This window comes from Lactuca sativa, chromosome 4 (assembly GCF_002870075.4).
Source record: "Lactuca sativa cultivar Salinas chromosome 4, Lsat_Salinas_v11, whole genome shotgun sequence".
NCBI classification, from domain to species: domain Eukaryota; kingdom Viridiplantae; phylum Streptophyta; class Magnoliopsida; order Asterales; family Asteraceae; genus Lactuca; species Lactuca sativa.
In genome coordinates, this window is record NC_056626.2 from 386,762,059 (window position 1) to 386,906,237 (window position 144,179).

Here is a 144,179-nt window from a genome sequence, read left to right on the forward strand (position 1 = left end):
TCATTATACTTATAATGGAAGGTTTCGTCCTATCCTACCCGTTCGGCTAACGACCCTCCACTAGTCAAGAGTGCGGTGGGTAAGAGTGGATACCCATTCAATCGCCATTTTATAGGCAATTTCCTTAAACACCCCTTATAGACCAGCTTCGTGAATGAGGCCTACTAACGGTAAGACCGACTTTTACTCATACATATATATAATGTTAGACTTTTAATGTTATATATAGTATAGGGTGTATTTTACACTTTTAAAATATTAGGTGGTCAAATTTAATAATTATACCTTTAATTCAATTAAATTTTAAACCAAGAACTTTATGGATTTATTAAACCTCTTTTAATTATACACCTTAATTAATTAATAAAACCATAAGGGTGTGATTTGAACCTTTTCAAAACAATACTAGGGTTTTAGAATTTAACATTCCTAATTAAACTTTTAATCAACTTTTAAATTCCAAAACTTGAGGGCAAGTTTTGAAACCTTTTTCAAAACATTAGGGTTTCAACTATTTAAATTTCAAAACAACAAAACTTTTGAGGTCAAATTTAAACTATAAAACCTAAAGGGGAAAATGTGAAACTTTTCATCACACAAGGATCAAATAACAAATAATCTTAATTAACAATTAATCACATAATTATCCATATTTGATTTATTTAATGATTTCTTGCAAAACAATTTACCAATTTAATCAAAATAGTTAATCAATTATCACATAAGGAAACAATTATCTTATTAATTGATAAATATCTTCTATTAGATCAAGAATATAGTCAAATATATCATAAAATTGGATTAATATTGATCTAATATGATAAGGAACCTATTCTTAAGCAAAAACAGCAAGAAATGCCGAGGTTTGCTCCATTTGACGAGTTGACTCGTCAAGTCAGCATGGACTCGGCAAGTCCAGCCTCCAGAAACCAAAATATCGAATTTTTCAAACATATAATGCATCACTACAATAGAAACCAGTCTAGTCTCTAATACCACTGATGGGTTTTGGTCATAAGAACATCCTATGTGCTCATACAAACCCTAATGCTTGGATCTAGGTTTCTCTATTGTACATGCAAGTTATCCAAGACGATAAACCCTAATTCTAGCATTCAAGTAATCATATTAACATGATAATAGGTTTAAGATGTTACCTTGATTGTTATGTAGCAATAACAATCCCAAATCTCCTTGTATTGACTTTAGAAAGCTTAGAGTCACAAATGTCACTCCTCTAATGGTTCACAAACACCATAAGCAAGAGGATGAAGAGGAGAGAGGATGGAGGCTGCCCAAAAACGTGTGAAACCCTAGAACAAAGTTTAGCCACGTTTTTGGTCCTTAAGGGATCTATATATAGGAGGCTATTAGGGTTATCTAATAAGGAAACCCTAATTTGGATGCTTAAGCCCTAAGCAACCCATGGATCCCTTTCCTTAAGGGCTTGGACGATTTCTCATGGGTTTCCCCATAGAATTCGTCCACTCCATAATATAAGGCAATCCATGGCCCAAATTACAATTATCTTATAATTACAATTCCAGTTCCTTAAGTTTAATTAATCTCTTTTAGTCACAAAACTAATTACCAATTAATTATTGACTAATATTAATTAAACAATATGATTTCTCCTTTAATATATTATTCCCATAATATATTAATAAATCATATTTAATCCTTTCTCTCCATTATTCATCCTATCAAGTTGCTTTGGTGAAGGCAACCCAAAAGGACCATGCACCATCGGGTCAAGCACATACCAAAATAGTTATGGACTTAGACACTAATCCAACAGGAACTCTCTCGTCCTTATATATCTTGATATTGCTTGAAACAAATGTTTTGTACATAATGCATGCAAGTCGTGTTGCATTCACAACATTTCATCGTAAATAGCGTAACAATTTGTAAAATATATAATGTACAACAATTATTGTAATATGTGGTTGCATAAAGGATATCTTATTATAACATATAAACTTGTAATTATAAATTGAAGCATAAACATGGAATGAATAAAAAAACTCTAGTTAAAAGTTTATCTCGTGGAGTAGGATTAAAGAGATGAAGGTTATGAGGTATGTATTCTATTCTGTTATACTCGTTATAAACAAAACACAAAACAAAACACGATGACTAAAATCAAAATTATTAATATTAGTAAATGTTACCAATAGGCAAAATAAACCAACATATGATTATAAAAAGGGCAAATGTCATATTAGCCCATTGAACTTGTCATTTTTGGTTTAAAAGGTCACTCAATTGTTTTTTTTTTGTTACATAATGGTAATAAAGTCACGGATGACCGTTTTAAAATATCCTTTAACCCTTTACATTAGGTTAGCGGAGATGTGGACTTACACATAGGATACCACAGTCTAATTGGAGGATTATGTGTCATGAACAGTACAACCCTTGGGGAGCAAGGGTTCTTACCTGGCATGTGGTCCCCTTATATAAACTCGTATTCCCATTTTAGGTTAAACATCCTCAGTTTGTTACCTGTGACACCCCAAAACCGGAACGACGGAAACGTTTGGGGGTGGAGGACGTCATGTATAGTATCATAAGACATACATCATAGTAATCAGAGTAATAAACAACCATTTCATTATAAAGAAAGTGTTTACAAAGTATGTGGTTCACATAACATAGACTACAAAGTAAATAACAAAAAGACATGAAGCTATACTGCTCCATCTTCTGAATCCCAGTGCGTGTACCTGTCTACTGGTCTCCTGAGAATACAAGTTATTTTGAAAGAGTAGATCAACATTTAAGCTGGTGATTCATAAGATTTTAGTGATGTATGTAAGTTGTAAGAAAGTTTTAAGTAAGTTGAAAGTTCTTTTAGAAAAGTTCTCCTGTTCCTCCAAAAAATCCTATATTTCCTGCTTTGATGAAATATAAGTAAAAATGACTCTACAATCCTTTCTATGAATACTAAATGGATACAAGTTATATAAAACCCAGAGTAAACAAACAATTGGTGGTGTGTATCTGCCCTAAGCCCACAGCCAAACAAGGAATAGGAAATAAGGCGGAAGGCACACATCTTATTGTTTGTTAGATCCTCGTTGTATATAACCCTGGTGTATTCACTTGGTACTCACGGACTTAATTGTAATAGTTCCTTTATATTTAATGAAAAAATTCTTTAAGAAAGCCCTTATTTCTTTTAGTAAAAATGGTAACCACAGTGGTTCCTTCTATAATCACTTAGTTTATACTAGCTATATATAATCTAATATCGAATAGATAGTTAATTGTGTGAATCTGCCCTAAGCCCACAACCAAACAAGAAATAGGAAATGAAGCGGAAAGCACACATCCAACTACCTATCGTGTATTAATTATATAACCCTGATGTATAAATTAAGGTATTATAGAGTTAACCACCTAAGGTCCTTTAAGTTTATAATGGTTTAATAATATGGATTAAACCCTTTTACTAGAAAGTTTCTAGTTTTGTATATCAAATGTTAATTGAAAAGTATGTTTTGTACTAGAAAACGGTGCATTGAATTAGTGTCCTATGACGTGGCCCATACTTGGTACTCCTTATGATTACTGGGTGTATATGGAATATATATAAAGCTAAGATCGAATAGATAGTAGATTGGGTGAATCTGCTCTAAGCCCACAACCAAACATGGAACAGGAAGTGAAGCGGAATGCACACATCCTACTACATGTAGGATCCGATTAATATATATCCCTGATGTATACACTAAGGAATCATAAAGTTAACATTATAGGCCCCCTTTCTCCTGAATGTACTAGACTCGACTGTTCTGTTTGTCGTTTGTAAAATGTAAGTTTTCCCTAGTTTATAACTATCTTAACTCGAAAATAGTTTGCATTAACTTTCAAGTGGAACTGTCACAATATGAAAGTAATGGGAAAATGTAAGTACAAAGTTGTCTTCTGAATTGACATCCTGATGTACCGTTTACCTTAAAACATGTTTGTTTTATTAAGGTCATAATGTGATGGATAGTACCCATATTATACGCTCTCCCTGCAAGAGATTCTGGGGACCAAACACGACTTCCGCAAACAAATTTATAGGCCGTGTAAATTCACATTAATGTTATATGATCATGTATACCCAATTTTACCATCACCTTTTGTTTAGAACAATGAGTTAGTGATTATTGGTATAGCTAGATCTTGTACTGCTCTCCTGCTATAGCATTTAGTATGTTCTTTTTGTTATAGTATCTTAGTATGTTCTTTCTGTTATCGCGTATTGTATCTTCCTCCCTGCTTCTCTTTATAGGATAATCCTTATGTTATCATGTATTGTATCTACCTCCCTGATTCTCTTTATAGTATGATCTAGTATCTAGTATGAACTGAACCCCTAAACTATACCTATTATAATTTACTAGTATCTTTACTTGAACTGTTACTGAAAAGACTCATTTATTTACTAAGTTATGATTGTACTTTAAAAACAGAGTTTTATAAACTATAAAGTAACATAAATTAAAAAGAGTTTTTGAAATGTTTTGATCACTTATAAAAGACATAAGTAATCTTTTGAAATATGTTTATAACAAACATTTACACAATTATCATTGTGTTCAACTTGTATTCCCCTCTTAAAAGTATTTAAAACAGTTTAAAAGATTGATTATAGGGGTATGAACTCACCTTTTGTGGGTGATTCAAACGAATATGCACGTAAGGATGAGAAGTTCCACGAATGAAGTCCCGAGACACAAACGAGTCCTAAATGACATATAATGGCATATATTGGCATGAATATAGTTTTTAGAAGCAACCATATGCAAGAAAACACCTTTAGGGACTAGGAAACACTTGGACCAAGTGTTAGAATCACATGTGATTCATCTAAGGGGAGTGTACGGCCACTATAGTGAGTGTGCGGCCATGGGTGTATGGCCCTGGAGTTTACGGCCGTACACTCATGGTAATAAGTGCACAAAAGTTTGCTTGAATGATAGGGAAGCTTGTAGGACTATTGCTCATTAAGTGTAGAAGCTATATTTGCATTTTTGAGGCCCTTTAGGGGTGTTTTGAGGGGTGTACGGACACACATGGGTGTACGGCCGTACACTCCTTTGGATCTTGAGTTTTGGTCGTTTTTAAGGTGTTAATCAAGTGTTCCTAACATGTACTAAGCATAGGGAAAGAGTACTTACGATTTAGAGGCTCAAGAGGGTTCACAATCACCAATAACAAGTGTATGTTCTTGGTGAAATGGATGAAGATTTGAAGATCTACCCAAAAGATGATTTGCAATGGATGAAATCAAAGGGTGTTTCTAGGTGAAGAAGGATAACATCAAATCAAAACGGAAGAAAGGCTTACATTCTTTAAGATCGGGTGAAAAACTTGATGATAGTTGAGAAAGAAATCGATGTTTCTTGACTTGGAAACTGAGGAAATGACTTAGGAATGAAGGGATATCACTCTTATGGAGGGGGAGTACGACCAACATGGGTGTACGGCCGCACACTCATGTGTACGACTGTACACTCCCTCTAATGGAGTGTTCAACTCGATTTCAACGCGAAGAACTTTAGCTGATACATCCCTAAACCCAATGCTTGAATATATTGAGCTTTGAACCTTTAAACAGACTCTAAAAGGATAAAAGGTAGCAGAAAAGAGTCTGACACATTGTTGAATTGAATGGTTGAACTTACAAGGCAACGATTTTCGGGTTGTCACATTACGCTTACAGAGCATCAGTTGTATATCCTTTATCTTCCTTCCCTCTTTATAAATTCCATCCCTACCAACGATCATGGCTTCAACTGGTAGCTTTTCGTACGGAGGATTCTTGCGTCAGACTTAGACTTACCCACTAATAATGAGCTGTTAGCTATGTAGATGCAGGTCAAAATGGAAAACTTGAGAAACGACTTCACCATGGAGCTCGTCAAAATTAGGGAGCAGATGGCAATGATGTAGAAGAGGTTCAAGTTCAATGTGGATTTTGATTCTTTGAGTGGGTGCTGCTTTGAGCTGGGTTTATCGGTCCTCGAAGTAGTGTGGGTTCATGGACCACCGAAATCGTTTTGCAGATGTCTTATTAGGTACTAACGTTAGTTGGGTTTGTCTTGATTTCGGTGGTAATGGTGTTAGTGGGTTTAGTATATGTAATGTTGGTTAGTTTATGTGTTTATGATGACTTATTTTGGGGGTTTTGTTGATTTCGTATGGTTAGTCATGTAACAGTGTTTTGGGGGTATCGATTAGCCGATTACCCTGATTATTGTTCACGAATCAATTAGTGTACCCAAAAAGCGGTTTTGATGCTAATGAAAAATTTTCATATTATATTTTGGGACCTATATTTTCAATGTTTGTCAAAACAATTTTAATGCATTTCAAATAAGATGTTGACTTGTTGCAGAAATGGTGGATGCAATGTATTGAAGGTTTTGTGTTCATTTTAAAAGATAGTTCATGTTAAAATGCGAAAGTACAATGCTAATTTAGTTGAATTCTTAGGTGCGCAATTGACAACAGAAAAACTACAAAAGAAACATGGTAAAGAACTTAAAAACAAAGTACAATCGTATTTAAAAGTACAAGACTATTTTTAGACATTGTAATTGCCAACATTTAAAGCACACGGTTTTATTTCTTGGAATTGTGTTTGAAGCACACACATACACATATTAACATAACCACGACAACATAAAAACAAACACATCTAATCCAACTCCATTGGTGTGGTTGAAGTATCACCTTCTCCATTTTTGCCTTGCACCTTTTTTGCCAATTTTTTCTTTAGTATCCTCTCTTATTTTTTTTCCTTAATTGGATTGTAAGTTTTTGTTCACCCTTCCCCTTTTTAACAACACTTGCACCCTCATCCTGTCCCTTGCCCTTGTTAACACCACTTCCACCTTCATCCTTTGCCTTCCTCTTTTTAACACCATTTCCTCCATCATCTTGTGTCTTCCTCTTCTCACTTCTACCTACATCTTGACCCGTCTTTCTTTTTACCTTTAGTTTTGGGGGTCTTCCAACTGCATCACATGTTGACTTTTTGTGCCCTACCTTCTTACAAACACCACATGCAATCCTTTTTCCTGCCTTTGACACTCTGTGTGATCCACTGACCTCTGTAATGTCCATCTTCCTCTTAATAGTGGGTCTCCATGGCATTTTCCTTTTAAGTGGTGGCAATGGTGGTATGTAGTCTGTTGGGGGGCCACATTGCACTCCTATTCATGCTTCCTATGTAGTACTTATAGGTGTTCATGTATATGGTTGCACGATACAAAGGATCCACAAAGGCCTCTACATTCCTGTTTACATAACATATGGCTACCACTGAATGAACACAACCATATCCATTCAGTTGCCATACCCTACATGTACATGTTTTTTTTTTCTAAATCAACACTATATGAATCTCCTAAGTTTCTTGTCTCAAAGGTATTCAATCCACTAGGAAGCACTTACCAATACCTAAAACATACACACAGATGGTATGGAAAACATCATTAATATATAATAGTGTCACAAATTGAACAAATCTTAGGTGGATCTTCAGTTCATTTATAGCAAGTCTTATGTTTGGACATACATCAAATCGTTCCCATACAATACATTTAAATCTCAAACTACACATCCTATGCATCGCATAACGTCTTATATCCCCCATCATAGTGATGATGGGGGCTTCTTCCTTGCATCTAAGAGTATATTGGTGAAGCTCTCAGATAAGTCATTCTCAACAACATCACTTCCCCTTCCTTCCTGAAAGAATGCTCTGGAACTTGACTTTGGATTCCTTCCCATAAGATGCACATATGCAGCAGGGATTAACATTTGAACCTTTTTCATTGTAGCATTGAAAAGTGGCTCAGTTGAGGCCTTACTTGACTTCAAAAATAGCTTCTCATAATGAGCATCAGGATATTTCTTCTTGAAGTTGGACAAAACGTGCCTGACACATTGCCTATGTTCTATGTCTGGGAATAACTCCTTCACAACCTCAATTAACCCATGTATTAACATCAGTGTTGTAGAAATCGGCATTGGTGGTCGATTAATCGTTTGGCGGCCTTGAACCGATTATGATTAGGGTGATTTGCGGAAATTGGTAAAAATCGGTCGAACTCAGGCTTGGCGGTCCTCGGCGGGAAATATTTAAAAAATTCAAATTTTTTTAATTTTCAAATATTACACCAAAAATTTTAATTTTCAAGTTTTAACATTTCAAATTTAAAATATTATACCAAAATTTTTAAATTTAAAAATTTAAAATTTTCAAATACTTATTTGTTTAGGATATACTAATTTTTGTTAAATAATTTTGTTAATAATTAAGGGTCTCCGATTAATCGCCGATTAATCATCGCCTAGTCCGATTAATCCCTTATCACCAGTCGACCGTCAAGCTACCGCCGAACGATTTTTACAACTTTGATTAACATCATATGGACAGTTAGAACATGATCATATATAGTAATGCATAATTCACACAACCTTACCTTATGTTGATCTGACATCAATGTCTTACCAAACCCGGATTCAAGATGCAGGTCTTCTTTCAGATTTTCTAGAAACCATTTCCAGTTGTCCATATTTTCCACAGCTACCACAACCCAATCTATTGGGTATATATGATTGTTTCCATCCCTCCCAACAGCACATAACAGATGACCGCTACACATTCCTTTTAAAAAACAACCATCCAAGTTTATAATCCCTCTACATCCACTTCTCCAACCCCGCTTCAGTGTATAAAAACATATATATATATATATATATATATATATATATATATATATATATATATATATATATATATATATATATATGTCCTGCTAAATTTGGTTGTCCCATCTGGCATAGAGTTTACAGACATCTTAACTGTTGACCTTGGATTAGACCTTCTAATCTCCTCACCATAGGACCACAAATTTGCATAATTTTCTATTATGGTACCTTCAACAAGAGAAACTGCATGTTGTTTTGCTCTTCTACATTGTCTCATACTAACCTCAATGCCAAATTTATTTTTTACTTCTTCTTTTAGCATTCTCACATTCAGTTTCTCATTTTCAAGAACTTCCCTTGTGAAATGACTACCAATCCATCTGTAATTAACTATTGACCTTAACTTAAAATCCTGGAACAATTATGCTCATTAATAAGGGACTTGATTTGGAATGACTTCTCATCACGAATCCATGAAACACATAGCCTAAATGTGCATTCACCATCACAACACTTAACCAATAATCTTTTACTGTCATTTTTTTCATAATACAATTGAAACCCATTGGCTACAACATAATTATAAAGCATGAATTTCAATTGCTTAGGATTGGTAAAGCTCATACCTAGAATTGGCAACTGCTTCTTCCAAGATATGTCTTCATTGAACCTTGGTTGACCTTTCACATCTAGGACATTATCATCTTCATCATCTTTTGGGCTTTCAACTTCTGTTACATCCTTATTTGCATTTTCTTGACTGGTTTCATCATACGTTACTCCTTCTATGTTGCTCTTCTATGGACTCATGAACTCAGTTAGAATTAGGTCAACACCATTTTCCATTTCCATTGATATGTTTGACATGACAGAACAATTGTCTTCAATGTCATTTTCTTTACTTACTACATCACATATTGCCTGCAGATGAGTACCAAAATGGTCCATGTACACATGCAGTTGGACTCCACACCTATACGCAGTGTCTATAAACTATTGATATTCAAGATCATTAGAAATCAATGTTAAACCTTTTGGGATTTCTAAATCCACCTGACAATAGTAAACTTTCTAACACTTCTCTTGTGTGAATCGTTCAAGAAAACCAATAAAGTCCTTGTGAGTCATACCAGCAAAATCGATATCGTCAAATATATGATGAATACCATATGAGTAGCAAAAAGGTTGTTGATGAACAACCTTGGAAATGAACTTTGATTGAGATGAATACAATCATCGACAAGAATTTTGGTGGAAAGTGGAAACAATGGTTTTTCTTGAAAGAGTTCAACAGGAGTGGAAAAGGAAATACTGAAAACCAGTTTATTTAAAAGATTTCAATCTAAAGGTAAACACTCGTGGCCATTACATTTAACGACATAACACCGTCATTTTGTGTCGTGGCACCAAGTATACCTCTTATACCGGTAACAGGTAACAAAAGGACATTTTAAATGGTCATAAGTGACTTTATTACCATTATGTAGCAATAAAATAATTGAGTGACCTTTTAAACCAAAAACAAGAAGTTTAATGGGTTAATATGACATTTGCCCTTACAAAAAAGGATAATGATATGAAAGAGTAACAAACTTTCAATTTTATTTACAATTAGTCATTGAAATTTTTTCGTGCTTGATTTCCCTCTGAATTATTTGAAATTGATCATATTTTACCCTTATAACCGGTTCTGAATTATTTGAAAATTTTCACATGTTACCCTTATGATCGGTTACAACTAGTCATAAGGGTAACCTTATGATCGGTTACACCTATTCATAAGGGTAACATGTGAACAATTTCAAATAATTCAGGGGTAAATCATGTAACGACCCAATTTTCACGCCTAAAAATTTCATTTAAATTAAGTAGTTTGTAAAACATTTGTAGTAAAACGTCATCCGATCATATCATTTCATAAAACATATCTCGTGTCTGAAAACCCATAACATGAAAATAATAATAATGTCAGAGTACAATCCTATAACTTCTCATAATGCGGAAAACCAAAGTGTGTGTGTATGATGTGCCGCTACCGCGTCAGCTCCTTCCCCTTCGCTGAAGAGGTACCTGAAACTAAAACTGAAAACTTTAAGCACGAAGCTTAGTGAGTTCCCCCATCGTACCACATACCATACAATCATATCACATACATACTGCCATGCATTTCTGGGGTGCCCGACCTACCCGGTACGGCCATTATGGGGTGCCGACCTACCCATGCGGCCATTCTGGGGTGCCATCCTACCCGTGTCAAGCCATTTTGGGGCGCTGACCTACCCATGCCGAGCCGTTCTGGGGTGCTGACTACCCTTCGGTCCTAACAACCGAACCTCGGGAACTATTTCACCCCCTACTACTACTATCACATATATCATAGCATAATCTATTGTCAGACATATCTGGGGTGTCCAACCTACCCTTCGGTCCTAACAACCGAATCTCGGGGACTCTTCCCCCTCCTACTACCTCTATCTCATGTAACATATCATGCTAGCAGCTAAACATGTCATAAAATACTATTAGGCATATCTGGGGTGCCTAACCTACCCTTCGGTCCTAACAGCCGAACTCTATCACTATCACATACCATATCACGCTAGCATATAACATATCAGGTAGTAACAACACAGATGAATATCACAAAGACAAACATCTAGCATACGATCCCTACTGGTGGGCCGACATTGTGGTCGTAGACCCACCGCTACTGGAAGGTAACTCACCTCGTAGTAGTTGCTGAACTGTGTGGGAATCCTCTGACTGCTGCTGCTGCTCCGGAAATCCTCCGGCTAAAATTCCCACAAAACACTTAGTCAGAAACTGACATCTAATCTTAGGGTAAAATGACCATTTTACCCCCTGACCAAGTCAAAGTTAAAGTCAACTTCTAGTTGACCTGACTCGCCGATTTGGCTCGCCAACTCGCCGAGTCCCTATCCTTCCAATAGACCTAATACTCGTCTCTACTCGTCGACTTAGGCGATGACTCGACGAGTTTTCCTTCTAAATGAACATCGACTGAATCCTCATCCGACTCACCGAGTTGTATGAACAACTCGTCGAGTTCATCATCAATTGATACTCAGGTCCTGCTCTTGACTCGCCGAGTTGTATGAACAACTCGTCGAGTCAATCTTCATCCTTAAGAAGATTTCCTTGGACTCGCCGAGTCTGTTCATGCACTCGCCGAGTCCCATGAATTTCCAGAACAATGGCTTAGTCCAGAACATTGGGTCACCCCTTGGGACTCCCTTAAAACCTTTCCACACTCAACTGGGTCCTTATGACCCTCAACTAATATGGGACAGAACCTTGGATTCGTCGATTCCAAGAACGGACTCGCCGAGTTGGTCACAACCACTCACTGAATCTTCGCTTTCTGATGTACAATACTTGATCAAAATGTAGATCTAAGCTTCTACAATCGATCTAGCATGTAAAGTTACAACCTTTACGTGCTTGCATGGGAGTTTAAGCTCAAAAGGTCCTAAAACAAGCTCTCGCAATGCATGGGGCCTTCTTTGAGTGCAAAAGTCACTCCTTTCTGCCTTTTAACCCCTCAAAGGACCTAGATCCGAAACATCAACCTCAAACCATGCTTGCAATCATGGTTGGTGATCAAAATGGCTTAGAAAAGCCCTAAAACTCCACAAAATGGGATCTATCAAAAGAGCAAGCAAGGTATAGACTTTATACCTTCGGAAGTCAGCAAATGACGCTCAAAACTGAATCCTTCTAGCCTCCTCTTGATCCTTCAAGCTTTTCCTTCCTTCCTTGGATCACAAGAGCACCAAAATCACTCCAAAAGCCTTAGATTGCTTCAATAACGACTAGGGTTTGCTATGGGGGGTCTTCTGGGAGCAAATGAGACTAAGGAGGCCGAGTTAAGGTGTTTAAATAGGATGTAAACCCTCGAATTAGGGTTTTTTGCCCAAACAGGGTCTACTCGCCGAGTCCGGAACTCGACTCGCCGAGTCCACAACTTAAACTTCGCGCCTCATCCCGCTTCTACTCGGTGAGTTGGTCCTTCAACTCGCCGAGTCCAAGGCCAAATGCAAAATTATTAAAAGATTTAATAAAAAGAACACGTACCAAGAACCAGGTGCTACAAATCAAACATGAAAAAAATCAGTGACTAAATATGAACAAAATTGAAAGTTCATTATCCCAATATTTTTAACCTATAAAAATGTGGAGTTGACTTGGGAATGGCTTTCTCCTATAGCAATCACTAATCAAAATAAGGGGGAGGGGTAGTTGTGTATATTAAACAACAATAAAATAATACAGAGTTTGTTTTATTACAGAAAAAAAAAGTTTGTTGCCTCAATTTGAAAGTATTGAAGTTTATTCCTTTTTTCTGATAAAAACGCTTTATCTCAAGCCTCACAATGTTGACTCCTGATAACCCTAATCAATAATACAAAACAAACATCTTCATATATGATGTGAGAGGTAAATCAGAAACTCGTTTGCTGGAAACAAGGAACTGACTATTTAGTAAGGAGCTTCCCTAGATAATGGAAAGTACAACTAGGAGAAAACACACATACTATCATCACCACTTCTTGAACCTGATTCGGTTGTTTTATCCTAAACCCTACATATTTACCAAGGAACCAACATAGCTACATTCCGAAGGTTGAACAAAAAAGTTGGTAACCATAAACAAGAAAATGATTGAAGTTTATTATTAGATCGGTCCATCGATTTTGAAGATCTATGCGAAAAATAAAAAAAAAAGCCCTTAAAATTTCAAATTATACGAAAGATACGACAGATTAGCAATAGATTGCATTGGAGCAACAACATATTAACGATGAATTTGCCACCTATTTACTATGGATTAATGAATGATTAGCAACGCACTAGCGTTAGTTTAGTGATGGGTTATAAAAAAATTAAAATTATAGGACCTTCACGACACGAGTCATGTGTTATCACACACACAACACCTCCTTCAGACCGACCATGTTTATTATTTTTTTATACAAATGACCCTCTATTAAGTTGATACCGATAATTTCGATTCAACTATTTCTTAATTTGTATTTTTTTTAAAAGAGTTTTAAACTATTTATTAACATTGTCACTATTTTACCATAACATATGAAAAATTATATTCAATTATAAAGTACTAATCATGCTTTTATCGTTGATAGTTTTGTTACAAAAATAGACAAAAAATGCAATTTGCTTTTGAAAAATGAGGCCTTTGATGTAAAAGCAATAAAGTGGTCCAACAAAGATATTGGCTGTCCAACTTTTGATTGGTGCGACGTTTTATCTTGTTGGTTAAATCGATAACAATCTATCATATTCTAATATGTCAATAAATATGAGGTTGAATGCTTATATATCTAAATATGCTAGTTTTATAATTTTATTATGTTTTACTATAAATCATATTATAAATTTTGTTAGAAATTACAAAAGCTTGAAGCTATGTTTAAACATATGAGTAATTTATTTAACAATTATAGTTAAACTAGACGATATTATGTGCCTTGTGCCGCTATAATTAAAATATTGATAAATATATTCTTTGTCATTAACTTTAAATTAATAATTCTTATACTAATTTATTATAAAAGTATTGTAATAAATGATAAAGATTATCAAACTTAAGTATTCAATTTAGGTCATCTCCGATGATACTTTAATGGGGGAGTTGAATGAGAAGTTTAATCTCATTTAATTTAAAATTCCCAATGTGGGTGAATGACATGACACTCAATGGAACGACGAGTTCAATCCTCATCGAACTCTGCATTCCTTGCCTATTCATTTAGTCCAACAATTGAAATATCTATTCGCATTCCTTCCCATTTCTCTCGCCTCTCACACATACATAAATGATTTGGCAATCCATTAAATTATATAAAGTTTAATAGAATATAGAGTTTAATAGATAAAATTATATAATGAGTGGAATGTACATGTGTCAATCCATTGAACTTATCTGAGTTCAATGCATTGGAGATGGCCTTAGATAGACATATTTTATGATTATTTCAAGACAAAACTTCAAAAATGGTCCCTGTGGTTTTCGAAAATATCAAGTTTATTCAAAAAACCTCACAGATGGTCCCTGTGGTTTCAAAACTTTTAACAAATGGTCCTTCCGCCTAAGTCCGTCAGATTTCTACCGTTAAGTGAGGGGCATTTTCTTCATTTCAATACACAGGGACCATTTATGAGGTTTTCTCTATTTTAAAATAATAATAATAATAATAATAATAATAATAATAATAATAATAATACTAATAATAATTTAATTAAAGGACCCCACCCTCTCTCTCTCTTTCTCTTTCTCTCTCTCTCCCTCTCTCTCTCTCTCTCTCCACCGTATACCCAGTCAAACGATAAGCTCTTGGTCAAAAGACATTGTTTGACCTTGATTTTCGATTGCCGTGAGGTCGACCACACAGGAACCCAGTTTCTCTTTGGCTCCTAATTTTAGCCTATCTATTATCTAATTCTATATCTATAGACCAGTGGCCTGCTCTTCCCTAGTTCACGAACACACACACTTTCATCTTGACTGTGTGCAATTCATCAATGGCGATGCATGTGGTAGACACTGAATACCTCAAACAGATTGATAAAGCTCGTCGAGAGCTTCGCGCTTTTATCTCCAACAAGAATTGCGCACCAATTATGCTTCAATTAGCGTATAAATACGACTCTTCTTCAACCTCATTTTGTGGTTTTTGAAGATGCCCTAAGCATTGTAGCACACGGGGTGGCCTTCTCTATTGAGTCCATTCATGTAGGTGATGACGCCTTCAAGTTCTTTAAACCCTAAATCTTCAGCAACAATGGAGTCGGTTCCAAAGTCTTTCTGCCATGAAAGACACTTGAGGAGCATGTTGAACGTCTATTAGACCTTGAATTCTATTGTTTTGAGGAATTTCACAAGGACGACACATACACTTTTCTGATTCTGATGTCATAGTGAGAGGGATTCCCCCCATGGATTCTTGGAAATTGGAGGTGGAATAGAGCATGTCTTTTGGGGTCTATGAGTGCTTTCTTTTATGCGTGTTTGAGATTCTGGTGGTGGTAGGTGTCTTCTTTGAACGAAGGAGGGCAGAGGGGGAGGCGCCAGACTTCATTAGCGATGCAATTAAGATTTCCTTCATCTTCTTTATGAAATATGTTTCTTACTCTATTGAAGAGAAACCCAGATCGGAGGTCATCAAGATTTGATAAACCAAACCCTAGAGATGGAAACTTGTTGGAACTTGGGTGATTTAAGAAACTACCAAAATGAAAACATAAAAAATTGTTGGGTTCTTGAGAGATACGTTGATGAAAGGAATCGAAAGAATCAAAGAATCTAAAGATTTTGGGGGTTCCAAATTAGGTTTCGATTTATCTGTGTTTTTTTTTGGTGTTCCAGATTAGGTTTTGATTTTTTTAGTTCCAGAGATGGTTTTTACATTTATGAGTTTGTTTCTTTTGTGAGTATGTGTGTTTGTGGGTTTTATAAGAACTGTACAAATTTGGAGTGTGTATGTATATGTTCTTGGTGTTATGGAGAGAGAGAGAGAGAGAGAGACCCTTGCATATTAAATATTTATTTATTTTTTTTAAAAAAAGTAATTAAAAACCTCATTAATGGTCCCTGTGTAGTGAAATGACAAAAATGCCCCTGACTTAACGGCTAAATGGTAACGGAGTTAGCTGGGAGGACCAAATGTTAAAAGTTTTGAAATCACAGGGACGATCCGTGAGGTTTTTTGAACTTCGGGACTAAACTTGATATTTTCGAAAACCACAGGGACCATTTTTGAAGTTTTGTCTTATTTCAATGATATATATATATATATATATATATATATATATATATATATATATATATATATATATATATATATATATATATATATATATAGTCAAGATCAAATAAGAAGGAAAATTTTGGTTGGACGCTAAGAAGTTTTTTTTTTCTACATATTTTCTTAGCGAACAAACAAAATGAATCATCACATGATTCATTTGTAAGATGATTCACAAAAAAAATTCTCAGAAAAACATGTTGATGATTCATTTATACAATGATTTTGTTGTTATTCACTAAAATTGTCATAAAATGAATATTTTCTTAATTTACTTAAAAATGAATCATGAAGATGTTTTTTTTGAAATTTTTTTTCTTGTGAATCATCTTACAAATGAATCATCTAGTGATTTATTTATTTTGTTCGTCAAAAAAATATGTACAAAAGAAACTTCTTACCTTCCTACAAAAAAAAATTCTTATATATATATATATATATATATATATATATATATATATATATATATATATATATATATATATATATATATATATATATATATATATATATATATATAGTTTGTGAATTTAGAATTACTGTAACGCCCCGATTCTCAGGTATTTTTAATATGAGTTTTTGGATTAGACCCTACTCGACGAGTTGGTTTACCTACTCATCGAGTAGCAGCGAGAAGGATCGCGAGTTAAGTGACCTACTCGACGAGTCCATATGGGACTCGGCGAGTAGGAGCTGGCAAGTGAAACCCTAATTCCCGGGGTTTGCACCCCTATTTAAAGGGACCTTAGCCTCCCTTGGACCTCCTTACAGTTCCAAAGAACCCTTGAGAGCCTTATTTGTTTGTATGTGCCTTGTGTGTGTGTTTGAAGCTTGAAAGAGAGTCCTTGGAGGGAGAAGACTTGGAGGAGAAGGAGATTGAAGCAATTGGAGTGTGGGAATCAACACTCTTCTCAGATATCAACTTCAAAAGGTACCCAAACCATCATTCTCCTTATAGATCTCCTTTATTGGGTGAGTTTTATGGTATTCATGGAATATCAAGTTGGTATGATGAGCTATGGGTTAGATCTGAAGTTGTAACTTCAGATCTCGACTCTCTTTGGATTCTAGAAGCATAAAGTTGCAGCTTTAGTCGTGATTGAGGTCCCCTTTTGCATAAAGACCCATCAATAGCTTAGATTTGCCATTTGAGACTTTAAAGCCATGCATGCACGTAAAGTTTGCAACTTTACGTGATAAGCATGCCCTAGAAGCTTGGATATGTGATTTGGAGCCGTTGCATGGCTCAAAATGGATCTGTATGGAAAGAGGACTAAATGGACTCGGCGAGTTGCAAGGTCGACTCGGCGAGTCGCATGAAGATGGCCATTGAACTCGACGAGTTAGTTGAACAACTCGGCGAGTCTGATGAAGATTGTCATGAGACTCGAAGAGTTGAAAAATAACTCGGCGAGTCGGATGAGTTTTAATCAAGTATATGTTCGCGAGTATATCCGTCGAAGTCGCAGGGAAGCAACTCGACGGGTGGCCTTAAGGTCTGATCGGGATTCGAAGGAACTTGACGAGTCACCTCGATTACTCGGCGAGTTGGATTGTGCTTTAAGGGACTCGGCGAGTAGCTGGGTGTACTCGGCGAGTTGAGGTCAAGATGGACTGTTGACTTTGACTGAGGACTTTGACCTTGATCAGGGGTTGACTATTGGGTTATGGAGTACCTTATAAGGTTAAAGACTTATGCGTATATTGAACTATGCTTATAGGTGGTGGGGCATGTGTTGAGTAATCCGAGAGTTGGAGTTTACCTTCCGAGTCGACATCTGCGAGGTGAGTTATCCTCACTATATCGATAGGGTCTATGACACCAAGGCCGACCCTTTAGTTGTTATTGTTATGGTATGCTACATGTGGTTATGATATGTTAGATCGGTATCCAGATAGACAGTATGTTGTCATGCTCTTATGATCCGTTAGGATTGATATGTTAGTGACCTGGTTAGGTCGGTGTTTTGGTTATGAGAGATTACTATCATCAATGATCTATGAGATGGTCATACCTGATATTTGTACATGTACGGGTTGATGTGCTTATTGATCTGATTAGATCGACATCCTGGTAATTAGGACAATATTATGTTAGTGACCTGGTTTTGGTCAGTGTCCTGGTATATAGGATGATGCTATGTTAGTGACCGATTAGGTCAGTATCCTGGTTAGGATGTTGCTATACCTTATGATCTGCTAGATCGATTGGTTTGTCTATGGACTGTTATGTGATTACCTGTTATATGTGAACATGGTTATTGGCTTGTGGTTGGGTTGAGGCGGTCCTGCTTTGTGCTGAAGGCCAATATACCCTATGAGTGGTCCTGGAAAACCATAGGCCCACGTGGCGGACCAGTCATGCCGAAGGCTCGGGATAGATTCAGACAAACTGTAGGCCCGACAGGGCAGTCTAGTCAGGCCGATGGCCCAGTATGCATGTTGATTGATTGATTGTTACTGTTTTGGTATTGTCAGTGTGGTGTTGGTATTTTGGGGGTAGCTCACTTAGCCCTCGGGCTTACAGCTTTCAGTTTACTGTTTCAGGTACTTCAGGAAATCATGGAAAGGCAAAGGCGTGACTGTATCGCTCCTCATCCTTATGTTATAATTTGGGGACACTCTTATGGAAAATGATTTGAAAACATTTTGTAAACAATGCTATATGGCTTTTATTTATGATTGAAAAAGTTTAAATTTGGTGTGAATTTTATGGATGTTACAATTACGATGTTGGTTTAATGTTTAACATTTTATTTATACATTTGTTATTTTTAATGAATTTTAAAATTATCTTTTGATACATGTTTTATATTTAAGATTTTATTTAAATTTTTAATATTTTTAATTTATTTTAAACTATCTATTTTGAGGAAAAAATTATTATTATAAAAGTAAATTTTAATCAATTCTTTTTTGTTAATTTGACACTTTTATTTAGATCTTATATTTAAACTTTCTAATTATTTAGAAAAAATAGGTTTTGAATATACTATAAAAATTATATTTTGAATTTAACATCCTATTTATATTAACAAACTAACTATATTAGAGTGAGAATAAAGAATTAATATTAAAATTACAATAATTTTGGATTTAATGTATTAATTTAAAAAGAAGTTGAAAATTTGGGGGTTTCAAATGAATGTGGCTGAAGAACAAATGTCTATATTATAAGTATATTAGGCGAATGCTTGCGTGTTGCGCAGAAACACCTAAATTAATATAATATATTGATTATTTTGAATTATATGATAATATATACATCTATTATAACTGCATAATCTCAATCGTTTGAATGAATTCTATCGGCGAGTTATACATGAATAAAATTAAATATAATATATCGTTTAATGTTATTTATAGTTGTTGTTATCATTAATTAATTTTTTAAAATTTATTTGCTTAATGTTTTAATTTCTATCATTATAATTATTTAAATCATCAAACATTGTTTTTTCATTTTAAAGTTAACAATATAATCATTTATAGAGAGTTATTTTTAACTAATGCTCTTTTAATTTATTTTAAGATACTTATTTGAAAACTTTTAACGATTATAAAAATATTTTTAGAAAATAATTTAGTTAAATTGAGATTACAACTTAGTTTTTGCATTTATCACTACAATTTATAATTTTTAACTATTTACAAAATATTTCTTGGTTTTTTAAGTGGAATTGAAATTTATACTTAACTTGACATTTTAATGTTATATTTAAATTAAAATTTTAAGTATTTTGTCCAAACTGTTCAAAAATTATAGCTTTAAACTGATAATGGTTTACATACAACAACATATTAAATCTAATAAATTAAGTATAATATGTTAAAAGTTAAAGACATAACTATATAAGTAGAACTGTAGAAGTAAAGATATTATTTTAAAATTGAAATTTAGTACATTTATGATTACACTTTAGGTTTGATATTTATTTAACCTTATTAACCGACTTGTAATCATTATTAGAAAGACACTGTAATTAATCACTTTTATCTATTTACAAAGTATTTTTTGGGTTGTTTAAGTTAAACAAAAATTTATATTTATGTTGACCATGTAATGTTATATTCAAATTAATAATTTGAATATTTTATACAAATTGTTCCAAAATTATGTCTTTAAAATGATAATGATTTACATCCAACAATATATTAGAACTAATAAATTAAGTATAATATGTTAAAAGTTAACAAAACATAACTTTATAAGTAGAAGAAAAGATATTATTTTAATATTGAAATTTAGTTTATATATGATTACACTTTAGGTTTGGATATTTATTTAACCTTATTAACCAACTTATAATTATTATTAGAAAAAAATGAAAAATCATGGGGGTTTCAAATGAATGTGGAGAAAAGAAAAATACATGAGAGTTTTAAATTAATGTGGTGAAAGGAAAAATGTTTCCTTTATAATATAGAATGACTAGGCGAATACTCGCACGTTACGCAGAATGCAATAATATATTTGAAATCTTTACAAATACATGTTTTTTTTAAAATATATCAATGACGTTGTTGTTAGCTCTTATATAACAAATCTTATAACAAGTTGGTATAAACATTGTTTGCTTGAATTTTATGATAATGTAGACATCTTTTTAAATATTATAATCTCAATTGTCTCAATGACATTTACATGTGGTTTACTCATGATATTTACAGTTGTTATTATGATTAATACATTAAAAAAGTTTATTTGTTTAAGATTTTAATTTCTATCATTGTAATTATTTAAAACGTCAGACATTATTTTTGTTTTTAAAGGTAATAATATAATTTTTGTATATAATATCACTTTTACATATTGTTGTTGTAAGTTTTTAAAATAACGTATTTGGAAACTCTTAATTATTTTAATTTGGTTTCAGAAATTTAACTTTTTTAAAATTTAATTGATGAATATTGGTAGTTTATTTTATGGTAATTATTTATAACAACAAACATTGTTTTTTGTTTTTAAAGATATCATTATAATTTTTATATGATTTTATTTTTAACTGATCTTATTATAAGTTATTTTAAGCTACTTATTTGTAATTTTTTTAATGATTATAAAAAATAGCTTCATTTTTTTGTTAATTTAGGATTAAAATTTTAGTTTACCATTATAATTATAACTTTTAACTATTTATAAAATAGCCTCTCGATTTTTTTCAAGTTTAATTGAAATTTTGATTTAAGTTAATCATTTAATATTATATTGAAATTAATAATTTAACTATTTTGCATAAATCATAAATTATACAAAAATTATGACTTTAAAATGACAATTGCTCAAATAGAACAATATATCTAAACTAATAAGTTAAGTATAATATGTTAAAAAGTTAAAGTCATAATTTTATAAAAAGAAACAAAATATTATATTTTTGTATTGTAGTTTAGTTATTTTAAGATTAAAATTTAGTCACTAATTTAAAATTATTAACCAATTTATAATAATTATTAGAAAGAAAGTGAAAAGTCATGGAGGTTTTAAATGCAAGTGGTGCGATGTAATATTTCGCGTATCACACAGTTATAATTAAAATATTGATAAATATATGTTATTAAAATAAATATATTTTTATTAGTAACTTTAAATTAATAATTCTTACACTAATTTATTATAAAACATTCTAAGTATTTTAAATAAATGATAAGCATTATCAAACTTGGGTGTACGAAAGTACTTTCGTAATGGATTTATGAGTATAAAATAACAAATTTCATATTATTATATTTAAAATCGCATCATCTCAATAGCCGTTACCCATGAAAATAAAATCAAACTCAATTTAGATATACATATTTTATATTATATTATTTCAATGAGTATATCTAAATGTTGTGTGTGAATTTGGAATTACGATACAGATTTTATATTTAACATTTCATTTATACCTTTATTATTTTTAATTAATTTTAAAACTATCTTTTGATACATGTTTTATATTTAATACAATATTTAAAATTTTAATATTTTTAATTTATTTTAAACTATCTATTTTGAGGAAAAAACTATTATAATAAAAAATAATTTTTCTTTGTTAATTTGACACTTTTATTTATATCTTATATTTAAACTTTCTAACTATTTAACAAAAATAAGTTTTAAATATATTATAAAAATTATGTTTTGAATTTAACATCATATATATTTAGGATAAAAAACTAATTATATTATAGTGAGAATAAAGAATTAATATTGAAATTAAAATAACATTAGATTTAATGTATTAATTTAAAAAGAAGTTGAAAAGTTGGGGGTTTCAAATTAATGTGGTTGAAAAAAAAATGTCTATTTTATAAGTATACTACGCGACTAGCCGCACGTTGACCGGAATACAACTATATAGTTGAAATATTTACAAATCTATGTTTTAAATATAACAATGACATTGTTGTTAACTTTAATATAATAATTATGTTGCTAATTTGATATAAAAGCATTGATTATTTTGAATTATATGAAAAAATAGACATTTATCATTACTATATAATTTCAGTCGTCTCAATGATATATATATTCACATGAGTTACTCATAAATGAAGTTAAATAATATATATATATATATATATATATATATATATATATATATATATATATATATATATATATATATATATATGTTTTAATGTTATTTATAGTTGTTGTTGTGATTAATTATTATAAAAAAAATTAGTTGCTTAACATTTTAATTTCTATCATTATAATTATTTAAAACATCAAACCTTATTTTTGTTTGTAAAGGTAACAATATAAATTCTTATGTAATGTTACTCTTAAGTTTGTTGTTCTAAGTTATTTTTAAGCTATTTATTTGGAAACCCTTCGTAATTATAAAAACAATTTTAGAATTATTTTTAGTGAATTTGAGATTACAATTTAGGTTTTGCATTTAACACGACAATTTAAAACTTTTTCGATATTTACAAATTTATCTTTAGCTTTGCTATTAAGTTTAATTGGAATTTCGATTTAAGTTAACCCATTAACGTCATATTTAATTAACTTTATACAAATTATTAAACTTTATGACTTTAAAATGTCAATGGTTTACATACAAAAACATATGCAAACTAATAAGTTAACTATAATATTTTAAAAGTTAAAGACATAATTTTTTAGGTAGAAGTAAAAAAAATGATATTTTAATATTGAATTTTAGTTAATTTACGATTACAATCTAGGGTTTGCATTTATTTAACAATATTAACTAATTTATAATCATTATTATAAAGAAATTCAAAAGTCATGGACGGTTCAAATGCACGTGGTGAAAGGAAAAAATACACATTTTACAGTATAGTGTGTGTGTGTGTGTATATATATATAGTGTGTGTGTGTGTGTGTATATATATATATATATATATATATATATATATATATATAGTGACAACCCGTTATTTTCATTATTGTAAAAGTCGAGCCAAAGTCAAACTTGAGTCAACTAAAGTCCAACTTATTATTTGGATTTTCTTATTAAGGTTGGTTTGATAACCTTTATTTGTTGAAAAACTTTTTATTTTAAGTATTGCTTAAATTAGAAGTGTAGTTCTAATCCAAGAAGTCTCGCATAAGCAGTAAGCCTTCAGACCGTAAACGGATGTCGAGCCGCAAACCCTCGTTACTTCTTCTTCTTCTTTCTTTTCTTGTCTTCGGACCGCAAACGAAGGGAGCCGCAAACCGAAGAGGGCCGTAAACTACTTGCAGCCGCAAACAGTCCGCAACCGTGGACTCCCCTCTCAGCCGCAAACCGAGGATCTTATTTCCTCGGGAAAGGTTTACAACCGCAATCTCTTATGTATATATACATGTTTGACTAATTTTTCCCTTCATTCTACACTTCTCAGCCGAAAACTCAATATTCTCTCTCAAGTATCATCAACCGAAAACCACATCTCTCCTCAAGAACATGAGAAACTTCTTCCTTTCTTGAATTTCATGTGAAATTCTCTTGAATTCATCTTAGAATCTTGCAAGGATCATACCTTGATCTTGTAATCAACTTACAAACACTTCAAATCTCCATAATTTGGGCGAAAACCCTTGAATCTTCTTGGTTTCACCAATAACACCAAGAACACACACTTGAAGGTGGCCGAAAACCCAAGAACTTCAACCTCTTCTGGTCGTAAACTCCAATTAGTTTTCCATATTGCTTCTAACACTCTTATTTGTAAGTTAAACTTACAAATTAGTCCATTTCCTTATCATATTTGTAATTATATTCACTAAAAGTTTACATGTATACTACGTGAAATGCATTTTAGGACTTGTTTTGTCTCGGGATCTAACTGGTGGAAACAATCATCCTAAATCGAACCTTCGAACGAATCACCCACATAAGGTGAGTTCATACCCCCCTACAATTTACCTTTTTAAATGCTTTTAGGGGGGGGGGGGGGATACAAGTAGAACACAATTTATATTGTGTTAACATTTACATGTGAAAACAAACAAACAAAGGATTTCTTATGCTTTTATAAGTTGTTAAAATCATTTCAAAAACTCTTTTAAACTATTTTAGATTGTTGCTTATTATGAAAATCATATTCATTTATATATTTATGTATAAGTATGCTTTAACGGACTTAGGACTATTGTTAAATACCTTGACTCATGTTACTTGTTTGGTTATGGGCTTAAGGTGGGATCACTAGTCCGACGTCGGCTAAATCATAGTTATACTTGCTAAATATATACATGAATATTAAACCCTATTTTTAAAGTACATACTTAACTCAGTTGCATACATTGGACAAATGAGTCTTTCTTCAAATCATTTACAGTACAACAAACCTACTAGTAAACTATAATAGGTATAATTTAGGGAATCAATTCATACTATTTTCTAGATCAAAGAAACATTACAACTACAAACAATTTACAAACATGATAGCACACAACAATTTTCATAACAAAATGGAAACAGACTTACAATTTATAACGAATATAGTTAAGGGACAAACAAAAACTATTTTCACAAGGTTAAGTTATAAACAAAAAGGATTCTCAGTGATTACTCGTAATGCGAACAAACAATTTGTAAGTCATTCTTGTGTACTTATCTCAGTATGGGTAAAAGTCCTGAGCTTATAACCAAAGTCTCTTGTAGGGAGAGCGATGACAACTGTGTAGAGATATATGTTGGGACTGACAATCCCATATTTTGACTGTTAGCTATAGTCAGGTCAACAGACCTGGGATGACAAATGTTATTACCAGTTTTGACGCCTGAAAAACATCGTTATCAGGAAGACAGGGTTAGTATGGTTATGAGAACTCACGGGGAGAAAATCCTGACCTATTTTACAAGTTTTATATATATATATATATATATATATATATATATATATAACTTCAATTGATTAGTAATCTTACAGTCGGTTTCAAAACAAACTTACTTCGGTGGTGTTATTTAAACAATACTAATACAAGTTATTATTTTCCATTATCTACACATAGAAATGTTCATACATGAACAAGCATTCTATTTTTCTAGTAAAGATAGCCCACTTTTATGGAAAACATACATTATACAATTACAGAGAACAAACATACATTTACACTGTTACAGAGAACAAACATACATTTACACTGTTACAGAGAACAAAACATACAAACATTTGAGTCTTAGGGTTAAAGACTACTTTTCATTTATTATAGAAAATATAGGATTTTCTGGAGAACATATACTAACACTTTCATAGATCAAATACAAACATTTTCATGAAACAAATACAAACATTAAATACTAAATACTTATGAACTCACCAATTTAAATGTTGATACTCTCTTTCAAAATAACTTGTATTCTTAGGGAATCAGTAGACAGGTACGCTAGCACATGTTTCGAGAAGACGTAGCATGTTCAAAACTCGTCTTTTTATTTTGCTATACTTTTAGTTTCATACAACTATACAATGAACACATGTATTAACTATATTATTAATGCAATGGATGTTGTTGCTTGTTTTACTATTCTACATTTGTTGAGATACTAAGCATGACGTCCTCCGCCCCTGAATGTTTCCGTCGTTCTAGTTTGGGGGTGTGACAAATATTTTTATAACATAGTTAATAGTTTAGTTGGTTTAATTTATTGTATTACAATAATTATTTAACATTTGTACCGATTTATTGGTAAATTTTTAGCTAAGGTTGGCGGAGGTAATTAGTAGCATGGTGAGTATGCAGCAGTTGGCTTTTATTAAAGACAAACGAATTTTAGACAGTCATTTTCTTCATAACAAGATCGTTGCTTGAAGTAAGGCTTCTAAAAATCACTTTTTGATTTTCAAAGAGGATTTTGAAAAAGCCTATTATTATCTTCTTGGGAGTGTCCGATGGAGATTATGCAGATTATGGGTTTCAGATCGTTGTGGTGGGGTTGGATAATGTAGATGTTGGTTTCTGCTACAACTTCGAATCACGTGAATGGGTCCCCTTTTCGAGAATTTTAGATGCATAGAGGTTTGAGACAGGGAGACCCTCTTTCCCCTTTTCCTTTTGTTTTGGCAATGGATCGGAGGGTTTGCATGTTGTTTTGGTCAGGGAGCATCTGGCTAATGCTTACAATGGGATTTCAATTAGGGGCATTAACATGTCACATCTTCTTTATGTCGACGATGTAGTTTTGATGGCAGCTTTGGATCAGACGAATACTCTACACATTGTTTGTATTCTTCGATATTTTTTTTTGCTTTAGGTCCGAAAATCAATTTACTCAAGGGTAAGTTGTATAGTATGAGGGTTACTACAAATCAAGTTTCTTCTCTTTCTCATCGTATGGGTTATGTCTCGGGTACCCTTCCTTTCATGTATCTGGGAGTGCCTGTTGGTCAGAATATGGCCAAAATTGAGGCTCGGTCTTCCGTTATGGATAGGTTCCGGAGTAGATTAGCATATTAGAAGGCAAAATGTATTTCTTTTGGTGGTTGTCTTGCTCCGATCAATTATGTTATGATCTTATCAGGTAGCTACTTGATGTCCATATTTCATGCCCCAATAATGTTTCTGAACTCTTTAGAGAGGATGAGAGCTTCTTTCTTTTGGGGGATAATTTGGATGATCTTTGTATACATTGGGTTAGGTGAGACAAGGTTCTTGCTTTGAGAGATGTTGGAGGATTGGGAGTTGGTACCTTATTTACCTTTAATATGGCTTTACTTCTGCCAATCGGGAATAACCCAATTGGTAGAGGCATAGCCTCTTAGTTTGCAAGGATGAGGATGCCAAAGATCGATCATTGGTGCTAACAAGAATTAGAGTATTAACACTAACACCTAACCGGTCAAGCTGCCTATAACAGCTCAAAAATCACAACAATTTTAAACTTTTCAAAACAACCCATAATCATAAAATGTTTACAAAATCATTGTTTCCAAAATTTTTATCAATATCAGAGTATCCCAAAATCGTAAGTCCATGAAATAAGAGGATGTGTATGGTCACGCCTTCGCCTTCCCGCGATCATTAGAAGTACCTGAAACAGTAAACTAAAACCGTAAGCTAAAGCTTAGTGAGTTCCCTCAAAGTACCACCACATAAAACATATCAACAAAAACATGCATAACCGATCCTTCAGCCTGACCGGACCACCCGTAGGGCCTATAGCCTATTTGGACCACTCCCGAGCCTTTGGCATGAGTGGACCGCCTCGCAGGGCCTACAACCTATCCGGACTGCTCGTCGGGCCTTTAGCTTGATTGGACTGACTCGCAGGGCCTACAGCCTTTCCGGACCAACCTAGGTATCTAGGCCTTCAGCACAAAGCAGGACCGCCTCAACCTAACCAACCATAACATGTCGACATACACATAACAGATAAACATATAACCAAGCATCAAACAAACAGGCTGATTTATATATCACTACCGCATGCTAACATCCTATATACCAGAATATTAATCTATCAGATCTCTACAACATAATAACATACTATCATATAACAGGATATCCAATCCGTTGGGCGGACCGTGGTGCCTTCGACCCATATGTACAGTGAGGAAGACTCACCTCATAGCTTGATGAAAATTTGAATGATAACTACTCTGAATATCGGCTCTACAGGTCACCTATTCAACAGATAGAGACCAAGACTCAACTATTTCTCAAATACCCAAAATACCCCTAAGTCAAATTGGTCAAAGTCAGCAAGTCAACGGAGTCAACACGGTCGAGTCAACTCAGCTTCGTACGTGGGGAATACTCCGAAGGTACATAAAGCGTACTCAAGTCTTGATTGCAGCCGAGATAGTTGACCACGTATGCGCTGTGTACTCCAAGTTACACAGGGCATACACCAGACTTCCCAAATCTTCAATAAGTGCTTAATGCCTTAAGCTCTCACGTCCAACTTTCAGATCCAAGGCTAAATTGCCCTCAAGAGTCATAAACTTTCCAACTTTATGACTTTTCATGTCCATTTAGTTCCCAATACCCCAAAGTAAAACATCTTAATGCATTAGACCTTCTAAAGAATGCATAGAGCAAAACTAACCATCAAGACCACATTTTTATTGTTGGATGTAATGACCGTCAATTGAGGTATTAATTATTAATGGGCTATTGTTGGGCCTAATGTGGATAAAAGGACTTTTGGTTTGGACTTAAACAAATGGGCTAAGGATCTGGGCCGCCCATAAGACGTACGCTAAGCGTAGCCTTGGTGTACGCGGGGCATAGAGGCATGCATTAGATGCAGGAGGCGCGCGCACGTACACTCAACATACTGGGAGTACGCACAACGTATGTGAGCAGATGCCAAAAACCTAATTTTTAGGGTTTAAGACATATAAATACCCCATTATAGCCACCGTGGCCTCCTTACTAGCCCCTCACCCTCAGAAAACCCTAATTCGCCTCATAATCCATTGTTGTGTGTGTTTGACCTTTTTGAGCTCATTTTGGTGAAGAAAAGCTTGGAATAAGTAAAGAGAAGTTGGAGGAGAAGAACTTGAGTATCTTGAGCTCAAGGATCTGGAACCATTTCATCTTTTGGCACTCAAAGGAGGTATTAAGCTTCTAACTTTCCTCTTAGAAGCTTAGATCTAAGATTTTGGAGCTTTGGACCTTTTTAGGACCAAAGGATGGACCTTTATCATGCAACATCATTTTTGAGCTTAGGGTTGCCACCCTTGGAGCTCAAAGCTTTCCTTTAGCAGTAAAGTTTCAATCTTTGGGGCTTTTATGGAACTATGCAAGAGATCTAGCCATTTCTATGGAGTTAGTTGCTATTATTATATGTTTGGGCTCATTTGGTGGGTTGCAAGCCACCAAGTGATCGACTTTATGGTTTAGGATGTTGAAAGGGACTTGGATCTGTAGTTATAGCCTATAGAGTTGAGTATTAAGTGCTTAATGGAAAAAGTAGTTTAACAGGGTAGTACACTGGACATACCAGCTAGTACGCGTAATGTACAAGCCATGAACTGGTATGTGCTACGTATAGAGAAGTACGCCTCGCGTACTCAACAGTATTGGGCTTCTACCTTTTGGGCCTCGGTTTGGGCCAACTATTGGACTTATCAGCTATTGGGCCTTAGTGGGCCATCATAAGTCTGATTTTGGACTTTAGTCATGGTTGGGCTTAGGGCAAGCCTATTTGAGAAGTTGGGCCCAATTTAGAAAATTGGGCCATTAGTGGGCCTTTAATGGGCCATTAGTTGACTTAGAAATATTAAATGGATTTGGTCCTTGGTTATGGTCCAAATCATAGCAGGGGTAAAATGGTCATTTTACCCTTAGAAAGATTCTCAGTTGTCTGACTAAGGATTGTTGTATAGAGTTAGCAGGGAGTCGTGGGAGCAGTTAGCAGAGATTCTCACACCCGAGTTCAACATTCTGTTTGAGAGGTGAGTCTTCCCATATAGGAACAGGTCTAAGGCACCAAGGTCGTCCCATTTATGTGTGATTGTATATGTCAGGGTTAGCTCGATGAAGGTTTTATGTTTCGTACTTCGGTCTGATGTCGGGTCGGGCGCGATGCAGTTAGTATGCTTGATGTCTTCGTGATTCTTGCATGTGTATGATTATGTGTTCCGTACTTTGGTCCAATGTCGGGGCAAGCCTGAGGAATGTTAGCTTTCTTGTTATGCTTATGTCTATGTTTATGATTATGTTATGCTCATGATATGTATACTAGACTTCGATCTGATGTCGAGCGGGGCCCGATGCAGGTGCGAGGACCAAGTTATGTCGGGCGGGGCCCGATGCAGTGGGCTAGGCCTAGTATGTGATTATGTGTATAATACGTGGTAGCTTGGGGAGACTCGCTAAGCTTTGGGCTTACAGTTTTCAGTTTTGGTTTCAGGTACTTCCATTAGCAAAGGGAAGGGCTCGGGATGATTGTATGGCACACAACACAGCTTCAGCCTGGGATTGTTTGAGACATTGATATTTTTATCATATGGTTTTGTCATAGTATTTGGTATGATGTTTTGAGATACATGATGCATGGTTTTCTTTATGATTATGTATGATTTGTGGTTTTATAATAAGTTTCAAAACGAAACTTTTGGCTTACATTTTTGGGATGTTTCAATGGATTAGGTGTCTAAGCCCATAACTATAAATGGGATGTACTTGACCCGATAGTAGCATGACTCTTTTGGGTTGCCTTCACACTGGTGACTAGACAAGTTGATTGTTGAGGAGAGAGGATGATTTATTATTAAGAATAATAAATTGGGGCATAAATATGATTTATTAATATATTATATGAATAATATATTAATTTGGAATCATATTATTAATTAGTATTTAATCAGAAATTAATTTTGGGATTAAAGGAACTGATTAAAAGTACAGGGGCTGTTTTGTAATTATTTGATAGTTGAGGCTTTGAGCCATTTGATCACCTTTATTAAGGCTATGCCGAAAATCCTAGAAGGATCTAGGAGTTTTTGTCCAAGGGCCTAATGTAAGGAGGTCCATGGACTTGCTTAGGCCCTAAGCTAAGGGATTATGGTTTCCACCCTTAAACCCTAGCTAGCCTCAAGTATAAATAGACCCCCTAGACTCTAGATTTCGTCCACCCCTTGGAGAAACCCTAGAATATCCATTTTTGGAGCAAGCTACCCTTTCTCCTCTCTTTCATATTCATCCTCTCACTCAAGTGTGTTTGTGAGCCATTAGAGGTACTACATTTGTGGTACGTGTTCTTAAGAGCAAAGGATCTTCAATATTTAATTGTTATTACTATATAGAAACAAAGGTATGCATTCTATTATTTTACTTATAATTTTCGAAAATAGTAGATGCATGTTAGGTTTCTTTTGTGTTCATTTTTTGTATGTCTAATAGTGAAAACATAGATCCAAAATTAGGGTTGTACGCACACATAGGATTGTTTGTATAAAACCCAACGGTGGTATTAGAGCTTTTGGTTTTTGTTTTCAATTGGATTTGATACAAAAGTATGAACTTGAAAACAAAGGGTTTATGGCTAAAAAACCCTAGGGCTTGGATTTTTGAATTTAGGGTTCTAAAACCCTAGTTTTTGAATTTTTTTAGGGTTTCTTGAACCCTTTCCTTTGGCATCAAGATTTCGAAATTAGAGTTGTCTAACCCTAGGGTTTTCGATAATGCCTTATCTCCTAAGATAAGATTCCAAGATTTTAGAGATTATGTGACAACCGTCAAATTCTGGTCAAGTCAAAGTCAAATAAAGTCAACAAGTCAAACCGGTCAACCCAACTAACCCTTGTGTATTAGGGCTTACGTTAGGTAATTACTATACAACTCGCTATTCTAATGAGAGATCATAAATTGCAAAGTTCGTACATCTAGATTTCCTTAACCTAAAACTATGGTAAGTAACGAACCAAACCGATAAAACAATGTTGCATACTCATTGGGAGTGTGCCAGATCCTTAAACATGGCTTAGTGGGGCTTACGAACCTTGCATTGCGAAGCCAAACACTCAAAAAGGTCACAAAAGAAATCTCTCCCAAATCTCTCTTTGTATGTGAAATCTCTCCCAAATCTCTCTTTGTATGAGAAATCTCTCCAAGAATGTGAAATCTCTCCCAAATCTCTCTTTGTATGAGAAATCTCTCCAAGAATGTGAAATCTCTCCCAAATCTCTCTTTGTATGAGAAATCTCTCCAAGAATGTGAAATCTCTCCAAGAATGTGAAATCTCTCCCAAATCTCTCCAAGTATGTGAAATCTCTCCCAAATCTCTCTCAAAACCTCTTTTGAATTTATTTTGATCATTTGGGGCATCCCGACACTTGACTTGGTGAAAAACCACTCGATACGGGAAGAATCCTTAGAAATTAGCCTCTTAAGGCCGAAGCCTCTCTATAGGGGCCAAACCCCTCTTGGAACCGAGGCCAGATAGATTGAGTCCGAGGTCCTTGACTAGCCGCAACCAACGAGCCAAGGCAAGCTAGTCGCAACCAACGAGCCAAGGCAAGCTAGCCGAAGCCACCGACCGCAGCCAACGAGCCGCAACCATCGACCGCAGCAGCCTCGCCTTCGGTTCCCTGCTGATGAAGCCACCACGGTAGCTGCTTGGACCGCATCGGATCTCGCCTTCGGACCGCAGTCATGCGACCAAGCCACTTCAGATTTAGGCTGCTGATGACCGAGCCTTAGCACCTCCGGTCCTGAACTTCGGATTTCAGCACTTTCTATCCGGTTTTCAGCATTTTTAACGTTTGAAGCCCGTTTTTAATTATTTTAACGCGGAATTTTCTCCAAAAATCATATTTTAACATATAAGACCCTAAATATTCATAATTTAAACATATTTTTATGAAAATATTTATTTAAGAATAAAATCTATTAAGTGACATCTTAAGGTGGAGTGTGGATCTTGCTATAATATTTGACACAAACAACCACCCCATGCCCATTCCTTTGACCAACTATTGTACTCCCCACCACTCCTAGTCACCTCATGGTACTTTCCTACTCTTTTCCCCATCAAATCCATATCCAAAGAGTTGGGAAAATCTCCTCTCACTCTTCATTTCTCTCATTTCCACCCAAGGAACAAACACCTTTTCTCTCAAACTTTCTCCCTCAAATTCGAGATTCAAGGCTGATCATCAAGTTTTCTTACACTCTTGGTAAGTATAATTCATCCCCCTTGTGTTAATTACACTTCCCTTTACTCATATCATAGAATGCTTATACAAATTCCATCAATTTGGTGTTAGATTCTCGTAAATCTCTAGGCATCTTCAAGTGTTCTTGAGTTGAACACTTCTCACCTCCAACACTTATCTACTGAAACCACTTAAGGTGAGTTCATACCCCTATCTTTTCATGTTTTTCTTAAGTTTTAAGGGGGGGGAATACAAGTTAAAACACCAAGAACACAACTAAACTCATTTAACAGCCTTCATCAGAAACGTTCAACTCCATTCACGTACTGTTTTGGGCAACGTAATATTAGTTTTCAAAACTATTTTAGTTGCAAGTAGTTCCAGCTCTTAGCTTTAAAATGACTACTTGCACATCTCCACACGATTTTTCTATAATTTATGGTGATTTTTACAAAACTGCCTATCATTCCAAGAGCAAATCCGGACCAGTCTGTGATTATGGACTTTTTCACACAAGTTGGAGGTCATTAAAATTCATAATAAAAATTATGAACAAACTAGACTCATTTCCCAAACCCTCAGAATTTACGGATTATGATTTGAACCTTTGATGATTTTTCTATAAATTTTCTAAGATCAGTAAAAGAAAATGTTAACAACAGAAAAATGCTATCAATTTCATTTCACCTTGTAACATGTTGAGTAAGGTGTATATCTTTATGTGGATATATGTTTTTGCAAATTAATGACATTTTGACTTAGTATATAGTCATACATCAGAATACAAATGGATTTTTACCTACAAAAGTATGGTAATTAATTAGTTGTTATATTGCATGTTGCTTCACTTTAGTAAAAGGCACATATATATATATCGGTAAACAAAAGGGTTTTTACCTTCACAAATACAGTAGCTAACCATTATAACAAAGTTATAACTATCACATTTAAACGTTTTGATAAACTATAATAGGTATGGTTTATGTTTCCATTAACACAACAAACACATTTCGGAAGGTTTTATTCCCACAGAAAAAGGTTTTACACTCACGCACACCACACGTAAACTTGTTAACTTAAATTGTGAGACATTCTCTTCCCGTACGTCCGAGTACGGGATTCAAATTCCTGGTAGTTATAACCAGAGTCCCTTGTAGGGAGAACGTGATAGTTGTGTATAGATCTATATTGGGTTAGACACCCCAGACCTGAGCTGCATGCAACAGCTAGACCGACAGGTCTGTGGTGACAAGTGTCATTTCAGTTTCGCGACGCCTGAGAAACGTCGTGGCAGGTTCATTCAGTCATAGTATGGTTATAGCGACTCACATAGGAAGTTAGCTACTCATAAAGTTTACGGGGATTTTTATAATCAAAAGGGGTTTTATGTCAATTTAAAATCACTTTCTATCTCAATAAGTACGGATACTACTGTATACTTTCGGTCTTGGTATTTAAGGCTACACGTCATTCATTACGGGATTTTCCCTCAAATCAAAAAGGGTTTTATGCCAATCTAAAACCACGGTTATATCATTAAGTATGGAAAATACTTGTTTATTCTTGGTCCTGGGATTTAGGACCACATAACTTTGAAAAGGAAAATATTGGATTTTTCTTGGTGACACACAACACATTACAAAGAACGGTTTCCAAACTCTTTGTCTCAAAAACTTATGAACTCACCAACTTAATTGTTGACACTTTTTCAAAACTACTTGTATTCTCAGGAATTTAGTGAAACAGGAAATCAACAACGTTTTGAGGATGGGACGATAAATCGTCAAACAGTTCATTTTGTCATCATAATGCAATTGATTTGAATCATGTAAACATATACTTTGATGTAAAATTTTCAATTATATTTATGATGGTTTTATTTACTTTGAGCACTATTATACTCGTTGTTGTGATACTATACATGAAGTCCTCCACCCCCGGACGTTTCCACCATCCTTGGTTTGGGGGTGTGATAGATTGGTATCAGAGCATTGTTTATAGTGAACTAAGTATATCGAACCACATAAGATATACAAACTATAAATACATTGGGACTAAAGTCTCTGATTTAAGTTTTCAAAACAATTATACTATTAGAAATGAAATAGTTTCTGATTAAAAGTATGAGTACATACATACATACTAGTATAGTATCATTATCTAGGACAATACAAAAGTAAAACGAGGAGTTGGACACTACGAGTAGACCTTGGGGTATCTAATCAGACTTGGGATGAATATAGCCTGATCAACTATATTTATCTGAGGTGAGACTATGGTATGCCTGGGCATGGTCGTGGTGAGCAACAAGCCTAAAAACTTCCCCTACAAGAGAGTTACTAAGAACCAAACATAAAATTTAAAATACTATAGGAGTATTTTGTAATATCATAACTTATATGAAAACTAAATAGATCCTTAATAATAGGTATATAGTCACTATGTGGATACTCTAAAGTTATATATAACTTAGAAATCATAGACTTAGAATTTGTGGTCATTGCCTTACTTCATTTTCCTTGTTTGGATGTGGACTTAGGGTAGGATCACTTATTCGAAGGTCTATCATATATTGTTATATGTAATTAGTATGCACTATGTCATTAAAGAAGTAACTAATAAGGATCACCCCTATAAGTAATTAATTATAAGAGTTAGACGCCTAGTAATTTTCTCTTCCACTCCTATTGTCGCACGTACAACATAGCAAGATCCTACCTACTGGGTGACCCCTACTTTCCCAATCCTAACCCAAGAAATGGTGAATGGTTATGAGAAGAATCAGAAGCGCAACCGGAGGTAATCAACCCTCCATGCATAGCTAGGGTTCCCGCGAACCGTTTCGACTACTTCGAACCTGTGCCCCGTTGGGCAACCATGATCTAGGGTTGAAGTCGACAGCAATGACAGCAACCACCATGTGGGGACCAACGAGGGTGCTATGACCTCAACCACGGGGGACCAACTGACAGAGCCCTCCCGGCGAAGACCCGGCAGATCGCGAACATCGGGGATTAAAACAGGAAGACTACAACTCGAGTTCGGAAACTGCGCGCTACTACAGACCCTACCGTCTCACGTACCCGAGACTCGGAAAGAGACTACTATTTCGGAGACCAACTCTCTATTTAGGACCTTATCGCAACTCGGGCAGAGGCAAGAGAGTAACGAGATAGACACACGGCATTCAAAGAGAGGAGGATTGCAGCCAAGCATCGATTGACAGAGCTGCAAGGTGCATCGACTTTGCCTCAGGCATCGCAAGGGACGGATCGTCGTGAGTAGAGTTCATACCGCTCACAAGACCTTGTAAATTAGGTTCATAAGTATGCGTTGGTGCTACTCTATTTTAGGCGTAAGCACGACACTGCAATTTAAGCGGTCATGCTAAACGAGAGATCTAGTTGCTATCAAAACTTTTCCATGCACGAATGTGAGGTAGACCTGCATCGAGGTCAAAATTTTCGTTGAAACCATAATTACTAGATTCATATTAACAAGATGGGCTTAGGACATACCTAATAGAATCAAAGGTTTATTTAGTCTTAATTATAAAACTAAGCATACATCAATTGGTCGTAATAAGGACCTAACTTGGATCAAGTTACAAGGTTTCACTTGGATACAGAACTACTAAAATACATGAGTTTACCATATATAGGCTCTCGTTATGAATTGTTTTCAAAACACCATAAACAACCGAATTACGTTCCAAAATGAACTAAGGTAAACTTAGTTAGAAAAATCGCGACGTATAGCCATTCTAAAAACTCATTTCCATCTTACCTTTAAACACCTTGGTTGAGAGGTGCCTTCTTCGTAGACCTATAAGGTGCGATCTTTCCAGCACTAATACATCGGGTCCCATCAAAACTCCTCAGCCAAGTGTGTTTGGACAAACATAATCCCAAGATGAGTAAAGATTAAAACGCCTGTATGAAACCTACTCCTACCCACTACCATAACTCCGTCTCAGGAACGTTAGCGGAAACAGTAGGAATAGTACAGTAATGTGCAAAAATTTATATGTGTGAATATAAATCATAAGGATGCACTTGAGATAATTATTCCCACTCACGAATTCGTTTTCATCATGAAACAGAGCTATGTCTTCACCAAGAGGCAACCAACCAACTAGCAAGGCGCCAACCCTGCAAATAGACTCTGCTACTTTTCAAGCTGCAGTCACGGCAGCCGTGGCAGCCGTCATGTCGCAGCTAAATGTTACCCACGCCAGCAGGCACGGAGATGATGTCAGAAATACTAACTACAATAACAATCAAGAACACCGACGGGCGTCTACCAACGAAAATGCCTCAGGCCACAAATCTACGAACAAGAAGCGAAAGTTATGGAACAAAAAGGAGCGCAACCAATCTCAAAGATCCGCTAAAACACAACAACCCATGGCCACCCCTACAATTATGACAGCAGTCACAACACTTGCCTCGACATCAGCCACAACATCTATCGCTCAAGCATCAGACAAGAAATATATGGGATCACTCTCAAAGTGTAACAAGTGTAACTACCATCACACAGGAGCTTGCCGGACTTTACACTGTAACAACTGCAACAGGAAAGGACATACCGTCCATTTCTGCAAGGCCCCGACCCATCATCTCCCTTCAATCACCAGCACCAAGGTAGGCCCAGTATGCTACCTATGCGGTGAAACGGGACACTTCAAGAGAGAGTGTCCAACTGAGAAGAATGACGGGGGAGCAGGAGAAGTGTAATGAACACACCAGCAGGAGCAGCAAGGGAACCATATTAGGATTTTGTAATGTTTCCAATGACAAAAACGTTTAAGTACGATATGTTTGTAACGAATTTGGTATGCTTGCTAAAATCATCGTCTTTCTAAAAGTAGTTAAAATACTCTCTCGTTCAAATCAAACCAAAGACACTCATATATGACCTTAGGATCATTACCTATAAGCTGTGATGACTTTGTATATACATCGGGGTTAATTATAATCAAAATACTAAAGAATCGAAACAAATAATCCCAACCTGACTCATGTTCCATGTCTAGTAGTAGGAATTGAGTAGAGCCACCCACTCGACGATTTCACCAATATCAAATTACATACGACGTATATATACCGCTCGATCATAGAGTGACCTGTCAAGGATCATGATATCAAGTATCATTACTAGCTATCGAAACACACCTACTACCAGTGCTAGACACTGTGGTATGGACCATCTGCGGTAATAATAACATCGAGCCAAACGGAACAGACTGAAAAGAAACACAAGATACTCTATCACTCTAATGAGCACTTCTTATGAATACAACTTAACACATGTTTTATCTAAAAAGATATTGTTTTCACCATTAAATTTTGATTGGTATAGCCCCCATCTTTCCGGTTTAATGACTACGAAAGGACCCTTCACCTGACCCACCGAATATCGAAACTTTTTTCTCCCATAAACATCCAGCACGGACCTCCGGGTCATCACTCGCTATGAAACCCCAAAACACGCACCAGAGGAGTGTTATACCTTCCGAAACCTTATCACAAGTATTTCCAGGAGACCCTTCGGGAATGTCACGCATACAACAGACAAGGTTCAAGCACAGAAGCTTGGGACGGATACGGTTAGTCTACCACTAATACGTGTATACGCGAGGATAATGTATAATTAAGATTCTACGGACATTGGATGTGTGCTTCTACCCTATTTCCTGTTCCTTGTCTGGTTGTGGACTTGGGGCAGACTCACCCATCCAACTGTCTTGCCAACCTTAAGTACATACGACCTATATGCGCAAGTTAATGATAGATGGACCAGGTACGAGTCCCGCCATGAACTTCGGGCCAAGGTTGCCCAGGAGGACGGGTGAACGTCCTACCATCCGAATAAGTCTAGACGCGTAAACCAAAACCACATGCTTCCTACCGAGCTAAGCAATCGAGGAACATTGAAGCAAGCCCTATGCAACGCTCTGAGGATAAGTTATTACTTATGACTTAAGACGGCTAAAGACATATGAGGTCGGATGTTTTGACTTCCAAAATAATAAGATTATTTAAACTATCCACAGTCGATCATACGTTGGAAGTAAGTATGAAAGAAGATTTTCATGAATTGGCTTGTAGATTGTCTAAGCATTTAGACATAGAAAAAGTTTGCTGCAACGTTCATGAGTGCTCCTGAAATAAGATTTGATTATTGGATTAAACTCACACTCACATGAATCACTTCATGGAATTTAATCACGAGTGATTGTGAGATGATAATATCATATAGTCTTTAAACCTAGATATATGAGGAGTTGTTTACGAGTTGGTTGTGCATTGATAATGCTTAAACGCATCAGTAACTTGATGTCATAAAATGTATTGTTGTGTACGATTTGATGAGTAAATAGTACAATCATATAAGTCAAATTTTATCTGTTCATTTTATCCTACGAGGCTAAAAGCGATATCTTGGGCCCCTCGATGGTTTGGTATGACTTATGTGTCGGGCCCGGTTAGGACAGAATTGATGTGTTCAATTAAGTTTTATGTCAGACAAATCAGAGATCGAGAAACAAACTGTTGGACAATAAGTATGACCATGTTCCATGTATTTTTCCACACGATATCTTGAGAATGGAGGACTATACAATCTCTTATCTAAAGGACGTGTCATTGATTAGTTCAGAGTTTGATAGCGGCTATTGAGAGCTACGATTGTTAATCGGATTTTGAAGTTACATTGGCAGTTATAGTTATTAGACTTATCCAAGTGGGAGACTGTTGGATTAGGTGTCTAAGCCCATAATTATAAATAGGATGTACTTGAACGGATAGTAGCATGGTCATTTTGGGTTGCCTTCACACTAGCGACTAGACAGGATGACTGTTGAGGAGAGAGGCTGATTTATTATTAAGAATAATAAATTGGGGAATAAATATGATATATTAATATATTATATGAATAATATATTAATTTGGAATCGTATTATTAATTAGTATTTAATCATAAATTAATTTGGAATTAATTTTGGGATTAAAGGAACTTATTAAAGTATAGGGGCTGTTTTGTAATTATTTGCTAGTTGAGGCTTTGGGCCATTGGATCACCTTTATTAAGGCTAGGCCGAAAATCCTAGAAGGATCTAGGAGTTTTCATCCAAGGTCCTAATGTAAGGAGGTCCATGGACTTTCTTAGGCTCTAAGCTAAGGGATTAGGGTTTCCACCCTGAAACCCTAGCTAGCCTCAAGTATAAATAGACCCCCTAGGCTCTAGATTCCGTCCACCCCTTGGAAAAACCCTAGAAGAGTCGTTTTTGGATCAAGCTACCCTTTCTCCTCTCTCTCTCTCTCTCTCATATTCATCCTCTCACTCAAGTGTGTTTGTGAGCCATTAGAGGTACTACATTTGTGGTACTTGTTCTCAAGAGCAAAGGAACTTCAAGATTTAGTTATTATTACTATATAGCAACAAAGGTATGTATTCTATTCTTTGATTTATATTTTTCGAAAATAGTAGATGCATGCTAGGTTTCTTTTGTGTTCATTTGTTGTATATCTAATAGTGAAAATATAGATCCAAAATTAGGGTTGCATGCACACATAGGATTGTTTGTATAAAGCCCAACATTTATGACTTAAGACCCTTCCTAAGGTTTGAAAATTTGACCTATTGGGTCAAGAACATGCCATTCTCTAGAATCGCCATTTTGGGATAAAAAGTTATTAATAAAATGAAATGTCTAGATCTACAAGATGAAGTGATAAAGTTGCAAGCTTTATACCTATTGGAGGTTGCAAACAAGGAGGGAATCCCAAATCCAAAATGCTTCCAATCTCCACGCTCTTCTCACCACCTTCTTTTTCTTCCTCAAACACACCTCCAAAACACTCTTATGGGATCAAAAATGGACTCTTTTCACATAGGGTTGCTTGAAGACGTTTTTCACAGAGGGAGGCAAGAGAAGAATAAGATATGAGGCTATAATGAGGTTTAAATATGAACTAAAGCCTAAGAATTAGGGTTTACATTTTCTTCACTTGCGCCCTGCGTACACAACGTACATGTAACATCCCGATGATGAGGCCTTTGGTCCAAACGCCAGACGTTTGGCATAAAACGCTAGGCGTTCAAACGTCGGGCATTCTATGATGGATGTCACGCGTTTGCACGCAGAGACCAAACCCTAATTTTAGGGTTTACACCCTATTTAAAGAACATTATGGCCACAAAACCCTTCACTACTACAACCTACATCCTCATTTCGAAAACCCTAAGTGTGTATGAGAGTTTGAAGCCTTGTTTCATATTTTTGGTATCATTTAGTGTTCTTGATAATAGAAGGAAGATATTTGGAGTATTGTGGTTGATGAGATTTAAAACACAACAACTTTTAATCTATAAAGATCGATTAGATCTTGAACAAGTGTGTGAATGTGAAACAGCAAGAACACAATATAAATAACAAGGAAGAACGCAATATTAAGAACAAACAGCTTGAATCAAACGTGTCGAATGATTAAATAAAATCCTTAGAAGAGCTCGATTAAGAACATTAACTGTAAAGGATTGGAAGATTACAAGAGAACAAAATCGTAAACTCTAAAACGCTCAAACAGAAATCTTGAATCTTAAATCTTAACCTAATATGCATGCAAGCGATAACTTATATACTATACATAAAAGGCTCTCGGTTGGACAGGCCCAAACCGGAGAATACTAGGCTAAACTACGAGCCCAAAAGACGCAATACAAAACTGAACTTCAGCCCAACAATCTCCCCCTTTGCGTCAATTTGGAGCGAGACCATTACTTCGTACTTGGGCCGGCAGCTGAAGCTGGTACCTTCTTCTTCACGGTACTAAACAGACACTTGGTTATTGAAAGGATGGTCTGTCTAAACCGGATGTACCAGTTGATCATATCTTCAAAATATTTGATGTCATCAGCCGAATTGTCCTTACACCGCTTGACGATAGATAGAACGTGTTCCAAGCAGGGAGTGGTGTAGAGGTGCTTGTCAGCTAACGCGAACAAACATTTCTGTCCTTCGGCTCTGGTGAACATCACAGAGTTTCGCCTCGAATCAATCTTGCCCATTTTCATTGTGTTTAGATCACTGGCCGATCCCACAGGCTTGACTTTCGGTTTCTTCTTGAACACTGTGGCAACCTCCTGATCCATTAGGGCCACCTCCATGATGTAGCATGCCAGCATCCTTTTGACATGGTCTAAGATGGGACCATATTCAGCTTCGTTTGTCAGCAAGATGTTGTACAAGACTATCCAATCATGAGGGTTCAGATTGGGCAGATCCGCCAGAGAGATCATGTGAGCAGTTCTTGCAGATCCTCGGATTAGCTTGAACTTGACGTTCGTGAATCTCCCCACGGCAAACGGCTTCATCACCCGAACACTGACAATCTTCTGGGCGCTCCATGTAAGGAATTGAGGGCGAGCGGCCTCCAGATAAAAGTCAATGAGCTCCCTGTCAAGCTCATCGTTCGGATGCGAGACTTCGTAAATGTTGGAGAAGGCGTGGAAGATGAACGCCTTTCGAGTCAGCGGCATATCAAATTGCGAATCGACCGAGTTGATGCAGTCGAATGATATCACCGGCTCGAGCCATAGTATGCTTGGAGTCTCTATGGCCTCCTTTATCAGTCGATCCCTGGTCCAGGCAGGGAAGAGCAGCTTTCGGCTCTCAAGGAGATCGTTGGCTTCTTTTTGTTTACGTTCGGCTTCTTCAGCTTCACGTGCCACACGACTGACATCGTCATCAGTATTGCGACTGTTTTTCCTCTTCAACATGTCCGCAATAGTCTCCTTGTCTTCATCTTCATCTTCATCTTCATCTCCTCCCTCTGCAATGTTTTTGCCCTTGTCCTTCACACCCGAACCCGAGGCATGACCAGTTGGGGTTGGTTCGGTTGTGTGAGTTGCTTTTGAGGAAGGAGGTGGTTTCGATCCAGTCTTCTCATCTCCCCCTTGTTTCGGAATGGACACGAAACTGGGTAGGCCTTCAATTTTACTCAAGAGAGCCATGGCCGGAGAGAGTTTCTCAGCGAGGGTACGCCTCACCGAGTGGTTCAGGATGGGGTCGTGTGCTTCCAGGATGTTGGATAAAGCGGCGTGGACATCCGAAACACACGTCTTGATTATTTCCCTTTTGGATCGAAGAGCCTCCAACTGTTGTTCGGAGTTGGAAAGTTGGGTGCTCTTGACCTTGAGGGCAGTGGTCTTACTCGCCAGGACGTCCATCAATTTATTTTCAGCCGCAAGATCCTCTTGTAGCTTTGCCAGGCGGGCTTCAATGGAGGCACGGAGTGCCGAGTTGTCGTCGCTAAGGTGTTGTCTGAGGGTAGCGAACGAGGATAACTCCGTCTTCACAAACTGGGCCAATTGATTAACAAGAGGTTCCAGAGTTGTTTTGTTGGCTTCGGCGCTTTCCTGCATGGACTGCAGCAGGATTGTAGCGTCATGGAATAGTTTATCGACTTTTTCGGTCGCTGCCTCACAAGCTCGGGTGGAGGCGTCTATTGCAGCAGTAGCAGAGGCCACTGAGTCATGTTGAGCCCTAGAGAAGGCATCAACTATCCTCTGAAGGGCAGCTTCAGATAAGGACGACTGCTGATTGGAAGAGGAGGCGAGAAGTTGATCAACCTTCTCGTTTAGCTCACGGAGATGCTTCTTGGTTACAGGAGCATCATCCTCCTCATCACTTTGAACTTGAAACGGACTATAGTAGACCGAATCAAAGTTCAGGTTGTCACCACCGAGATATTGATCATCGCCATCGGAGGCGTCTTCTGGAGATGGAGGTGGTGGTGAGGCTGGGGGTGTTAAGGGTTTGGTTGGTTCAGGTTGAGTGGGTGGGGGGTTAGTTTCGGGTGGTGGTTGTTTATGGGTTTCGGTTTGTGGAGGTTCGGTTACGGGAGGGGTTTCGGTTGAGGTGGTGAATATGGGTGGAGGGATAGGGAATGAGGTTGGTGGTATAGTAGGGTTTATGGTGGGAATGGAAATAGGAATTGTGGGTGGAGGGGAAGGAACTGGGGATTGGTGAAGTTCCATCTCCGGGGTTGGGGAACGAGGAGGTGTGTTGCCTCTTTGTGGAGATTCGTCTCCTTGTGACTCCTCAGAGCCCGAACTCCCACCTTCGGATTCGGTAGAGGATGATGAAAGGACGAGCGTCCGTTTCGGTTGGGTCTTCCTCCTTTTTGGTTTTGGGGATGAAGCAGGCTTTGGTTGTTTGCGTTTCTTGGGAGTAGGTTTTGGGGCTTTGGATGGTTTCTTCCCCTTGTCTGCTTTCTTGCCCCTGGCCCCCGGTTTGTCGGCATCATGGATTGATCTCAACATGTCCGGAGTCAGTTCCCTCGGACCAGATGGCCCTAACTCCTTGATCGCCTTGATGAAGCTGCTTTCAGATGGCACACTCCCATACATCGACTCCGGGATAGAGCCAATGAAGGAGAATTTTGATGCAGCTGATACGATGATCTTCGTGGTGTGGAACGTACCCACCGAAGACATCGGTGCACCGTCAGCAGTTTGGACATCGAACTTGTCCATAGCCCATCTTGTGATCAAGATCCAGAACCGGGCCAGCGACTCTTCAGAGTGTCGAGAAGTGGAAGATAGGCTCTGAATCAGCTGTTGCCAAAGGACAAACCCGTAGTCGAGGTTGATCCCGTTGTAGACCCCATACATGATTGACAGAAACAGACGACTGGCCCCGTCTGATCCTAAGCTTCGTTCTGACAGTCCCTTGAAGAGGACTGTAAATAACCCATTCCATTGGGGCGGTAGGCATGATTTCTTGAATCTGGCGACGGAGGTGAGAACTTCCGTGTAGCCCATGTTGTAGAACATGCTGTAGAACATACCCACCGGAATTGTCTCCGGGTGGACACGCGATGGGTCAGCGGCAAACCCAAGCATAGAGCAGAAGCGGGGACGAGAAATTGACGTCTTGTGTTCCGCCACTTCGAAAAAGATCCTGTCGACGCCCTTGTCGTAGTAGGCCGTGGCATAGACCTGAGAAAGAGCCACCATTGGCACCGTTTCAATCTTGGACAATGCCGGAGCAAGTTGGGAGTACTTGAGGCATTCAATAATCGGCGACATGTAGGGATCATAGGCTTCTGGGTTCAGATCAATGACAAGGCATTGTTGAGGTCTGATGGGGAGAATCTGAGAAGTAGCATGGACGGAAGAGGATTCAGCCATTGTTGCAGGTGTGGAGAAGAAGATGACCGGGAGAGAGTTTGGAAGTGTTTTGCTTTGGAAATTATGGGGGCAGTAAAGAGGTAAAAGGTGGTCTGGATGGGTTTTTATAGTAGGTGATAGGAGAGAGAAAGATCGATTCAAATCTTTTATGGGAATATGGAAGCGTTTTTGAGTGACTGATTGGTGACAGTTGGGACGTGCGATGATCACGTAGGAGAGAGAGTGTCAGTTTCCTAGGATTATGCCGCCCAATAAGCGCCGGTTTAGAGAGATGAACCGTTTCCATTTCCACACGCGCCATTAATGCCTGATGGATGACGCTTCAATATTGTACACGCGTCCAATAGTGTCAGAAAAAGCGCGGCCTCTTCAAATTCACGCGCCCGCTTTTTACCGTCGTTTGAATTCCTATCCTTTGAACTTCCGCCGCGTCAGCATCTTTTGTCTTTTCCCCTTTTTAACGGCTGTTTGGAATTAATGATCCATGTGGCTAATTTTTGACCACAACTTCATTTGTAATCATCCAGTAAATATCCAGCCTGTAAAATAATTAGTAACAGAATTTTTGAAAATCTTGGATTTTCGTGCAAGGAGTGTAAAAGAAAAAGAAATAAAGCAACTCTTTTTAGGATAATCTGTGATGTCCATAAGGACACGAAACTGATGATCCCGGGCACGAATCTCTTCCTTCAAGGTCAAGAAAGACCTCAAAGTGTTAGTGTGGAATCCCGTTGAATTACGATCAAACATTCATTAATAAATGTTGAAAGGCTTCTTTTAATAAGGCAAATTAAGGGTGGTTTCGCTTTGATTCATCAATTCAATTCTTGATATAAGAACGAATGTGAACAAAGTACTTGTGAGACCAGTGTAGTCTGTTGAACAAGTAGGTTGGAGTTGTTTATTAAGTGACTTGGATAAGTATAAAATCTCAGAAAAAAAATTATAAAACTGGATCCCTTGGGAAGAAATGTTATGGTGTGTAACAATTTCATTGGAACCACGCAAAAAGAAAAGAAACTGAGATTTTATGAAGGTATATTCGTCAATTCAGTGGTAAAAACTTGATCAAATTAATTTGTCACCGTCAATTCTTTGGTGTTGAATTTTGGGTTTCACTCAGCTCGTAGGGGCACGAAACTAAGATCATAAACACAGATGTTGCGTAACCATAAACCTCAGTGGTAGTTTCTGAGAGTCTCTAGGGTTACATTGATGAAACGAATGTTATGGAGAAGTGTAATGGAGATGGTGTAAGAAGACATAGTACCTCTGCTGCGAACATAAGGACCAAGCAGGAGACTCTTAACTCATGTGAGAAGAGTGTGAGGTAGCTCGCGATTAGAATAAATAAGTTAGCCTTATGGGGAAGACAAGGTTTGTGTATACTAAGTCGTGAAGGCAATTATTCAAAATCTTATGAGGCTTGGGACACATACAGCAGCATGCTTCTAGGGACACTTAAGTAATTCAGCAAATATATCCCCATAAATAAACGAACATACAAAAAAAATATTTTTGGAGTGTTTGAAATTTATATAAAAAAAAATAAAATTAAAAAAAATGGAAAAGAAAAAAAATAGAAAAGATTAAAAATAAGACAAAGGAAAAAAAACTTTTGATAATAAAAAAAAACTTTTGAAAAAGAAAAAAATGGAAAACCGAACCCGAACGTTCAGTTGGTTTCGGTTCAGGAAAATTTTGAAAAACCGAACCCGAACCTTCGGTTGGTTTCGGTTCAGGAAAATTTTGAAAAACCGAACCCGAACCTTCGGTTGGTTTCGGTTCAGGAAAATTTTGAAAAACCGAACCCGAACCTTCGGTTGGTTTCGGTTCTTGAAATTTTGGAAAAACCGAACCCGAACCTTCTGGAGGTTTCGGTTTTTGGAAAATTTTAAGAAACCAAGAAGTTTAGATATGCAATAAAAAAAAACTTTTTACATAAAGAAAAACAAATTTTGCACAAGAAATTTACAACTTAGAAAAACTACCTTTGAATTAATGAGCGAGTGAAATGGTTGAACCGAACCCGAACGTTCGGTTGGTTTCGCTTCTTACGTTTGAGATTGAGAGGTAGTGTGTGGTACTGACTCTGATTCCATCATACCTAGGCCTTGCAAAATTTTATTGAATGAGGCTTCTGGAAGAGCTTTGGTGAAGACGTCAGCCAGTTGATCAGTGGTTCTCACGAAGTGAACTTCGACATTTCCATCTTCCACATGATCTTTGATGAAGTGATACCTCAGTGCTATGTGTTTGGTTTTAGAGTGTTGCACCGGGTTATGACAGATCCTAATTGCACTTTCAGAGTCGCAATATAGAGGGATCTTCTTCATATTGAGTCCATAGTCTCGAAGTTGACTCTGGATCCAAATCACTTGTGATGTGCAGGATGCAGCGGCAATGTATTCCGCTTCAGCAGTAGACAGCGACACACATGTTTGTTTCTTGGATTGCCAACTGACCAACTTCCCATCAAGAAATTGACAGCCACCAGTTGTGCTTTTGCGGTCGAGTCCACATCCTCCAAGGTCTGCATCAGAATAGGCTTGAACGAAGAAGCCAGAGTTGGATGGATACCATAGACCCAAGGAGGCGGTTCGCTTGAGATAGCGTAGGATGTTCTTCACTGCCAGCATGTGAGGTTCGCGTGGGTTAGCCTGAAATCGAGCACAATAACATACAGAAAACATGATGTCAGGCCTGCTAGCAGTTAGATACATCAGTGAGCCTATCATTTGACGAAAGAGCGTGATGTCGACAGCCGGTTTATCCAGTGAAGGGGTAAGTTTGGTGCCGAATGCCATAGGGACTTTGACTTTTGAGTCTCCCATCATGCCAAACTTTGCTAGGAGAGTCTTTGTGTAAGCTTCCTGATTGATAAAGATGCCTTCGGGTCCCTGTCTTATATTTAAACCAAGGAAAAAATTAATAGGACCCATTGAGCTCATTTCAAACTTAGTCTCCATCAACTTTCTGAATTCAGCTGTTAAGCTGGGATTCGTAGAGCCAAAGATGATGTCATCGACATAAATTTGAACGATCATAAGGTGGTTACCTTCCTTTTTGCGAAAGAAGGTTGGGTCAACCGAACCTTGTTTGAATTTGGACATCTTTAAAAATTTTGTAAGCGTTTCATACCAGGCTCTCGGAGCTTGTTTGAGGCCGTACACAGCTTTATCCAGAATGTAGCAATGATTTGGATATTTTTCATTCACGAACCCAGGAGGTTGCTCCACATACACTGTTTCTTCAAGTTCTCCATTGAGAAATGCGCACTTGACGTCCATTTGGAAGACCTCAAAGTTTTTGTGAGCAGCATAGGCCAGAAATATTCTAACCGATTCTAGCCTAGCTACTGGAGCGAACGTCTCTTCGTAATCTATCCCTTCCTCCTGACAGTATCCCTTGACAACCAGACGAGCCTTGTTCCTTATGACATTACCTTCCTTGTCCATTTTGTTTCTAAAGACCCATTTAAGACCAACAACCGAAGCATCTGGAGGAGTTGGAATGAGGCGCCAGACTTTGTTCCTTTCAAACTCATTCAGTTCGTCTTGCATCGCTTGAACCCAATCAGAGTGATCGAGGGCAGTGTTCATTGTCTTCGGTTCAACTTTTGATACAAATGAGTTAAACATACAGAACTCAACTTTTGAGAATAAGGATGTCTGTTTTGCCTTCAGTTGAGATCGGGTCAAAACCTTTTCAGATACATCACCAACTACTTGAGAGATAGGATGATCTCTGGTCCATTTTGTAAGAGGAGGGTAATTTGGATCAAAGGATGGATCTAGTTCAGCGTTGATCATCTCTTCAGGTTCAGATTGGCTATCAAAATCAAGCGTCATATCATCATGCTCCCCCTCAATTGATGAGTCTTGAGAAACATGAGGTTCAGGGGTGTCTTGTGGTGCTGGACTTTCAGGCATTGAAGCACCTTCGTTTGGAGGGGCACCTTCGGTTGGTGAAGGACCTTCGGGTGAAGTAGTAGAGCCTAGCTCCCCCTGGACTTGTGAGCTTGGCTCCCCCTCGACTGAAGCGTTGTTGGTTGGAGATTCATCAGTGGGCGAATTTCCTTCATGCATCCTTCTTGTAGCATCTTCGACAATTTGCTTCATATGATCTATTTTATTGTCAGCTGCACCTGCTTCGGAGAGAGAAGCTTTTTCCGGTTCGTCAAATAGATCCAGAAAATTCTCGTACATATTGGCGATTGAGACTGTGACTTGACCAGTTTGAGGAAAGATTTCCCTGGCAGTGTCATCTATGGCCTGTAGCTTCTTGACATAGCTATCATCGAAGGTCACATAGTATGTCTCTTCAATCCTTCTTGAGCGTTTGTTCAGGACCCTGTACGCCTTGGATGTGAGTGAGTAACCCAGAAAGATTCCCTCGTCAGCTTTGACATCAAACTTGTTGCGGTGTTCTTTAGAGTTAAAGATGAAACACCTTGAGCCAAACACATGGAAAAATTTCACGTTGGGTTTTCTGTTATTTATTATCTCATATGGTGTGAGCGTGAATCGCTTGTTGAGATAGGACCTGTTTTGTGTATAACAAGCAGCAGAAATAGCGTCAACCCAAAAATAAAGAGGTAAGGAAGCGAAACTTAACATAGTTCGGGCAGCTTCACACAGAGATCGGTTTCGTCTTTCGACTATTCCATTCTGCTGTGGTGTGTAGGGAGCTGAGAAATTATGACTGATTCCCTTTTCTGCAAGAAACGCTTCAAACTCCCTGTTCTTGAATTCGAGACCATTGTCGCTCCTGATGTTGCGAACGACCTTCTTGAGCTGGACTTCAATTTGCTTGATAAACACTTTCAGCTTTTGAGTCGCTTCAGATTTGAGCTTTAGAAAGAACACCCATGTAAATCGTGAAAAGTCATCAACGATAACAAGAATATACTTGCTACCACCGATGCTTTCTATAGATGAAGGACCACACAAATCGATATGAAGCAATTCGAGTGGCTCAACAACTTTTGTGTTGATTATAGATGGGTGACTTTGACGACTCTGCTTTCCCATTTCGCATGCAGCACACAAATGTTCTCTGTCGAACTTGAGCAATGGAAGACCCCTAACATGACCTCCAGTGACAAGTCGGTTGATGTCTTTGAAGTTGAGATGAGAGAGTCTTCTGTGCCACAACCAGCTTTCGTCGGATTGAGCTTTTGATAGCAGACAGATTGCTGGGTTCCCTTTGATGGGTTTCATGTTCAGCGGAAACATTTCACCCTTTCGCTCTGACTTTAGAATCACTTTCTTTGTTGTTTTCTCTATGATTTCAGAACCTTCATCATCGAATGAAACTTTGAGACCTGTACCTCCAACAAGCTGAGATACACTGATGAGGTTGTGTTGAAGTCCTTCCACATAAGCCACCTTTCTTATGGTAAAATCACCATTCGTTATCATCCCATATCCCTTTATGGTGCCGAAAGAGTTATTTCCAAACTTAACGTTGCCACCATTTGCAAGAGATCTGTATTCCCTTAGTTCCTCCTTCCTCCCTGTCATGTGACGCGAGCAGCCGCTGTCAATGTACCATTCTTCGTCAAACTGCTCGTCACTTATAACCTGCAAAAATTAAGCAGATTTAGGAACCCAAAGTTTCTTGGGTCCATGTGAGGATTTCATGGGAACAGGAATAGTTAGAGAGATATCAACAAGATATGTTCTTTTAATCAAAGTTGTTTCATCTTTCTTTTTAATGGTGAAAACTTTTATTTTGTTAAGATTAGGTTGGTTTCCTTTGGGCTCAGGCCTGGATTCATCGACTTTTTGCTTTCCCTTCTGTTCAGCTGATGAATGAGATTTTTGAGGAAAAGTGGGATTAGCTTTAGAGCGAGAAGGAGATGAACAAGAAGAATTAGGAAGAGAGGATTTGGATTTGGATGGAGGTGTCTTCCTTGCTGATGACTCTAGGTGACCCTTTTGCTTTTGATCGTGGGTGGATTTAACCTTTGAGTCTTGTTCTCTTCTGACTTCAGAACCGAACCTCTGCGTTCGGTTGGAGTTGTTCTTGGAACCGAACCTTTGGTTTCGGTTGAGATCCTTTTCAGAACCGAACCTTTGCTTTCGGTTGGTATCTTCTTGCGAACCGAACCTTGGCTTTCGGTTGGTATCTTCTTGCGAACCGAACCTTGGCTTTCGGTTGTTAGAATCATCATGCTTTCTTTCGGGATTATTTTCATACTTCAGATTCTTCTCTTTGTGTGAATAGTATGCATTCTGGGAGTGCCAGAATTGTTTCCTCTCAGAAAGGTTTTTCCTGTATCTTAGGTTCCTTTCTATCTTTTTATCCCTCATCTGTTTAGGTTGATGATGAACGTTCGCTTTTGCTTTTGATGTCACCCTGGCTGGTTCCTTTTGATCTTTAGTGGTTTTTCTTTGAGCTGAGGGTGCAGAGGAAATGTTAGACGAAGACTCAGTTTGCCCTGAGGAAGTGGAAGGAGTATCTGATGAAGTTTCACTTCGAGCTGTTGGCGTTGAAGGAATGTCTTCTTTTGCCGAATGATCACCCTCTTGAGGAGTGTCTTTAGTACCACTTGTGCTTGGTTCACTGAAATTATCAGGCTTGTTCAAAGGTTCAGGTATGTATCTCCCTTTCTTCATCCAAGAGGTTCTTTCAGATAGGCCAACGGTTTCGTTTCCATTGTCAATAGGAGCTTCCCAGAAGAACTCATCACAGCCATCAGCATTGTCTTCATTAACGATAGCCGTGAGTTCAGCTGTTTGATGTTCGGTTACTCCAGTCACTTTGTATACCTGATTCGGAGTAGTTCTGACCTTTTGATAGACAACAGCCTTTTCTACTAATTTCGGGGACTTTTGTTGGGACAATCTAGCGAATTCCACAGAATTTTCAGAAATAAGATTTTTGTGGTTTTCAGTTTCGTTTTTTACAAATTCTGAGCAGTCAACCGTATCCTCTACAGAAATTTCACTCATGTTTTCGTCCTCGTTAAGCTCAGATGCATTTTCAACATCAATTTTATTTTCTGAGCTTACTTTGGCATTTAGAGAGTCAAACTTTTGTATGGTTTCGGTTCTCAGTTTAAGTCTATCATTTTCGTCCAACAGATTTTTGAGCATGTTCTTATGGTCTTTGGATTTAATGAAGGACTCAATTTTGTCCAGTCCAATTTGATAAGATGGGTTGACATCATCAGACGAAATCACACTCTCACAATTGTAGGCTTCGGCATCGATTTCATCCTCCTTAAATTCAAGGAATGGTAAAATCATACGGTGGATCTTTTTGCCTATCTCACAGTCTAAGTGCAGCTGAGTAATATTGGAATATAAACGTTTAGCTATTAAACAAAAGACATTTCGCTGTTTTAACAATTTCAAATTGTCTCTCTGCAAATAAATGTTTTCGTCTTTGACTTTAATTAATTCCGATTCTTTTAACTCAATCCACATACGCCGCTCCTCACTCTTCGACGCCACCCTGCTTAATTGATCAGTCAGGTTAGAATTGGTGACTCTAGTTTGAGTTAAGCTACTATCTAAATGAGAAATTCTTGTGTTAACGCTTTTTAGTTCTTTCTCATATGAGGATGATGGTACTTTAGATGAAATAAAAACAGATTGTACCTTCTTTATCAGTTCATCAAGCTCATTGAACTGTTGGCTGAGTGGTTTGGCTGTGAAGCACATGTCTTCCTGCACTTTCGGTCCATTGCTTCCTCCATCGGTGTTGTATCCCCTCATTTGAGATTAGCTTGACACCATGAAGCATTTTCCACCACTGCTTTCTTCCTTAGCCATGTAAGCCTTTCCATGAGTAGGCTTCCTCACTTCTTCATCTTCTGAGTCAGTAGACCAAACTTCGGTGCTACCGAACTCATCATTATTAACCGAACCCTGCACAATAAGAGCATTAATAGAAGGGTTAGCGGTAGACTTTTTCTTCCTCAACTCATCCAACCTCTTCTGCAGCACAGCTTCCTCATCCTTTCCATCGTCCTTTGCAGCCATCTTCTTAAGAACACAGTCCTTAGCATAGTGGTTCTTGCCACCACAGTAGAAGCAGCTTACTCCGGAATCGCCATCTGCCTTCGGTTCCTTCTTGGACTCCTCAGCCTTCGGTTCATTATTTGCCTTTTCAGAGCTATAACTCCCCTGCCAGTTTCGGTTTTTGTTGCTGGGGAATCTCTTCTTTATGAACCTCTTAGGATTGGATACCATCATGGCATAATCCTCAGTTGTGAGGTCATATTCTTCCAAGTTGAGCTCTTCATCCTCCATCACAGCTTTACTTTTAGATAGGAGAGCCAACGAACCAAGACTGGACACCACGTTCTTCTCTTGAACAACAATCTTCTCTTGGGACTTTAGAATACCCACCAGTTTCGCCAAAGAGTATGATTTAAACTGTTCATGGGCTTTGACTGTAGACACTACTGCTCTCCATTCCGATCTCAGTCCGTTCAAGAAAGTAACCTTTTGTTCGATGAGCTTCCTGTCAATGTCGTGTTTGATCATCTTGCTGAGAAGATGATTGAAGCGATCAAACGTCTGGGTCACGGTTTCTTCGGCTCCTTGCCTGAATTCTCCAAACTCAGATAGAAGCAAGGTCTGGATGGAGTGTTCAAGATCTTCGTCTGTTGAATACAGTTCGCGAAGTCTATCCCACACTTCCTTCGCCGTGGTGCATGAGCTGACTAGTCTGAATGTGTCGGACTGAAGGGCGAATCTGATCAACCTTAGTGCCTTAATGTTGCACTGGAATTTATCTTTCTCATCCTGTGCAAGATTCGTCACGTCCTTGAGCAAATCGTTGTATTCTTTTTGCGTCTTAATAACTCTGGATGTCGCTGAATGAGAAAATGGTCCATTGATAATGGCTTCCCATATGAGAAAACCATTGTCCTCCGATCCAATCACGTAATCTTCAAAATGATGTGCCCATACTTCGTAGTCATGGGTGTATAAGATTGGAATCTTTGTCGTCGAACCAATGCTGTTGGAAATATTAATAGGGTTTGATTGCGTTGCGTCCATAATGATCGTAATAACCTGTTCAAAGATCAGACTTGTAATAAAGCAGATTAGGGCAAAACAATAAATACTAAGATACGTCAATTAAGATGACGGCTCAATAAATATCGATGATTGCGGAAAACCCTAATGAAAATCTTTTTCACAGAAAAGAAGTGTATCGATTACACAGCCTCCTGCTCTGATACCAATTGATGAGATTTAAAACACAACAGCTTTTAATCTATAAAGATCGATTAGATCTTGAACAAGTGTGTGAATGTGAAACAGCAAGAACACAATATAAATAACAAGGAAGAATGCAATATTAAGAACAAACAGCTTGAATCAAACGTGTCGAATGATTAAATAAAATCCTTAGAAGAGCTCGATTAAGAACATCAACTGTAAAGGATTGGAAGATTACAAGAGAACAAAATCGTAAACTCTAAAACGCTCAAACAGAAATCTTGAATCTTAAATCTTAACCTAATATGCATGCAAGCGATAACTTATATACTATACATAAAAGGCTCTCGGTTGGACAGGCCCAAACCGGAGAATACTAGGCTAAACTACGAGCCCAAAAGACGCAATACAAAACTGAACTTCAGCCCAACAGTGGTTGCTCTCTAGCTTGTGTATCTAGACTCTTGACATCTTGGAGCATCATTTTGAGATATAAAGTTCAGATCTTGATGTCTCATTTGTTAGATCTTGATTTAGGTCCTGTTTATGTTCTTTTTGGTCCCAAAGAGTTGATCTTTGTGATTTTGGAATGCTCTAGAGGTTTGGCCTGTCCTTTCAAGAATAATAGTGAGTCTAGAATCATAAAAATGCAATCTTTGGTCTTCATAATCTTCCATGCAAGAGTTTTGGGGCCTTCTAGTTGATTTTGAGTTAGGATCTTGGTGTTGGGCTCATTGTATCCATGCATGGCCATAAAGTTTGCAACTTTATGGCTTTAGACGTTCCATTATGATTAGATCTAAAGTTTGGACATGAGATCTTAAGCCATTAAGACATTGGTTTGGAAGTTGGTAATCAACGAATCGATTTTGGGCCTTGGGCCATTAGAGGTTTTGGACTTAGTTTAGTTGGGCTTGTATATAAAGGTTAAAATGGTCTTTTGCCCTCATCATAGTGAGGAATGGACTAGACCATGGGTTTAGGTTAAATTCTAATTATTGATTGGGTTTGTTTCTAGTTTTGGTTTAGTGTGAGGAGCAGTGTTCGTCGTGGATCGAGTGTTGTTTTAGTTATCATCAATAGAGGTGAGTTTCACCTCATTGTATCGTGGGTCGAAGACACCAATGTCGTCCCTCTAGTTTTTGGTTATCTGTTAGTAGAGGAATGCCTTAGGGATTGTATATAGTCACGTAGGATAGACTGAGGACTCTTGATTTAGGCTCTCTTACATGTTCCTTGTTTGGTTTTGGTTCTAGGGTAGGATCACCTGCCCGAGTGTCTACCTCACCTCTGATTATATATGGTCATGCATTTCTTGGATTGTTGCTACTTAATATGTCGCTATGTTGTAGTGATCTGCTAGATCTGTATCCTGGTATTGAGTATGTTGTTATGTTGTAGTGATCTATTAGATCGGTATCCTGGTATGTAAGATGTTGCTATGCTATAATACACTGTTGGATCTGTATGTTATATGTACTTACTGGTTATCATCTGGTTGAGTGCCCTAGGGATTGTCTGTGATTATGTAGGATAGCCTGAGAACTCTTAGTATAAGCTTTCTTGCATGTTCCTTGTTTGGTTGCGGCTCTAGAGTAGGATTGTATGTTCAGGTGGCTATCTCACCTCTGCTACTTATGGTTACGCATTCAATGGAGGTTAATTGGTAGTAGGATTGTGTGCTGTGAGAGGACTAGTAGGCGGGAGTGAGTTGTATGATTGTTGTTTGCCTGTATTATGTGCCTGCTTGATCCTTGTTTGTTCATATGTCAACATATGGTGGTGGTGGGTTGAGGCGGTCCTACTTTGTGCTATGGACCAAGATACCCAGTGCGGGCCAGCTGTAAGCCGAAGGCACGGAGGCTCTGGTAGAGCTGTTGGGTTGAGGTGGTAGGCTAACAAACCATGGGTATTCCAGCCCGATGGCTCAGTGGACCCGATGCATGCTTGTATGTTTATCGCATGGGGTATTTTTGGGGGAAACTCACTAAGATTTATACTTTCAGGTATCATCGGTGATTATAGGAAGGCAAAGGCGGGACTGTACACACTCATCAACAACATTGAGGATTCCATGTTTTCTATGATACTCTAATTTTTAATAAATGTAATTTGGAATAAACGGTTTTCTTAATAATGCATTTATAAATTGGGAAGTTTTTAACTTATTAAAAATGAAAATTTTTGGTTGTGAAAAATGGGACGTTACAGTACGCTCAGCGTACTCCACTTGGGTGAAATTACGAAATTGCCATAATGGGCCAATCTAGCAACCTTCCTCAACTCAAGGGTCAAATTTTCAATAATATATAAACATAGGGTTGAAATTGAAATTACCTTGACATCGAGATGTTACACTGCCGTTCAAAAAAAGGGCTTTACTTCTCTGCTAGCGTTGGAGATTTTTTTCATTCCCTGGATTTGATGGGTTAGGGTTATGAAAGTCTTGTATGGCTTGGATGAACACTTTTCTCCTTTGATCCCGAGGAGAGCTTGGTTATGCCCTTGGCACGGATGTTAGCCCATCTTCATGATCGTGGTTTTGATTTTCAGGCAATTTGTCCTATTAGGATATGAGATGGGGTTTTTACTTCCTTTTGGCATGACGTTTGGTTGGGAGATCTACCTCTTGTTGTCTCTTTCTATAGGTTGTTCGCGTTAGATAATCATCGCACATCTTCGGTCATAGATTGTATTTTACTTGGATGGGGTATGGATAATTTTAGACGGTCACCAAGGCGAGGTATTGAGCGGACTCAGTGGGATACTTTCTTTATTTTGATGTGGGATGTTTAGCTTCGTCCTATTCCGGATAGATTGGGGTGGATTCTAGATGTTTCTGACAACTTTTCATTCTCTTCAACCTGCTTCTTTCTCGATAGTGCATACACAGAGGTGCAGAACTACAGAGGTCAAATTTGAACAAAATATATTTTTATTAAATAAATATTATATAATATATATTCATTTAATAAATTAAATATTACGGGTTTTTTGGTTTTTATGGTGCAAGTTGACAATATAAAACCGCACCGCATCGAAAATTGCGGTTTTTTTTCTTAAATTTAAAAACACACCAATATTTAATGTCTAGTTTCGGTTTTTCGATCTCGGTTGTTCAGTTATTTTGCGGTTCGGTTTTTACTCGCCCCTAATATATGTTATGTATAACCATCACATAGCTCCCCATATATCATTCTAGCTTCTACGATCTTCCCTATTGTTGGGATGTTATCATACACTTCCTCCCATGCATGAAGATAAATCGATTTCATATGTTGTTGTTTCTTGTCTCACCCTAGCCTCCATCACTTTCCCTCGTAGATTCACGACATGACTAAGTAGTTTAATACATTTATAGTTGTCGAATCATGTGGTATCTCCTATATTTTTATTTTTTATAGATCGATTTCACAGGTACTTACTCTTCACTCTTATGACATATTGCACAACTTTAGGCTAATGTTATAGATGTTCGCTAGCCAGCACACTTCCTCTCTCTCTCTCTCTCTCTCTCTCTCTCTCTCTCTCAACTACAAAGTGATAGGATTTTGTTCGGGCCAATGTCTTGGTCCGTCCATGTCCTCGTTAAAGCCTTTTTTGCTTCCTAATTTTTAATATTAATGTGGGGACACTTGCTGTGTGATTGTCGGTGTCCCTATCGTCGACCATATTTCAATTTGCCACCAATCACTGGCAATGTAACATTGTAAAATAAAAACTGAAGGTGGCTACCTCATTTTATCTTAATATCCTAATCCTTCATGAAAACATGTTGTCGGCCTTGATATACCCTATATGCTCAAAAGACTTATTCTCACAATGAGAATGTATATAACCCTATTCTGGTATGGTCTAGCATGAAATGAACTTACATCTTTCACACGGACGAACCCTAATGTGAATGTGATTTTTATACTTTTCAATACAATAATAACCGGTTTCAATTGGAAAAACAAATACAATAATTTAAAGATGTCAATCAAAACATTTTATACTAAAGGCAAATTGAACATTAGAAACATAATTCTAACCATTTTCTTTTAACATAATATATTAAAAGATTATCAAGTTTATTGAAATTAAAATTTTACTTTTAGCAAATAAAGTTCATATTTATAAACTTTTAATATAGATCGTTTTACTTTGCTCTTAAAAGCTCTTCTTATCTAGTGAGTCCATCCATCTTGAACAATCCTACAAAAAATCAAGAAAATAGTGACGGGATAAAATCTCATGTTGAATGTTTTTTGAGTCAAATTTATTCATATGTTGTGTTTAATTGAATAATGATGACAAGTTGATTGCCATTTGTCATATCCAATGTTCCAACATTAATTGTCCCATTGTTTCTTGCCTACATTCCAACACCCATTAAGGATCACGAGTTCAAAAATCCACCCTCACTTCATTCTAAGGTAAATACTAAATACCACATACCATTTTTTATAACAAAAACAAAATTAACCCATGCTATAACTATATAACAACTTGCACCAAATGCATTAGGAGTTGTATGACAAAGGCCTATCAAGAATCAAATTTTACAAAGAGAAGAAACCTTAGTAAGAGACAATAAGTCCTATTCATACCTTGTTGTTTGGTCACCTTCACTGCGGTTTGTTCACGATGAGTCTTTTTGGCCCGGACCACATGTCCATTTACCAGAATGGCGTGTAAACAAGTGAAAGTCGAGTCACTTTCTGTACAGTCAACATTGCACATGGTACAACACTATCTTGTAGAGCTAGTATTTTTTTTTTTTTTCACTTGAATGCATAAAGTACAAAAGATTTGTGCATAATTTTCATCTGGGAATTATGGTTGCATGTGGCTTTCTGGTTGCTATAGCTGATTTAGGAATGATTTTTCTAGAAGGGCATGGAGTAACAACATGATGAAATATGAATTAATTGAGTTGATAGATTTGGGTTGATAAAGCATGCTTGGAACGAACTAAATGAAAGGAAACAATGAGTTTGACAAGATAACTCATTCCAACCGAAGAAAACAAATGGTACCCAATAAGATCATACTTTAAACTAGATTGGAAATTTGAGCTCCTATAGATATATATATTTGGCGAAAATAGCTACAAATAGTTTTTGTTTGTGTAGAAATATCTATCAAAATTTGAGTGTCTGACTTTTCTCTTTTACCTATACATGTATGAAAGCGTGAATAGGTCTTTTTCATCGCTATTTTACATACACATGATTTTCGTTTCCCACCTCTAAACTTTATTATCAAATGATCAATGGCATAGCGATAAGGAGTGATTCTCTCATAAGAGAGGTCATGAGTTCAAGTCTCAGTGGAGGCATAGGTGGTTATTTAGGAATAGGTTAGTTAAGTTTGCCGTTTCAAAAAAAAATTCTCTAAATTTTATTTGCTTTTGTATTCCTTTCCTCTAAATTAATTTTAATGTAACAATTTTCATCCTAATAATTTTTAAGTTAAATGATTAATATCTTATAAATTATGATTTTAGTCCCTTACTGTACTTTAAACTTATGTTTTTGGTCTTTTGCATAATTTATTTATACTTTTGGTTTTTATTAATATTACATTTGCTATTATAAGTTTTAAATTAATTGTCATTTGTGTATTATGCGAATCAAAATGAGCTTTCAACTCTTGCTTTTGTCATTTATACATAATTGTGTTGATCGAAACTTTATTTTATATTTTCAAATTCTCCACTAGGATCATTAATAAAAAAATATTTTTTTTTTGTTGAAAAAGGTAAATACTCATAGTGTGCAGTACAAAGGTTGGGTACATAAGAGTACAATAAAGACATAGAGAGAATCGAAGTTAGGGTAGACGAGAGTGAATTCAATCGAAAGTAAGTGTTTGATTCTAGATGTTTTTGTTTATATATATATATATATATATATATATATATATATATATATATATATATATATATATATATATATATATATATATATATATATATATATATATATATATATATATATATATATATATATATATATATATATTGGTGTTCACAAAGCGATTTAAAGTGAAAACCATGAACCACACAAAATAGGCGGTTTGACATATCTACAAACCGCACTGCGAGAGTTCTAAACCGTGTTTTACGGTGCGGTTTGATACATACGGTTTGTGCGGTTTTTATTTGGTTTGTGGGGTTTGATAAACCTCCTAAAATTTTCTATATTTCCTAAAATCAATCTAGCAAATTTAAAATCAATTTACAAAACATCTTCGATCAAACACATATTTTGTTGAAAACATACACACTTGTTACAAACTTACTTATACACAATCATCCTCATGCTATATCTTACTTATCAGTATCATATGCCGCCTAATTTTTTGATTAATCAACATTAAATTGGAATCTTATCGAAAGCCTTTCCTATCCAAATCCCTCTCAAAATTATAAGCAAAATGTTGCGGTTTTATTACAAAATTTAAAAATAAAATTCTTTTAATGTTTGAATATGTTATATATACAAAGACTCCGGTTCGTTATTGTAAAACCTGATATATTAAACAAGAAATTATATTATGAACATAATAATCTCAACCCAATCAATTTCAAAAACCGCAAGAACTGATCATTAAACTTTTACTATAACATAACAATAAATTGAGATTATTGCTTAATAAAGGGAATTCGGTAGTACAACACAACATTTCAACATAAAATAGCTGAGACACACTTTGAAGTTGGCAATGGTATGTAAAATAAAAACACGCATAATAAAAGATTTAATATCTTCAAGTCAATACTAAGATGCATCAATTCCTTGTTGATATATATGATACGAAGACAAATCACTTTCTTGTAACCATTAAGATCGTCTCCATAACATGTATGTGCATGGTCTAAAACCTTTACACTAAAAACCTTTGTTTTTGAACTAGAAAGATCGGTTCTCAAAGAATGCATTTTCAGTTTAATTGGTACTAATTAAGTTCTTGGGAATTTTGACAAAGGAATAAACCTGAGAAACAAAGTGCTTTTGAATATGCCATTTACATGAATATGAAAACCATATTGGTGTAAAAAGAAATAAATTATTTCCAATTAACGATTAGATTTCGTATTTGTGAGAAAAATGGATCTTATACGATAGTCATTATAGTTAAACTGTCTCTAATGTACGGTAACCATTAACAAAACTTTTAATGTTAATAAAAAAATTAATCATTTAAAACCATCTCTATTTGGAAGTTTACAAGTTGAAAGTCCATAGTAATTGTTTCATAACATTTCCAATGTCATTTAACCGCAAGTCGCTCCAGCACTTAGTTACCTTCATAAGTTTATTATTGTAAAATGTAGTATATGATCTATATTTTTCAAAATGAACCGAATCATATTCATTTTAAAATAGATCTATGTAGAATTTAGAACAACATATTAGAAGTCCATAGCACATTAGGAACCAAATCTTGTAACATCTGCTTTTTTTAAAATCCAACTGACAAATGCATATGGACCATGTCATCATGTAAAGAGTTGGTTTTGTATATCTCGATGTGGATCATATAAAGTTTATAAACACACACTTTATATAGTCCAGTTTGATATTTAGGAATCGTATTTTCTATAGTTGAAATCAAACCAAATGCTTAAAATCTAGCTAAGTATGTCTCATAAGAACAAATTTTTTTTTACGAACCAATTTCTATAGAATATAATTCTATTTTTTTTAAATTTTTCTAAAACCGATTTATATTGGGGGTTCGTACGACAAGATTGGACGCCTTTCCATTTTTTGTATAATGGAGTTCAACTTTGAACATAGTGTTTGGAGAAGAGAGGAGATACCACAACATACACACACAAATATTTAATACTTTCATCGACCATTTTATTTCTTAGTTAAATAATCAAATATTACTAATCATAAACATTGGTATGCCAGTAATTGATCGTGGCACCCGAAAATCAATATCTATGTTGATTTGTTCATTCCGGTTGCATCCTTCACTGCCTCAGTTGCGTCTGATGCCTTCATCTGCATTTGTGCACCAGCCTACAATATTTTTTTACATATTAATTAAAAAAAATACTAATCATAACATAAAATATTTAATTAAGACATTCATTTATTTTTTCTTCTAATGATCATTTTATGGGTTGTAAAAATAATAAAAATCGAACCTCTTGCACCGATTCTTTGGCGGATTGGGCAGCTGCACCAGCTTTATCCATAAGTTGGTTGCCTTTCTCCTGATAACATAGTTATAACAAAATACAATCAAATATTATATTATAATATGAATTCGAAAAGGTTATAAATTCAAATATTCATAATGAAACAATAAAGAAAAGGATGAGTAACCTGGGCTTGGCCTTTGGCCTCACCAGCTTGAAAACCAGCGCTCTGTGAGTTGTTCATTTTGTTTGTGGGAGTGGTGTTTGTTTATATGAATATACGATGAAAACAAGAAGGAAGAGATTGTGTTTGATGAGAGATACAAAGAAGAGATGGAAGTATTTATAGTGTTTTGATCTTGATACAAAAATGGTGACATGTGTAGTATTCACCGTAAGTTTTTGTTATGATTTGCATGTTTTTTGGGCGTTTGAATTGGAAGGGAAGAAGACCACAACTTTAAAATAGTTTTTCTTTTTATATGATAAATTAGTGGACAACATTTATGAAATGAGATCAGTCGGAAAATTAGGAGCATGTGTAGGTATTTTTGTTATTTGAAGAATAATTTATTAAATTGTGGAATATAAAATTAATTTATTAATTGGTGGAAAAATATATCTAGAAAAGTATAATTTAAACACTAAATTTAATAATCCAGCATAAAAGAATATAAAGACTATTGGAAACACATTAACCAAATTAAAACCACATTCCATAGAACAATTGTAGATTAAATGTAAGATAATTGTTGTGTACAAATTATTTTCTTAAATTATTTCCTTAAGGTTTGATTTTCAGTAGTCATTAAGGTCCTGATTTTTTAATTAAGGTCCTGATTTGTTAAATAAAGGTCCTGATTTGTTAGAGATTGAACATGAGGTTGATAAAATGACAAAGAAAACCCATGATCACATGCATCTCACATGAAGCAATATAGGGATCAAATACAAATATACCGACTAGTTTAGTCTTGATTTTTTTTTTTTTTAACTAAACATTCATATGAAAGAAGTCGTTTCCGGTGAAAGTTGTAATTTATTCTAAGAAATATTTAATTTCAACTTTTTTATCAGGCCTGATCATATATGAGTCATACTTTGCTAGGACATTTTAAGTCTAGTTCATTATTTACTTAAGAATGGTCTGGAAGCCATTACATGAAATTTTTTTTATTGAGAACAAAGAAATCTGTGGCAAGATGAGTTGCACAAAAAAAATTAATATTCAAGTTAGTTTTTCCCTTTTTATAGCTACTTTTCTTATTTTATGTGCTATGAAATTTGACATGACTTAATTTCATATGAATGAATTAAACTTACTTTTGTAAAAACTTGAATTTCAATATATATACCTTATAACAAATGACATTTGACCCATCTTTTTTTAATATCCAATATAACTTCGAAAATTATTTTGTCCTTAACTTGATCGATTTATAGCACAATGTCTATAAATAGAAATTAAGGTAAAATCTAGGGCGAGAAGTTATTTTTAGGATTGATATCACAAAAGTCACCAAAATTTAAATGAAAATTTGTTTTTAGCTCTGCATTATTTTTCGTCACAAAATGAAAACTGTGTTTTCAATTTTTTACATTTCTGACCATTTGACCGTTCTACCTGGTTGTCTTGTCTACTGACGTCATATTATGGCGTGTCAGTTTGGATGACTTGACATGATGATACTGCATCATGACGTGTCAAAATTGAAAAAAAAATAAATACACAAAAGACATTAAATTTTCAGTTTTTTCAATTTTAAAACTAAGGGGCCGTTTGATGGTTACTGGTTAGAGCTGACTGGGTTAAAAGTTGACAGAGTTAAAAGTTCTAACTAAGTTAACTTCTGACTCAAACTTGCTGTTTGATTTTGTATCTGATTGACTATACAAAATGACTATATTACCCTCAAATAACATTTTTTATAATAATTCTTTTATGATTTATCAATTAATTTATAACATTACATTTTTTATAAAAACATTCAAAATGATCAAAATGATGTAATTTACAAAATGACGTAGTCGATAGAGACTAAAAGCACCATTGTTGTAGTTTACTCAAAAAAAATTGAACATAGTTAAAAGAGAACATAATCATTTAAATCCAATAAAGACTAAAAGCAAAATAAAATTAAAGTAGTAAACCATCAGCATGGCTAGCATTACAATTGAAAAAATCTCGTTCAATCACATAACTAATGTACCATTAGTGTAGTTTACTCAAAACAAAATTCACTTCTCGATTAAAAGATGAAGTTGTATCAATTAATCTCATTCTTATCCAAATTCTCATCTTCTAAATCCACAAATTTCTTCCTCTTTAACCAAGAATCATGACCATCACATAAATGTCTAGTAAGAGTTGCAGAATCAAAAACACAAGTGAAATTGTTTAAGAGATGGTAAGATAAGAGAAAACCATACTAGGAAGAATAACATCAAGGGAGGTTTCTATTTATTATATTCACTTGGGTTTTTTGTCAAACAGGTTATGTGCAACACTAAAATTACATTCAATAAGACAGAATGGTGTGGTTCCATCAGCCAAAAATCCTCAAACTCAATCAAAATAATTATGCTCTTCGATAGCGATTTCATGTTACAGTGACCATAGAAAACCTTTCATATTACAATCACCAAAATAGAGTTATTAAGTTGATATTACAGTGACCAAAATAGACTTTAGAAAACATTGATTGAAGAAAAAAGTTTTCTCGTCTCAACTTCATATCAAAATCGATTTTAGAGACCAAAAAGATTTTAACTTCATAGAAAATAAGGAAAATAAAATTTGATTTTAGAGACCTTACGTGAGGAAGAAGTCTATCTTGGGAATGGAGGAAGTCGACCGACTGCTTGAGAAAGAAAAAATTGATTACACAACAGAAAAAAAAAAAAAAAAAAAAAAAAAAAAAAAAAAAAAAAAAAAAAAAAAGGAAGAAGAGGTTACGGGGGGCTTTCCAGTCAGCCACATATTTGGAACGGACGAGTAAGCTCCTTGGATCAATCATGCTTACCGAGTCAGTAGAATTCTGGATTTGTTAAATAGCTAACTGCTGACCGAGTAAGCAGTCAGCTCTTACTAGATCCGCTAAGTCCAAAATAAACAGTCCCTAAGGTTATTTTTTATATCAATTTTCACATTCTATTCTTTTATTCCAAACCGAACATTATTTTTTCCAATTTTGTTAATTTTTAACCATTTTTCATTTAAAATCGTGTGTGTGTATATATATGCATTTGAAACCGTATAAATATATTTTTACATTTACAAACTATATTTTTCTATAAATACAAGATTTTTTACATCCAAACCATAATGTTATGGTCATGAGAACACAAAGGTCGGGGGTCGCTTTAATCATCAAACGACCGTTCGTTGTATATATTCATGATTTTTGGTTCTTTTAGATATACTTCTTTATTTGTTGAAAAAAATTATAACATCATAATGCATGGAAAATACGGTTCTAAAATAATTTATACATATTTAATTTGTCATCTATAAAACTAGTGTATTTAATTTAATTTCTTCCATTCACTAGAAATATTTATCAAAATTAGTTGTATGCTTTTAAAAGATGTAAATTATATATATATATATATATATATATATATATATATATATATATATATATATATATATATATATATATATATATATAAGTTTCTAAGTACAAGTTACTATTCATTAAACCGGAAGGTATGGGTGGGGAGTTTCCCTTATCTTTTGTGGGCCACAACATCATTTCTCTCACTTTCCTTTCTCTCACGTCAAACCCAAGGAATGGGTGAGAAGCTTCCCTCACTATTTTGTTTTTTTTAAATAAAATTAATTGGTTTTATAATTTATAATTTTAAATTAAAAATAACCAAAATTTTAATTAAAAAGAAAATGCATTTCATTAATTAAAATAAAAATTACAATAAACCTAAAATTTTAAAAAGTAGAAAATTAAAAAAAAACACACACACACACAAACAAACCAACAATGACCTATGGAAAATATTTTTTTAAAATCTTTTCACTCTTCTTCATCACGAGCTCGAGAGCCGGTCCCGAGAGATGGTCGGTGTTTTCCATCAAGAACTTAATATCCTCAATTTCTTGTCTGTCAGACCGCTCATTTTTTCTTGCTTCTTCTTTTTCTTTGTCGAATGTCAAACGTTTGGAGAAATTAAGATTATATCGATCAAACGACGTTGTTATTTTTCGCATTTCGTCAAGGTCCATGCTGAAATCCGATGCATCTGAAGAAGTCCCTTTTTGCTTCCTCTTTGCTTTGTCCCTACCCATTGGTCGGACAATTTCTTCTAGCTCGAGTTCGTCCTCCTGAATTAAATCTAAACCGACCCGAGCATCGGAGGAAGTTGTGTAACCACTAGAACTCGTTTTCGTTCGTTTTGATTGTTGGACTCCAAAAATAAAATCTTGCTCGCATTTTTTCCACCTTGGACGTCGAACCAATAATTTCCAACAATCGTGCCACTTGAATGGTTTCCGATTTCCTTAAGGTAAAATTGCAAAGCTTCCTGAAGTATTACTTCGTCTCCTTGACCGCTTTTTCGTTGGGTTTTTAGGTTGTTGTACAACCCGTTTATTTGTGAAACCCCCTTTGCTATTTCTCAAAACTTCAAATTCAGTTGGTGTTCCGAACGGTAGTCGTAACCTTTTCCTAGCTCCTCCCGAAACCGTTATAAAATACGCACCCAAAAATGCTCTCCCGGTTGTGCATTTCCATGAATCGAATCCTCAAAAATATCAACCCAATATTTTACCAAAACTAGCTCTTTTTGTGGAAGCCATGTTGTCGGCTTTTGTCTTCCCGGTTGTGCGATACCCTCGCGCGCTAGTTTTTTCCCTTTACGTTATTGTAGGGGTTGTGTGGTTTGAGTTTCGAGAACCATCTCTTATTCTTCCGAGTCATCCAACGCATCGACAAGTTGGCGTTGTTTTGGGGTTTGGGTTTGAGTTTGGGGTTGGGTTTGGGTTTGAGGTTGATTTGACGAATGTTGATCGGGAAAAACAACAAAGTTTGAAAACATTTGCGGAGTAACATCTGGAACTTGAACCGGGTAATATTGTAACATTTTAGTATTGAAATTATAGTGGAGATTGAATGGGAGCATCGAGTTGGGGATGATAAACTCCTTGTGATTAGGTATCAATAGCAAAAATGTTTCGAGTAGGGATGCTTAAACTCGAAACATGAGTTTTTTTTTTTTCCTTCGATCGAAGGTTGGGGTTTGATTGTCAGGATTCATCTTTTTTTGAAGAAAATAGAGGGAGTAGAGAGTTTGTTTGAATGTTGATTGAAGGTAAATAGTTGAGTATTTATAGATGTTTTAAAAGGTTATAAAAAAAAGAATTTTAATGCATATAGTTGTCTGTAAAAAAAATACCGTTTTTTTAACGGATACTTCAAAAAAAGAATTTCCCAAAATAATCGACGGAGAGAGAACGCGGGAAAGGATTCCCACTCCCGTTCCCGCACCACCCTTCCCCGCACCGACGGTCCAGTGTTTCGTCGTGCGGAACTCTTCCTGCTACCCTTTCCGGCTATGATACCGTCCGACCTTACAAATTTATTTTGAGCCGTGGATGGTTTGAGTTTTCTCTTTGTATGAAAGCTGAATAGGTACTTATTTTTATTGGACACTAAGGGGGTGTTTGGATAGGAAAAAAAGAGGTGTTTGTTGCTTATTCCCACAATAAACTAATTTGAGTGTTTGGATAAAATCCAGCCTATTAAGCTAAATAAGTTAATTTTAATAAGCATCTCTCCCCATTTTTATTGGTTATTGCTTATTCCCACCACAAATAAACTATAAGCAATAAGCTAAAAAGCTAATCCAAACACCCCTTAGGTGTGAGACCATTACATGAGTTTATTTAAATATATATATATATATATATATATATATATATATATATATATATATATATATATATATATAATTTTAACAATTTGAAATGTTTGAAATTTATAAAAAAATAAGAAATTTTTTGAATTATTAAAATTAATGAGGCTTTAATGTATTGAATAATTACATACATAAACTATTTCTAATAAATACGTTACGTATATATTACCTTACATATTGGAATTTTAATTTAATAAAATAAAAAATACAATAAAATGACAAGTAGAAAATAGAAAATTTAAAAATTTTAGAAAATATCATGTGTACAAATGAAGGAGAAAGGGAAATACCTTCATTTATTATATTTATTATATATAGATCATTTTTATTTCTCTTTTTCATCACCATTTCACGTACACATGATTTTCATTTTCCACCCCTAAACTTTGTTTGCTTTTATATTCCTTTCCTCTAAATTAATTTTAATGCAACGGTTTGCATCCTAATAATTTTTAAGTCTTATACATAATGATTTTAGTTTTTTTACTATGCTTTAAACTTATGTTTTTGGTATTTTGCATAACTTATTTATACTTTTTGTTTTTTTAGTATTACTTTTTGCTATTATAAGTTTTAAATTAAGTGTCATTTGTGTTGTATTATACGAATCAAAATGTACTGTCAACTCTTATTTTTATCCTTTATAAACAGCCCTCATATTTTTATTATATACATTTTTGGTCCAAAAATATAAAATTTTGGCTGTGCCCCCCTCCCAAAGCAAACGTTGAAGCTCCGCCCATATATATATATATATATATATATATATATATATATATATATATATATATATATATATATATATATATATATATATATATATATATATATATATATATATATATATATATATATTGGACTATTTGTTACAATTTGCACAGGACCTTCAAAATCAACGGACCGGCCATGAAGACTATGACTTGTGGGTTTAAGAGTTAGTCTTCCTAAAAAAGTTAAAAGCACTCAAAAATATAAAATGATGAACTTTTTGTTTATAATAAAAGTTTTAAGCTTGTAGTGTTCAACAAAAAGACCAACCTAAACCGCCAAACCGGTCTAGAAAAAGACCTAGACCAATACGAAAAAAGAATGAACCGTTCCTTAGACTAGATTGTTCAGGTTCGCCTGAGATTGGCCTAAAAAAAAAGACCGGAAACCAAAGTTTATATACATATAGTTTTTGTGTTGATTACATATTTTTTAATGACAAATTACCCAACTTCTTCCTTCTTTTCTTTTATTAAATTTTAATGTATCATTTTGGTGTTAGTCACCATATTTGTTAACAGAAAAACTCAAAACTACAACCAAAAAACGAAAAATATCAAAACCGAACTGAGAAAGGCACGTGCACAGACCGGACTGGTCCTAAAAATCAGAACCAAAAAAACCGACTTGATACCAATCCATAACCGGTCGAGAAAAGACCAATAGTTCTCATACTACTAGGTGTGACCCATACCCTTTAGTCTTACCCAATCCAAGTTGTTCCCATACTACTAGGCATAATACTTGGCAAAAACTATAGACATCATCATTTTCTTCACCTTGTGATATTGTCATATGGATAACATTAAGGGTGTAATGCATCGAGTCAACTCATAAGATACTTGAAATCGACTCAGTGCAAGTCAAGTTGAGTTCGAGAACTTAATCAACCTTAATTATATTTGCATTTTTATTTTTTATTTTATTTATATTTATATAATCAAGATGATTTGTGTTCAGATCACTTCATTATATAATTTGATTGGATTGGAGATTTGAAGGTCCTTGGTTCTAATCCGGGTGTTGGCGATTTTTGCTAACTCAATCATACTAACTTCTAACCACTAATCAGTTGTTCAAATCAAAAATAAATAAAATAAACATAAATTGATTTTTGATGTGAATGCCACATGAAGCCATTTCAATGCCACATAAGGTATAATCACTTATCAAGGGTACAAACCATAAATGATTTCTAGCAAAAATATTATTACAACTTTAAATAACAAAAAAGCTATGTGGATTGTAATCCAACAATCAACAATTGTAAAAGAGTGAAACATCTAAACTTCTCATACCAAAACAAACAATAAACTCTTAATCCTAAGCAGCCACAGGGGTAGGGGTAAGGGTAAGGGTAGGGGCAGAATCGTCTTTTCCACGTTTCAACTCACTAAACAGATTCAAAACCTCTACATGGTTCCGAATAAATCTCGGGCATTTCGCAAGAAAATCTTGAGCTTCATTACCTCTTCCAGCCTTAAAATAAGCTTTAAAAACACGCAAATAAACAGCAAAAGAAGGTACCTTTTTCACAGTCATTGCTTTCAAGAACATCAAAGTGTCATCAATAGTCCCTGTTTTAGCAACATACTTCACAAATGGATCCAAGTAAGGAGGGTATCCATGTCTTTTCATAGGAGCAAGAAGATTAATAGCTTCTTCAAACAACCCTTGTTCCAAAAGCTTTGTGATTAACAACTTATATGTCGTATGCCATGGTTTGACTTCTTTCTCGTTGACAGCTTCCAAAAGACAATTATACCCTTCGAGTGGCTTCTCCTTTGCACAATATGCATTTGTTATTGTCTCCAATGGGTATCCGGAAAAATCAGGGCCTTGTTTTGTAATCATTTTTTGAAAGCAATCACAAGCTTTTTCCAAATGTCCAGAAAGACAATATCCTTGGATTAAAGATCCGAATGTTTTGTAACTTGGAGACTCCATTAAATCAAGAAACTCGATTGATTCTTCGATTTTATTGTTTTTAGTTAATTGAAAAGCGATTTTACCTTGTGAGTTTTCATCTGGAAGAAAACCAACTTCCTCCATTGATTTCAAGATCTTGTTGCATTTACCATATCTACCAACACTTGTTAAAGACTTGAGAATTGTATCCAAGAAAGAATTTTTCATTGTATTCCCACTTTCTTTATAAATCTTTAAGACTTTGGAGAACAAATCCATATCTAACTCATTACTTGTCACTATTTTTCTCAAAAGAAAGGGGCAATCTTGATCTGAGGGCTTAATGTTTCCACTCATTGCAAATTCGTATAAATCAACAGCATCGTTTAGCATTTTCTTCCTTACGAATTGATTCAAAACCCTAATGTATGTAGCCTTTTCTAAATCAAACCCTGCAGCTCTCATTTCATCAATCAATCTCCAGAACTTGTCTATGTAATCTTCTCTAGCTAACTCTCTTGCAATAGCATTGTATGTTTTTTCATCATGTTTGTATAAGCCACTTTCCTCAATCCACCTAAAGAATATAACAGCTTTATTAGGATCTGTTCCAAGGTTTTCGAGTATCATTTTAACTAAATCACCAGAATACACAATACCCATTTCCTGCAATTTTGTTTCAACACCATCTCCCCATGGTGTTTGTTGAATGACTTTACAAACTCTTGAGCTAACTTTCTCAACCGAAGCATCTATAGATCCCAATGCGAACAAATCTCTCAACTTCTGGACTTCATCTTTCATGCCTTCGTCTTCAAACTTTGCAATGGCCCTAACAGACGCACCTTTCTTCACTCCATACCCTTTCTTCTTCATAATATCAACTAAATCCCAAAACTCTTTCACCAATCCGTTCGCCCCCAACATACCTAATAGCCGATTGCATGAATTCGAGCTCAAATTGTCGCTTTCCTTTGACATAACCCAATCAAAGAACGCCTTAGCAGCTCCAGGTTCCGAGCTGCGGTTTTTAAAAAGCTCGTTAACATAATCAGTACTAGCGAGGTCGGGTTTGGACTTCAATTCGAGCATAACATCTTCATTGGTTTTGACTGGATCTGAATATAGTTCGATCAATGTTGATGTAATAACGGATTGATCCGTGCCTTTACTTTGTTCAACAGCGAGTTCAGATGACGATGTGAATAATCGAGGGAAACTAGGGTTTTGGAAATGAATGGGGAGTGTACGCGAGTGAGGGATGAGTGAATTGAAAGTGCGATTGCGAGAAAGAGGAATGGTAGTTGATGATTGTACCTTGAACTGGAGCTCGGAAACTGGTTTGCATCGTTGAAGGAGGAGACGCCATTGATTTCTCATTGCAGGTTTTTGGATTGTAGGATGCAAGACTGATTTCGGCTGATGGAAAAATGGGGGTTTTGGGGTGAGATACGTTTTTAGGGTTTATTGATCATGAAGTGTAAAAGTAACACAAAAATAATCTCTTGTATTTTTAATTTAGACTCATTTGTGTTTTGACGTGGATTAGTTTTTAAATTTCGCATGATAACTAAGGTTAATTTTTAAAGCTATTTTATCAATAAGCTAATGATTTTTGTATTGGTTTTAGAAAAATAACCAATTGAATTTTTTTAGTTTGGCAAAATAATCATATTTTTCGGAAGGGGCTATTCCTAAGATCATTTCGAAGTATGTGGATCCGACCCGACCAATTCAACATATTCTGGAATGGCCATTCCGACATGTTTCGGAGTACAAACTAGTGAACTACAAATCCTAATTTTGGATTTTATTCTGGCACATTTCGGAGTACAAATTACAAATCCATTTCGATACATGCTCACCCCTTCTACATAGTTTAGACTAAACAATCAATGAAGATATAACACACGATTCCGATGATTTGGAAGTTTTACGGATAAGCTCTTTACTCCTATATTTTTAGTTGGTTGATTTTAAGATTATTGATGTAAGAGAGTAAATCTGGATCACAAATAACATATTTCGGACACTGTCGTAGATGTTTCATTTTAAATTTAGTGTTGGGATCAGTTGCGGACATATATGGAGCAAATGGGATCCCGGGCCACTACTCCAATTTTGTCCACAAGTGTAATCTTTTTTTATATATTTATATAGGTGCACCTGCCAAAAAAAAAATTATAGGTGCAACTCTAATATTTAAGGCTATATAAGCCCACCAAAAAGTTAGAAATAAAATATTAGCTCATAGCCCACTTAAACCCAATATCTAATTATCTAGTTATGGGTGTAGCCATAAGCACAATCGTACAAAGCAGGAAAAAAAAAAAGAGCTCACCTTTGCCTATATGTGAAGCTTTGACGGAAACATCAACAGGAAGAGAAAAAAAATTCCAAAAAATGTATACTCGCAAATGTCAAATTTAAATATTAAGATGTAATAATCGGTTTAATGTACTATTACTTAAAAAAAATATTTTATTATATTTGGACAATTTTTTTTTTGTGCCACCGCTATTAAAAATGTATGTGTCCAACACTGGTTGAGATAACACAAAATTAGTTTTGTTAGGTGTTGTTTGTTTTTTGCAAAAATACCTCTCCAGACCTCTTATTGTTGCGCGGCGCAGCACACGCGGAACACTTTTCATTTCGCAACTGTTTGTTTTTCAGAAGTCTTCGGATTAAAAAACTTTTGTACGTGTTCTTCTTGGCGCAACACTTGTTTTGCCTCTTCCAACCTCTTCTTTTTCTTTTTTCCTTGCTAAAATATTAATCATAAATTGCTGAAATCTTATTTCATATTTTTTTTTTTACTCTTGTTGAAATTTTTTTTCTTTTTTTTATATTGAATAATAATAATTTGTTGATGAAATATCATTATTTTATTCTAAAATATCTTTATTTTTTGTTAAAATTTCATTATTTTTTACTGAAATATCATAAGTTATTGCCGAAATATCATACATTATTAAATTTTCGGTATTAAAAAACTATTTTCGGATTATAAAATCAATTTATTTTATTTTTTTAATATCTGCAGCAACATGCAGATATTAAAAAAACAAACACGCTTCTTATTACAGTCTGCAGCCGTTTGATCCACCTTTTTTACCACAGAGGGTTACAGAGATGGTCCGCAGACTTTATAGATTTTTGCTTCAAAAAAAAAACAAACAACATCTTAGTGTCTCAGGCTATTATATATCGAAATTCGATATTCCGGAACACACAAAAGCAATTCTGATATGTCTGAAATGCGAAGAACCATGACAGAACACAAAGGAGGTGTTTAAAATGTGCAAAACATTTCTGGAATGACTTATGGGACCATAAATATAGATTAGGTATGCTTGTGCACCCGCCGAATGACGGATAGGAGTAAATGTCTGTATATAATGACTCGTCGGATATAAAGGCGATTTCTTCGGGAAGAATATAAATTGTTATCTCTACCTCTTAGGCGTTCTCATATAGAAAAATATGTATTTGTATGATTTAAGTCCCTATCGATACAAATGAAAAAAAAAGGCATTGCAAGACAACAACCATCATCTTTGGATAGTTGCTTAGACCCTACCATTCACACTCTATATGAAGAACGAGATGTTTTTTTGTTGTTTGTTTACCGTCACTAGAAAGAGCAACTATTTTTTAGGAGATGAATCTTGGTTTATAGATATGAGACCTCATATCCACAAACTCTTGGTAGGTATCAACTATTGGCGTACCAAACCTACTGATGTAATCCCCTTAAGAGTTTCAAAATCACCCTTATAAAAGGGTGCAAGATTGTAAAGTGTTCTTATGATGGTTCCTAAAGATGTTACTTATTAGGAAATTTGTAAGGATAGACGATTCAACCAGAACCTAGGCCATGTCATTTTCCGCATTTCATCCGCGTCCAAGCTGAATGGGGGTATCAAGTTGGGGACGATAAACCCATTGAGATGGCTCAATGGCGAAAATATTTCGAATTGGGGTGCTTGAATTCAAAACATTGGTTTTTTTCTTCTATCAGAGTTTCTGGTTAGATTGTTGGGATTTATTCTTTTTTTAAGAAAATAGAAAGAAATTGATAAAATAAAGTGTGAATTTGAAGTTGAAAATACTGAGGTATTTATAGTTGTGTAAAATCGTAATATATATATATATATATATATATATATATATATATATATATATATATATATATATATATATATATATATATATATATATATATATATATATATATATATATAGGTTCAGGTTCATTTGAGACCATTCTAATTTTGTGAGACCGTGAGACCAAATCTAAAAATAATTTTAAAATGCAAAATAAATGGAAAAATCCAAAAATTCTTTTTTTAAATATTATTTTCGGAACTTGAATTAACTAAAAAAATAAAAAAGAAATAAAAAATATTCCGTTTTTTTTTGAAAAATACGTGAAATATTCTAAATAGAATATTACACTAACATATTCTAAAAAATAATTTTAAAATACAAAATAAATGAAAAAATCTAAAAATTCTTTTTTTAAATATTATTTTTGGAACTTGAATTAACTAAAAAAAATAAAAAAAAAATCTATTTTTTTTGAAAAATACGTGAAATATTCTAAATAGAATATTACACTGTACATATTCTAAAAATAATTTTAAAATGCAAAATAAATGGAAAAATCAAAAAATTCTTTTTTTAAATATTATTTTCGGAACTTGAATTAACTAAAAAAAATAAAAAAAATGCGTCTCACGGTCTCTCAAAATTAGGCCGTCTCACATGAACTTAACCCTATATATATATATATATATATATATATATATATATATATATATATATATATATATATATATATATATATATATATATATATATATATATATATATATATATATATGGGGAAAGGTTATATGGAAAATAAAGAATTAGGGCAACACATGTTGGAACCAATAAAAAAATGACAACACATCACTTTGGAATAACTACATAAATAACTTCCATAATACATTGTTTATGAATAAAGAAATGGACACGTGTCACTTGATCATTGGTTCCAGCATATGTTGTCCTAATTAATCATTTTCCATTGAACCTAAACATCTCTCTCTCTCTCTCTCTCTCTCTCTCTCTATATATATATATATATATATATATATATATATATATATATATATATATATTTGAATTGTAGCCGTTGTCGAATTGTAATCCCTCACTTGAATCCCACGGTTCCTTTCCCACAGCCTAAGTATTGTGTTCTGAGGTGCGGGAATGCTTCCCGCACTCTTTTTCCCGCTTCATTTTGTTTGGCCTAACAAATGAAATCACGACCTACCTCATTGACTCCAATTCGAGATACTCATTACCAAATTATTACATGTTTCATATAGTTTTCATAAAATCCAGAAAGTGAATTACGATGATTTATGACTTGACGTTACAATGATTATGAAATATGATCATAAATGTTGTGTGGGTACATGGATTGCTTTCTTAAACAACACATCCATCATCCATCTCAAGTTTCTCGATTTTGAACTTCCAATCAAGTAAATATTTTTCTCAACATCATCACTCATCAGTTTACCAAAGCATTTCTATTATCTCCAACTTTCATCATAATTTGAATTTAATTATTTGAATTTGAAAGTGGTTTATTTAGGGTTTGTTTGCTTCAAACTTTCTATTTGTCGTTCATAACACACAAATTGGGTTTATTTCCAAATATCTAAAGATCCAGATTCAATCCACATATAAATGGACAAGAAAATGCGTCTGGGATTTGGGCCGTTTGGGTGGGCTTTGGACCAGTCCAGCATGGTCACGTATGTTGGGCGTAACGCGTAACCCTTTTTTTTTCTTACTTTTATAGGCTAGTGAAATGTATTTACTTTTCAGTAGTTTTTCATGAACAAATTAAGTTATTTAAGTTTTAATCAATTCATGAATTAATTTATTTAATAACGCTTCATTGTAGAATAAATAAACATCACTTGCATTATCCAAAACATTCATATTCTTATATCTCTTCTCATCTGTACTTGTTGATCAGCATATGTATTTATCATACAACTCAAACACAACTTATCTTTTATTATCAGATTCAAAAAATTCATACCCAAATTAAGTAATTCAAACACACAGAGTAAACTGAATGTAGAAGGCCAACTAGAAACACTGATTATCAAATAGATGAAGCAACAAATAGATTTCTTTTAGAGATTCAAATTAAGTTTAACTAATGCGACATGTTTTCGGATTCACACTGAAGCGATAGAGTTTGGAGGCACATGAAGATGCAATATCATTTGTACTGTTGTACAAAAAGAGGGAGTAAAGAACAACTAGCGATCACAATTGAGATGGCTATTGAGATTCCCGTTGCAATTGGAGATGACTTAGCACTGATCGATGTTGTAAATGGACAGAAAACACTGGAATTGGGAGGGTGATAAGATGTGTACGTACCTAGACTGCGTTGGGAGAGATCGAGTTGAGCATCGTGAGGACCAATCGTAGATGCCTGAATCATTTGTCCGAAAATCATTGAATGCCTCCGATGTTGATCCGATAGCCTTCAAATTCTCCGTTATCGGCTGCATTGCCTGATGATCGATTCAAACCCTTGGTATGTACAAATTGATACTACGGTGGTTGAGGATGAAAGGGGACTCAATCGGAGCCGTTGATTTCTGTAACGCCACCGGAAATCGAGAAGCTTCAATCGATTATGCATTATTGCTGGATTTTCCGACGAGTTGTGGCTGCTGAAGCTTCTCGATTTTCATCCCTCACTCAATCAGTCCAGATTTCTCCGACTTGAGTTTCTGATTGTCGATCTGGAACGAGAAGAATAGAATAGAACGGGATGTATATTTCCTATTATGCCCCTTAGTAGGTATATGATTCCCTGTGCACACATGTACAAGTTTATTGTGCACCATCTTTAATATAAGTCATTGATGATCGGATTTAAAATAGTAATATTTTTTACAAGATGTTGAAAATAAAATTATAAAGTTATTTAATTATTAATTTAGGTACTGAGTGATTAAAGAATTGGTCAAAGTGTAAAAAGGAATCAGTTTAGTAACAATAATTTTTTGGGAAATGGACTTAACAAGGTAATTAACTTTTCAGTATGTTCACATCTGGGTAACTATCTTTTTTTTGTACACATCTAGGTAACGAACTTTTTGGAAGTGTTCACATATGACCATTATGACCGGCTGTAGCAGGTTATATCCGGTCATAACCAGTCATAATGGTCATATGTGAACATTTTCAAAAAGTTCGTTATCTAGATGTGTACAAAAAAAGATAGTTATCCAGATGTGAACAAACCGAAAAGGTAACAGTAAAATACACGAATGATCTCTGTAGTTTGGGTAATTTGTGTGTTTGGTCCATAACTTATTTTTTAAACTTAGATGATCCCTACTATTTATTTTTGTTGTGCATTTGGTCCCTGTCCTACCTCAAAAGACTATTGTGCCCTTTTTTTTTTTCTTATTTATGTATTTATTTTTTATATATTAAAAAAAATTAATAGACCTCATATATCTGCATCTCTTCACCCTAAATCTGAAACCACATTTGAGAAATTTAAATTGGGTCCCACAATAATCTTTTGAGGTAGCACAGGGACCAAATACACAACAAAAATAAATAGTAAGGATCATCTAAGTTAAAAAATAAGTTATGGACCAAACGCACAAATTACCCAAACTACAGGGACCATTCGTGTATTTTACTGTTACCTTTTCGGTTTGTTCACATCTGGATAACTATCTTTTTTTGAACACATCTAGGTAACGAACTTTTTAGAAGTGTTCACATATGACCATTATGACTGGTTATGACCGGATATAACCTGCTACAGCCGGTCATAATGGTCATATGTGAACACTTACAAAAAGTTTGTTACCTAAATGTGTACAAAAAAAAGATAATTACCCAGATGTGAACAAACCGAAAAGTTAATTACCTTATTAAGTCCATTTCCCTAATTTTTTTTGTCAAGATACACATAAAAGCAAGGCCAATTTTGTTAAAACTTATAATAAACATGAGGTATATTAGTAATACTCACGATATATTTTCATAATTATCGTTATATTTTTATATAAAATAACCACTTAAATAACAAATTTAATGATAGTCGATGACGTATATAAGTATAGCATGCATACACATACAGCAAAACACATGCACTATATATGTACTTACAATAAAAGCAAAACGGGTGCTAATTATAAACTCAACCGATAACTATTTTATTTTGCTTTATTATAATAAAATGTTAATCATTCAATGATAAACAATAAAAATAAAAAAATGTAGCAATTAAAAAAAAGTAAAATAAGAGTCGTTCTAGGCTTATTTGTTCATCCCGGTTGCATCCTTCACTGCATCAGCTGCTTCTGATGCCTTCATCTGCACTTGTGAACCAGCCTATATTTTTTTTTGAGTATTAATTAAATGAATAAATAAATATAGCATAAAAAAGTTCTGATCTTTAATTTTCATTCTAATTAATGATCATTTTTGAGTTGTAAAAAAATTAAAAGTCGAACCTCTTGCACTGTTTCTTTGGCAGATTGGGCAGCTGAACTAGCTTTATCCATCAATTGGTTGCCTTTCTCCTGATATCATATTTTAACAAAATACAATCAAATATTATACAAAAAAAATAATAAACCGATAAAGAATTATCATACAATAAAATAATTTAAGCGGTATGCAACATACAAATTATAAAAAAAAAAAAAAAAAAAAATCAACATAAAAGAGATATAGTTAACCTCGACTTGGCCTTTGGCTTGACCAGCTTGGAAACTTGCGTTCTGGTTGTTGCTCATGTTTTCGGTAGGATTAAGGTTTGTTTGTTTATATAAATATAGGAAATTAAGAAGGAAAAGATTATGTTTGATGAGAATTACAAAGAAGAGATGGAAGTATTTATAGTGTTTTGATAGATACAAAAATGAAGAACATGTGTAATATTCACCATAAGTTTTTGTTATAATTAGCATGTTTTTTGGGCGTTTTAATAGGAAGAGAACAAGACCACGAATTTATTATTATTATTATTTTTATTATCTATACTAAATTAGTGGACATAAACACGTGAAACTTGAAAGTAAGTGGTATTTTCCTTATTTGATGTATTTCCCTTTTGTAAGAGTTTAGCCTTGTTGCAATATGTTAGATAGGTGGTCACATAATCAAATATCAAGTTTTATTATGAAATAAGGATTTAATGTTGAAATAATCGGGGAGAAGGGTTTCTTTTGTTAAAGGAATTAAGGAACGAGAATATGAAAACCTCTTTAAGGGTTTCAATAAACAAAATACACATGATGCCCCCTCCGCTATACAACGTATAAAGAAATTAAACTATACGTTTGTTTAAATTACAACCCTTGCAATGAGTTGTAGCATCTCTAATGCTTAGGAACTAAACATGAAAATAATTGCGACCATAGGCATTCGTAAAAATGACAGTAAACCCGGGGTGAAATCGGTTATGTTTATAGTTTTAGGAATTTTTTTTGGGTTCAACCGAGCCAAATTCAAGGTAATCGAAACAAACCAAAAACCATATTACAATTAAGTTTGGTTTGATTTAAAAACCGAGGAAATCAATATTAAGAGTAAAAATAAAACTCAAAGTCCTTTTTTGTTTTTTCCAAACAACAAACCCAAAGGCTTTTTTTTTTGGGTTCATACGCGAAAACATTTGAGAGGGACTAAGAGAGGGAAGTTTTGGGATCACGATGTCAACAGTAAAATGTAAATGTTGAGTTTGAAAATATGTTTTCATTTTTTTTTTTTAATTTGAATAATAAAGTATTAAAATATAATTTATCAAATAAATAAATTAATTAAATTCGTAATTCGATTCGTTTTGGTCCGAACATCACTAGACCACAACTCAAACCATAAACCAAAAATCATAATTTAGATTGGTCTAAAACAGACCAAAAACTAAATTTAAAATTTGGGTTTGTCTGAATTGAATTTCGATTTTGATTGAGTTTATTGGTTTTCTAGTTTTAAACCAAATAATATTCACCCTACAACATACTAATATGAAGACCGGACATGTAACACATACGACCAAAAGCAACATGCTCCCTTACAAAGTATAAATCTATTTAAACATGTTTGGTTCATTGTGGATATACAGGATTAAAAGTAATGTAAACAACACTATTGTTATAACAAAAGACAACGATAAATGAAACAATGGACAATAAAGTTCAAAAACAAAGTTCCAAAGCTAAAAAAACTCAACAATAACATTAGACACACCTCGGTACTCAACTTCGACACTTAACCTAGAAATAACATCATGTTGTTTAGACGAGTAAGAGACAAGATTATCACTTACAATACACAATAACCATAAGTAGACTAACGAATCTTAGTTGATCCCCCTAGTTTAAATCAATGTAAGTAACGAGGTGATCCATTGAGGACAAATAAAGTTGATAAACATGAGAGAGGATGCTCTGAAGATAGCAAAGTTTACATTTTAACACATTAATATGAGTTTCCCAATGATCATGCATATAGATACCAACTTGGTACACAACATATGGTATATAAGGACGGGTAAAAGTAAGATACTTGACAACTCTGATGAGGCTACAATAAAGAGTCAGATCATGCGCAAGTGCAACATTACTAACATACGATTTTCATTTTGTAATAGTAGGAGTGTTATAATGATTATACCGCACATGTGAGAATGTCACGAGCAAAGACAATTTGAGAAATAAAGAAATCATAAGATAACCATGATAAAACAATACACATAAAAAGGAAATAGGACTAAGATCGCTCATGGAAAACTTTATGGGAAACTAAGCGACGATAAACCAAATGAGGGTTGAAAAGGAGGAAGCGAAAATAATATCATCCATATGAAGAAGCCAATAGATAGTATATGGACTCGATAGAACGTGAAGATGGGGGTATCGCTCTTGCTAATAACAAATAATAAAGATGAGAGATGACAACAACGTAATGTTACCAAGAACGAGGGGCTTGTTAAGGCTATAAAGAGCATTTAGAAAACAACAATTATGATTGGGATAAGAGGAATAAACATATCCAAGGATGTTGTTTCATGAAAACCTCCTAACTAATATCTTCGTTCAAAAATGCATTATTACCATTAAGCTTGAGAGATGAAAATACTAAAAACGGTGTGAAAGGTAACAGATTTGACCATGGGTATAAAAGTCTCATGAAAGTCCAAATAGTTACCAAGAGAAGTCATGGGCTAGTAAGCGGGCCTTGTACCGATGAAGATTAACATGATTATCAAAATTGAGAAAAAAATCCATCGATATCCAACAACGTTGATACATAAGGGTCGAGGCATTAACTACAACATGCTATTGGAAATCAACAAATACATTTTAGAGTCCATAAAATCTTTCTAGTAAGGGTTACACAAATAAAAAACGTTGGACTTAGAAATAGAAAAATGTATATTGGTGGTCGATCGATTAAAGAATATGGAGTGGTTTTAGAGACCCACTCATAGACACGGTCATCTTACTCATCATAAGATGAACATAGACAGAGATCGATGGAGAAGAAAAATGAATAGAGGTAATCGAAGAGGGGGATAAGTGTAACATCCCAAAATTTAAGACAAAAAATTTCTTTTTAATAAAACATTACTTTAACCAAAGACATCATTCCAAAACATAATCTGAGTATAGGTTTTCAAAACACATGTTTATTATCAGAGTAAACATTCCCAGGTTGACTAGTCTATGGTGTGTGCCATGCGATCACCCCGAGCTCCTCCCTCCGCTACCGGAAGTACCTGAAAACCAAAACTGAAAACCGTAAGCACGAAGCTTAGTGAGTTCCCCACCTTACCACATACCATGCAAAACCACATACTGCACATACTGGGCCACGCCCGCTATCCGGGGCCTCGCCCCCTACCTCGGGCCTCGCCCGATACAGCGGCCTCGCCGCTCCAGGCCCCGCCTGGCTTCGAGCCTCGCTCGGATACAGATCTGTTTCACTTAGGCCTCGCCTGTCACAGGGCCTCGCCCTCTAACTTATAATAGCACGTAAACATATCACATAACATTACATAAACTAAACATATACTAACAACTCTTGCTCTAAGGCCTCGCCTAACTCTGGGCCCCGCCCGAGTTCCGCTACTGATGAGTCATGGAACCTCGTCCATACTCCTGCTGATAGTGAGGTTCGGGCCCAGCCCACCCTCACTCCTTTCCTAACTTGGGCCTCGCCCCTGCTCTGCTGCTACTGAGATGTGGAACACCATCCACACTCTGCTATTGGTGAGATACGGGACCTCGCCCTCTCTCACCTCCCTACCAGGCACATACAAGTATCACACAGACAACAAGTATAAACTATCACATAAACCGCTCCTTGGGCACCCGCCCTCTGTCATTGGACCTCGTCCAAATATCATACTAGCATACTGTGCCTAGGGCTAACCCCCGGGTCTTCTACTCATAACTACATGGGCCGGCATTGTGGCCGTAGACCCATTCATACAAAGGGAAACTCACCTGATATTGCTGGACTGCTGCTGCTAACCCCTTTGACCGCTACCTGACCGCTAACTCTGAACTGCTGCTCTGCTAGCTCCCCGAGCTACCAATATCAACATAACACTTAGTCTAACTGACCTTCAAAGGTCAACCAAGTCAACTCTGGTCAAAGTCAACATCCTGGTCAAAGTCAACCTTCCAGGTCAACCCTACTCGTCGAGTCACCCTACTGACTCGCCGAGTTCATAATTCCAGAGTCCTTCCACTCGCGACTCTACTCGCCGAGTCAGTCCCTGACTCGCCGAGTTTACTGATTCTCGATTCCTGTCCCGACCAACTCACTGAGTCCTGGCTCGACTCGCTGACTCGAGTCTTAACTCGAAGGGTTTGGGATCACTCGACCTGACTCGCCGAGTCTAAGAACAGACTCGCCGAGCACACGACAAACTTCATCCAACTCGACGAGTTGTTCATCCAACTCGCCGAGTTCATGCCCATCTTCATCCGACTCGACGAGCTGTTCTTCCCACTCGTCGAGTCCCTCCTCGTCTTCATGGTACTCGCCGAGTCCACTCAAAGGACTCGCCGAGTCCATTCAGATCTCTCAACATGCAGAGGGTTTTTGAGTCATGCAGGGACTCCAATCCATAGATCCATACTTCCAAAACTCCATCCCTACGTAAAGTTGCAAACTTTACGTATAACCAAAGAGATCTAGGCTCAAAACATATTAGGGTTTGGTTTAAGGACACAAGGGCTTCACCAACTACTCATCTCCTGATGCTTTATGACATAATGGACTCCCCCAACCATAGATCTGAAGTGGCAACAACATATCTAAGCCCCTAACCCGATTTGGGCCTCAAACAACCATAAAACCCCCAAATCTCATGACAAAATAGATCTAGATGCAAAGAAGGGAAAATGGCAGCTTAATACCTCCAAGATGAACACAATACTGAAGTAGATCTCGAGCACACACCTCTCCCTTGAAGCAACCTTCTTGATCTTCAAGTTTCCTCTCCAAAGTATCCTTCCTCCAAAGCTATTTCTCTCAATAATGGAAGCTCACACGTATAATAGGGTTTACAGGTCCTCTGGAGTGATATGGGGGCTGAGGAAGGGACATAACACCCTTTAAATAGGATACAACTCCCAGAATTAGGGTTTTCCTCGCACAGACCAGACTCGCCGAGTCACCTTGGCCGACTCGTCGAGTTGGTCACTTCCTTGTCGACCCGGATCCCGCTCTGACTCGCCGAGTCCTTCCTTGACTCGTCGAGTCCCTCTTAAATTTAGGGTTTCCTTTACTTTCTTGGCTTTCAAAATCTTGGGTGTTACAATAAGTAGGTAGGACCAGGAAAAGTAATCATAGTGGTCGGTACAAACAAACTTTCTAATTTTAGAAATAAATTTTAGGCATAATCATGAACATTCATATTAGGATGGGTTTTGAGATTTGTGTGGTCTAATTTTTTTAATGACTTTTTGACGATCCAGATTCCATTAGATGGATGATTCGGATATCCATATATTGATGTTTGTGATTGGCATTCTAGAACGCCTTAACATGTGTGTTGAGCTTTAATACTCCTTGACATGGATCTTATCTAATGGCCACATGATCCTAGTATGTTGACGAAACGAAGTAAAGCCTTCATTATATGTAAAATGTTATGTGTTATTTATCATATAAATGGTATTAAAAGCATCATCTATGTCCCTCGGGTTAACTTAGGAGGTCCCTTAGGCCATGGGGTACGGGGATGTTTATACACGTAAATATCTATGTGGAGGGGATGCTCACACGTGAACACCACCCCCAATGAGTGTAGTTGTGGTGTGGAGTAAATAGCTTCACGGATGATTACGGGAATTTTGATTGGTTACCTCCAAAATGAATGCATTCTCATTAGTTCACTAGTGAATACCATTTCCACCCTATAGTGAATGGATGGTGAAAAGGGGTTGATGATGATGTGGCAGCCCTTTAACGCGTAAAATCTCAAAACCATACCTCATGGCCTTAGGGACGAGGGACCTTACTGTTGTGAAAGTTGTGTATGTATACGATGTACACGCTTTTTTGCATGTACTAAATCTTCTTTGAAGTTGTTTATTTGAGATTTATTAATGCTTCTAAACACCTATATAACTTTGAAGTGCTTCTTTGATTCTTTCCCTAATCGATGATTACTTACTAATTTTTTAGAGTTATGAAAGCTTTTTAGCGGTTTGAATTTTGGTTAAGATTGTTGGCCTTATCTACTACTGATCTTAAGAGTTGATCTTATCCAATATCCTAAAATTTCAAATTCTCCTACAAGGTCATTAATAAAAAATATTTTTTTGTTGAAAAAAAAATTTAAAATCAATTTACAAAACATCTTCGATCAAACACATATTTTGTTGAAAACATACACATGGACTTGAACCTTCGACCTCAAGGAGGCAGAGTATGATCTGATACCGTTAGGCTAGAAACCATTTGGTCTACGACGGCTAATGCTTACATCAGAGGTAATTTTTGATTAATCAATATTAAATTGAAATCTTATCAAAAGCCTTTTCTACCCAAATCCCTCTCAAAATTTTCAGAAAAATGTTGCGGTTTTATTACAAAATTTAAAAATAAAACTATTTTTTTAATGTTTGAATATGTTATATATACAAAGACTCCTGTTTGTTATTTAAACCTGAACATATATTAAACAAGAAATTATATTATGAAAATAATAATCTCAACACAATAAATTTCAAAAACCGCAGTAGCTGATCAATAAACTTTTATTATAACATAACAATAAATTGAGATTATTGCTTAATAAAGGGATCATTGGGTAGTACAACACAACATTTCAACATAAGATAGCTGAGACACACTTTGAAGTTGGCAATGGTATGTAAAATAAAAACACGCATAATAAATGATAATTCCAACTTGATCAATCAAAGCTTTAATATCTTCAACTCGATACTAGGATGAATCACTTCCTAGCTTGTTAATATATATGATATGAGAACAAATCAGTTTCTTGTAATTAACCATGAAGATCGTCTCCATAAGATGTATGTGCATGGTCTAAAAACCTTTACCCTAAAACCTTTGTTTTTGAAATAGAAAGATCGGTTCTCAAAGAAAGCCTTTTCCGTTTAAGTGGTACTAATTAAGTTCTTGGGAATTTTGACAAACGGATAAACCTGAATAACAAAGTGCTCTTGCATATGCCATTTACATGAATATGAAAACCATATTGGTGTAAAAAGAAATAAATCATTTCCAATTAATGATTAGGTTTCGTATTTGTGAGAAAAATGGATCTTATACGATAGTTGATCAATTAGTTAAATTGTTTCTAATGTACGTAACCATTAACTAAACTTTTAATGTTAATAAAAAAATTAATCATTTAAAATCATCTCTATCTGGAACTTTACAAATTGAAAGTGCATAGTAATCGTTTCTTAACATTTCCAATGTCATTTAACCGTAGTCGCTTACTTTCATAAGTTTAGTTTAGTAAAACGTAGTATATGATCTATATTTTTCAAAATGAACCGAATCATCTTCACTTTAAAATAGATCTATGTGGAATTTATGCGTGATGGATCCTGTTATTTACAAAAGTGGAAGGCTATAAACGATACCTCAAATAGATCTATGTAGAATTTTGAAAAACATATTAGAAATCGATAACACATTAGGAACCAAATCTTGTAACATCCGATTCTTAAATTCAATTGAAAAATGTATATGGACCATGTCATTGTGTTAAAGAGTTGGTTTTGTATATCTCAGTGTGGATCATATAAAGTTTATAAACACACACTTTATATAGTCCAGTTTGATATTTAGGAATCGTATTTTCTATAGTTGAAATCAAACCAAATGCTTAAAATCTAGCTAAGTATGCCTCATAAGAACAAATTTTTTTTACAAACCAATTTCTATAGAATATAATCCTATTTTCTTTAAATTTTTCTAAAACCGATTTATATTGGGGGTTCGTACGACAAGATTGGACGCCTTTCCATTTTTTGTATAATGGAGTTCAACTTTGAACATAGTGTTTGGAGGAGAGAGGAGATACCACAACATACACACACAAATGTTTAATACTTTCATCGACCATTTTATTTCTTAGTTAAATAATCAAATATTACTAATCATAAACATTGGTATGCCAGTAATTGATTGTGATACTCGACATATAGGTGAGCTATTAAGAACGATATTAATGATGGAATCATGGTTGATGACGTGGCACCCGAAAATCAATATTTATGTTGATTTGTTCATTCCGGTTGCATCCTTCACCGCCTCAGCTGCGTCTGATGCCTTCATCTGCATTTGTGCACCAGCCTACAATATTTTTTTACATATTAATTAAAAAATACTAATCATAACATAAAATATTTAATTAAGACATTCATTTATTTTTTCTTCTAATGATCATTTTATGGGTTGTAAAGATAATAAAAGTCGAACCTCTTGCACCGATTCTTTGGCGGATTGGGCAGCTGCACCAGCTTTATCCATAAGTTGGTTGCCTTTCTCCTAATAACATAATTATAACAAAATACAATCAAATATTATATTATTATATGAAAAAAGGTTATAAATTCAAATATTCGTAATGAAACAATAAAGATAAGGATGAGTAACCTGGGCTTGGCCTTTGGCCTCACCAGCTTGAAAACCAGCGCTCTGTGTGTTGTTCATTTTGTTTGTGGGAGTGGTGTTTGTTTATACGAATATACGATGGAAATCAAGAAGGAAGAGATTGTGTTTGATGAGAGATATAAAGAAGAGATGAAAGTATTTATAGTGTTTTGATATTGATACAAAAATGGTGACATGTGTAGTATTCACCATAAGTTTTTGTTATGAGTTGCATGTTTTTTGGGCTTTTGAATAGGAAGGGAAGAAGACCATAACTTTAAAATAGTTTTTATTTTTATATGATAAATTAGTGGACAACATTTATGGAATAAGAAAATTCTGTAAATTAGGAACACATGCAGGTATTTTTGTTAAAGGAAGTATGATTTATTAAACGGTGGAATCCAAAATTAATTTATTAATTCGTGGAAAATAAAATATATGTATAACTTAAACATTAAATTTAATAGTCTAATATCCTTCCTAATAAATGATTTTTTTACTTACTTTCGTATTGATTTCGACACATGTAATTTTTTAGTTATTTTCACATAAATATTTTCCACATGGCAAGGATTTTTTTTTCGTAAATATTTTTCACATGGCAAGGTTTTATTTTTCATTTTATTAATTGGGACTACGTGGCTGCCATGTCAGCTTGTTATATTGATAATAAAAATGTGGGCATTCAATAGAGAAAATGCTTCATAAGAGAATTGAATTAGAACCTCCATGGAAAAACTGCAACGCTATAACCACTAAGCCGAGAATACTTTGATGCACGATTTTTCTAAACACAATATAGATAATAAGTTGTCTATTTATTTAATAATAGGTTACAACCCGTGTAAACCACAGGTAAACAAATTATAAAATTTTATTAAATTAATAAGATATAATTTTTATTTAGACTTTTATATTATTTATTTGAAATTAATATAAATTTATTTGAATAACCAATACACGTTATGCAAAAAAAGACAATCTATTATGGAAATGAAATTGACATACAAAAAATTAAATATAACATAGATGTAATAAAAATAAATAAACACAACTTAATAAATTGCAAATTAAAAACTACAAATTGCTTATAAATTTCTAAAAACTTCATTATACACAACTTGAGACATCATTATCTAAAATTAACAATTTTAATCATTATTTATTTTAAACTCTAGATAAGAACAAGATTTTTGAAATACAAACCAACATTCGATAACGACTGTCATTGCCTCTTATTAATTATTAATGTAAAGCATACAGCCAATAAATATTTTCTTCTTTAAAATTTGAAGAGATTTTTTTTCTAGAATGACTTAAAGACATTCTTGAAATAAATTCAGGTGTGACAGCCGCTTCAATAACACGTTTGCCAAAAAATAATCAGAAAACCACGGATAAAAGAAAACTATGTAAGTTTGTAATTATTGGTTGAAATTAACTTGTGATTGTTTGGGGTTGAATCCAATGTTGATATAAATACATTAAGACAATGGTATCCAAGAGATAAACAAACCCATGCTGATCAATAAAAAAGTATGGGAATATAAAACATAAATATATAATTAATTTTTTGAGTGTAATTGTTGAATTTTTTCTAATTTATTTTAAAATAGGACCCAAAATTATCAAACATGGTTGGAAAATTTAACTTTGATCCACTGTTTTCCTCAAAATTACCAACCTATGATCTGCATTTGTCCATTACAATGTTTTTGAACAAATGAACATCTACCAATTACAACAACAAATTGTTGTTAAAAAGTAAATTATTCAAATGCAAATTATAAAGTTGATTCAATGATTGCATGTCCTTTTTTTTTTTCTTCATTTTATGCGTATTACTTGCCAAAAAGAATGATTTTATGCATATTCGTTGCCAATAAAGTGAAAACATAATCAAATATCTTTTTATGTGCAATCAATTTTAGTCATTGTGGCTTCATTGGTCATGTAAACAACATCCATTCCCTACCTATGGTTGTACTCTATTCCTTCCTTGTCTTGTAATATATTTGCCGTTTTTCAAAAAAATTCCCTACCTACGAACTCAAAGACCAATAAATGATATCAAGACACTCACTATTTTCCCAAGAATATGCAAAATAAAATATTTTCATTGTTAAAAAAAACTTTCAAATCGGAATTTTAACACAATGCATTAGCAATTAATACACCAATTAAGAAAAATCAAAACTAAAATATAACATGCTCTTATTGACATGGGGGCGTTGAGAGAGGACAAAATGAGCCCAGTTTTTTTTATTATATATTTTTATTTAAATATAGAACTTTATTATAACACTAAGGGCCTTTTTATGGATGTTTACATGATCGATGTAAACTATCCTGTGAAGATGTATTTGAATTTGAGATAAGTAATCTTCAAAATACAAAATCTCATACCCTCATAGCAACTAACTTACCAATTGAACCAGATATCAAGTAGATTTGAAACTCACACAACTAAGAAGAGAAAAAGAGAAAGAGTTTACTAGTCATTGGCCTAGATTGAATCTATAAAATGCATTTGACACACGACCAACATTAGAGCCAACCTAAGTTGTAAGCAAGCAAAATGCTTATGTGGAGTAATATTGGATTGTGTTCAAAACATTAAAAAGAAAGTTCCAATCTTTTTATGAGATGCTATTCGTTGGTAAAGAAATCATACAACATCATACCCTAGATTAGCAAAAAATAAAGAGTGCGACTAACAATCAAATACATTTGATTTGATTTATCTATGCATGTCGAGAGTGCAGAATTGCAACTTATAAACCATTTTATTTCAATTACGTTGTTCAACATATGAGCAGATTACTCCATGATACATGATTCGAATTCAATTTCTTGGTAGCTATTTGAATCCAATCAATTATTAGCGCATTGAAGCTTGGAGTCAATATATTGAAATTGGAGCAAATGGAGGCATGTTTGGGGAATAAACAGATGAGTAGAATGAGTTTGGGGCTTTTAAAAGCTCAAGGGCATATTAGGCAATTTACTTAGAAGTTTTTTTAGCAGATGCCACGTAGGATGAAAGAGATTTTTTTTATTAGAATAGAGGATAATGAGCAATTTTATTTTGTGAATCATGTGAACAGTACATCTATTTCATTATGAAATAAAATAATTTCAAAACACACCCTTAACCTTTTGTATTTTTAATTTAAACTTCAATTATTTTATTATTTATTTTAAATTTATAAATAAAATTTTATATTTATAGTATTAAGGTTTCAGATGTTTTAACGTTCAAAATTTGATTAAGAGTATTATGTTTTATTGACATATTATGAAGATGACTTCTATAAACATAACAAATTCATTATAAAATAAATATTTACGTAAAATCTAAATTTTATCTTTTGTAAGTGGCATCAACATTTTATTTTTCATAGGTGGCATCAAATGTTAAAAACAAAAGTATATTTAAGGAAAAATTGTAGGTATATGTTACTCTTAACTATTTTTTGAATACTTCACCATCCATTTGAAACATTTCACATTAGAATTTGCATCAAGTAAATGAAAATTTGACCAATGTACTTTTGGTCTGACAATATCATGAAATTATATTTCTCTTTAAAGTTAAAATTTAAGTCTTTTATATATATATATATATATATATATATATATATATATATATATATATATATATATATATATATATATATATATATATATATATATATATATATATATAACTAGTGAGTAACTTTAGAAGCATATTAGAATGTATGTGTGTCCCCATTCTAAAAAAAAAAAATGAAAATGCGATGTTTCAAGTTTCAACCTTAAACAATATTTTCTTTATTAGGTTAAGAAAAAAATTAACTAATTTTGTATTATTTTATAGTTGCTACAAATCAAAACGGTCTAGTGGATGTGAAAGATTTTATGTTGCTTAACTGAATTCCTATATTTCTCCATTTGCACCACTCAATAATTGTAATAATTATACAGTTGAATTATCTGATGATTAATAAAATAAAAATTTATACCTTTTTATGTGTAGTAATTGAGATCTCAATAAATAAAGTAAAAATAACATATGAATGTGTCCTGTTTGTTATATCAATAAGTCACGTAGGTCCTTATGCAGACAAAAACAAACTGACACATTTATTTTCATCTTTCATCTATCTTAGGGGGTGTTTGACTTAGCTTTCACAGCCAAAAGTCCTTTTTGGAAAAGAAAAAAAAACAAAAGATGTTTGGTAAACTAGTTTTACAAAGTTACTTTTGGATTTTTTATACAAGAAAAATCAACTTTTTGGAAAAGTCAGGAAATCCTGACTTTTTGTAACTTTTTCAAAAAGGACTTTTGGGCTTTGAGAAGCTAAGTCAAACACCCCCTTAATAAATAAAACTCATTGCTGCCACTTGTCAATTTCTCCCTCATTAATCAATGTTTTTCAATTATTTAAAAAAATGCCATCTAAGTACTATTTTTATATAATCAGTAAAATTCCTTAATTTTACCTGATACTGACAGGCAATTGACCGAATTTTTGAATGTCTTTCCATTTGACACCTAATTCATTGAATTCGAATAAATATCAGTGTTAATATATGGAATGTTGACTGTTATAGCGATTTTTTAGTATCTCTTCAACCTTTGAATTTTGTTTTTCTTCTAATCATGGAACTTTGTATCTCTTTCAATTATATGAATTCGTAATTACATTAAGTGTTAATACCAAGCTCTCAAAAATCGACATTAAAATACCAAGTACCACAACAAGTTAGTAATTTCATTCATCGTTTTATCTCTTTAATCGATTTTTTAATATACATATTGATGTGAAATGTTCTATAAACTTAGATTTATATGGATGAAAGTTTAGAAATGAAAGTACGATGCCATTTTGTGATACACATGAAAGTATGTTGCTATTAAGGGATAAAAATGAAAATATGATGTTATGTCAATCTTCTATCCTAATAAATAAGAATATTTTACTGTCACTTGTGTTATAATAAAATTCAAAATTACCAACAAAGTATTACATTAAAAATTGCTTAATGTTACAACTTGATATTTTTTTTAAAAACCCCGTTTAAAACACGGGTCTTACACATAGTGAAGCAATATAAAAACTATTGGAAAGACATTAACCAAATTAAAACCACGATCCAATTGTAGATTGAATGTGAGATATTTAAGGAGACGGGTTTGTTTTGGTCCTTTTGCATAAATATTAAGATTTGATTTTCAGTAGTCATTAAGGTCTTGATTTGTTAAATAAAAAGTACTTGATATAAAATTGTGGTTGAACACTTGAATATGAGGTTGATAAAATGACAAAAGAAAACCATCGTCAAGAAATAACATCAATGGTTATTTTACAAATGGTTAATGTGAAAAGAAATGATAATAAAAAATGAAGCTAAAAGAGGGTCGAACTTGTGACCTCTAGCTGAAATCATAAGAGTGGCTTACCCGCTAAGCTATAAATGTTTTATAGATGTATATAATACTAAAGATTAATATATAACAAAAATAAGATAATAAAATCAAAATCTATTCTTAGATCAAATATGAGCGCGAAGTTATTACCAGACTACCTATCTTATGCTTTTCTCCCTTTCTGCTAACAGAATTCTCTCTCTCTCTCGCACGCTCTCTCTCTCTCTCTCTCTCTCTCTTTCTCTTTCTCTCTCTCATACAAACATGAAACCTTCATCTCTAATGGCGTCTCAGTGATTATTGAGGTTTAAGTAGATCCTTCAAGTGTTCATTCTTCAATCGCAGAATAATCACAACGATTGAATAGGTAATCTGCTTACTGTTTTTTTTCATTGTCAAACATGCGTTTGCCTAAATTAATATTTCATTCTTATAATTTTTTGATTTTTCTTCGAATCACGTTGATGATTTTAACCGAATTACATCCGGAGTAGATCTTAAATATTATGCGAATTATTTTCTGTTGGAGCTGATCTCTGTTTGAATCTCGTAAATGCACATCATCAAACATTCGTGTGGGGTATAGCCAGAGGAGATGAAAGGACAACACTCCGGTGAGTGGACAGAGGTCCGGCGAAGGAAACAACAGCTAAATCATAACTCAGTGTCGATCAACTTACATATGGCAGGATTCTCAAATGGAACAAGAAAGACGACCTGGCTAAACCTTTCACCAGACATGGAAAGGTGATTGACGTCTACATCGTCGGGAAGAAGGATTCTCACAGAAGAAATTTTGCTTTCGAAGGATTCTCAGGAATGAAGAACGTGAAAGCCCTAAAATAAGACTCACTCCAAGGAATCAAATATCGTGACGTCCAATTGTATGTAAACGTGTTAGAGAAAGCCTCCCTAAAACCCCCATCCCTCACCATCGAACAACTGCTCCCCAGTCTTTTCCGATTTCACTTCAGAGATAGCGTTAAAGGAATCTAATCTGAAACAACTCCTCCCATCGTACTCAACCCCAACACCCTGATGCATGAATGGCTGAGAAAATCAGTTCTGATCGGAGAAACACATGGCTAACTTACGAACAAACAAAGAATATGATTAATAAATTTGCAGAGATCACTACAACATTGTAATTTCATGTTCTTTTCAAATAAAATGCATAGAGTAAACCGATACATGAGACTGGTCAAGATTGAGGAGTCTGAAAACGAGAAACATTTTGAATCTATATGCAAGGATCTCGCCTATTTCCTATACAAACATAATACGATTCACAAATACCCTGTTTGAATGTTTCTCGTTTGAGTGATCTCCGTTGCATCATCTGATGTTTGGATAATCTCTGCTTGAATATAAGTTATCAAATATTTGACTTCTCACATCTTCATTGGTAAATTCTTCATCGAATTGCATGCTAGAGTTTATGTTAGATCAAAATTTTTGTGCAAATTCAAATAATATCTGTTTGAATTTCATTTAGTTTTCGTTCGTAAGACCTCTTAGCATGTTTTGGTTCATAAATGAAGTTTGAGTGATGGGATTAGATAAAGTTTGCAACTTTATGGCTCATCAAGGTCCCTTGAGCATAATATTTTTGGGATATAGAAGTTGGGTAGGTTTTTAGAAACATATATATGTGGTTTAGGCCATTTTTTTCATGTTTTGACCTAGTTGGGTGAGGACAAGCATAAGTCATCTAGAGATTAGTTAGCTCTAGCACACGATGAAAATTTGTGGAAGAGTTTATGGGAGAGAGATTTGTAGTTATAGGGTACTTCTCTCAAATACCCTTTACTAGTGCACTAGATGTGGGCGATCGGTTTTCTCAGTAGATATCACGCTCGAGACTTGTATGAATGGGGAGCTTCACAGGTGCATCCCTATGACACCATTGTGTATGTCTCGCTATGCTAGTATTGGGGACATACCATCGGCCACTTAGTGTCTTTTTTTCCATCATGTGTGTTTTTTCATGCTCCCTCATAAATCAACGTTGTAAGGATTTTTTTCTAGTTTTTTGTTTTTTTGACCAAATGCACCAAAACTATATTTTCTGTAAGATTCAGGGCTGGAACACTTTAGCGCTAAGTTTAGTATAAAAGTGGTTTTTGTGTTGGGATGTAGATGTTCTTAGCAAACCCACTTTACATGATGTGCTCTTCCTCGATGAAATTGAGAGTTCAAGTCTCACTTGAGCTATAAGTGATACTTATGGTTGACCTGAACCCGTAAACCTAATTTGCAATACTACCAAACACCTCATGAACAACTTCAAGAACTCATTTATTTTAGAAGTGTATTGCATCAAAGAATGCTTGATCAGTTACAAATATATAACCGTAAGTGCAAATAAATGTATGGGATCTAGTCAACCAGACGAGTGCCCAAAACACACCAAGTGTTCATGTCTCTTTAAGCACTCTAAAGAATCCTAAAACACAAAAACTTCGGGTCTCAATTAAGTTAGTGCATTAAATTATATATTGCCGTTTCGTTTTTACTTAATGGTAGTAAAATGTTATAATGTGTTAAAGTTAGCAATGATGTGTCATGTGCATTTGACCATGATCCCATATTTAATTTCCTAAATAACCTTTAAAGCAAATGTCATTTCTGGTTGACCCCCCTCCCATGGAGATCTCTCTTAATTTATCAAAATATAACTTTCTTTTTATCTAAGTCAAAATCTTCTTTTCAAAGTATATAAAGCATCTAGTGCAAAATATAAAAGTTCTTATAGCAATATTTTCCTAGAAATGGTAAATTCGCTTTGCATGTAAAAAAATTGTTAACCCATTAGAAAGAAGATTAACATTTATGTCTACCGGTAGCTTACATACCAACTCTATTTAACATACCTTCTTTCCATAAGGAACCCTAAGTGTAGGTTTATTCCAAGACTTCTTTTCTTTTCATAGCTTCTTATACATTGATTAATTAATTTACATATAATTAATGAATGTTTGATGATTATCATTTAGTTTTAATAACCGAATTTTTAAGTGACTATCTTTCTGTTGGATATGTAATAAGCCCTAGCTTCTTGCATTTGTTCATGGTTCTTATCAATCTCTTGTTCTTTTTAACTTTCTGTCAAGATTATAATCTTAAATATTGCATATATATATATATATATATATATATATATAGTAGGTGACTATTATTAACTTCTTGTTATTTACACTTCTAGCTATAAATGGAGGGGTCAGACCGTTATATTACACTAATGGAGAGACATGACTTGGAGAACGAGAAATATTTTGCCTCTATCTGTAGGGACCTAAGCTATTTCCTCGGTTATATATATATATATATATATATATATATATATATATATATATATATATATATATATGACCATTCCCATTTGTTGAGCATGACTCTTTATATGGGAAACAACAATACATTTATTAAGACTATTTGAAAAGAACTTTCACTTTAAAGAGACTACTACATTTTATTTTCTTAAAGTATTTGGTGGATCGTTTGAAACCATTAAGCTTCATACCTATTTATACATGTTACCACCTCCTCTAAGGAAGGTTCAAGATTTTTCTACTATATAGATACATCTACAACATTCAAGAATCGTCTACCATAATTTATATCTATTTACTAGCTTCTAGAATGTTCTACCATGTCCTAGAGAAGTATATGACATTCTTGTGTCTTCCACGATCTTCTAGAATGTTTCATAACATTTCTAGGGTCTACCTTGCCATTCTAGAGACTTTTGGTATGTTTTATAATATTTTAAAGGCTTTTACGATGTTTTAGAATCTTTAAGATCATTTATAAAATTATAACATTTTTTGATAAAGGGCTAAACTCTATTAGGCTAAGATCCATTGGGATATTGATGACCTTTAATACCCCCCCTAACACCAACCCATATTCTTTATATCATGTTGAGTTGATTATGAAAGTTCTCGTATATTTCGGTACTCACCATCTTCAACAACGAAATCAAACAAAGCTTCACACCCAAAACTCCCAAATCATTTAAGCGGTATCGAAGGTGGTCTAGTTGTACCAAATCCGGAAGTGGCATTTGACCATATGTTATTGCACCCAAATAAAATGTAACTATCATTTGTGGTCGTGGCTAAACCTCTAAATCAGTAACGTAAAGCCAATAAAGATGGTCATTTAACAAACTTCATTTTGGCGGATGAAAAGTTTGACGTGGGAAGGAATCCTTTGAGTTATTAACTTCCATGAACTCTTTCTCATATTATAAACATCACCTAGTAGGTGTGTTAGCATGTTGATGTTAGGTTTTTCATAATGTTGTATGCTTTCAAGTTTAACAAGTTTGTAATAAGGAGTTTTGGGATCAAAACAAAACGCCAGGAGATAACTATTGTAGGACATGCAAAGAAAAATTCCTTATGGTTTTTATATAACTTTTTATCAAGACATTAGATGATCATATCATTTATTTAATCGAATACACACAATTTAATAACATAATTAAGTATCATAAATATGTATTAAGTTTTTATTTATTTATTTATTTGTTTGAAATGGAAAACTATCATACTCCTAAAATTATCCTAAACACCACATATGTCTCCTAGTGAGACTTGAACCCATGACCTCTCATTTGAGAGAGTCACTCTTTACCGCTAGGTCAAAGGCCCTTTGGTAAATATGTATTAAATACCATTAGTAGATTTCTTTTTTGAGTTCTATTAGTTTATTTATAGATAATTTTTTTGGAATCTAAAAATTCATAATATTAAAATAAAACTTCGATGTATTAACAACATCCAATTATTAATTGGATCTCAACCCAAACCAAATGTCCAATCTATTAGCCCATAACCCGGGCAAAATACCATTTTATCCTTTATTTAGCTTGGCCCCAAGTCAAAGCGCAATTCAATCTACTAAGAAGGACCAAATTCTACTTGGCAACCCAAGTCCCAATTATGGCCCTTAAACGTATCCCACCAAGAATACGTCAAATATAGTGGAACCGTCAGTCTGATAGGCAGTTTGGGCAAAGAGCGTCAAATGTCGTACGTCGGGTCCTTGCTCTCACCCTCAACCTCTGAATCCAATATTCATTCCTTGGCGCCAATGCGCCAAAGTCAGGGTCAAGACAAAATAGTATCAATTGCCTCTAAGAGTAACAGGTGGAGCACTCAGAACGTTGCTTCTGGCAAACCTGCACCAATGGAAAACGACCACTTGAGGAGCACGGTCTACCAATTAAAGGTCGTCTATCCCTCCTAAACCTGAAAAGGTAAAATATAATGTTGGGGATATGTCCCACCGACCGCATGTATAAAAAGGTCCCTTCTCCTCCAAGAGAAGGGATCGAGAACAAAAACCCTTAAACACTTACTTAAAACTTTTTCACCTTCTCTCTAAGAGACGAATTGACTTTATTGTCGGAGCTTCGTTTCAGGACTACCTCCCAGACGAAGACTAACAATCTTGTTTCTTTTGCTATGATTCTCAGGACCTTCATTCCATCCTTCAAAGAGATGGAGTTAAGCCGGAGACATATCAAGATAGTTGGCGCCATCCAGACCTACACCCAGTACGACACAACCTAATAAATAACAATACGTGTCTACGATGGTAAACACAAGACTTACATCATCACAAAACAATAACACTGACCCCGCCAGAGAAACTCATCACAAAAAAATAGTGACGAGTGTAGGGTGCCCACTGCTTACCTTTCTAGTCAACAAAAAGCCAACATCAAAAAATAACAACGGCAGTACGGAGTGCTTATGATCAATAGACCATGCAAGAAACGTGAGCAACATGAGTCAAACCACGACATCAAAGCGCTGACCCAACAAATCAACACCATCAATGTAGAGACTAAATGTTGTAAACGTCGAAATGTTTGTTTCTTTAGTTTCGCATGTTAGTTATTTTACTAAGTCTTCATTTTTGCAAAGCGTATAGTTCCGGACTTAGTATATTTTTTATACACTCAGGTTTCCTATAAATAGGGACTGAGGTTAGAAGTAGAGGATCGAATGCACAAGTGATTCATTAATCATTCGCAATTTCTCTCTACTTATTTTGTAATCAGTTCTTCATCAATATAAGATCTGATTAATATTTACTTTTTGTGTTCTTACTTTTCATTCATACAATCATGATTGCATTCTAAATCTCGATAACAATTCTCTTCAATTGGTATCAGAGCAGGATTCAAACTGCATTGATCTGATTTTCGTTTTAGAATCATTTGCTTTTTGAGTAGTAACTTCACTCAAAATTTTCCGCGCATTTTGGTTCTGAAAATCTCTCTTGATCTTCAGATTTGAATCGATTCTGCATTTGAATTGTTTAGTCGAGTGATCGATTAGCAATCGGTGATCAATTTGTTCGATCAATTCACAAATTCATCAAGTTTTTCAAGCTTTCTAAAATTTCTCGTGTTCATCAATGGCGAACTTCAACATGAACACCATGACTTCTTTCTCTCACTTACTTGGTTCTTCAACTAAAATTCCAATGTTAATCCTTGAATACTATGATCAGTGGGCTGATAGGATGGAGGATTACTTAAACGGAATCGATGAAGAGCTCTGGAATTGTATCAGTGGAAAAGGTCACCTTCCTGATAATGTTCAACCAATTGGACAATCTTCTTCTTCAGATGAAGTTGCTAATCAAGAGAATCGCATGAAGCAAAAAGAGAAAAGGTGTATGAGAGAACTAAGAGGTGCTTTGCCTCCTGTGGTTTACAATTACATTCGTAGTTGTAAAACAGCCAAGGACATTTGGATCACACTAAAAGAGAAGTATCAAGGTAGCGAAAAGACGAAGATCAATTCTATTAAGCAATGTCTTGTTGAACTTAAGGAATTCAGACAAAAGGATGTTGAAACTCTTGAAAACTACTATGATCGTCTGAATGAGCTTGTTTATCGTTGCAGTAGGTATGGAATCACAAGGTCTCTCATGGAATTCAATCTAACATTCATCATGGGTCTTCGCAAAGAATGGTGTAGTGTGAGTATGATGATAAAGAACCAACAGAGTTTTGATACAACCAGCTTGAATGATCTCTACAACCAGATGAAAACACACGAAAGTGAAGTTACAGAAATGCTTGAAGAATCAAAACAGAGTCTAGGAGGTCCTTTGGCTTTGGTTTCAAAGATTTCAGAAATTGATACTGGTGAAACAGAAGGATCGGATAATGAAGGTTTCTTAATGAACTCTGATGATGAAGCAGTTGCATTCTATTCAAACAACAGAGTTAAGAAATTTTTCAAAAAGCCTTTCAAGCCAAAAGGAAAGCCAAATGATGCGAAGAGTGGTTTCATAAAAGCTGGAGGTGAGGAAAAGAAGAAATTGGAAAAGGTTGAAGAAAAGTAGAAAGATGCGAAGGAAGAGAAGAAACTAAAAGGTGATTCTGGAATTTATTGTCATTACTGCAATGGGGCAAATCACTTCGCAGCTGATTGTATGCTAAGAAAGAAAGAGGAGAAGAAAAAGCAAAATCAAGGATGAAGCCTACTACTCAAAAAAGCTTGAGGAGGTGCGCACGAAGGCAAAAGGCTTGTCATTAGTTGCGAAAAGAGAGTCTGATGAAGAAGAAAGTGGAACTTATCAGATCTGGTCTTCAGGATCTGATGATGAAGAAATGAGGCATCCAACTCATGGTGCAATGTTCGCAAGCTATGAAGATAATTGCGAAGAGGAAGTTTCTGGACGATGCTTTGTGTCCAAGTCCACTGATAAATCTCCAATGACCACCAAGGTACGTGCTATTCTTGAATCATTTAATATTCCTTTATCTGCTTATGATGCTGAAATAACTTCATTTGATGATACTGTTGCTTATTTTGATTCTGTTATTGTGTCTGCTAGTACAGAAGCAAAAAATCTAAAATTGCAACTAGTAGATACAAGAAGAGAATTAGAAATAAAACGAAGCAGAGTAGATAAACTTGAACTACAAATGGAAAATGTAAATTGTGATAGGAACAATCTAGATAAAGAAGTTAGGTTGTTACTAGCACAAAGAAACATTTATTGTAACTCTGCTAAACGTTTGTATGCGAAGTTAACTGGTTTACATTATTCATCTGAAATAAGCAAAGAACAACATAGGAAACTTTTACCTTTTCTTGAATATGAACGTGGAAAAGTTGATGTTGTTTCTTATGACTGCGAAAACACAATTGCTCATTTTGACAAAATACCTGATGATAGATTCGTATATGGTATTGTCAAAATTGATGAATTCTTGAATGCTGATGATTTGGTTGATATTGTCAATGAAAGTTTGACAAAGAATGAACAAGTGAAAATCTTAAAGAAAACTGAAAATTCAACTCTTGATTCTCAACTCAATTATGCTGATGTCGATGACAATTCAGATTATGTGAGTGAAATCAGTGAGATCGAAGAGGAAGAAGAGGTTGATTGTTCTAAATTGTCAATCATTAATATCACATCTAAGGTCAAAGGTAAAGAAATTATAGTTGATTCAATAGTAAAGGATGAAAATGATAAACCCTCTACTTCGCAACATTGTGACTTTGATAATGTGGAAGTTGAAAGCTAGAAGACTGATGGCACTGATGAAGACAAAGAAGAAGTGAAGGATTCACATGAAACACCTCAACGAGTTGTTGTTAATCAAGTGTTTGGTGATACAAAAGAATTCGACAAAATTCTTAATGACAAAGGTGCACATTATTTGGAAACTAACACTGTGGTTTATCGAAATTTTACATGTACAGATAACATAATCTTTCCAAATCAAGTCTTTGTCACAACTGGAAATATTGAGAAAACTAAAACTGAATTCAACAAAATGGTTGAAAATGATAATCAAAGGTCAACTACTGAAGATTTCTTTGCAAATCAAAGTACAGTAGAAAACTATTTGACTCAAAATTTTTATGTTTTTCAAGGTCAAAAATCATCACAAAAATGGGTGGTTAAACGTGAAAAAGAAAACAAAGTTTTTGAAAAAGATGAAAAACCAAAGATGGAAGTGAAACTAAATTCTCATGAATTTAAATTGACGGTTGGAAAGTATTCAACAGAAAATAATGTTTCAAAAAGAAAAGCAAGAAAAGCAATCTTTTGGCAAGTTGTGTCTAATGATAAACCAAAAGTTGAAAAAGCACAAATTTCAAAGAAAAAATCATCAAAATTTCAAAAGGATACAAGTTTTCACAAACCAATATATTCTGTTGACAAAATTTCAATGAAAAATAATAATAAATTTGTTCGAAAATATGACAACATTAGAAAATTTGAGACTTCGCAAAAATTTGTGAATGATCATAAGTTTCACAATGTTGGCAAATTAACGAATAATTCATCAAATTTGAATGTCAAAACTCAAGCAAAACCAAAATTTTCACCTAAACAACCAAATTTTCTAAATCCTTCAATTTCAAAACCGATCAAATTTTCGTATACAAAAGGAAAATCTGATATATATACGATCAACAATTGGCTTGAAGGGAAAGGTAAACAATATCAAAATGGGAAGTTTTCAGAGCAACAGATAAAGACTGCATTTGACAAGTTCGTCAATAAGTCTACTACTGGTAGTTCATCATCTCATGATTTGCAAGTCCCGGTACAAAAATGGAAACCAGTTATGAAAGTTGCGAATGTTGTGAAGGATGAGATGAAAGTCAATGGAAATCCAAAACTATTGAACAACTATATTTCAATATCTAGATCTGATGATGTTGATTTAATGGATAGTGTCTCAGACAAAGTGAAAACGTGGTTTTTAAATTCAAAGAATTTTCAAAAACTACTAATGAAGCACCCAATAAGTTTTGGGTTCCTAAATTTTTTCAATAAAAATCAACATCTCTACGGAAGATCCAATACCGAAAGATTGGAATCCCAGAGACTCGCTTCTAATAACTGCGTGCATACATCACAAACATATCCATCGAGTCTACATAGATAATGGCAGTAACACGGATATCCTGTAAGAACATTGCTTCCAGTAACTAATAGACTCCTGGAAGGAAGAAATGTAACCCCCAATGGGTGGACCTCTGGTTGGTTTCACAGGACATAGCCTATGGCCACTCGGAACAATACACCTCCCACTAACATTAGTCAGGTACGACGGGAGAGAGAGCAGGACACAAACAATTGAATCCTCTATGATACGCTACCCAGCAGAACAAAACATATGGTTAGGGCTCCTGAAACTCTTAAAGCTGCAAGCTATGCCGTCAACAATTCACGACTTGTTAAAATTCGGCACACAGTCCGGATCAATAACCCTTGTCACCGACACTTTGCACAGGCGGACGTGTCACCAAATCATGGCAGCATTAGACATGGTCAGTGCCCCCAAGAAATCTAAAGCAGACCACCCACTATAAAAGCACGTAACACATGGCGAACACCCTGAACCAACAATAAAGATCGGAGTCATTATATTGGCGGAAACCAAAGTCCAAATAGTTGCACTACTAACACGCTTCGCCAAGGTATTTGCATGGTAGCCTGCGGATATGACCGGAGTGGACCGAAAGATAATCGAACACAGTCTAAACATCATACAAGGAAGTACTCCGATAAAGAAAAAAAGGAGGGGGCAGGAAAGTGATAGAAACAAGGCAGTCAATGAAAAGGTCTCAAAGCTTGTAGATGCAGGCATCCTTCGGAAAGCAATGTTCACTACATGGATATCAAACCCGATAATTGTAAAGAAGCACAACGGATCGTGGCGAATGTGCATCGACTATTCCGACCTAAATAATGCATGCCCAAAAGACCATTACCCCCTCTTGGAAATAGACCTGAAGGTCGAATCTCTGGAAGGCTTCCAACTCAAATGTTTTTTTTGACGCCTACAAAGGCTATCACCAAGTCCAGATGCGACTGGAAGACAAGGAAAAGACGACCTTCCACATCGATTGAGGCACGTTCTGCTACCAGAAAATGACATTCGGCCTTAAAAACGCCGGTGCGACATACCAGCGCCTGGTGAATACAGTCTTTGCAGAGAAGATCGGAAAGAATTTGGAAGTATATGTCGATGACATGGTCATTAAAAGTCGCAACGAAGCAACATTTATCCATGATGTCGAGGAGACTCTCCAGACCCTGGCACGAGCACAGATGAAACTCAACCCGAGAAAATGCACTTTCGGGGTAGAAGAGGGCCAGTTCTTGGGATACCGAATAACTAAAGAGGGAATCAAACCAAACCAAGTCAAGATCTAGGAATTCCTTGATTCCAAGACCCCACATAGCATAAAAGGGGTCCAGGAAATCAACAGAAGGCTAACTGCACTAGGCATGTTCATAGCCAAATGAGTAGAAAAAAGCCCTACCACTCTTCCACACCCGGAAAGGGTGTGTCGACAAGAGTCACTCAAATGGACGAAAGAGGCCGATACAACCCTCCAATGCTTAGGAGGCCCTTCATCGGCTACCAACAGTGGCGAGCCCCCTCCTAGGAGAAACCTTATAGGTATACCTCGCAACGACCGATGAAGCCATATCATCGATACTAACGGCAGAAAGAAACAAGAAGCAGTCAGCAGTACATAAAAGGCCCCAAAACACTACTAGAAAAACAGCCTTTTACGACGCTCATTGCGCGTCGTAAAAGGCTCAGACGACGCGCAAATGCGCGTCAAGGAAGGCCCTGTCATAAAGAGAGACGACGCTCATTTACGACGCGCAATTACGACGCGCGTTTACGACACGCAATGTGTATCAAGGAAGGCCCTGTCATAAAGGAAGATGACACGCATCCGCGTGTCGTAACCTTACGACGCGCGTGTTAATGACACACAATGCGTATCATTAAAACCCCTGTCAAGAAAGGCCATGTCATAAATGAAGATGACACACATTTTTGCGTATCGTAATTTTTATTTTTCTTTTAAAAAAAATTATTTATAGATTTACTAATTTTCAAATTAAATTTGCATTTCATGTTTCATAATAAAAAATAAAATACCATATACAAAAAATACAATCCATTACACAAATGTTAATGTCATACAAAATAAAATACAATAAATAAGAAACATAATTCATTGCACTAAAATGTCAAATACAAATAATCATTGCTAACTATATAACCTAATACTACATTGCTATTAAAGGACATCGTCATAACTCACTGAAGGTCTTGGAACAATGTTCTCGTCATCAACTCTTACACCAACCTTGCTTTAGTAGATGACTTTCACACAATCAATTTCAAACAATTATACAAATAATCATAGGAGGCATACAAGATATCGAAAAATTTATAAGATTATCCAACCAAAATAAAATAACATAAAAAAACATATCTGTTATATGACAGTGGCAGCGGGATTTCTCCGGGTTGGCTTCAAAGGTGGTTTTCCGGTGGTGGCTGGTGGTCACCGAAAAACAACACATCAGTAAAAAAAACAAATCAAAGAATCCTTACCTGTTCTGTGGGCAGTGGCCACCGGATTTTGGGGGTGTTCAACGGCTCCCTTTGTTTTTGCTTTTTCACCAACACCAGACTTCTCCCCCTTTTCTTTCTTTCCACTTTTATCTGCAAACATTATTAAAATTAAATATAATAATAACAATAATAATAATGATAATAATAATAATAATAATAATTACCAACCCTTTTGCTTTATCACTAAATATTCAGAGGTTCAGGGTTTTCAGGGAAAAATGATAATGACCTTTATCTTTATCTAAATTCATTCGATTGAAATTCCATTTGTTTTTCTTACTTTGACTTGTGATACTTGCTAGAACAGAAGAAGCAATCTCATTGGCTCCATAACTAATGGAACTCAAGATTCCACTAGATGATGATCTACCAAGTCCTTTAACATATAAAGAGGATAAAATCAATATTTTAAAAGGATGACCCCTCTGGTTGATCTATCACCTCAGTCCACCTTATAGCCCATTGGTGTAAAACTTGCGCCCAACCTGTTGTTATGAGTCCAAAGCAATATTCAGTAGAAAACTCAAGATTCAAATGAATCGTATTATGCACCTAGCTAGCTTGTTTAGCTATACATATAATTAAACAACTTTAAAAAGGGTACATAATGAGTGAACATACTGCCAACTGGCTATTAATTTTAAAGACTATTGCATGTGTCGTGTAGTGTAAATTTAAACCAGAAAGAAATCAAGTGAAACTCCATCATATATATATATATATATATATATATATATATATATATATATATATAGTTAGAGAGAGAGAGAGAGAAAGAAAGAACCTGTTGTGCCTGAAGACAAGCATATTTCCAAAAATGCCCTTGCACAACAAGGTGGATTGCAACCATTACTGGATTCCAAAAATGCCCTTGCAGGACAACAACCTGTTGTGCCTGAAGACAAGCATATTTCCCTTGGACGCCCTTTGCAAGCCCAACCGGAGAACAGAGTGACAAGGGCAATATCGGAAGGAGGAGCTAACAAAAACCATGTGTTAAGAGTTAGAAACTTAGACTTCACAATGAAGAAATAAATAAACAATGGTTTGAGAAAATTTTGACAAAAATAGACAAACCTGCCATATGCATATTGTGGCGAAATGATTTTGATTCCTCTTTAGTAAGTGATCCAACTAACCATGGTAAAACACATTCAATTACTCTCAAAGGCATTACACATAAACCTTGGTATAAGAGCTCTCGTTGTCTTTTAGGAATAAAATGCCTGTGTGAAAGTGGGAGAACCTGAAATTGAAATCACATAAGGGCGTTATGGTAAATAAAAGTCATAAAAAGAAAGACTAGTGATTCACTATTTCACTCATTCACATGAAGTTCTTCATTTTGAAATGTTTCTCAATGATGGACATGATATGATCAGCATGTGAGCATAGCTTTGAACAAAATTCAGATGAAGATGAATTTGCTCCCTCTTTTTGTATGCTTCAATCAAACATCTAAATTTGTCAAAGTCACTCTCTTCTTCTGTGTGTTCTTGGGCGAATGACAGCTCAACATCTACAGCAGGGAATATAACTTTATCTTCCGCAATACTGCATTCAAAAGGATAAAATTAGTATCAAATTATCAATGTTTCAATATGCAAACTTGTCAAATTCACGTGATTGCTACAGAAGGGTACCTATGAAATATGCAAACTTCTGCAATAAATTGGAGTCTTTTATTAAACGCGGATATATCTGAAAAGTCTCCAGATAACTGTATCCTTCTAGCTGTTTCAGCTATACCAATTAATTCTTTTATTATAGCTTTGTGCCAGTGTAATATTTCATCTACAGGGCGATCAGGTAGTGAATCTGTGGAATCGTCAATTGACCTCAAGAAAGATTCTCGTTTTTTAGGTCTGGAAGATAAACATGGACAATAATGCCCTTCCTCACACTCTTCAGAGCTTTTTCGCTTTTTAAAACCATTTGCACCATCCATCCACGTGAATATAATCTTAAATTAGAATAAGAAGTAATTTGTCAGATAGGAACGAGAAAATGAGTAAAAGATGAACATGGACAAGAATACCCTTGCTGACCTGTTGAAGTAGCTTTTCTTATGGGATTACTTTGCATAAATAATTACGCATCTCATGGCGTTCTTCAGAAAATACAGAAGCTGAAAGCCATGGAAGAAACTCTGCCATCATGTTTATAGGAATGCTGCATAAAAATTGCCAAACTAACGAAGCTTGTTCCTCAAATGAAAATTTCTCAACGAGCAAGGGGAACACCTAAAATGAGAATTAACAATTATTTTATTTGAATATTGAGATAAAAACATGATTCTTGGATAAACTTGTTAGACATTATTACCTGTTCTTCTTCTTTGGACATGTGTTGATTGATTGATGTTTGAAGGGCACATGTGCAGGATGCTAATTCTCTTCTAAAGCTTTCTTCATTTTGCATGTCTGAATCCAGTAATGTGAATAGTTGATCAAAGATGACACTTTCACCCTCGTGTTCAAGAGAATACGTTCTAGCCACGTTCTTGACACGGATGTCTAAAGCTGGAAAAATAACCTGAAAGTATGAAAGAAATAAACATGTTACAAATCTTATGCAACATAGCACCATATCTTTTTAGAATGAAGCCACTGATAAGAAAATTAGTAGGATTATTACTGTTGATATATAATATCAAAGAATGAAGCCACCAACAGTTGTTGGCCCAATAACAACCCGCAAAATCATTACTTTTGATATATAATATGAAATATTTATATGTTGAAAGTGAAAATTTAGAATGTGGGTCCCATTCCATTTACCTTTTTATTTGCTCTTGCGTATATGATCAATTCCTTGGTGTCAGATTCAAGAACACCTTTAGCTATAATAGCCACAACTATGATGGTGGGCTGTTTGAGGGCAAGATTGGATAAAGCAGCAGCACTGTTGTAAAATAAGGAACAAATGTCATGAAACAATTGTTTTGTTGTGAATTTTTGTATTTTTAATTGACATGATGTGGTGTTGATGTGTTGTAGTATGATTTAGTAGGTTTATGTTTATTGAAACAATTTTTATCAATATAGTAACCAAATTTCTGTTTTGCTCCAATTTTGAAACAGTAGGTGTAAATTACAAAAATGGTCCTTGGCTATAGGGAATTTTTGCAAAATTGGTCCTACTAAGTTTTTTTTTTTTGCAATTTTGGTCCTTATTTGAAGTGTAACATTTTGGTCCCTGTTCCAAGTACAATAAGTATATTATCCTTTTCAGAATTTTTATAAATGTTTGTTGAAGTCACTAACCAACAACCGAGTTCTTGAAAAAAACGTTTGTGGGGGAGTAATCAATATCATTACTTCTTGTAACTTGAAAACTTTTAATAAATATAAAATTTGCAATTTTTAAGTCAAATTGATAGAAAGATTTAAGAATGATATAAAAGTAAAAACTTAAAAATTAAAACTGACATTCTGTAGGACGCGAAATTAATAAATACATCTGCAGTAGGATGTGCAGCTCAAGCAACTTCAACTCTGCAAAAGCATAGAGCAATTTAATAGAGAAGCTGAGGGTTAGATGATTAGATCCTAACTTTTTACAAATTTACGCTCATCTATTATCTATTCCATTTCTCAAATACTTCAGTAACATCATTTTCCAGACACTACTTAATGGATAGTTGTTGTCTTGTTGATCATGGGAAATCAACTTGAGAGTTATCATTTGAATTTATGAAAACATGTAAAGATAAAAAAGTGAATTCGTCAGAAGAAAGTAAATATGTTACCATTTGAATTCAGTTAATTTTTTTTATCTTACCCTTGTCAGAATTCGTCCAACTGGAGTAGAGTCAAAGAATACCATGGGGGCACGTGTAATTGAATCGGTAAATTTAGTAAAGAATGATTTGGAGGCATATTGTTCCTCTCTCAGACTCACCAACAACACGCGAGTTTAAACTTCGTGTTGTGTAGTCACAACAATTAGAACATGATAAATTTAAAGCCTTACAGCCCCTGTATCTGCAATAATCAAACATCAGAAATATTCATCAACCAAATATTCAATTTGTGTTCTCACCTGAACAAATATTCATCAACCAATAAAGCCACAAAAACCTGTGTTGATACAATTCCCATATCAAAGTCTACAATGATTTATTTGTGACTAAACCCTTCCAGTCACTTACAAAGTACACAACATAAAGGGTTTTAACTATCAAGTGCACAAAACAAAATCACGCATTTCATTCCATGCCAAATTATGTCAATCATCTAAAATATTGTAAAATACTAAAATATTGTAAAAGACTACAGATGAATCACCTTTGGAGATCTCAAAAGACCAAAACTTGTAGTAAGATGAAATTGAATACAGATCGAGCTCAGATTGGTACGTATCTCTTCAAAATCTGCTTCCCTGTCATGACTAATCTCACCGCTATTCCACCAATAGCTCCGGCAGCAGCCGTCGACCTAGGGCCGGCCGCCGTTTTGTAAAGCACTCCAGTCGCTAATCCAACCACTACGCCCCAGTCGCTAATCCAACCACCACGCATTTCATTCCAGTTAACCCTAAGTTTCATGGTGTCTCTAGCCTCAGAAGCCTTCATGCCCTCTAATAAACCTTTCCCGGCGCCAACTACTGCGCTGCTGAGGTAACCAATACCAGTGTAGTATGTCAGGTTTTCGCCCCATGAACGTCGTTGAGCGATGGATTCCTCTTGAAAGAGGTATTCAGGAGATGTGGGAGGTTTATACAGGGTTTGTGCGGGGACTCTATAAGATCTTGGTAAGGATTGTATAGTTGACGGTTGTCATGGTGGTCGCCGCTTTCGTTTTGATCTAAAGATCACGGTTGGTAATATAGGTCGTAGTTAGGGCTACGATTAGGGTTTCGATCTTTCAAGAATCTGATTCCAAAGGAGAGAGAGATAGAGCAAGAGAGAGAGAGAGAGAGAGAGAGAGAAGAACTGCATAAAGAACTATTAGGGTTTTTTGGTAGAGGATTTTAGAGGCGGGGTGTTTAATTTTTTGGGATTTCATTCCCCCCGGGCTATTAAAAATCAGAGACCGCACCTTCCTTAAAAAAAATATAAAGCGACACATTTACACGACGCACATTTTTATGATAGGTGCCCTCCGTGTTTTTAATTTTTTTTCTTGGACACTAATTTTAGGGCGCGCACAAAATGCGTGTTCTCTGTCCTTCAAATTTTGCAAAACTGACATTATTTTTTAGGGCACGCACAAATGCGCATCCTCTATCAGCGAGTGTCATTGTTTGCGCGTCATTAAAGGGCTGTTTTCTAGTAGTGAAATCAACTACTTAGTCTTGGAAAAACTGGTACGGGCCCTATTTACACGACCATACGCCTATAACACTATTTTCAAGCACATGAAATTGAAGTGCTAACCAGCTTCCCACTAAAAAGGTCATGCTGAGACTTGAAAAGTCAGGATGATTGGCGAAATGGGAAATAGAACTAGGGGAGCACGACATAGATTACCGCTCGTGAACCAGTATCAAGTCCCATGCCTTAGCAGACTTCTTAGTAGAAATATCAGATGTACTTAGAGGAATACCAAAGGTCTTACCACCAGACCCGCTAGAGCCCGAGGCAAGGAAAGACATATGGGAACTACACACTGATGGCGCCGCAAGTAAGGAGGGTTTAGGCGTATGTCTAATCCTCAAAAACCCTAGGGGAGATGTAATAACATACGCCCTAAGATTCGACTTTCAGGTTTCGAACAACTAGGCTAAGTACGAAGCACTCCTCACAGGGCTCCGATTGGCACTAGAAGTCAGAGCGAAACACCTCCGGGGTTTTAGTGATTCACTATTGATAACCAACCAGATCAATGGCACTTACGAAGCCAAAGATCGAAGGATGAAAAGATACCAGGAAAAAGAAACGGAAGTTAGCACATTCATTTAATAGCTTCGAAATCAAACAAATACCCACGGGGGACAATACAAGAGCCGACGCTCTTAGCAAGCTGGCATTGACGTCCTTTGATCACCTAAATAAGAAGGTACTGGTAGAGGTTCTTAGAGAAAGGAGAATCGACAACAAGCAAGTCGATGCCGTCACAAAATCGCCGGACTGGACAAAGCCATACCTAGATTACCTGCATCATGGGATCCTCCCGGATGACCTAGAAGAGGCCAAGCAAATAAAAATCAAAGCCCCCCCCCCGCGTTCGTTATAAAAGGCGTGAAATTGTACAATATAGGGTATCTAGCATCATGGATCAGATGCGTCTCACACGAAGAAGGCCATGTTCTCCGAGAGGAAAGCCACTCGGTCGAAGTTGCAGAACACAAGGGGGCACGGGCACTCACGGGTAAAATATTGTGTATAGGAGTATATTGGCCTAACCTACACAAAGATGCGGCGAGAGTCATAAAAAAAATCATGGAATGCCAGGCATTCGCCCCGTTCCATAACTAGCCAACGACGACCATGACCAACATCAGCAGCCCATGGCCCTTCCACCAATGGGGAATCGATACCGTAGGACCATTCCCGACAGCCCCAGGGGAATTGAAGTTCCTATTAGTCACAGTTGACTACTTCACGAAGTGGATTGAAGTGGAGCCCCTAGCCATAGTCACGGACAGGTAGATGATCAGATTCATGTGGAAGAACATCCCAACTCGATTCGGCACCCCCAAGGTCCTAATAAGCGAAAATGACACCTAGTTTGAGGGAAGACCCATCAAAGAATGGTGCAAGAAAAAGCGGATCCATCGTCGCTTTACCTCAGTCACACACCCCCTGGCGAACGGCTAGACCGAAGTATCAAACAAGCCCATTGTGAACGGGCTTAAGAAATGCCTGATGAGAACAGAAAGGGGAATGGATGGAAGAACTGCCAACAGTATTGTGGTCGTATCATACTGCCGCGAGGTCAGCAATGGGAGAGACACCCTTCAGCCTAACATACAACATGGAAGCGGTGCTCCCACTCGAGATTCTAAGTGAATCATTGTGGGTAACCAGTTTCGATGCAGACTCGAACGAGGTAGAACGAAAGCAAGACCTAGACAAGCTAGACGTGAAACATCAAGCTGCTCGACTGCGAAAAGTGGCCTACAAAGCCCATACAAAAAACCTTTACAACAAACAGGTGTCGGTAAAGAACTTCAAAATAGGAGAATGGGTACTGAGTAAGAACGAGGCTAGCCACTGGGATCCACCAGGCAATCTAAGCGTGACTTGGAAAGGACCATACAAATTAGTGGGGACTCACTGGGATGGAGAATACATATTGGATGCACAAGACGGGAGACTGGTACCTCGTACATGGAATGCGCGCAAACTGCGCCACTTTTTATTGTAAAACAACTAGAAAGTGGTGTAACCAAAAGAGGGGGTAGTGATACCCGGACCTCCATCCTAAGAATTACTCCTCGGTCAAATGCTGACATGAAAATCTTTAAGTTGTCTCTAAAACTTTCCGATTAACAAAGTCTCTACAGATAGTAGACTAACCTTACTCGTCGACATACACACATGCGTATATAAACATAAACACAAACATAAGGTACAAAAATAGAGACAAAGGGGCATGCGAATTCACCAAATGACAACACGGGCTGATCACCCACATCATTTGAGCAAAATAAACCGCCAAAATGTAGCCGCAAATCTCCATAGGAGATGACCCCCTATGAACATGTCGGTTTAAACAAGCAATAAAGCATCTAGGCTCTTGAACCAGGCATACTCAAAGGGTTCGCAAGATCATAATCTTCCCCTGATAACATAACACACATGAGTCCATGGAGTCTCGAGGTGAAGATCTCGGCTCACCTTAAGCGACCACAAAAGGGAAACAATTGGTCACCCAGCTAAGGACCAAAAACAAGGCCTACAAAATACTCTTTGGGGAGTCACCTCCACAAACAAAAAGAGAAGCTCGCCAAAATAGGAAAACAATAGCGTTCCAGAAAGTACATACAAAAATAGAAACACAAAAAAAAAACACACAAGAAAAATCAACCCTGGCAAGGTTGAGTCAAGGCAGCGCCCTTAACACTACCGTTTAAAGCGAGTTCCTCCTCTTCAGAGCATAGTTGGAAAAGATCAGAAAGGATGATCTCAACTAAATGGAGATAAGACGTGAAGTCTGTCTCGGCAAAAGCCTTGATGGCAGCATGCATCGCTTCGACAGACCGTGTCGCAGTGTCCGGATCGGACGATCCAGGACCGCTGCCAACCGACCACACTCGTGCCATCCACTTCCCCATCTTTATACCAGCAACAACGCACACGAACTTCACACAATGAATCCCAAGTGCAAACTCACTACTCTCGACAACACGGCCCACCACACGAACCACCCCCATCTGAAGAACCCAATCTTAATCAGCCTCCAAGGCTTTCCTCCTTGAGACATCAGCGGCGAACTGATCGTCTCGCAGTGCCAAATGCTCTACCAATGCTTCTTTCTCCGAGACCAAATTCTAGACTTGCTGGGATAAGATATTAACCTCCCTATCCAGAGTCACCACCTGAGCTTCTACAACACTTTTCTCCCCATACAGCATGAGGTAGCGTTCATCAAACTTGCATCGCTCCTTTTCGTGAAGCCAAACCCTCTTTGCAAGCTTGTCAAGCTTTGATTTAACAACAAATAACTCCGCTAAATCGACCCCTATGTAACGAAGTCGAGCAGCAACCTCCACCAAGTAACGAGCAACGACATACTGAAGATCATTCTCCATGTGAGAATAAGAAAGAGCACCGAGAGCCTCTAGAGTAGCTAAAGGAAACGCATGTCGGAACCACTCATGGGTGCGACCCTATTTCGATAAAAGGGAACCAGGCGTAAGGTTCCACCCCGGGAGATACACACCAGGAGCACCCAAAGGCAAAGGACCCACCGTCGATAAGGCATCACCAGAAACTGAGCCCGAGATAGAGCGAGTGCCCACAACGCCTGGTTCTCCCAGCCGACGCAAATACGCCGTCTCCATTGTATGTGGATCGTCACCATCAACAATCTCAACAAAATTGGGTGACTTGGAAAGCATAGGATCAATGTTGAGTTTCCGAAGCAAATGTTGGTCAATAGTGTTGCTGATATCCTCCTCGAGAACGGAATCCGCAGCAGCAGACCAACGTCAGGAGATGACTTGGCCACTAGCCACACCTGATCCGTTGACCGCATAAGCAACCTAACCCCTGACTCAACAGGAGGGACATCGCCCTTAAAAACAGTGCCAACTTTGGCTAGAGCCGATAGTGTCTCCACTTGAGGTACTTCGTGATGCTGAAGATCCCCTTCAAAATCCCCCAATAACACTTGTTCAAGAGACAAAAGCCTCTCGCTACCTGAAACGACAACGCAAAACCCTTTTCTTTTCAAAAAAAGAAACTTGATATCAAATAAAGAAAGGAAAAAATGGGGGAAGGAAGGTAGCACTTACCATCATTGTCCATAAAAACTAAGGCATCTTTCCAAGCGACCGCTGAGCAACGCTTATTCCGACTGCTGCCAATACACAATCCAGCCAATATTCACCATTAAATCAAATCCCTCTTAATGCACGAGCCACCGAAAAACCAACCCTCGATAGTTGGGTGCCCGATCTGAAGCCATATGCACACGAGGATAGCCAGCCCCGACCAAATCATTGTTAACCTACAACCACGATCCTACCAGTTCTTTCGAGGCGCTTTCTGGTTAACTATAAAGGAATGAGTGTTTCGGCGCTGAGAAAAGGTGTGAACACCTGAATGGGTAGACAAACTGAAGAAAGACTAGAATACTTGAAGATGGGGAAGCACACCCGATGCTCGACACCCTAACTCAAACCCAACTATCTTGTTCACAGCGTTTAGGGTCAATTCGTGAACAGAGAAACCATATTCTCGCATAACCTCGTCGAAGAAATTCGAAGCAGGAAGACGAAACCCAGTCTCAAATATCGCTACCGGAATATCGACCTTCCCGGCTAGCGGTTGATAAATCGTAGACCTTTTGGACAAGAATTGAACTCCATGCTCAGGCATGAACCCAAACCGGAATTGAAGAGACTTGAATTCCTCGGGTGTAGGAGCGATTCCAGATCTAACAAAAGTCATCAGGAATCGGAGAGGGAAAATATAGGAGAAAGGAGAAGCGATAAAAGAGGATGAGACAACGCTATATCGCCAGAACAGAATGAAAAGAAGAAATGAAGAATCGAAACGAAACTACGCTATCTCGTCAAAACAGCTCTATTACATCATAAACACATCATGAATTGTTCCCACCAAACGATGCCCATATCTAAGCTAAAACTACTCAGTTACCCTAAGCAAACACTGACGTCTAATATCCTAGGGGACTTGTTAATGTACCCCACCAGCAATACGTCAAATATAGCGGAACCATAAGTCTGATATGCAGTTTGGGAAAAGAGCGACATATGTTTAATGTCAGGTCTTCGCTCTCGCCCTCGCCCTTGGGATCCCATATTCATTCCTTGGCGCCAAAGCACCAAAGCCAAGGTTAACACAAACTGATACCCTCTAAGAGCGACATGTGTAGCGCTCAGAACGTTGCTCCTGGAAAACCTGTACCAATGGAAAACGACCACTCGAGGAGCATGGTCTACCAATCAAAGGCCGTTTATCCTTGTCAAACCTGAAGAGGTAAAAGATATTGTCGGGGATATGTCTGAAGGGTTTTAGTACTACTACATCCTATGATGCACATACAACCCTAAATACCTTGGATCTATGTTTTCACAAATTATACTTGCAAATGGTTTCCAAGGCATTAAACCTATAGTTAGCATGCATTTGACATAAACCGTATAAGATACTAGTTAGGGTAACATACCTTTATGTAGCTTGATGTCTTGATGTATTTGGCCTTAAGAGCTTAGCCCCAATAGTGTGCAAGCCTCAAATGAACTCACAACACATCAAGGAAAAAGGTAGAACTTGAGAGAGAATTCCTTCCACACCAAAATCAACTCCATGAGCTACAAGAACTAGAAGTGGCGATTTTGGCTATGGAGTGGCCTATTTATATGTAGGATTCCAAGGGTCATGGGTATAACCCAAATCCATACCCATGGGTGTTATGATCCATGGTTCATGTGACCCAACTCTTTATGTATCAAAACATAAACTTGGTCCAACATGGATCATAAGCCCAATACATATAAATATAACTAATTACCATAATTAGTCCCCACAAATTTAATTAGTCTCCTTTGATCACTAAATTAATTCCAAACTAATTATTGATCATTACTAATTAAAACATACTATTTCATATTAATATATTATAACTTATAATATATTAATAAATCATATATAACCTTCTCTCAAAAGTCCATCCTAACAAATTGTCCTGATGATATGCAATCCAAATGGACCATACTACTCTCGGGTCAAGTACATACCAATAATAGTTATGGGCTTAGACATCTAATCCAACACTGTCTGTAACAATCCATTATTTCAAATCATTGTAAATCAAACATGTTCAGATAAAAAGTTTAAATTGCAACCATGTGCAAGTAAATTCACATGATAACAGTTATACAATAATAACTTGGATTGCCATAAGGGAATGTTTATATAAGTTATTGTATGAACATACTTTGAAAGCCATACCTATATAAATTATACATACTTACATTTTGAAAACTATACTTATATGGGTTATATATATATATATATATATATATATATATATATATATATATATATACACACACATATATATATATACATATATATATACACACACACACACACACATATATATATATATATATATATATATATATATATATATATATATGTGAAAAACGTGTTAGATTTAATTATTATAAGTCAATGCAAGTTAAAGAAATAAAGCAAAAGCAAGGATTGTACCCCCACCACCTAGGACTGTTGGGTCAAAAATATGGTTTATACTTTACTTTTCTAGACAATTATTTTTATGTAATATTATATTAATTTATGGTCTAGTTTACGGCGGAGTTTACGGCCGTAAACTCATTTACAGCCCATTTGTTTCCGGCCCATATCCAACATGTATAAATAGAGGTGTTAGGGTGAGGAGTAGAGATTGATGATTGAGCAACACTAGTAGTTTACGGCCAGAGAGACAGGAGCTTTTATTTGTGTGTGAATCTTGTGTAAGGAATTCCATTCATATCATTAATACATTCAAGATTCATAATATTCTTCTTCTCCTTCTCTTCTATTTTTACCTAACATCATCCGTTTGATTGGGATTCCGCACCATCAAACGAATCTGACTGATACACGGACAGATTAGGGATTTTACAATTGGTATCAGAGCCAAGTTGTATCAGTCAAAAGGATTTATTGTTTCATCCAAAAATCGAATATTCTGTGTTTACGGTCCAAGCTTACGGCCGTAAACACCAAGTTCTTGGGTCGTAAACTCTATTTTGGGGCATTATTTGAACTTATTTTCGAAATATTTTTGCGTTTTTGGATAGATCTCTGAAAATTAAGGGGGGTTTCTTCTTTTCATTTTCCATAAAAACGAGTTTTTGATCGAGTTTTAGAGCAAAAAGAGATGAAAAACCAATGAAGGGTTCTTGGCCGTAAACAGTTTACGACTAGGGTTTCTCGGGGGCGGCAACTAGGGCTTCGGAGTTTACGGCCTCGGAGTTCACGGCCCGAGGTTCTTGGTCCGAGATTACGGCCTTCCGAGTTTTCAGCTTCGCATGTGTACGGTCCTCGCCTCGGATTCGTGGTCAGGCTCGCATAGGGTCCGAAATTCGCATCTGTGTTCATTAAAAAAAGGTAAGGGATTTCGCAGGTGCCAAGGATCGAACCTGCGCCTCTTCTATACTCTACGACACGCCTTACCAAATCTTCCAGCTGATCACTTGTTTCTATCCCCCGAAGTTTTGAATATAACCCGTCATATTCGGTTCCAATTTCACATTTTTTTCACTTTTAACCCCAAAACTCAATTCCTTTTAATTTTAAATTCCTTTTCATCCAAAATTAAAATAATAATAATAAAAAAAATATAATAATAATAATAATAAATTGTTTTTATTTTTTTTCTTCTTTATTTTTGACTTTTTTATTTCAAATTTTGATTTTGAGTTTCAGGTTTGACCTTTGATTTTAAACTTTGACTTTTTCGTTTAATTTTTAAATTTTCAAATTTAGATTTTCGGTTTGACTTTTCAAGTTCGACTTTTGAGTTTGATTTTTTTAAATTTGACTTTTAAGGTTGTTTTTAAAAATAAAAATAAAAAAAGATAAAATAAAAAAAATGCATTTTAAATTTGACATTTGCTTCTAGTTTCTTTTATTATTGATTTTAAGGTCTACGAGGGAGTTGAAAACATGAAAGAGAGTCGTCAGGATATGTTAAGACAAAATTTCAATTTTTTCGATTATGTCCCTGGAGAAACGCTCGAAACTCAGTTGCAGCGGTTTACTACACTCACTACCGAGATGAATATAGCTGGGATCTTCTTGTCTAAATCCGAGATAAACAAAAAAGCTATTGAATTCACTTCCAAAATCGTGGGATATGAATGTAGCCATCATCAAGAAGACAAAAGATCTCAATCATCTTAGTCTTGCTGATGTTATTCAAGAACTTGATGCTTTGAAGTGTAGAGAAACAATGAGTTCTGAAAACATTCCGGTCACTGAAGTTACATGTACTCCAGCTTGTGAAGCCACGATTAAATTTCTTCGGGATCAAATTGATATATTTAAAAGAGAAGTTGAAGACCTTAGATATGAAGGATATCAACTCAGGAAAGGACAGAAACCCCTGAAGGTTGAATTGGAAGCAAAAACCAAGGACTTTAGGAAACTTTAGGAAGACTACAGTAACAAATGTGAAAACTATGATTATGTAGTCAAACAAAATGCTGAGCTAGTGGCTGAAGTTGAATCTTTGAAAGGAAAGTTTAAAACCGCCAAACTTGATGTTAGAAAATATGATTTCTCAAGTGAGGTGGTTGCAAATATGATAGACCAAAGAATGCAGTTTAAAAGGAATCAAAACAAGGGTCTAGGGTATGGTAGTGTACCTCCTCCTTACAATCATAACTACACATCCATCCCTATGAAACAAGAAGAAATTGACAGGGAGGCACATCTTAAATACGGAAAACTAGCTGGATTTGTGTCAGGAGGAGTTATTAATGTTGAAAATATTGATGTTTCTGTTACATGTGCAGGTAAAGTAGCAGAGGATGAGAACAAGGAGAGTTCTTCTGAACAAACCAATGACTCCTTGAACTCTAAATCTGTTGCTTCAAACTTGGCTGCTTCTAACAAACCTGCCGTTGAGAAATATAGGCCTCCAATTCCAGCGCAACAAAGTTCCTGTTGTAAGTGTGCATATGGGAACAACAAGAAACAAGGCAAGGATACGCCACCAGGCGCAAGAATAAATAACTTCACAGTGAAGAAAAAGTCATGTTTTCACTGTGGAACACCTGGACACATTGCCAGAAATTGTCCTAATCGCGCATATGTTTCCTACTATGCTCAAGGATGGAAAAACGCGCCAAGTGGGAGATACTTTAAAAGAAATCATTCCAGTTCACGTTCAGACAATGTTGACTGGAATGAGCAGAAGGCTAAGAATCAATCCCACAAGGCCAAGAATCTAAATCCCAAGGGCAAGAAGGGAATGCCAGCCAAGAAGCCCAACTCAAGAGGTGCTCATGTGAAGCCAAGACCAGTCAAGTCAAAGTCATCTAGAAGATCGGCTTCAAGTTCTAAATCAAGTACTGAGCCACCCATAGGATCGAAAAAGAAATGGGTTAAACCCGAATATAGATGGGTTCCAAAGCTGAGAACTCCTAACTCTTCTTATGACTCTAATATTTCATCGTCTTCTGTTTGCGATAAGCAGGATATGTCATGGGAGAGAGTACCGTGCAAGGATGACAAAGGTCGACCCAGTTTTAAAATGGACTGGGTTCCAAAGACCAACTAATCCCGCTATGTGTCGGAGCAGCTATGGAGGCATATCATCAGACTTCGGTTTGTTGGTAGTGGCTGTTCCTGGCACTTGATAGGGGACATCTCTCAACTGTACAACACTCAGAATATTGTTTGGGAGTATGTGTCCTTTGCGGGAAGAGAATAAAGGAAGTGATCACTCACGGGGTTTGTGCTTAAAGACATGAAGAATTTTTGGATCTGTTCTGAGGTTATGCTTGTTGTTCTCAGACCTTCTGGATGCAAATTCAATCGGTGACTTACGGTTTGCGTTTTCTTCTCTAATACTCCTAAGTTTTTTCTTAACCTGATTCACTTTAAAGACTAATTTTTGTTTTAGGATAGTTTAAATTTGCACATTTACTCTCGTTTCTCTCCTATGCACAAATTTAGGGGGAAAAAAAATCCAAAAACATCAGAAAATCAGAAAATAAAAACAAAATGTTGGTTATGAAATGTGTTTGAGGGAGACGTTTTGGGAAGTGATATTATCAAGTGATAACAGGCAACCTGAGTCTGCATAATGTACCCGAAGTTGAAGGGTCTATGCTCTCACTTGATGTGTCGGTAGGCACGAAAAATTTTAAATGGACTTGACTAGGGAAATTTGAACTTAGGAAATTTATAGACTTGACAAATCTTGATCTAGTTAGATACGTTCAGCCTGACAATACGACGCTTGGATAGGTTGAGCAGGGAGATATATATGGGAATCTACTCGTCACATTAAATGAACCCGTACTTGGAACCGTGGCTTAACTTTTCCTCGATGTGCGGATTCTGTCCTTAATTCCAGTTGGATGGGGCGACTGGTAAATTCCGATAAATTAGGTCTGTAGAAAATCATTTTCTTTCTTTCTGTCTGTTAGTCATATATTGTCTCCTTTGCGTGACTTCTAATCCGACCTGGTACACAACATATGCAACTCCATTTCTCTGTAGGAAATATATATGTGTGTGAAATATATGTGTGAAAAACTTCTCATCTATTAGCCATATGCTCTCTCCTTTGCGCGACTTCTAATCCGACCTGGTACACAGCATATGCAACCTTCTTCTTCTCAACCCCTCTGAAGTAGTTAGCAATAGAATTCTGAACCTCTTCTCTCTCTGAATGGTTGTCTGCTCACCCGGTGTAAGGAGTACTCTGGAAGTTCTTGATGGCTGGGGCATATCAGGAAGCGGGAAACACGTTCCAGTACACTTAAAATTGAACACATACAGATTGTCTATAGATCTCGTTGCTCAATTTAGGTGGACAACAATATCCCTGATCATCGTCAGATGAATGGTCCTTAAGATATAGTATTTAAGGAATTAGGATCAGATATAATTTTTTAGGAACTTAAGTTCACCTTGTCTTGTAACAAATAGTATGTCCTAAATTTGTCACAATTTTTCGTGTTTAAGTGGACAACAATACCGACGATCGACCAGACAAAGATGTGAATATGGAAGGTACCGACAAGTGGATAAAGGTTGTCTAAAAACTTTGATCCCAAATCACTCTTAAAGTTAGATATCATTTTTATTTTTGTTAAATTTGTCATAGTTTCTTCTAATTTAAATATTAGGGGAGAATTAAAAATAAAAAATAATGAAAATAAAAAAAAATCAAACAAAAATTAATAAAAAAAATCCAAAAATATTTTTGTTTATGTTTTAATTTGTATGCTAAGTTTTCTTTTAGTTTTGTTTTTGTCTTGAAAAGTGATTTCAGGTATAGATAAGACTCATGGAGTTTGTGTTGAAGATTTCTGAGCCAAAGGCTTCGTCTGTGAGCATCGAAGAATTCGCATTCGAAGGAGCAAGAAATGAAGATCATTCTTTTAACATTCAATCCTTCAACCCCAGAAGCAAGGTGAAGCTGCAATTGAAGATTATGTGACCGATTGCATTGAAGCCTCCTCAATCAGTCTACTGCTATCTTTGTACCTGCTGAAATGATCTAGAAGATTTGTTCTCTATGATGTTCTCTCTGAAGATTCTCAAGCTGAAAGCGCCATCTTTCAAGAATCAGTACAAGAAGCCTCCTCACCCAATGTGTGTTCAATGCCAAATTCTGAAGAAAACCTCAAGTGCTCAAGATGAAGTCATTCATTGAAGATTCATATGTTCATCCTGATGCTGTGAAGAAATCGAAGGTTAAAGCTGAAGCCAAAGCTCCCAATGAAGATCAACAAGAAGAGCCAGCTACTTTTTAGGGGGAGCTTGTTGGGTCATTAAGAAAAGAAAGCTATAAACCAAGGGGGAGATTGTTGGGTCAAAAATATGGTTTATACTTTACTTTTCTAGACAATTATTTTTATGTAATATTATATTAATTTATTTTTTAGTTTACGGCAGAGTTTACGGCCGTAAACTCATTTACGGCCGATTTGTTTCCGGCCCATATCCAACATGTATAAATAGAGGTGTTAGGGTGAGGAGTAGAGATTGATGATTGAGCAACACTAGTAGTTTACGGCCAGAGAGACAGGAGCTTTTATTTGTGTGTGAATCTTGTGTAAGGAATTCCATTCATATCATTAATACATTCAAGATTCATAATATTCTTCTTCTCCTTCTCTTCTATTTTTACCTAACATCATCCGTTTGATTGGGATTCCGCACCATCAAACGGATCTGACTGATACACGGGCAGATTAGGGACTTTACAAGGACCGAAATGTAATACTTTTGTGGTGCTAGATCCAAAAACACCCCCTTTTAGAAGACCTAGGACGAAAACCTTTGCTTTTGGGATGTCATGGATGAAATCACTTTACTCTTTGAGCCTTATGTTGAAAACCCTTTACTCTTGGGATATATTGGCCGAAAACCCTTTACTCTTGGGAAATTATGGCCGAAAACCCATACTTGAGATCATTCTTCATTTCTACTTCCAGTAAACGAAATCACTCTCATTTCTCTCTCAAATATCAAACACATTTCTCTCATTATTAAGATCAAGCAATCTCCAGGAGATCTTCACTTCAAATTAGCTATAAAATTTGGTAAGTTTTACTCATAAAACTATATTATACAACACTTATACTAATAGTATCATTTTAATCACACGTTATTATGTGTTTAAAACTATTAGGATCACGACTTCCTTCCCATATTCTAGCTCGAAGCCACCGTCTCTATTCTGTTATCTAAACCACTATCACACTTGAGGTGAGTACAATCCCCTACATTTTCATAACTTTTTCTATATTTTAATGGGGGGGGGATACAAGTAAAACACAAGGAAACTTGTGTTAATATACAAACCATTGTTTATGTTTTCTTACATTTTATGTATCTATTACATGAAAACATTAATTATGCAAAACAATGTTATTATCAAATTGGCAAACATTTACATGCAGGACATGTTAAAACGAAACGGTTATCATTTTCGACGAAACATACATTTTAAACTATAATAGGTATAGTTTGGGAAACATTCACATTATTTTAACCTTTCGAAGCAAGAAAAGGATTATATGAAAATACGAGTAACAGTTTCATGTACGAACATTTTTATTACAAAACACGTATCTCGTTGGAAATTTGTGAGTCATTCGTCTCCATCGTACCTACCAAAGGTATACCTGGAAGTCCTGTTTTATAACTAGAGTCTCCACCCGGAGAGCGTGATACTTGTGTACAAATCTATACGGGACTGATGATCCCGCACCCTACCTAATAGCTACAGCCAGACCGACAGGTTATGGGTGACAAATTTCATAACATTTTTGATGCCTGAAGAACATCGAGACAAACAATTCATTACAGCACGGTTATGAAAACTCACATGATAAACGACAATACATTACTTTACTTGAAATCGACAATACACTTATTTTCCGTAAAAATATACCCCTTCAAATGATTTTATTGACGAATAAAACTACATATTACTAAACTAAGTATGGCATATATACTTGTACTTTTCGGTCTTCGAACATTTAACACTATAGTTCAATTTTATAGAAAACATCGAATTTTTTGGAAATAAACGTGATTTCATCTCAATGAATAGCATACTATTATTCATACAAATGCTTATGAACTTACCAACTTAAATGTCGACACTTTTTTAAATAACTTGTATGCTCAGGAAACCAGTAAAACAGGTTATCACAGCTTTTGAAGATTTGACGCTAAGGCGTTAAACAAAACTTTTGACATCGTATTGTAATTGACTTTTGGAAACATGTAACGCTTACAATGATATAGCTTTTTGATTATGTATATAATGGTTGTGTTTGCTTTCTTTACTATTCAATTGTTATGATACTGCACATGATGTCCTCCACCCCTGAACATTTCCGTCGTTCAGGTTTGGGGGTGTGACAATGTCCCCCCGACCATAGGTATGAAAAGGTCTTTTCTCCTCCAAGAGAATGGATCAAGAAAAAAAACCATTAAACACTTACCTAACACATTTTCACCTTCTCTCTAAGAGACGAACCGACTTGATCATTAAATCTTCTTTTTGGGATTGCCTCCAGGACAAAGACTGGCAATCTTGTTTCTTTTGTTGTGATTCTCAGGCCCTTCATTCCAACCTTTAAAGAAACAGAGTTATGTTGGAGACATATCACAACAGGCCCAATCTTCCAAATTGGGCCCAAAACCCATCATGGGCCTAGTATTCAAGGAATCCCAACATGCTAGTCCAAATTCCAACACAGAAGTTTAACGGCCCAACAGGCCCAAAAATGGAAGCCCAAATATTGGCCCATTCCGAAAACGTCAAGCCTAAGCCCATCTGCTGAGTACGTGGGGCATACTCAGCCTGTACGCTTAACGTACTCCTTTTGGGGCTAGTACACACAACATACCAACTGGGTACGCCCATATTGCTTCCCTACTCCATTAAGCACTTAATCCATTGAGTCATTAAGCCAAACTCTCAGATCTGATTCTAAAAGGCCACTTATCATGTAAAGTTGGCAACCTTACACACATACATGGCTTAATGGGGCTCTAGAACTCAAAAGAGCTTAATAAAGGTCATAACTCATGCATGGCTCCAAATGCTCCATAAAGTTGACATCCTTATGAACTTGGGGACTGAATGGAGCTAAGATCTAGCATCCATTGCCTCTGGAGTACATCAAAAGCTCTCCTTTAATACAAGGGGCTCAAAAGATACACAAAAGTTCCATGAACTATATCTAACATAGAAGAACACAAAGGTGAAAGATTTTTATCTCAAAAAGCTTGCAAAAGTGGAAGTGATATTGGATCCATAAGCTCAATCAACTTCTTCAAGGGTTTCTTCTTCTTCTTCTTCTTCTTCTTCTTCTTCTTCTTCTTCTTCTTCTTCTTCACCTTAAGACACCAAAATCTTTTTATCAAGCTCAATGTTCACCAAATCACTCTAGGGTTTTGTTTTTGGGACAAGGAGAGGTGGAGTCTGGTTAAGTATGTCCAACTAAGGCTATAATGAGGTTTAAATATGGTGAAAACCCTAAAAACTAGGGTTTGCCTCAGCCTTAAGTACACCCTGCATGCTCTACGTATGCCCTGCGTATATGGTTAAGACCCGTGACCATATCATGGCTAGTACGCTAAGCGTACCCGTTTAGTATGCCCCGCATACCAACCAAGGGACCAAAATTTAAAAGAATTAGCATTAGGGGCTAAAAGTGAAACTTAGCAAAACTTAAATGTTACAGTTTGGCGGGTCGAAGACACCAATGCAGACCCATATATTATTGTTATTTATATGCTAGTTGTTTGTGTGACTCTTGCATGTGTTGTATGTGTTTATATGTATAATGGGTGGGGCCCGATGCTAGGCATGGCCTAATGTGTGTGTTGGGCGAGGTTTATTGCATGTTACTGACAGATCTGTACCAGGCAGCGTCTGATAATGTCAAGCATGGCCCGATAAATGTCGGGCAAAGCCCTATGTATGTTTGATATGTATGGTATGGGGTAGTTTGAAGAACTCACTAAGCTTTGTGCTTACATTTCTCAATTTATGTTTAAGGTACTTCCAGATCAAAAGGGAAGAGATTGGGATGATCGCATTGCACACACCATGATTTTTCCTCTTATTGACTCTGATGTACTTTTGGGATGTTATTTGATTTACTTTGATACTTATTGGTTTTGACAAACATGTTTTATTGATGTTTTAATTACTATAAAAAAAATTGGGTCTGGGTTTTGGGACGTTACAAGTTGGTATCAGAGCCCTGGTTTGAGGGATATGGGCATACTCTTGGGTGTGTCTGAACTCAAATTAAGGGTTTGACAGATTTTCATAAAAAGAAATGTTTTAATTAAAGGATTTTCTAATAAAAGAAAAGGGTGTGGTGCATGCAATCGACCGAGATCAAGTAAGTTTTCCCAAAATACCCACACATGTTCTTGTGATATGCTTTGAATTGTGAATATGCGAATCACATGCTAGATTAGGGCTAATGGTCTACTTAGGCTTGCATGATAAAATGCTAGGAGCGATGCCTTTATATGCCTACTATATGGGCTTATAGTCTTGCATGCTAGTACAGATCAGTCAGTGATAGGATGGCCTGTTTAGGTTATGCCTTGCTTTCGATTAATCAATGCTCGAATGTTGCTTGCTTTGTGCTTTTAGTAGTTCCCATTCACATCAACTAACTAATAACCAAATACTCTAAGTTACATATTACTGAGATTATATAATTTTAGAAGGTTAGGTTTAATCCTATTGTGCAAGTCTTGTTTGAGTATAACCGTTGTAGTGTGAGACCTTTCATTCAAAGAATTATCTGGTGTCGGTGATATATAAGTGCATTCGTAATCTAGTTAGAGGGTGTTAGGGTAAGTTCCTTCTACAACTAATGACAGGGAGTGGTGTGGTGGTAGCCCTAGGAAAACCTAGGAGGGGATTCGACATTGAGAGTTTTGCTTTGCTGGAAGTTGTTCGGATTGATAGGGAAGTTACTTCAAGGAATTTGAGGTGATCCTTAAGGAAGGTATGGATAGATATGGTAAGTAGTATGGGACCATACTACTGGAAGCAAAGGATCCATACTCGAGTTAAGGAAAGTCACGATAATACCAGGAAGCTTGTAAAATGTGGGATTCCTCGATGTATGTGTGTGTATGTGTGTGTGTATATATATATATATATATATATATATATATATATATATATATTCTGATGGTTTGAATGGTCTATTTTCAATATGGTGGCCACACGAGGAGGTTATGGCAGTGGTTTGGGTTCTGGCTCTAGGGTCAGGATTATGGATGATCAGATGCAGGAGTTCATTTCCTCAGGGATTACCCGTAGTATTCTTGAGCAAACTCATGTGATCTTCGGTATGATCAAGGAGGTTATCATGGAGATTCTGGATGAAATCTTGGGCGCTTTTTGTTATGAGATGGTTGCAATGATGGGAGCTCGCACTTTGACTTTCAGTGAGTTCCGGGCAAGCGGGGCTCCAAATTTCTTCAGGAAGAAGGACCTGATTATGAGCAGGCATTGGTTAGCAAATGTCACGAATTCCTTCTGCATTAGATGCTATCTTGAGGGGGAAAAGGTCATACTTGCATCCTGTCTTTTGAAAGACAGAGCCCGAGATTGGTAGGAGGAGGTTGGACAGGCCGTGGGAGGCGAGGCGATTGAGTCGATGACTTAGGAGGATTTTGTGATGAGGTTTTAGGCTAAGATTGCACCGGTGATTGAGGTCCAACACTTAGTGAGGGCTTTACTGGTTCCGTAGTATGTGGAGAATGAGGAGATAAAGAAGGCAAGATATCACGAGAGAGAGAGAGAGAGAGAGAGAGAGATTGACCTGGAGATGGAAAAGAATGGGAAGTCGGATAAGTTTTAGATTTATGAGGTTCGGGAAAGAGGCCCGAGGTTTTTAACTCGAGATTGAGGGATCAGCAGGTTCGGGGCTACTGTAGCAAGTGCGACAAGACGCATAGTGGGGCTTGCAGGGTGGGTGGTTCTTGCTACTTCAAGTGTGGTAGGACAGGTCCCATTAGCAGGGATTGCACTGTCACCATCACCAACCAGGTATCTGGTCTGATTTGCTTCCATTGCAATCAGAGGGGCCATAAGAAGGCCTACTACCCGAGTTTAGCAGCAGGAGACCATTTGCAACACCCGCTCTGGTGACCTTGCAGATTACAGATGGTTGTTAGGGCAAGGTGGAGGCACTCGTTGTGAGGAACAAGGCTTTCCAGCTGACAACCAAGGAGGCTCGTGCAACATTAGATGTGGTGACAGGGTCGTTCCTTATGAATGGTATCTCAACTTTGGCTTTGTTTGATTCGGGGGCTACCTGGTCCTTTGTATCTCTTTTGCTCAACAAACGGTTTGTTGATGCTCCGGGGGAGCTGGAGTATCCATTAGAGGTCGAGATTGCTAATGATTGCCCTGTCCGAGTATCGAGGGTTCATCGAGGATGTATATTGGAGTTTTTTGGTGAGCCGTATCCGATTGACTTGGTTCCTATTCCCCTGTGTGAGAGCAACGTTATTATGGGGATGGATTGCTTGAGCCCCAATGGAGCAATTATTGATTGCGAACATCAGTTAGTACGTATTTAGAGCCCAAGTGGGGGAGAGTTAGTGATTCGGGGAGAGGGTGTTCAGCGTGGTTCAACTCTTTGTTCAGTAGTTACAACCAGGCGCTACCTTCAGCAGGATTGTTTGGGGTTTGTTGCTTATGTGATGGATACCCATGAGAAGGATAAGCCGACTGTTAATGATGAACCGATTATCCAGGAATACCCAAATGTGTTCCCTGAGGATTTTCTTGGTGTGCCTCCAGAGAGGCAAGCGGAGTTTCAGATTGACTTGGTTCCAGGTGCGGCCCCGATAGCCAAAGCACCTTATCGGTTAACACCTCTAGAGATGCATGAGTTGTTAGATAAGGGATTTATTTAGGTGAGTAGTTCATTATGGGGAGCGATCATCTTTTTTGTGAAGACCAAGGATGGATCGCATCGGATGTGTATTGACTATCAGGAGTTGAATAAGCTAACTATTAAGAATCATTATCCGCTCTTGAGGATTGGCAATTTATTTGACCAGCTTCAGGGTGCATCTTGGTTTTCCAAGATTGATATGCAGTTATGTTATCATCAGATGAGGTTTATAGAGGAGGATACACAGAACACGGCCTTCGGGACTCGTTATGGTCATTACGAGTTCGTGGTGATGCTCTTCGGGCTCACCAATGCTCCAGCCGCATTCATGGATTTCATGAATTGCGTATGCATGCCTATGTTGGATCAGTCTTTGATTGTGTTTATTGATGACATTCTGGTCTATTCCAAAACCATGGAGCAACATGAGGAGCATCTGAGAGAGATATTTGAGACTCTGAGGAAGGAAAGGTTGTATGTGAAGTTATCCAAGTGTGAGCTTTTGTTGTACGGGCCTACGAGGTGCAGTTTCTGGGACACCTTGTCAACCAGAACGGTATTCTAGCTGATCCGGCCAAGGTTGAGGCGGTGATGAGGTGGGAAGTTCTGAGGTCTCCATTTGAGATTTGGAGTTTCCTGGGATTAGTAGGTTACTATCGGAAATTTATTTAGGATTTCTCCAAGATAGCGGTTCCGTTGAGCTGATTGACGAAGAAGACTGTAACACCCAGTTTTATATCTCTTCATTATTCAGGGTTGCGGCCCAATCATTAGTTATCTTAAGGCTTGGGATATTGAGGAAGAAGGATTTGGCCCTTTTTGGATGATGGTGTTAAAGTCTAAGTGATCTGAGTTTTTGATGGTGTTTCGGAGCCCAAGGGCATAATCATATTTTGTTATCTCAAGCCTTTAAGAATTTTCTGTTTGGTTCAGGGAGTTTTAAGGCTATGATGGGTTTCTATAAGTGTAGGGTTTCGCGTCACCTTTCCGTGGGTATAAAGTTCGTCAGGAACGGACTTCGAATGAAGAAGTTATGGCCTTGGGAAGAATTTAGGGTTTTTGGGAAAACCCCTACTGCGTGGGGCGTACATGGGGTGTATAGATGGCGTACTTGTGCGAGGGCACTTACACGGGGCGTACCTTGGCGTACGCTAAGCATAGTCATCATACTTGGTCGTGAAGCTTTGGCCTCGTACGTTAATTGGGCGTACGAGGAGTACGTTGGGTGTACGAAGATTGTTTAAACCCTAAATTTTGATCATGTGTACCCTATTTAAACATCCTTATTCATTAGGGTTGGCCTCCTTTTCAGCCTCTAAAGCCCCAAAACCCTAAAAACGAGTCTTAGCTTCCAGGGTCGGGCCTAAGGGAGTTCAAGGTGTGCGGTCGCACAGGGCCCCAAAAAAATAGGGCCTGATTTTAGCCAATTTATCAAGTTACGAAATGTGAATATATATATATATATATATATATATATATATATATATATATATATATATATATATATGTGTGTGTGTGTGTGTGTGTGTGTGTGTGTGATTTGTTTCAAATCGAAACATAAATTTGATTTGGTGTAGTTGGTTGAAGCGCGTTGTAGTTTTAGAATAAACGCGAGTTCGATTCCTACCCTTTATAAACATCACGTTCTATTAATATATAATTATACTCCAACTTGCCCTTCTCCGCCCTCATTTATTATTCATGTTTTTCAACCTACCCAATATTTCAATTCCATTTATTAAATCAACCTTTAGAAATTATATTTTTGGCCCCATAAATTTTATAAATTTGCATCAATGGATTATGTAGGTGTTAAGTTGTAAAAGTCGAATAGTGTCTTGTAATGATTCGCAGTTTGTATGTATTTTACTAAGTCTATTTTTAATGCGAAGGATAGCATGCGAAGTTTCACTGTATATGACTTAGTATACTTTTTGTAACTTCCTTATAAATAGGGACTTAGGCTTGAAGTTGAGTGATAGATATCGAAACACAAAAACTCTCTTCAGCTTATTCTGTAATCAGTCTTAATAAAACGAGATCTGATTAATATTTACTTCATGTGTTCTTTGTCTTTCATGATTCAATTCTATTATTTCGCATCTTAAATCTCGATAACAATTCACTACAATTGGTATCAGAGCAGGATTCAAACTGCTTGGATCTGATTTTCGTATAAGAATCATTTGCTTTTTGAGTTACAAATTTTACTCAAAATTTTCCGTGCAATTTTGGTTTTGAAAATCACTTTTGATCTTCAGATTTGAATTGATTCTGCATTTGAATTGTTAAGTCGAGTATTCGATTAGCGATTTTTGATCAATTCACTTGATCGATTTCTGAAATTCATCAATATCTCAAGTTTTCTGAAATTTTTGTTTGTTCATCAATGGCGAACTTCAACATGAACACAATGACTTCTTTCTCTCATCTGCTTGGTTCTTCAACCAAAATTCCGATGTTGATTCCGGAATACTATGATCAGTGGGCTGATAGAATGGAAGATTACTTAAATGGAATTGATGAAGAACTTTGGAATTGTATCGGTGGAACAGTTCAAGCTCCTGCAAATGTTCAACAAATTGGTTCATCCACTGGATCTCCTGATGTTGAAGATCAACGAAAACATCTGAAGGATAACGAAAAGAGATGCATGAGAGAACTAAGAGGTGCTCTTCCTCCTGTGGTTTACAATTACATTCGTAGTTGTAAAACAACAAAAGACATCTGGAATACTCTAAAGGAGAAGTATCAAGGTAGCGAAAAGACGAAGATCAATTATGTGAAGCAATGTCTGATTGAACTGAAGGAATTCAGACTGAAGGATGCAGAAACTCTCGAAAGTTACTATGATCGTCTGAATGAGCTTGTGTTTCGCTGCAATAGGTACGGTATCATTAGATCTATCATGGAATTCAATTTAACTTTCATTATGGGACTTCGCAAGGAGTGGCGAAGTGTGAGCATGATGATTAAAAATCAACAAAGTTTTGATACAACCAAATTGAATGATCTCTACAATCAACTCAAAACACATGAATCTGAGGTCTTAGAAATGTATGAAGAATCAAAACTAGTTATTGGTGGTCCTTTGGCTCTAGTTTCAAAGGTATCAGAAAATGATGAAAAAGATGGATCAGATGATGAAGGATTTTTGATGAATTCCGATGATGAAGCTGTGGCATTCTATTCAAAAAACAGAGTTAAAAAGTTTTTCAAAAAGCCTTTTAATCCAAAAGGGAAGATGAATGATGCGAAGAATGTTACCACAAGGACTGGAGGGGATGAGAGGAAGAAGCTGGAGAAAATTGAGGAAAAACCGAGAAATGAGAATGAAGAGAAAAAGTTGAAAGGTGATTCAGGAATCTATTGTCATTATTGCAATGGTGCGAATCACTTTGCAGCTGACTGCATGTTGCGAAAGAGAGAAGAGAAGAAAGAAAAAGTCAAAGATGAGGCATACTATTCTGAGAAGATTGAAGAGTTACGTGCAAAGACAAAAGGAGTGTCATTGGTTGTGAAGGGAGAAACAAATGAAGAAGAGAGTGGAACTTATCAGATCTGGTCTTCAGGATCTGATGATGAAGAAATGAGACATCCCACACATGGAGCAATGTTCGCAAGCTTTGAGGAATGCGAAGGGAACATTTCAGGGAAATGTTTTGTGTCAAAATCTACTGACAAATCACCCATGACAACCAAGGTACGTACAATTCTTGAATCTTTTAATATTCCTTTATCTGCTTATGATGCTGAAATTGTTTCATTTGATGATACTGTGGCTTATTTTGATTCTGTTATTGTGTCTGCTAGTAATGAAGCTAAGAAATTAAATATGCAACTTAGTGAGACACGAAGAGAGTTAGAAATAAAGAAGAGCAGAGTTGAGAAATTAGAATTGCAAGTCAAAAATATAGACTGTGATAGGAATAATCTTACTAATGATGTTAGGTTATTACTAGCATAGAGAAACATCTATTGCAATTCTGCAAAACGCTTGTATGGAAAATTAACAGCTTTACATCACTCTTCTGATATTAGCAAAGAACAACATAGAAAACTTTTACCTTTTCTTGAGTATGAACGTGAAAAAGTTGATGTTGTTTCTTATGATTGCGAAAGCACAATTGCTCAATTTGACAAAATACCTGATGATAGATATGCATATGGTATTGTCAAAATTGATGAATTTCTGAATGCTGATGAATTGGTTAACATTGTCAATGAGAGTTTGACAAAGAGTGGACAAGTGAAAATCATAAAGAAAACTGAAAATTCAAAGCTTACCTCACAATTGAATTATGCTGATATTGATGAAAATTCTGATAATGTGAGTGAAATCAGTGAGATAGAAGAGGTTGATTGTTCTCAATTGTCAATCATTAATATCACATCTAAGCTCAAAGGTAAAGAAATCATAGCTGATTCAATAGTAGAGGATGAAATTGATAAATCTTCAACTTCGCAACATTGTATGTTTGATAATGTGGAAGTTGAAAGCTGGAAATCTGATAACACAGATGTAAATAAAGAAGAAAAGAAAGTTTCAACTGAAACACCTCAAAGGATTGTTGTTGATCAAGTGTTTGAAAATACAAAAGAATTTGATAAATTTTAAATGATAAAGGCGCACATTATTTGGAAACCAACACTGTGGTATATCCAAATTTTGTCTGTACTGATAAAACAATTTTTCCAAATCAAGTTTTTGTCACTACTGGAAATGCTGAGAAAATTCATCCTGATTTAAATAAAATGATTGAAAAAGATAATCAAAAGTCCACAACTGAAGTTTTTTTCGCAAATCAAAACACAGAAGAAAACAATTTAACGAAAAATACTTATGTGTTTCAAAAACCAAAATCAACACAAAAATGGGTAATTAAAGGTGAAAAATCAAACAAAGTTTTTGAAAAAGATGAAAAACCAAAGGTTGAAGTGAAACTAAATTCTCATGAATTCAAATTGATGGTTGGAAATTTTTCAACAGAAAATAATGTTTCAAAAAGAAAAGCAAGAAAAGCAATATTCTGGCAAGTTGTGTCTAATGAAAAATCAAGAGATGAAAAAGAGCAAATTTCAAAAACATCAACAAGTTTTCATAAACAAATCAACTCTGTTGACAAGGTTCCATATGTTCGCAAATATAACAATCGAAAATTTGAGAATTCGCAAAAATTTGCAAATAATCAAAAGTTTCAAAATGTTGGCAAATTCACGAATACTTCCTCAAGTTTGAAGAACTTAACTCAAGTCAAAAAGAAATTTTCACCAAAACAACCAAATTTTCCAAATCCTTCAATATCAAAACCAAACAAAGTTTCATATACAAAAGGAAAATCTGATGTTAGAACTTTCAATCATTGGTTTGAAGGAAAAGGAAAGAAATATCAAAATGGAAAATTTTCAGAAGAACAGATCAAAAGTGTATTTGATACATACACAAATAATTCTGCAACTAAGAGTAAATCATCTAATAATTCGCAAGTTCCAGTTCAAAAATGGACACCAGTTATCAAAAATGCGAATGTTGTGAAGGATAAGATTACAATTAATGGAAATCCAAAATTATTGAATGATTATATTTCAAAATCTAGAACTGATGATGTTGATATAATTGATTCGGTCACAAACAAAGTGAAAACATGGTTCTTAGATTCCAAAAATTTGTTTCATTCTACTAATGATGGACCCAAAAAGTATTGGGTTCCTAAATTTTTTCAATAAATGCAGGTGATATGTGACGAGCAATATGATATGAAATGGTACATTGATAGTGGTTGCTCTCGTCATATGACTGGAATGAAAGAAAATTTGCGAGATTACAGAAGCCTGGAAAATGCTGGAGTTGTCAAATTTGGAAATAATCACAAGTGTCAAGTGAAAGGATATGGGAAAGTCACAAATGGAAACTTCACAGTAAACAGAGTGGCATATGTTGAAGGACTTCAACATAATTTGATAAGTGTATCACAACTTGTTGTGGGTATAGGAAATCAAGTTGTATTCAATGAAGAAGGTAGTATCATTTCAAATGTCAAGACGAATGAAATACTCCTCAAATCCAAAAGATATGGTGATATGTTTACACTGGACATCAAACCGATTGTGGGAAAACCAGCTGTGTGTTTACTATCAAAAGCATCAAATGATCTCAGTTGGCTTTGGCATAGAAGATTGTCACACTTGAACTTTCGAAATATAAATAAACTAGTAACTGAAGATTTAGTTCGAGGATTACCTGTACTGAAATTTGATAATGATACTTTGTGTGCAGCTTGCGAACAAGGAAAACAACATCGAAAGGGTCATCCGATTGTGATAGATTCAAAAATAGTAGAGCCATTGGAATTTCTTCACATTGATCTATGTGGACCATCAACTGTTGCAACAATAAACAAAAAGCGGTATATTTTAGTTGTTGTAGATGATTTCTCTAGATTTACGTGGGTGTTTTTTCTCAGGATGAAATCTGAAGTTGCTCAGATGATGATAGATTTTATCAAAAAGATTGAAGTTAGTCTGAAAAAGAATGTGTGAAAAATTAAAAGTGATAATGGTTCAGAGTTTAAAAATCAAACTCTTGAAAGTTTTCTCACAAGAAAAGGCATTTCGCATAATTTTTCATCACCGTATACACCACAACAGAATGGTGTAGTTGAAAGAAGAAATCGATCTCTATGCGAAGCTGCCAGAACAATGTTGACATATGCGAATCTACCTCAATATCTTTGGGCAGAAGCTGTGTCCACAACATGTTTTACTCAAAATCGATCATTCATTCATCGAAGATTTAATGTTACTCCATATGAAATAATCAATAATCGGAAACCTAATGAAAAATTCTTTCATGTTTTTGGTTGCAGGTGTTTTATCATGAATCTAAAAGATAATTTGTCCAAGTTTCAAGCTAAAGCCGATGAAGGCATCTTTTTAGGATATTCACAAAATTCAGTTGCATACAGAGTGCTAAACAAACGAACAAGAAAAATTGAAGAAACGTTCAATTTAACATTTGATGATTACTATCTTAAACAGATTGATAGTAAATTTGAGAATAAACCAATACTTGTAGATACACATAATCCAATTGATAATTCTAAAATCAATGATTTTGATTATGACTTGATTTTTGGAATTCCTGACAGGGCTATTGATGCAGAAAGAAATGCTCCTGATAATCAAACATCAGAATCTTCAAAACATACTGATGAATCAACGATTACTTGTGAAAGCACATCAGATATTCAAAATCAACTAGAACATCCAGTTGAGGGGGAGCCTTCGCAAAATCAACTAGACCATCAAGTTGAGGGGGAGCATTCGCAAATTCGACAAGAATATCAAGATACAGATCATGTTGAGGGGGAGCATGATGAAACAGAGACAATTAATCTTGATCACAATGACGAATTTCATGAAGTTAATGATAATTTTTCTGTTGCAAGATCTGAAAATGAAGATATGTTTGAAGATGCACCATTAGAATTTGATCCAAATTATCCACCACTCGAGAAATGGACAAGAAATCATCCAAGAGAACAGGTAATTGGAAATCTACAAGAAGGTGTGTTGACTAGAGCTCAACTTCGTGCGAAAAATGAGGTACTGAATGCGAACCAAGAACTTTGCATGTTTAATGTTTTTATTTCGAAAATAGAGCCAAAAACTGTCAAGAATGCTATGGAACACTCAGATTGGGTTGTTGCTATGCAATCTGAATTGGCAGAATTTGAAAGAAACAAGGTTTGGAGATTAGTTTCTAAACCATCTGATGTTTCAATTGTTGGTTTAAAATGGATTTTTAAAAACAAAACCGACAAAGATGGCAATATTATTCGAAATAAAGCAAGACTAGTGGTAAAAGGTTATTCGCAACAAGAAGGCATTGACTATGAAGAAACATTTGCACCTGTTGCAAGACTTGAAGCAGTTCGCATATTTTTAGCATATGCAGCTCACAAATACTTTGATGTTTATCAAATGGATGTTAAATGTGCATTCTTAAATGGAAAACTTGAAGAAACAGTGTATGTTGAACAACCACCAGGGTTTGTAAACAGTGAGTATCCTGATCATGTGTATGTACTTGACAAAGTTGTATATGGGTTAAAACAAGCACCAAGGGCCTGGTACGCAACACTTACAATTTTCTTGAAACAATCTAAATTTAAACAAGGATCAGTTGACCCCACATTATTTCGCAAGAAAGTTGGGTGTCATCTAATGCTTGTTCAAATTTATGTTGATGATATTATCTTTGGTTCAACTGATCCAGCATTGTCAATTGAATTTGAAAATTTAATGAAAAGTCAGTTTGAAATGAGCATGATGGGAAAAATTAATAATTTTCTTGGTTTAAATATAAGGCAGAACAGAGAAGGAATCTTAATCAATCAAGAAAAATATACGAAGAACTTGCTTGAAAAGTTTGGAATGCTAAATAGCACAAAACTCAGAGTACCTATGGCAGTAGGAACAAGACTAACTCCTTCATTAGATGCCCCTGCTGTTGATCTAACACTGTATCGTAGCATGATAGGGTCTTTAGTGTATCTAACTGCAAGTAGACCTGATATTATGTTTTCGGTTTGTTGTTGTGCTAGATTTCAAGCTAATCCAAGAGAACCTCATTTAACTGCAGTGAAAAATATTTTTCGATATCTCAAGGGCACTGTTTCTTTAGGATTATGGATCCTACGAAAACAGGATTCTTCATTCAAGCTTTTTCAGACTCAGATCTAGGAGGATGTACCTTGGATAGAAAAAGTACGTCTGGTGGATGTCAACTTTTGGATGGAAAGTTAGTGAGCTGGCAATCAAAGAAACAGACTTGTGTGGCTATATCAACCGCTGAGGCAGAATACATATCTGCAGCTGCTTGTACTTCGCAAATTATCTGGATTCAGAGTCAACTTCGTGATTATGCAATAAACATGAAAAAGATTCCTTTGTATTGTGATTCACAAAGTGCAATTCGCATTTGTCACAATCCAGTACAACATTCAAAGACAAAACACATTGCTCTTCGATATCATTTTATTAAAGATCATATGGAAGATGGAAATATTGAAATTCATTTTGTCAAAACAACTAAACAACTTGCTGATATTTTTACAAAACCTCTTGATGAAAAATCATTTGTTCGAATTTTAGCAGGTTTGGGGATGATTAATGCGAATTCAATTTTGTCGACACAAGAGTAAAAGCTTTGTTCAGTAGCTAAGAGTCGAAATCATTCAGAGGTTACTGTTCATTCAGAACGCTTTGCATGGCTTCGCAACCATAGTTTTTCGCATCTGACTCATAATCACTATGGTAAGGTTTACGCATACTGTTTTAGTTATGAAAAATCGAAAATCCAAAAAGATTTTATTTTTTTGTTCTTTAAATTTGAAAAATCAAAAATACAAAAAGATTTTATTTTTTTGTTCTTTAAATTTGAAAAATCAAAAATACAAAAAGATTTTATTTGTTTTGTTCTTTTGTTTTTGAAAATTTCCAAAATCATAAAAATATTTGTTTTCTTTGTTTTTTAAATTGTGTGTTGAGAATTTATTACAGGGCTACAATGCGAAGAGGTCATACATTTGTGTTTCTATGGGAAGGTATTAATTTTTTTTTACAAACTAGTTAGGATGTCCCTAGAAGCATGCTGCTGTATGTAGACCACAAGCCTCGAATGATTCTATGTGTGAAAAATGAAAGTCTTGATGAAATTATCTCATGAACATTTCTACCCAGCAAGGCTTGTATTCGCATAAATCAACAAAAGCTACCTTACTCTTCTCAAATGAGTTAAGAGTTATCTGTTTTGTCCACATCATAACAGAGGTACAATTTGATTCTTAACTAATCTTTTTAAACCAAAATGTTCTTCAAATCCAAAAAAAATTTTGAAAAAGATTTGTCCTTGAGGTCTTTGGTAAAACCAATCAAAACCTAGACAAATCACAACTCTGTGTTTAAGATCTAACATCATGAGTCCGTGATGAAAGTGAAACCCAAAAATCATACACCTTTAAGGAATTGACGGGGAACTTTGTTCCAGATTTTAACGAAACCTTTGTTTCAGTATCAAAAATTTCGAAACTTCAAATCATATTCAATTCGCATGCGTGGTCTTGATCAAATATTTACAACCAAGAATATTTGTTACCCAACAAGATCCAAACCAAATTTTTTCTTGAATATGATTTCAGTGTAAGTTTCATTCGCAAATTTTTGTCATGATAAATAATTTCATAAGCCAACTTGTCACTGACTACACTGGTCAAACAAGAAATTTCATTTACAATTTCTCACCTTATGTTAAGGCTGATATGTAATGAAATTTTAAGCCAACCCAAAATGATTTTTAAAAGACGCCCTTCGAAACTTCTTTACAAGTATTCGATTGTAATTCACGGGAAAATACACAAGCTGTTGATTATCTCTCTTGATAATTAACGAAGCAACCTTTGCCTGGGGTTTTACTGCATTCATGTCAAATTAACTTTTTGACATCACCACATTCCAAAAATTTCTTGATTCTTATCTTATTTCATTGGCACAATGCACACACGAAATCCTTGAGGTTCTGAGTAAAACCAACTCAGACTGATGATTTCGCAAGTCTGGCATATGACTTCGCTTTAAATCCCAAAAGTGAAAGAGCCTTGCTTCCATGCGAAGGGTTTTACCGGTTCGCATTCTATAACGGTTACTTGACAGGCTATCTACTAAAAATGGTTGGTATTCTATCCGGTTTTCGAGGAGATGTGACAGTTACTTTTTACTGCATAGTGATCTTTTACAGCAATGATCCGAGATTCAAGGTGCCACATCGGATAACATTAAATGCATCCCGCTTTAATTTCAAATCAAAGTTTGAGTAACCTATAAAAAGGGCATGAAGAACACTGTGTACGGTTACGCAAACAAGAATTCTCACAAAACTTCAATGCTTTCATCTTGATCCTATACTCCAAAATTCTTTCAAACCCTACAATGACAGTCACAAACTCAAACACTGATGAGGTCCTTTCTCAATCCCTCATGAAGATTCAGAGCACAAACTATCAGGTTGATCCCCATGTATCCGCTTACCCAGAAGAATTGAAGATGCTCATTGTGGCTTTGAAACGATCACCGTTGTCAACCGCCATGTTCCGATCCTTCCCCGTTCCGATGATCTGGTTATCATGGGCTGCATCCACGGCTTCTTACAATCACACGGCGGATGTGATTACGTTCAACCTAGTCAACAACAAAAGGGTGAAACTGTTCAAGAACTTGTTCGTGGAGTTCTTGGAGATTCCCAACAACCCACCTTTTGTGAAACCGGTCAACTCTCAGATTATCCACATGTTTAACGAGATGGGACATCAGCCGGAGTTGGAGAAAATAAGTGATTTCTGGAAGTCGGGATTGCCCTGTATTTGGAATTTTCTATTTGGAATTTTCCTCAGGTGTCTTACAGGAAGATCCGTTGGTCTAGACAGAGGAAGAGTCGAAGTGTATGCCATGGTAATGGGTATATACTATGACATCAACGTTGATTACGCAACTCAACTATGGAAGGAATTCGTAAAAAGTCTGGAAAATACGAATTCAGAGAAGGGCGTCTCCTGTGCCAGGTACTGGAGTCTGATTCTGGAGAAAGTCTACGAAAAATAAGCAATTCCGGTCGTAGCAGATGTCGAAGTGGCTGAGTTTTCACTTTACCAATTTCCAAAAGTGGTAGAAGATGATGAAGCCATATTCACCAGGGTAGCTCGCATTCCGGACGCGATGCTTCGCAAAGTGTCTCCCACTCACAAAGTGTTGGTGAGGTATTTGTGAAACATAGACACAGCTGATCAGTCGGGTGTCTTACCTGAAGTTGCTTCTTCATCGAAGAAGAAGAAAGGGAGCAAGAAACCTGCGAAGGGTTCACCTTCACCAACTGTTCAAGAAGAAGAGGTGAAGAAAGATGTTTTACCCTCCAAGTCTGGAGTGTTAAAACAGATTCGCAAGGCGGAGGTGAGTAGTAAGGGAGTTACTATTCACAGCATTCCTGCACCTGTTTCTCCTGGGAAGAAAAGACAAAGGGTGGAAGACGTTGCGAAGAATATGCAACGAACACTGGGAAAGAAGAGGAAGATGGTGATTCACAATGAATCATCAGACGACGAAGTTGTCCCTGAAACTCCACCTATTTCTCTACCTATCACAACCATGGTAACTGTTTCTCTACCTATTTCTCAACCTTCGCAAAATTCACCAATTATTTCTCAAACCCAACTACTCGAAATAGCTCTTACCAAATCAATTACTGAGGAGGTACCTATTTCGGATACGGTTGTCAACGTATCTGATACGGGGGCACCTATCCCGAGTGTTGCATCCACACTACCCATCACCACTACTTCATCCATATTCGACCATGCCCTTCAAAACCCATTCACCACCCTATTTCCATCTCAATCACCTGAAAATCCTATACCTTCGCAACAAACCTCTGATCCAGAAATCGAAGGAGGAGCTTTTGGTGGTGTTCTCGATGACATCACTTTTGATTCTGATGAAGAAGAAATTCCTGATCATATGCTGATGACAGGAAACAGTTCAAAATTCTTAATCAAAAATTGATAGCCATTATCCAATCGCAAGCCGATTCAGGGAGAATGTCTTCGATTTCAGCAATGGAGGTGGATATAATGCTTAAAGGGGCTGAGAAACGCATTATGGAGAAAGTTGATCAGTCTGACAAAAATAACGAACTCCGGGTGCAAGCTCAAGGGAATAATTTCACGACTACCCTTAAAGATCTTAAAGCTGCAACCAAAGAAAGACATCTTCTCTTTATTCAAGATGTAAAGAAAGTTCGTGAAGACGTCAACTTCAAAATTCATGAGTTGAAGTCTGACATTGCGAAGGATCTTCAAGCAGTGAATACAAGACAGGAAGATCTTCACAAGCAGATTGGGGAAATTTTGTCTCAACTCCACAAACTCAACAACCTTCCTGTTGCTGATGATCTAAAGGCTGCTACAATGGAGAAGTTTGATCTCCTGATCAAATTGGTCACAAAGCTCAAATCAGCAGTTTCGCAGTCTTCCACTTCGCAAATCCTTACTCCGGAATTCTTGTCTCTAAAGATTAACACTTTAGAACAAGCCATTCAGAAGGCTCTAGCTCCGATCTCGAACTTCAGTTCTTTACTTCCGAGGGGTGCTCCACCTGTTTTTACAGGGGCGCAAGGGGGAGAGAAGAATAGAAGTAAAGAAGCTGATGTGAAAACAGTGGGGAAGGTCATCTCAACCCAACTGGTTACAACTCTTCCAATCCCTACCAAACCGATTTCTTCAACAACAATAACTACAAAAACAATTTCTAAGGGAATTGTTATTGGAGGAAACGAAGGAGGTTCGAGTTCTCAACCTCAGAAGGATGTATCAGGGAAGGGAAAGGGCATCCTTTATGAAAAGTCGAAGGAGGAATTAAAGGTTGATGCTGAGGCTGAACTGGAAAGGATGAGACAAGTTCAGAGCATAATGCGACAACGTGCAAGTGATCCTCC

General features: G+C 35.8%; 5 protein-coding genes, 1 long non-coding RNA gene and 1 pseudogene across 6 annotated transcripts; all 7 read right to left on the reverse strand.

The window, feature by feature from the left end:
• Positions 1 to 62,841: 62,841 nt before the first annotated feature.
• LOC111896865 (stress-induced protein KIN2) lies at positions 62,842 to 63,490 on the reverse strand. Its single transcript, XM_023892834.3, has 3 exons — positions 63,340 to 63,490; positions 63,159 to 63,227; positions 62,842 to 63,030 (listed from the first exon to the last, which is right to left on the reverse strand). The coding sequence occupies exons 1-3, from the start codon at positions 63,394 to 63,396 to the stop codon at positions 62,950 to 62,952; spliced, it is 207 nt and encodes a 68-aa protein (XP_023748602.1). The 5' UTR covers positions 63,397 to 63,490; the 3' UTR covers positions 62,842 to 62,949.
• A 1,799-nt stretch (positions 63,491 to 65,289) lies between these two features.
• LOC122197432 (uncharacterized) lies at positions 65,290 to 66,181 on the reverse strand. Its single transcript, XR_006191071.2, has 2 exons — positions 66,109 to 66,181; positions 65,290 to 66,010 (listed from the first exon to the last, which is right to left on the reverse strand). It is a non-coding gene; the product is annotated as an uncharacterized LOC122197432 (long non-coding RNA).
• A 4,758-nt stretch (positions 66,182 to 70,939) lies between these two features.
• LOC111896864 (pentatricopeptide repeat-containing protein At3g02490, mitochondrial) lies at positions 70,940 to 73,247 on the reverse strand. The gene has a single exon (XM_023892833.3). The coding sequence runs from the start codon at positions 73,137 to 73,139 to the stop codon at positions 71,175 to 71,177; it is 1,965 nt and encodes a 654-aa protein (XP_023748601.1). The 5' UTR covers positions 73,140 to 73,247; the 3' UTR covers positions 70,940 to 71,174.
• Positions 73,248 to 79,999: 6,752 nt separating this feature from the next.
• Positions 80,000 to 80,677, reverse strand: LOC111896866 (stress-induced protein KIN2). Its single transcript, XM_023892835.3, has 3 exons — positions 80,555 to 80,677; positions 80,327 to 80,395; positions 80,000 to 80,204 (listed from the first exon to the last, which is right to left on the reverse strand). The coding sequence occupies exons 1-3, from the start codon at positions 80,609 to 80,611 to the stop codon at positions 80,130 to 80,132; spliced, it is 201 nt and encodes a 66-aa protein (XP_023748603.1). The 5' UTR covers positions 80,612 to 80,677; the 3' UTR covers positions 80,000 to 80,129.
• A 7,743-nt stretch (positions 80,678 to 88,420) lies between these two features.
• Positions 88,421 to 89,105, reverse strand: LOC111896886 (stress-induced protein KIN2). Its single transcript, XM_023892852.2, has 3 exons — positions 88,977 to 89,105; positions 88,800 to 88,868; positions 88,421 to 88,673 (listed from the first exon to the last, which is right to left on the reverse strand). Exons 1-3 carry the CDS (start codon positions 89,031 to 89,033, stop codon positions 88,593 to 88,595), a joined length of 207 nt encoding a protein of 68 aa, XP_023748620.1. The 5' UTR covers positions 89,034 to 89,105; the 3' UTR covers positions 88,421 to 88,592.
• Positions 89,106 to 108,896: 19,791 nt separating this feature from the next.
• LOC128133740 (zinc finger protein BRUTUS-like) lies at positions 108,897 to 110,943 on the reverse strand. The gene is made up of 4 exons (XM_052771271.1): positions 110,885 to 110,943; positions 109,621 to 109,744; positions 109,166 to 109,375; positions 108,897 to 109,083 (listed from the first exon to the last, which is right to left on the reverse strand). Exons 1-4 carry the CDS (start codon positions 110,941 to 110,943, stop codon positions 108,907 to 108,909), a joined length of 570 nt encoding a protein of 189 aa, XP_052627231.1. The 3' UTR covers positions 108,897 to 108,906.
• Position 110,944: 1 nt separating this feature from the next.
• On the reverse strand, positions 110,945 to 115,162 carry LOC111896877 (mitochondrial import inner membrane translocase subunit TIM23-2-like; annotated as a pseudogene).
• Positions 115,163 to 144,179: the final 29,017 nt, after the last annotated feature.

Coding starts and splice junctions, on each gene's coding strand:
- LOC128133740 (XM_052771271.1), bottom strand. CDS start 110,943: ATGGGAATTGTATCAACACAGGTTTTTGTGGCTTTATTGGTTGATGAA. Junction 109,745..110,884: donor GTTGATGAATATTTGTTCAG/GTGAGAACACAA, acceptor ATTTTACAACAG/TGCTGCTGCTTTATCCAATC. Junction 109,084..109,165: donor TGTCCAAAGAAGAAGAACAG/GTAATAATGTCT, acceptor TTCTCATTTTAG/GTGTTCCCCTTGCTCGTTGA.
- LOC111896865 (XM_023892834.3), bottom strand. CDS start 63,396: ATGAACAACTCACAGAGCGCTGGTTTTCAAGCTGGTGAGGCCAAAGGC. Junction 63,228..63,339: donor AGGCCAAAGGCCAAGCCCAG/GTTACTCATCCT, acceptor CTATGTTATCAG/GAGAAAGGCAACCAACTTAT. Junction 63,031..63,158: donor CCAAAGAATCGGTGCAAGAG/GTTCGATTTTTA, acceptor AAAATATTGTAG/GCTGGTGCACAAATGCAGAT.
- LOC111896864 (XM_023892833.3), bottom strand. CDS start 73,139: ATGAGAAATCAATGGCGTCTCCTCCTTCAACGATGCAAACCAGTTTCC.
- LOC111896886 (XM_023892852.2), bottom strand. CDS start 89,033: ATGAACAACACACAGAGCGCTGGTTTTCAAGCTGGTGAGGCCAAAGGC. Junction 88,869..88,976: donor AGGCCAAAGGCCAAGCCCAG/GTTACTCATCCT, acceptor TTATGTTATTAG/GAGAAAGGCAACCAACTTAT. Junction 88,674..88,799: donor CCAAAGAATCGGTGCAAGAG/GTTCGACTTTTA, acceptor AAAATATTGTAG/GCTGGTGCACAAATGCAGAT.
- LOC111896866 (XM_023892835.3), bottom strand. CDS start 80,611: ATGAGCAACAACCAGAACGCAAGTTTCCAAGCTGGTCAAGCCAAAGGC. Junction 80,396..80,554: donor AAGCCAAAGGCCAAGTCGAG/GTTAACTATATC, acceptor ATATGATATCAG/GAGAAAGGCAACCAATTGAT. Junction 80,205..80,326: donor CCAAAGAAACAGTGCAAGAG/GTTCGACTTTTA, acceptor AAAAAAATATAG/GCTGGTTCACAAGTGCAGAT.